The following is a 144179-nucleotide window of genomic DNA, read 5'->3' as shown; positions in this document are numbered from 1 at the left end:
GACTGATTAAATACTATGTGGTGTATGTGTACAATGGAATACAACTCAGCCATGAAAAGAATGAAATAATGCCATTTGCAGCAACATGGATAGAGTTCAAGATGATCATTCTAAGGGGTTTAAGTCAGAAAGAGAATGACAAATACAATGTGGTATCATTTATGCATGGAAACTAAAATACTGGGGCTTCCCAGGTGGTACTAGTGGTAAAGAACCCTCTTGCCAATGAAGGAGACATAAAGAGACGTGGGTTCCATCCAAGTTTGATCCACTACTTCGGTCAGGAAGATTCCCTGAGTAGTGCATGTCAACGCACTCCAGTATTCGTGCCTGGAGTATCCTCATGGTCAGAGAAATCTGGTAGGCTGCAGTCTGAAGGGCTGGACATGACTGAAGCAACTCAGCGAGCAAAAACATGACACACATGAACGTATCTATAAAAAAAAAAAAAAAAAAAAAAAAAAACCAGACTCACAGACATAGAAAACCGAATTGTGGTTCACAAGGGGGAAGGTGGGGGACAGATGCATTGAAAGTTTGATATTAGTAGATGAAAACTATTAAACACAGAATGTATCAAGAAAAATGTCCTACTGTGTAGCACATGGAACTAAAGTTACTATCTTGTTGTAAGCCATGGTGGGAAAGAATATGAAAAAGAATGTCACTAAATCACGTTGCAGTACAGCAGACATTGACAGCATACTGTAAATCAACACTATATATCAGTAAACTAAATTTAAAAAAACTGAATGTGTCAGATATGAAGTGAAGTGAACGTCGCCCAGTCGTAACCAACTCTTTGAGACCCCATGGACTGTAGACTATCAGGCTCCTCTCTCCGTGGAATTCTCCAGGCCAGAAGACTAGATTGGGTAGGTGTTCCCGTGTCCAGGGGATCTTCCCATCCCAGAGATTGAATCCAGGTCTCCTGCATTGCAGGCAGATTTATTACCATGTGAGTCACCAGGGAAGCTCAACTATCCTGGAGTGGGTAGCCTTTCACTTCTCCAGTTGATCTTCCTGACCCAGGTATTATACTGGGGTTTCCTGCATTGCAGGTGGATTCTTCACCAGCTGAGCTACCAGGGAATCTATGATTAGATGACAATTTGCGGAATTCATGAATGGGTCCTCTGGCACATCCTTCATTTCCAGTTCTGCCTTCCTACAAGTAGATGTTACCAAGCTGAATTTGGGCCCATAGGAGACTTTCAATGTATTATTGCATGCAATTTTCTAATATTTTGTGAGGGTTCCTACATCTATATTTATGAGAGATTCTGCACTGTTATTTTCCTTATATACATTGCCATTTGTGTTTTTGGTATCCGAGTCATGTTGGCCTCATAAAATGTGGTAAGAAGCATTCTCTACTCTTCAGTTCTTTGGGAATTGCTTGAGAAGCATAGGTATTAACTCCTTGAATGTTTGGTAGAATTCACCTGTGAAGCCATCTGGTCCGGGACTTTTCTTTGGGGAAGTTTTCTATGACTATTTCAAGCATTGGTCGAATGATCAGTCTAGTCAGGTTTTCTACTTCATGATTCAGTCTTGGAAGGTTGTATTATTCTAAAAATTGGTCCATTTCTTCTGGTCTGTCCGAGTTTGTTGGCATAGTTAGATGTTCACAATATTGTCATAATTCTTGTTATTGTTGTGTAATTATTGCTCTTTTTCTTCTTGATTCATAATTTATTGATCAGAGCCTACTCTCTCTCTCTCTCTTTTCTTAAAGTGAGTCTAATTAAAGGTTTCTCAGTGTTGTTTCCCTTTTCAAATAACCAGTTTTTAGTTCGATTGATCTTTTTAAAAAATGGTAATGCCTAGTCGCTTCAGTCGTGTCAGACACTGTGCGACGCCATGGATAGTAGCCCACCAGGCTTCTCCATCCACAGCATTCTCCAGGCAAGAACACTGGAGTGGGTTGCCATTTCTTTCTCCAAGATACTTTTTAAAAATATTTTTTAAAAATATTTAAAAATATTTATTTATTTATCTGGGTGCACAATGTCTTTGTTGTGACACTCGGTATCTTTAATTTCAGCATGTGAAGTCTTCGTTGTCCCATATACTATCGAGATCCTGGACCACGGATCAAACCCAGGGCCCCTGCATTGGGAGCTTGGAGTCTTAGCTAACGGAATACCAGGGAAGTCCCTGATTGATCTCTTCTACTGTCTTTTTAATCTCTGCTTTATCCATTTCCACATTGATTTTTATCATTTTCTTCATTCCCGACTCTGGGCTTTGTTTGTTCCTCTTCTTCTAAGTCCTTTAGATGTATGGCTAGAATGTTATTTGAGATATTCCTTCTTTCCTTAGGTGGGTCCGTATTGGTGTAAACTCCCCTCTCACTTTTCTAGTTCTCATCTCAAAGATGGCTTTTCATTTCATACCATTGTGAGTGGAATACAGGTTATATGTGATTTCTACTTAAATTTGTTGAGATTTGTTTTGTGTTCCAATATATGATCTATCTGTGGGAAATCAAGCCAGGAGCTGAACCCATGATTGACAACTCAGAGAAATGGATACCTTGGTGAGTGAGTGGTTTGAGCCACAGATTGGGTACCCCAGTCCTAGGGTCCTGTGTGTTTGATACAAGTCACATTGTCTGGTGGAAGAAGTGCTGGGATGAGAAGAAGGGCTATATGAAGGCAGGACTATGCTCCTGAGGAGCACACATTGCCTAGCCCATGAGGCAGGGAAGACAGAGGTCTACTCAAGGAGCTGTTGTGTTCCCACAACCAACTAACAACATAGACCAGCCCAAGTGGAATGGACACACCTGTCCTCCTCCCTCCATGGCACTGTATCTGTAAAAGCCACTATGAGGGAAGAGTTGATGGAGGGGCACAGAGGCAACCAACAGCCAGGACAGAGCCTGGGTGGAGCAGTGGAAGCCACTGTTGCTGTTGATTCATGAAATCCCCCAGAAGCAACCTGGAGATCATATGACAGCTCGTTCCCTACAGCTCATTCCTTGATATGACATGCAAAGAACTGCCTATCCTGAGGAGCAGTTTCACAACAGTGCAGGAGTGATAGAGGATGGGGAAAGCTTAGAGACACAGAAGACTTGCTGCACAGACAAGACAGACAGGTCTGCTCTCGTGGCTGCAGAGTTTCTTAGGACCGCCTACCACCTACTGACGTGCACCAGTCTGAACACAGCGAATGTTTCTGCCCAACTCAATCCATGTCATATCCCTGCACTGTATCTAGAGCACCTACAACCAGAGAGAAAACTTCACCAAGTGACACAGTGCAACCTGGATCTGGGACAGAGCTGTTCGGCAACAGCTCAATTCTCAACCAATGCTTAGGATCATGTGAGATCCTACAAGCTGTAAAGAGAAGCTCCATAACAGGGTGGGGGCTGCAAAGACAGGGAGCAGTCTTCAACTGGGAAGGACAATGGGAACATATACTTGAGGCTGCGACAGCCCAGCCATTGGCACCTACATATACCGAGCATCAGGCCCCTGTCTGCCCATAGTTCCCAATTGATTCAGAGGACTTCTTCCTCTGGGGAAATGGACCCACTGTGTGGAGAGGAAAAACACACACTTAGAAGAAAGACATTCACCTTGGGCCCAACCCACAGTGTTTCTGTTCCAGTGCCTGACTGGATTCAAAACAAAAAACGAGCTCCTTCACTATGTTTCTGGCAAGAGACTTTTCTCAGATATAAATCTAAAAAGAGACAAACAAATAGAGACTAAACAACACACTACTAAAATATGATAGGTTCCAAAAAGAAATCAAGAGTAAATCAGAAATTACCGGAAGACAAATGAGAACAAAAACACAACTTTCCAAAATTGATGGAACACAGTAAACAGAGTTCTAAGAGAAAACTTTATATCAATACAGGCCTATTTTAAATGTGTGAGAAACATCTAAAGAAAAAACCCAAACCCACTTAACTGACCAAATTTCTAGAAACAGTCTTTAAAGACTGAATTAGGAGGAAATAGACAATGTTGAATGAAAAGAGGCAAAATGGCTGTCTGAGGAGGCCTTAGAAATAGCTGTGAAAAGAAGAGACGCAAAAAGCAAAGGAGAAAAGGAAACATATACCCATCTGGATGCAGAGTTCCAAAGAATATGCAGGAGAGATAAGAAAAGCTTCTTTAGCAATCAATTCAAAAAAATACAGGAAACCAATAGAATGGGAAAGGTTAGAGATCTCTTCAAGAAAGTTAGAGATACCATGGGAAAACTTCATGCAAAGATGGGCTCAATAAAGTACAGAAATGGTATGGACCTAACAGAATCAAAAGCTATTAAGAAGAGATGGCAAGAATACACAGAAAAACTGTACATAAGTGATCTTGATGACCCAGACAATCATGACGGTGTGATCACTCACACTCTCCTAGAGCCAGACATCCTGGAATGTGGAGTCAAGTGGGCCTTAGGAAGGATCACTATGAACAAAGTTAGTGGAGGTGATGGAATTCCAGTTGAGCTGTTTCAACTCCTAAAAGATGAAGCTGTGAACGTGCTGCACTCAATATGTCACCAAATTTGGAAAACTCAGGAGTGGCCACAGGACTGAAAAGGTCCATTTGCATTCCAGCCCCAAAGAAAGGCAATGCCAAAAATTGCTCAAGCTACTGCACAGTTGCTCTCATCTCACACGCTAGTAAAGTAATGCTCAAAATTCTCCAAGTCAGGCTTCAGCAACACGTGAACTCTGAACTTCCAGATGTTCAACTGGTTTTAGAAAAGACAGAGGAACCAGTGATCAAATACCAACATCCTCTGGATCATCAAAAAACAAGACAGTTCCAGAAAAACATCTATTTCTGCCTTATTGACTGTGCCAAAGCCATTGACTGTGTGGATCACAATAAACTGTGGAAAATTCTGAAAGAGATGGGAATATCAGACCACCTGACCCGCCTCTTGAGAAACCTGTATGCAGATCAGGAAGCAACAGTTAGAATGGGATATGAAACAACAGACTGGTACCAAATAGGAAAAGGAATACATTAAGGCTCTGTATTGTCACCTTGCCTTTTTAACTTATATACAGAGTGCATCATGAAAAGTCTGGGCTGGAAGTAGCACAAGCTGAACTCAAGATTGATGGGAGAAATATCAGTAACCTGAGATATGCAGATGGCACCACCCTTATGGCAGAAGCTGAAGAAGAACTAATTATCCTCTTGAGGAAAGTGAAAGAAGAGAGTGGAGAAGTTGGCTTAAAGCTCAGCATTCAGAAAACTCAGATCATGGCATGTGGTCCCATCACTTAATGGCAAATAGGTGGGGAAACAGTGGAAAAGGTGTCAGATTTTATTCTGGGGTCTCCAAAATCACTGCAGATTGTGACTGCAGGAATGAAATTAAAAGACGCTTACTCCTTGGAAGGAAACTTATGACTAACCTAGACAGCATATTAAAAAGCAGAAACATGACTTTGTCCACAAAGGTCCATCTAGTCAAGGCTGTAGTTTCTCCAGTAGTCATGTATTTATGTGAGAGTTGGACTATGAAGAAAGCTGAGTGCAGAATTGATGCTTTTGAACTGTGGTGTTGGAGAAGACACTTGAGAGTCCCTTGGCCTGCAAGGAGATCCAATCAGTCCATCCTACCGGAAATCAGTCCTGAATATTCATTGGAAAGACTGATGTTCAACCTGAAACTCCAATACTTTGGCCACCTGATGTGAAGAGCTGACTCATTGGAAAAGACCCTGCTGCTGGGAAAGATTGAAGGCGGGAAGAGAAGGGGACGACAGAAGATGAGATGGTTGGATGGCATCACCGACTCAATGGACATAAGTATGGATAACTCTGGGAGCTGGTGATGGACAGGTGTTAGGATCCTTTAATGGATTGTAACCTGGTGGTCCGGAGTCAATGATAAGGAAGTGAAAGTGCGAAAGTGGCTGATAGTCCCTCTTTTACACTGAGGACCAAAAAAGTCCTTGACACAGGGCTTGCATCACTCACGAAGGCACAGGGCGCCCTCTCGATGGGAACTTGAAAGCCCATGTAGGAGAGTGAGCACGATGGGTCTCTATGCTCCAGAGAAATAGCTGGGGGGGGGGGGGGGAGATGAGAGAGAGAAAAAACACGGGGACCTAAGCTCTGATGAAGCAAATGTCCTTTAGTGATCTTTTTGTGAGTATATGTAGGCTGTTGTACAAGGAATCTCTTTCAACAATGATAAAGATGAGAAAACTAAATGTGCAGCAACCATTACCAAGGGAACAAGGGATTAACTACAGTCAAAGGTTAGGAGACAATCCATATCTCAAAAAAGAAGATCGATACTAAGTTTTGTCATAAAAAGAATGTTTACTGAGTGAGACCCAAGCCGATCTCCCACAATCACCCCAGCCCTGGGAGCGGCTTGCTGTTCCACTGATAAGGAACAGAGAATTTATGAGAAACAGCACGTGGGAATCCTCCCGTTAAACATCCCTGACAATCCTCCCTTTTTTATCTATAATATTTGTAAAAAGGGCCCTGACCATTTGAGTTTGTTTAGTTTTAACAATTTTTGCATGAAGGCAACACTAAAGGACAAATATAATTTTCAAGACAATCACCAAAATTAGAGTCCTGATCCTATATGTGAGTGATGCTTTGAAACCATCTGCATGGGCCTAGCCCAGATAATTGATCAGCTAGTTGTTCAGCTAAAGTTTCCAAATGAGTGGAAGAGTGCAGATTTTTAGAAGATGTTCAAAGATTTCTTTTTGTAATGTTGTACATTCAGAGAGACAATATCATGTATGTTTTGTAAAGAAAATTTGATTTGTTCCCAGTTGTAGGCACTATGATTACATTGAACAGGAGTAACACACAATTGAGTAGAATTCCAAACACATTTTAGTATCACCTGTTTTTGTATACCTATTAATTGATCTCCAACCCATTTGATGGCTGTTTTTAGTTCTTGTATTTCATCTTAAATATCCTCATCTATCTGAGCCTGAGTGGCCCAAATAGTATGAGCATCTTTTGTCCAATTTTGGATAAAATTATGTGTTTGAATTGAGGTTTGTAATGCAATGCCAGTGATGGCAGCAGTGGTGCAAATAGCTATTATTATTACTATTAATCCCAAAATGCCAAGAATCAGTCATCCAATGAATGTTTAGATCACTGGAGCAGTTTAGTAAGTAACCAGGAAGCAAGTCCAGCCACGGGACCTTCTTCCCAGGACCATTGGAGATTTATTGGCAACCAAAGACTACATTGAGATCGAAGAATCAAAAGGGAATCATTTCTTAAGGAAATAGAGGAGTTAAGACAAGTATATAATTTGCAATTTATAAAAGTTACAGAACATAAAGTCTTAATGAATTCTAAGTTTCCTATGGCTACAACAAAAGGAAGTGGAACACAGGCTTGTATGAACTATGATTGATGATAGCAAAAGAAATAGTTACTATGACTATGATTGGTCCCTGTAAATGTCCAGTCTAAGTCCCAAGTTCTTCAATGCTTGCTGCAAGTTTCCAGATGTCCCATTGTTTAGGCCCAATCTGTTTATCAATGATGATTTGAGGGCGAGAAGGTGTTTCACCATCAAGCCAGCCAAAGAGTCCTTTTCATGGCAGTGTTTCATTGAACTGTTAGTAATCTTTTATGTTACTTGAATAACATAATCACATATTGTACTTTTATTAACATTTGAGCAGTTAGATAGCCATATACCATGGGGTCCCCAATCAAAAATGGTATAATTGGCCATAAACATTAATTTCCCTGATTCAGCTTGACATCTATCTCAGTAAATAGAGTATATTTAATTACTTTATAAGTAAATCCTTTACATTCTAACTTCTGTCCTCTTCCTAGAGTTTTTTTAGTGTTGACATGGTTTTCAGAAAAGGACAGGGCAAAAAATACTCCAAGCAATGTGTGGAAGTTCTTTTTTGGAGGCAGGATGAAAGCCTGGGTTTGTCGACTAACATTAATACACAATTTTGTTGTGCCCATGCATAAAGGAAGGATTTCATAGCCTAGAGAAATGTCACTTAGTCTTCCTACTTTCTCAGGATGAGAGAGCCCCTCCAAGCTCCAAGGAAGGTGCATATGTGTTGAGTCATTAGTGGATACGATTGGTCCTATATCTGTCCATTCTAGAACTTACAATAAAAAGGGGGGTTTGGTACATAAGCCCAATAAGTGTGATCAATCAAGTCAGCCTGAGCAGGGGAAGCAAAAGCAAGCAAAGCAAGCAGAGCAAAAAAAAAAATATTTTCAGGATTCTGAGGCATTCCCTGTTGAGAAATCAGATTTTGAGCTTGATCAGTAAGGGTCTTTATCTGTCCCCAAGTAGGGAGATTATAAGATTGATGAAGTCGAGTGTGGCATATTTTGGAAATGTTTTAAATCCGCCATGGCTTGTACTGAAATTTCTTCCTCCTGAGGTTGTTGTTGTTTCATCTCTAGTTTGAATGTTGGGGGCCCCCTTAGGTCGAATCTTCCGAAGAGGAAGCCATGTGTGTTCGTTGGATCCATCTGGAGAAATAGAAGCATACCCCTTTCCCCGTAAGATAAGTTTTCTAGATTTCCATTGATTAGTTAACCCGTCTTGATACCAAATGGGAAGAGGAAGGGCAGTGTCCTTCAATGTCTCAGAATGCTTTTCTGCTTTTGTCAATATATCTCCTTGCAGTAAGTTAAAAAAAATCAAAACAAATAAAGCTATATTAGCAATAGTTATAGGCTTAAAGAACAGGTTATGTTGGAATCTATTAGAGTCTGCTCTAGATAAGGAAGATAGAATTGTTCCTATCCATTTCCCCTTAAAGTTTTTTTTTTTTTTTTTTTTAAGTTTCTGTGTGTAATGTTTTTGTTTAACTGTGTCTCATGTCTGTGGATTACAAGGAATGTCTGTAATGTGTTTACTAGAGAATGAAAGTAAAAATTGTTTGGTCTAGAAATAGAGGCAGGGGCATTGTCTGTTTTTATAGAATTAGGTGTTCTCATTATTGCAAAGTAAGCTAATAGGTGGGTTATAACATGTCGTGTAGGTTCACCTCAGAGAGTTGTGGCCCATATAAAACAAGAATTTGTATCGATCCAGACATGTAAGAAGGAAGAGGATGAAAGTTCAGGGCATTGAGGTACATGCATTTGCTATAAATCTTTTATCTATTTTTGTATTCATCATTCTATTCATCATTCCTTATACCCTTTCATTGAAAATATATATCTTATTTTTCTTTAGCAACCATGAAATGTCTTGTATATTAGCATTTTATAGGTTGGTGAATATATTTATTATATTATATATTATAATATATATTTATTTATATATACATAAATATATACAAACACATATATATTTATACAATTATATTTAAACAATATATTTATTATAATGTAACATATTTTTATACAGCCCAAAATCTCTTTAGTTTTTGTAAGGGAAACATTCTGTAAGAGGAAGTTGGTGTTCAGTAATTAATGTTTTAAAATCTTATTTTATTTGGGAATGACCTAGCTATTTATTGAATTTTTATTATTATTTTAGTATAACTCTAGAAATTTAAGTTATCCCAATCCTAAGAGAGTATTTTAAATTATAATAATAGATTATTACTTTTAATAGAATTTATCTAAAAGTTTTCATCTCAACTATATATATGTACATATATGTATGTATACATATACATTTATACATATATATATATATATATATGTATATATATGGAGAGGGAAACGGCAAGCCACTCCAGTGTTCTTGCCTGGATATTCCCAAGGTGGGGGAAGTTGGTGGGCTGCTGTCTATGGGGTTGCAGAGATTTGGACCTGACTGAAGTGGCATAGCATCAGCAGTATATATATTAATAGATAAAGTTAACTTTTTGTTGACAAATTTAGTTTACCTTCAACCTAGGCACAATAAAAGTATTATATAATGTTGATGACTTAAGACATGTCTTAATTAGATTAACAAACAATCATATTTTAATTGTATTTATATTTAAATAAACATTACATTTTATTTCAGCCACTTGATGAAAGTGAAGGAGGAGGGTGACAAGGTGGCTTAAAGCTCAACATTCAGAAAACTAATATCAGGGCATCTGGTCCCATTACTTCATGGAAAATAGATGGGGAAACAGTGGAAACAGTGTCAGACTTTATTTTTGGGGGCTCCAAATCACTGCAGATGGTGATTGCAGCCATGAAATTAAAAGACGTTTACTCCTTGGAAGGAAACTTATGACCTACCTAGAGAGCACATTAAAAAGCAGAGACATTACTTTGCCAACAAAGGTCCATCAAGTCAAGGCTATGCTTTTTCCAGTGGTCATGTATGGATGTGAGAGTTGGACTGTGAAGAAAGCTGAGCACCAAAAAATTTATGCTTTTGAACTGTGGTGCTGGAGAAGACTCTTGAGTGTCCCTTGGACTACAGGGAGATCCAACCAGTCCATCCTGAAGGAGATAGGTCCTGAGTGATCATTAGAGGGACTGATGCTGAAGGTGAAAGTCCCATACTTTGGTCACCTCATGCAAAGAGCTGACTCATTGGAAAAGACCCTGATGCTGGGAGGGATGAGGGGCAGGAGGAGAAAGGGACGACAGAAGATGAGATGGTTGGATGGCATCACCGACTCGATGGGCATGAGTCTGAGTGAACTCTGGGAGTTTGTGATGAACAGGGAGGCCTGGTGTGCTGCGATTCATGGGGGAGCAAAGACTCGGACACGACTGAGTGACTGAATGAACTAACCAAGGCAAAAGAAGTAATTGGGCAATTTTGTCCCCCTTTTTGAATTGCTATAGAATCTGAGATGACATCATGATTTGAACTTCTCCTTTAAAATCTGAATTAATTATTCCAGGGTGGACACCAATTCCTTTTCATGTCAGACTAGATTGGCCGTGTAAAGGACCGAAGGTTTGTGGGGTGGGGGGTGGGGGGGCAAGAAGTCCGGTAGGTATTCTAGAAGTGACTGCTTGAGGGTAAAGTAGAAAATCATTTAGGGCTGATATATTGGCGGCAACACTGCCAGATGTTGAGGGTTTGAAGGAAAAGATGGAATTTGCCCCTGGTTTTTGTTGAAGGGGATCTGGGGGGTCCCCTGCTTGGAGTTTCCTGGAATAGGTCTTCCTTCAATATCAAATTTAGATTTACAATCTTTGGCCCAATGCATTCCTCTATGGCAATGAGGGCAAATTCTTGGAAGTTGGTTTATTAACCCTCTTAAGGCAGTCCCTTTTAAAATGGTTTTTATCTCTACTTGTAAAGCATCCTTCATTTTCCTTTCTAAAGGCAGCAGTCTTTGTCTCAGCTACCACTTGCATCTTTTGAGTTTCTGATCCTAGATTGAGACAAGCCTTCAAATAATCAATAATAGTCCCAGTCTCATGAATTGGAGCTATAGATCTTTGACATTCCTGATTTGCATTCTCATAAACAAGTAATTTCTCTAGCTGTCTTTTGACTTCTTCTCCAATTACAGTACGGGAAATAACAGTTTCTCATCTAGCTAAAAAATTAGTGTAAATTTCATTAGGTCCTTGTAATATTTTGGTGTATTTACCTGTAGGCTCTCCTTGAGGAGTAATTCAATCCCACGTTTCAAGGGCCACTGTTTTTAATTGTTCATGCGACAAGGAAGGGCATTGTGGAAAGGCAGAGAATCATCGGGTTCAGAGACTTGTGATTGCAAAGCCAGTAATTCAGAGAGCTTCTGTCATGGAGGAGAGTGAGTATGTACCGATTTTTTGCAAATACGAGTCTGTACTAAGGACTTATCATTATTATCTAAAAAAGGATTGCCAGTTTTGATGTCAAAAAGGGTTTCAGGTGAGTCGTTTTAAGAATCATTAGGGAGTCATGAAGTCGGGGTAGAGCCTTCTGCGGCGACGCGGCTGGCGCGCCTGTTTGTGCGGCAGGGTCAGCTTCCAGGTGATTCTGCAGCGAGATGCTGCTCTCCATAGGGATGCTCATGCTCTCGGCCACGCAAGTCTACACCATCCTGACTGTCCAGCTCTTTGCATTCTTAAACCTCCTGCCTGTAGAAGCAGACATTTTAGCATATAATTTTGAAAACGCATCTCAGACATTTGATGACCTTCCAGCAAGGTTTGGTTATAGACTTCCAGCTGAAGGTTTAAAGGGTTTTTTGATTAACTCAAAACCAGAGAATGCCTGTGAACCCATCGTGCCTCCGCCAGTAAGAGATAATTCATCTGGCACTTTCATCGTGTTAATTAGAAGACTTGATTGTAATTTTGATGAAAAGGTTTTAAATGCACAGAGAGCGGGCTACAAAGCAGCCATAGTCCACAATGTTGACTCCGATGACCTCATTAGCATGGGATCCAACGACATTGAGGTACTAAAGAAAATTGACATTCCATCTGTCTTTATTGGTGAATCATCAGCTAATTCCCTGAAAGACGAATTCACATATGAAAAAGGGGGCCACATTATTTTAGTTCCAGAATTTAGCCTTCCTCTGGAATACTACCTAATCCCCTTCCTTATCATAGTGGGCATCTGTCTCATCTTGATAGTCATTTTCATGATCACAAAATTTGTCCAGGATCGGCATAGAGCTAGGAGAAACCGACTTCGTAAAGATCAGCTGAAGAAGCTCCCTGTGCATAAATTCAAAAAGGGAGATGAATATGATGTATGTGCCATTTGTTTGGATGAATATGAAGATGGAGACAAACTCAGAATCCTTCCCTGTTCCCATGCTTATCACTGCAAGTGTGTAGATCCTTGGCTAACTAAGACCAAAAAAACCTGTCCAGTCTGCAAGCAAAAAGTCGTTCCTTCTCAAGGCGATTCAGACTCTGACACAGATAGCAGTCAGGAAGAAAATGAAGTGTCGGAACACACCCCTTTACTCAGGCCTGTGGCTTCCGCCAGCACTCAGTCATTCGGGGCCTTGTCGGAGTCCCGCTCACATCAGAACATGACAGAGTCTTCAGACTATGAGGAGGACGACAATGAAGACCCCGACAGCAGCGACGCAGAAAACGAAATGAATGAACATAGTGTTGTGGTCCAGCTGCAGCCTAATGGTGACCGGGATTACAACATAGCAAATACTGTCTGACCTTGAGGATATTGGGTTATTTCCTTTTAAAATGTTTCTTTAGGCTTATAGTTTGGTTTTTTTTTTTTTTGCTCCCTTCAGAGATTTCTGTAGAGATAATTTATTTTTTATTCTACAGGTTAATCAAGATTACTGAAACAGGTTTTTTTGATCTGGTATTTTATCTGCAGGAGTGTACTTCATTTCACTAATAATAGACTGGTGCTGTAACTCAAGCATCAAATCGATTCTTTTGGAATGAAATGTAGCCAAAACATTAAAAAAAACCCTCAGTATAGCTTGCAGTTAAGACCTGGATCACAGGACGCACACGTCCCACGCTTTCACACACAGGGTCAGCGCTGTGGCCGCCGAGCATGAGCCGACTCCCGTCTCCACGAAGTCACCCAGAGCTGCTGGGCTGGGACATGCTTGTTCTGGTGTTTGCCCAGATTGCCATCATCAGCAAGAGGCAGCGTCAGCACCACTGAGAAACTCAAAGCTTCTTCCTTTCTGTTGCCAAGCAGTCTCGCCCTGGTAGGAACAGTCAGCGCTCAGGCAGTTTGCAAAAGGTTTCTTTCTGTTTTTAAGGTTTTTAATACTATAGTGTCATGTATGAACTTGATTTATCAGCTGAAGCAACGTCTCTGACTTTACTTACTGAATTTCGGTATCCTTCAGGATTCTGTGTGGTGATCAAAACATAAGCAAAATGCTGTATAAAAATACCAAACTTCAGTAATTGTTAATATTCAGATCATATACCTCTTAATAAGAGCATCCTATGCTTATTAGCCCTGCTAAGCTATGTACAGAGGAAACTGTTCAAGTATTGGATTTGAAAACGTTGCTTATGTTTAACAGAACTAATGATGTATTTAAACAATGTATTATGAAAAGCTAAATTACACATTATTGTAACTATGTAGAAAATATAGGCTTATATATATAATCAAAATGCTAAGAATTTTTCTATGGCCTTGTATGAAGGGAGTTTGAATGTTAATAAACACGTTTTCCACTTTAAAAAAAAAAAAAAAAAAAAAGAATCATTAGGTTCTAGCGAAGGAGAGATTTTGGATTTGTGCCTGCTGGAAGAGGAGGAGCATTTGGAGCAGCCAGGACAGTGCTTGTAGGAAAATTCTGAAATATTTTATGTTGCTCTAATTGGGCCTTTTGTAAAGTTTTATCATTTAATTTATATTCATGTAATGTGTTCTGTCTGTAGTCAAATATTAGGAGGGCTAAAAGTTACCTTGAAATGGCAGAATAACAGCTTTAATGAGAGCCCAAAGGGGCCAGAAATCGATTGAAATATTTTTTTTTCCGTTTGGTGGCTCGTTCAACATTTTCTTTGACCCGGTACCAAATTTCTAAATCAAAACTGTCTTTTTCAGGGAATCAAGGATTCCAATTAACCACTGTTTAAAGGCAAGCCCCTATTTACTGGTGCAAAACCAAAAGTCCCTGAGCTTTAAACAAATGATGAAGTAAAGTAGAGAGATGATGGGGCTTTCCACCTTTTGAAGTTAAGTAGAGAGATGAGGGGGGCTTTTTAGCTGTTTGCCCCATGTCTTAGTACATAGTGACCTCAATAGGTCTTGAGTCACTCCGTCTGAAATGCCACGTATACCAGAGTCCCTGTTCTGGGCGCCACTTGTTGGGGTCCTTTAAAGGATAAAGAGAGAGACAATCCATTCATCCATAGGTGAGTATCTCACTTGTTTCTCCACATTTTGGCTATTTTAAACAGTGTTACAATAAACATGGAAGTACAAATATCTCTTCATGATAAATATATGGTATATACACACAGTGGAATATTATTCAGCCTTAAAAAGAAGAGAATTCTTCTATATGCTTCAAATTGGATGAGCCTAAAAGACATTATACTAAGTGAAATAAGCCAGTCACAGAAGGACAAATATTGCATGTTAATACTTAGCTGAGGTATATAAAATAGTCAAACTAATGGAAGCAAGGAGTAGAATGGGGATTGCCAGGGACTGAGGGGATTGGGCAATGGGAAGCTCTTCTTCAACTGGTATAAAATTTCTTTTATGCAAAAAAAAAAAAAAAAGAGAGAGAGAGAGAGAGACAAAAAAGGCAAGGAGACCTAAGCTCTGATGGAGCAAAGGTGCTTTAATGATCTTTTTGTGAGTATATGTAGGCTGTTGTACAAGGAATTTCTTTCGACAATGATAAAGTTCAGACAAGGAAACGTACAGCAAGCATTACCAAGGAAACAATTGATTAGTGATGGTCATAAGGTCAAGAAAGAATTCATATCTCAAGAAAGAGGATTGAGACAAAGCAGTCTTGTCATAAAGAGAATGCTTACTGAGGGAGACCCAAGTCTGTCTCACACACTGAGCCCAGCCCGGGGAGCGGCTTGCTGTTCCACTGATAAGGAACAGAGGATTTATGAGAAACAGCACAGAGGAACCCTCCTGTTAAACATCCCCTGACAGACAGGGAGGCCTGGTGTACTGCGGTTCATGGGATTGCAAGGAGTCGGACACGACGAGTGAATGAACTGAACTGAACTGAATCAAAAACTTCCCAGTAAACAATCCCCAGGACTTGAGGGTATCATATGTGATCCTATGAAACGTTTTTAAAAATAACATCTATCCTTCTTAAATTATTCCAAAAAGTTGAAGAGGAGGGGAACACTCTTAAATTTATTCGATCAGGCCCTCTCTACACTGAAATCAGTACTATAATGAAACAGTACAGAAAATTACAGATCATTTTCTTGATGAATATGGTTGAAAAAATTTTCAAGAAAATATTAGCAGACAGAATTCAGCAAACTCTAAAGTGTATGATAAATGATTATCATGTAGCATACTTCCAGAGATGCAAGGATGGTTAAAAATACACAAATCAGTCCACGTGATACACCACATTAAAAAAGAAAGAGAAACACAAGATTGTGTCAACAGACGTAGAAAAAGCATTGACAAAATCGAACATCCATTCATGGTAAATACTCTCAGAAAAATGGGCATAGAGAAAATACTCTCAACATTAAAAGGTCATTTATGACAAACCCACAGAGGTGGATATCTGAAAGCTTTTTCCTCTAAAATCAGGACCAAGGGGAGGATGCTCACTCTTGCCATTCTGGTTTAACAGTGTGAAGGTCCTAGCCACAGCATTTGGACAAAAATATAATAAGAAACCTCCAACGCCTAAGAGAAGAAGTAACACTGTCACTACTATAGATAAATGATACTATAGAAAACCCTAATATCTCCATCAGAAAACTAACTAATGAAAAGAGTACACACACACACACACACACACACACACACACACATACACACAATGTAATATTCCTCATCCCTTAAGAATAAAATTTTGCTGCTTCTAACATAGATGGACCTGGGTATCATTCTGTTTAGTGAATTAAGTCAGACAGAGAAAGACAAATACTGTATATTATCATCTGACATATGAAATCTAAATCTAGTACAAATGGAGGAAAATAAGGGAGTAGAAAAAGACTCTTGAACATAGAGAATAAACTAGAGTATACCAGTGGGGAGAGAAAGTGGGAAGGGGCAAGACAGAGTAAAGATTCAGAAGTACACACTACTATGTATAAAAAAAGTAAACTATAAGGACATACTTTATAGTACAGGGAATATGGCCAATAGCTCATAATAGCTTTAAACAAAGCATAACCTATTTATTGAACCACAATGTTCCACGTCTGCCAATACCATAATACTGTAAATCAACTAAAATTCAATGAAAAATTTAACATAAAAGAAGAGTTCGGCATTGTGATATCTGGTTGTAATGGCAGTCATATTACAATATTTACATGTAACAAATTACCAAATCTTGCAGTTTATATTTACACAATGTTATATGTCAAATATATTTCAGTTTGAAAAATCTGCAGAAATATACTTTTCTTTCAGTGTGTTTTCTACGTACTTCACTTCAAACTGCTCATTTCTACATGAAAATATTTTAATGTGCTAATCTCACTGCAAGACACTTCCTAATAAATACTGCCATCTCTCTTAACATTTAAATCAGTTCTAATGAGGTGGATGAAACTGGAGCCCATTATACAGAGTGAAGTAAGCCAGAAAGTAAAACACCAATACAGTATACTAAGGCAGATATATGGAATTTAGAAAGATGATGATGATAACTCTATATGCAAGACAGAAAAAGAGACACAGATATATAGAAAAGACTTTTGGACTCTGTGGGAGAAGGAGAGGGTTGGATGATCTGAGAGAATAACATTGAAACATGTATATAATCAATTGTGAAACAGATTGCCAGCCCAGGTTTGATGCATGAGACAAGTGCTCAGGGTTGGTGCCCTAGGATGACCCTAGGAGGGAGGTGGGAGGGAGGTGGGAGTGGGGTTCAGGATGAGGAACACATGAAAATCCATGACTGATTCATATTGATGTATAGCAAAAAAACACTACAATATTGTAAACTAATTATCTCCAACTAATATAAATAAAGGTAAAAAAAAAAGACACAAAAAATATTAACTATAAACTTATAACTGACTCTCAAACTCTTACCTGATTTTACCTTCAAGTGCTAACCAGGCTATTCTTTACTCTGTAAGGACATTAATTTCTTCAATTTTATTTCTGACTACTGTACACATTGATCCATTTTCATGTATACTTGAATCTATAATTCCATACCTATTTCATTTCTGGGAAATTTGTTTGGTTAGACTAAAAGAAATATATTTGAACACTTCAAAATATGCAGATTATTTCAAGACCTGTTATTTATTGCATAAACCTGGACTCCTTTTCTACAAGAAAACTTCACTGACATATTCATATTTCATGACAATATATTTCAGTTGGTCTTTATATTGAAGAGGACACAAGGTATGTCTGATACAATATTATCTTGAGATTCATAATTTAAATTGGGATTCTGAGCGTGAATAAATGAACTGGCAACCAATCATTATAGAAATAAATAGAATTCACACTTTTCTCATATGAGTAGCGAATTTTGCATTTCTTATCCAGGCAAAATAGAGCCTGTGTACACTGGAGTTATGGCTCATGAGCAGAAAGGGGCTGACAGTTGGGAAGCACGCTGCAATGATTATACTCATGTCCACAAGGAACCGGCTGGGCTGATCAAAAAGAGCCAAAAGAACTTGACAGATGGAGGAAAGAATATAAAAGTAGACAAAGGTGCTCCCGAGGACAAGGATGGATTTAGTAGCTCTGGACTCAGGGGAGGACCTGGAGGAGGCGTCAGTCCTACGAATGTGCTGGACCTGCTGCTTATGTCTGTACAGGATGAGAACCATGGAGCTGCCGGCCCAGAACGTGAGCCCCAAACATAAAACATCAGGGAATAAAAGAAATGCTGCATACAAGGCGTCTTCAGTTTTGTCAGTAACAATAGAAGAACAGTAGCCATAATCTCTTTCCTCTGTGATGTTTTTGTCACTCCATTTGCCAGTCATATGGAAAGGAAAAATGACATTTACCAGCATTTGCAGGATCCAACACATTAAAATAGATAGAACCACGTACTTGGGAGCTGTTACTTTCAGCGCTGCCCACCTGGAGTTCCAGGGACTGATCGTGATCACCTGAAAGACACTCAAGAGGCAGATGCTACTGATGGACACTCCTCTCCCCACTCTGTGCAGAAAGAAGAGAAGTTTGCAGCCAACATCACTGCGGATATACTTCCACCCAAAGACTGCCATTGTCTGGGGGACCCCTTTAGAGAGGAGAACCAAGGAGTTGGCCACAATCAGGTGCTTAAGGATCAAATCTGTGGACCGTAACCTGTACCCCATGAAGTGAAGGACGATATAACTGCAAAGCAGTGAGAAATTCCCCAGAATTCCAACCATGGTCTGTGTTAAGATGATCATGCCTATCATGAAAAAGCTGCTGGCCATCCTTTCAGTTCACAGTCACTGGTACTTGTGAGTTAGAGTGTCCTGCGTGGGAATATGAGGCATGGGTTACATGCATCGTGTCAACTGAAATCCATTATTCTCCACTTAACAATAGTTCCCACTTGGAAATATTTCCTTCTTGTGTTTCTGTTACCAGCAGCCTTTAAAGGGTTTCATGTATAACATTTAAAGAGAACTAATATGTAAAATTAATCACTGAAGATACTCATGTGATCACTTCTTTATTCTTCACAAATTTATTAGGCAGGAACTGAAGGGACCTTAGTTATACAGAGGAGTGTTACCTACCCCCAGACAGGCTAAGTCTTTGTCAAACCTGCTTCTTAGTGCAGAGTGAGAACTGAATCCCATTGGGATACTCAAGACAGTGGTTTGAGGAACCTCCCAGGTGCTTAAATGATTAAGACCCTGCCTTCCACCGCAGAGGGTCCAAGTTCAATCCCTGGTCCAGGGTCTAACATCTCATGAACTTTGATTCACAGCCAAAAGCAAAAAATGAGAGTGCACTGATCACCAGCCATGCCAAACAGTTAGTTAGTTGCAGGCATATAATAAACCAGATCTATATTGGATTTTGATTTCACAGCTTTTCTGTTTGTAGACCTGTGCTATCTTTTAATTTTCATATAACATGATTCCATGTATTTGTAAAGCTTTTTTCTATGAAACCACGTATTATGAATTAAGTCTTAGAATCTTAACACATGAACATCACTGCTGGCAGTAGAATACAGCAGGAGTCTACCTCAGGAAAAGACAATGTCATGTAGATGAGAATGTCTCACTGTGAGAATGGCAACACAAAGACTCTTTTGTTCCCGTGACAGAAACACAACTAAATAACATGTATTATAGAAATGTTTGAATAATCATATGTGTGCAATAAACCTTAGGGCCTAAAACACTAGCATGTGATAAAACAGTTTAAGACAAAACAAATTATTATTGTCCATACACTGAATCAGTATGTTATTGTTTGAGCCCAGTGAATATATTAGCAATGAATTAATATTTGCAGTTGGCATTAACATACAAGACACAGAGGCAAAATTTGGCACTTGCAAAGCATGGAACCTGTGTCTCTCATAAACTGACGTGCTAGATTTGCTAGAATCTCAACAAACTGGTGTCGGTGTCAGTTTCTGATGTGATCACTTACCCAGAATCTTGATCTGCCTTTCTCTCACAGACTCTGCTACTCAGACGAAAGTACAATGAACATACCTTCCAGCTGCCAGGACAAGGGCTCGGTGGGATGGTCATTATACCCAGTATGTGTGTGAGAGGGAGGCAACCAGATCCTGATAAATGGGTTGGAGACGCTCTCCTCCCCTCCCCTCCCGTCAAAACTGCAATTATCATTTCACCTGCAGCAGCGATGGGAGTGCAGGCTTGGGAGCTGAGAATATTTCTGGAAACTTTTCTCTCAGTTGTTAATTACAAGTTTCTAGTTATCAGACTTAGGAGACAACTGCCTGTACTTGACAGGTAATTTCTTTTCCTTGATCCCTGAAGGTGATGGTCTCACGAGGAAGAAATGCTGAAATCACACACATTAGGGATTGACACAAACCATGTGCATGCCTCTGGATTCTTCACTTCCTTGATATGTGCCTCTGCCCTAATGCTAGTACTTTCCTCACCTTCAACCATTGAATGGAACCATCAATGATAGTATTGGTAAAGAAATGGAATGAGACAAAACACCTGGGAAGTATATTCGAAGAGACAAAAGGAAAAGGAGGAGCATCATCATGAACTTATGATAGGAACCACCAGCACAACTTATATCAATTTAGACTAATTTTTATAATTCAATGCAAATTATTATGGAAATTTTGCAGGAAATAAACTTTATTATTATTGAGCCCTGTGATAAGAATTGGGTGCAGAACAAAACAATAGGAAAACAGTGAGGGTTTGAAAACAGTTATAAATCAAAACACGTAGATTTGATGGCTCAAATATTTTATCAAGTTCTTAATTCAGGAACATCCTGGAGAGGAAACAATATGCCACTAAAACCATGGCGTCAGTGCAAAATTAAAAGAGAATCTGAAATGCAAGTAGGAGGCTTCACCAAAAGCAAACACATGGACATCTTGATCATGTACTTCTAGCCTCCAGAACTGTGAAAAACTGGGAAAACTATCTATGTTTAAACCTCCCAGGCTGTTGTGTTTTATGAAGGCAAACCTAAATGTAATACAAACTGTAAGAATCTGTCTGTTTGATTCTGGGACTTCCAAGGGTGATCCTGCAAATTATGTCGGAGAAAGTGTTGCCTATGTTCTCTTCTAGCAGTTTTATGGTGTAATGTCTTCTATTTAACACTTGGAGCCATGTTGAGTTTATTTTTGTGTATGGTGTGAGGGCGTGATTAGACTTCACGGATTTACACGAGGCTGTCCAGATACCAGAGAAGAGTGGAGAAGCAACTCGAGAAAGAATGAAGAGAGGGTGCCAAAGTAAACAATGGACAGTTGTGGATGTGATTGGTGATGGAAGTAAAGTCTGATGCAAAGAAGAATATTGCATAGGAACATGGAATGTTAGATCCATGAATCAAGGTACCTGGAAGTGGTCAAATAGGAGATGGGAGGAGTGAACATCATAATTACCTTAAATGTAAATGGGTTGAATGCACCAACCAAAAGACAAAGATTGGCTGAATGGATACAAAAACAAGACCCCTATATATGCGGTCTACAAGAGACCCACCTCAAAACAAGGGACACATACAGATTGAAAGTGAAGGGCTGGAAAAAAAATATTTCACGCAATCGGAGACCAAAAGAAAGCAGGAGTCGCAATACTCATATCAGATAAAATAGACTTTCAAATAAAGGATGTGAAAAGAGACAAGGAAGGACACTACATAATGATCAAAGGATCAATCCAAGAAGAAGATATAACAATTATAAATATATATGCACCCAACATAGGAGCTCCGCAATATGTACGACAAACACTAATGAGTATGAAAGAGGAAATTAATAGTAACACAATAATAGTGGGAGACTTTAATACCCCACTCACAACTATGGATAGATCAACTAAACAGAAAATCAACAAGGAAACACAAACCTTAAATGATACAATGGACCAGCTAGACCTAATTGATATCTATAGGACATTTCACCCCAAAACAATCAACTTCACCTTTTTCTCAAGTGCACACGGAACCTTCTCCAGAATAGATCACATCCTGGGCCATAAATCTGGTCTTGGAAAATTCAAAAAAATTGAAATCATTCCAGTCATCTTTTCTGACCAGAGTGCAGTAAGATTAGATCTCAATTACAGGAAAAAAATTGTTAAAAATTCAAACATATGGAGGCTAAATAACACGCTTCTGAATAACCAACAAATCATAGAAGAAATCAAAAAAGAAATCAAACTATGTATAGAAATAAACGAAAATGAAAACACAACAACCCAAAACCTATGGGACACTGTAAAAGCAGTGCTAAGGGGAAGGTTCATAGCATTACAGGCTTACATCAAGAAACAAGAAAAAAGCCAAATAAATAACCTAACTCTACACCTAAAGCAATTAGAGAAGGAAGAAATGAAGAACCCCAGGGTTAGCAGAAGGAAAGAAATCTTAAAAATTAGGGCAGAAATAAATGCAAAAGAAACTAAAGAGACCATAGCAAAAATGAACAAAGCTAAAAGCTGGTTTTTTGAAAAAATAAACAAAATTGACAAACCATTAGCAAGACTCATTAAGAAACAAAGAGAGAAGAACCAAATTAACAAAATAAGAAATGAAAAGGGTGAGATCACAACAGACAACACTGAAATCCAAAGGATCATAAGAGACTACTACCAGCAGCTCTATGCCAATAAAATGGACAACTTGGATGAAATGGACAAATTCTTAGAAAAGTATAACTTTCCAAAACTGAACCAGGAAGAAATAGAAGATCTTAACAGAACCATCACAAGCAAGGAAATCGAAACTGTAATCAGAAATCTTCCAGCAAACAAAAGCCCAGGACCAGATGGCTTCACAGCTGAATTCTACCAAAAATTTAGAGAAGAGCTAACACCTATCTTACTCAAACTCTTCCAGAAAATTGCAGAAGAAGGTAAACTTCCAAACTCATTCTATGAGGCCACCATCACCCTAATTCCAAAACCAGACAAAGATGCCACAAAAAAAGAAAACTACAGGCCAATATCACTGATGAACGTAGATGCAAAAATCCTTAACAAAATTCTAGCAAACAGAATCCAACAACATATTAAAAAATTCAAACACCATGACCAAGTGGGCTTTATCCCAGGAATGCAAGGATTCTTTAATATCCGCAAATCAATCAACGTAATACACCACATTAACAAATTGAAAGATAAAAACCATATGATTATCTCAATAGATGCAGAGAAAGCCTTTGACAAAATTCAACACTCATTTATGATTAAAACTCTCCAGAAAGCAGGAATAAAAGGAACATACCTCAACATAATAAAAGCTATATATGACAAACCCACAGCAAGCATCACCCTCAATGGTGAAAAATTGAAAGCATTTCCTCTGAAATCAGGAACAAGACAAGGATGCCCACTCTCACCACTACTATTCAACATAGTGTTGGAAGTTTTGGCCACAGCAATCAGAGCAGAAAAAGACATAAAAGGAATCCAGATAGGAAAAGAACAAGTGAAACTCTCGCTGTTTGCAGATGACATGATCCTCTACATAGAAAACCCTAAAGACTCTTCCAGAAAATTACTAGAGCTAATTAATGAATATAGTAAAGTTGCAGGATATAAAATTAACACACAGAAATCCCTTGCATTCCTATACACTAACAATGAAAAAACAGAAAGAGAAATTAAGGAAACAATACCATTCACCATTCCAACAAAAAGAATAAAATACTTAGGAGTATATCTACCTAAAGAAACAAAAGACCTATACATAGAAAACTATAAAACACTGATGAAAGAAATCAAAGAGGACACAAACAGATGGAGAAACATACCGTGTTCATGGATTGGAAGAATCAATATTGTCAAAATGGCTATGCTACCCAAAGCAATCTATAGATTCAATGCAATCCCTATCAAGCTACCAACGGTATTTTTCACAGAACTAGAACAAATAATTTCACAATTTGTATGGAAATACAAAAAACCTCGAATAGCCAAAGTAATCTTGAGAAAGAAGAATGGAACTGGAGGAATCAACCTGCCTGACTTCAGACTCTACTACAAAGCCACAGTCATCAAGACAGTATGGTACTGGCACAAAGACAGAAATACAGATCAATGGAACAGAATAGAAAGCCCAGAGATAAATCCACGAACCTATGGACACCTCATCTTTGACAAAGGAGGCAAGGATATACAATGGAAAAAAGACAATCTCTTTAACAAGTGGTGCTGGGAAAACTTGTCAACCACTTGTAAAAGAATGAAACTAGAACACTTCCTAACACCATACACAAAAATAAACCCAAAATGGATTAAAGATCTAAATGTAAGACCAGAAACTATAAAACTCCTAGAGGAGAACATAGGCAAAACACTCTCCGACATAAATCACAGCAAGATCTTCTATGACCCACCTCCCAGAATATTGGAAATAAAAGCAAAAATAAACAAATGGGACCTAATGAAAATTAAAAGCTTTTGCACAACAAAGGAAACTATAAGTAAGGTGAAAAGACAGCCCTCAGATTGGGAGAAAATAATAACAAATGAGGAAACAGACAAAGGATTAATCTCAAAAATATACAAGCAACTCCTGAAGCTCAAGTCCAGAAAAATAAACGACCCAATCAAAAAATGGGCCAAAGAACTAAACAGACATTTCTCCAAAGAAGACATACAGATGGATAACAAACACATGAAAAGATGCTCAACATCACTCATCATCAGAGAAATGCAAATCAAAACCACAATGAGGTACCATTACACGCCAGTCAGGATGGCTGCTATCCAAAAGTCTACAAGCAATAAATGCTGGAGAGGGTGTGGAGGAAAGGGAACCCTCTTACACTGTTGGTGGGAATGCAAACTAGTACAGCCACTATGGAAAACAGTGTGGAGATTTCTTAAAAAACTGGAAATAGAACTGCCATATGACCCAGCAATACCACTTCTGGGCATACACACTGAGGAATCCAGATCTGAAAGAGACACGTGCACCCCAATGTTCATCACAGCACTGTTTATAATAGCCAGGACATGGAAGCAACCCAGATGCCCATCAGCAGATGAATGGATAAGGAAGCTGTGGTACATATACACCATGGAATATTATTCAGCAGTTAAAAAGAATTCATTTGAATCAGTTCTAATGAGATGGATGAAACTGGAGCCCATTATACAGAGTGAAGTAAGCCAGAAAGATAAAGAACATTACAGTATACTAACACATATATACGGAATTTAGATAGATGGTAGCGATAACCCTATATGCAAAACAGAAAAAGAGACACAGAAGTACAGAACAGACTTTTGAACTCTGGGGGAGAACGTGAGGGTGGGATGTTTTGAAAGAACAGCATGTATATTATCTATGGTGAAACAGACCACCAGACCAGGTGGGATGCATGAGTCAAGTGATCGGGCCTGGTGCACTGGGAGGACCCTGAGGAGTCGGGTGGAGAGGGAGGTGGGAGGGGGATCGGGATGGGGAATACGTGTAACTATATGGCTGATTCATGTCAATGTATGACAAAACCCACTGAAATGTTGTGAAGTGACTGGCCTCCAACTAATAAAATAATATTAAAAAATATATATCAATTGACATTTTAGGAATCAGTGAACTAAAATGGACTGGAACAGGCGAATTTAATTCAGATGACCATTATATGTACTACTATGTGCTAGAATCCATTAGAAGAAATGTAGTAACCATCATAGTTAACAAAAGAGTCCAAAGTGCAGTATTTGGCTGTAATCTCAAAAGTGACAGAATGATCTCTCTTCATTTCCAGGCAAAGCATTCAATATCACAGTAATCCAGGTCGATGCCCCAACCATCAATGTTGAAGAAGCTCAAGTTGAATGGTTTGGTGAAGACCTACAAGACCTTCTAGAACTAACACCTAAAAAGATGTCCTTTTTATCATAGGGGACTGGAATACAAAAGTAGGAAATCAAGAGATACTGGAGTAGCAGGCAAGTTTGGCCTGGAGTACAAAATGAAGCAGGGCAAAGCCTAACAGTGATTTGCCAGGAAAACGCACTGGTCATAGCAAACACCATCTTTCAACAATACAAGAGACAACTTTACACTAGATGGACATCACCAGATGGGTAACAACAAAATCAGATTGCTTATATTCTTTGCGGCCAAAGAAGGGGAGTCTCTATACAGTCAGCAAAAATATTATCAGGAGCTGACTGTGGCTCAGATCATGAGCTCCTTATGGCCAAATTCAGACTGAAATTGAAGAAAGTAGGGAAAACCTTTAACCATTCAGGTATGCCCTCAATCAAATCCGTTACAATTATACAGTGGATGTGACAAACAGTTTCAAGTGATTAAATCTGATAGACCGAGTGCCTAAAGAACTGTGGACGGAGGTTCGTGACATTGTACAGGAGAGAGTGTTCAAGACCACTCCCAAGAAAAAGAAATGCAAAAAGTAAAAATGGTTGTCTGAGGAGGCCTTACAATTAGCTGAGAATAAAAGAGATGATAAAGGAAAAGGAGAAAAGGACAGATATACCCATCTGAATGCAGACTACCACGGAATAACAAGGAAAGTTAAGAAAGCCATCTTCAGCAATCAATGCAAAGAAATAGAGGAAACTAATAGAATGAGAAAGACTAGATATCTCCTCAAGAAAATTGGAGATAACAAGGGAACATTTCATGCAGAGATGGGTGCAGAAAAGGACAGAAATGATATGGACCTAACAGAAGCAGAAGATATTTAGAAGAGGTGGCAAGAATACACAGAAGACTATACCTAAAAATCTTGTGACCCAGATAACCACAATGGTGTGATCACTCACACTCACCTAGAGCCAGACATCCTGGAGTCTGAAGTCAAATGACCCTTAGGAAGCATCTCGACGAGCAAACCTCATGGAAGTAATGGAATTCCAGATGAGCTACTTCAAGTCCTAATAGATGATTCTGTGTTCGTACTGCACTCAATATCCCAGCAAGTATGGACAACTCAACAGTGGCCACAGGACTGGAAAATTTCTGATTTCATTCCAATCTGAAAGAAAGACAATGCCAAAGAGTGTTCAAACTACCACACAATTGCACTCATCTCACATGCTAGCAAAGTAATGGTCAAAATTCTCCAAGCCACACTTCAACAGTATGTGAATCAAGAACTTTCAGATGTACAAATTGGATTTACAAAATGCTGAGGAGCCAGATATCAAATTACCAACTTCCACTGGATAATCAGAAAAGCAAGAGAGCTCTAAAAAAACATCTACTTATGCATTATTGAACACAACAAAGCCTTTGACTGTGTGGATCACAATAAACTGTGGGAAATTGTTCAACAGATAAGAGTACCAGATCACCTGACCTGCCTCCTGTGAAATCTGCATGCAAGTCAAGAAGCAACTGTCAGAATGGACACGGAAGCATGGACAAGTTCCAAATTGGGAAAGGAGTACGTCAAGGCTGTATAATGTCACCCTGCTTATTTAACTTATATGCAGAATAGATCATCCAAAATGTCAGGCTGGATGAAGCACAAGCTGGTATCAAGATTGCCAGGAGAAATGTCAGTAACTTGAGATATGCAGATGACACCACCCTTATTGCAGAATGTGAAGAGTAACTACAGAACCTCTGGATGAATGTGAAAAAGAAGAGTAAAAAACCTGGCTGAAAACTCAAGATTTGAAACACAAAGATCATGGCATGTGGTCCCACTATTTCACGTAAAATAGATGGGGAAACAATGGAAACAGTGACAGAATTTATTTCCTTGGGCTCCAAAATCACTGCAGAAGGTCATGCAGCCAAGAAATTTAAAAAATGCTTGCTCCTTTGAAGAAAAGTTATGGTCAACAAAGATAGCATATTAAAAAGCAGAGACATTACATTGTTGACAAAGGTCCATCTAGTCAAAGCAACAGTTTTTCCTCTAGTGGTGGATGGATGTGAGAGTTGGACCACAAAAAAGCAGAGCACAGAAGAATTGATGCCTTTGAACTGTGGTGTTGGAGCAACTCTTGAGAATTACTTGAACTGCACAGATATCAGACCAGTTAGTCCTAATGGAAATCAGTCCTGAGTACTCACTGGAAGGCTGATGCTGAAGCTGAAGCACCAATACTTTGGCCACTTGAAGAAGAATGGACTCATTTGAAAAGACCCTGATGCTGCAAAGGATTGAAGGCAGGAGAAGGGGACGACAGGATGAGATGCTTGGATGGCATCACAGACTCGATGGACATAATTTTGAGCAAGCTCCGGCAGTTGGTGCTGGTTATGGAACCTGGCTTGCTGCAGTCCGTGGGCCCACAAGGAGTTGGATGTGACTGAGCAACTGAATTCAACTAATTACATTTTGCCCACAGACAATTGGGGGAAATTCACTGTCTTGAATCAACTCATTAGTAAACTTAATGGACCTGAAAAATCCACTTGTCATGTAGTATAACATGACTACCCAGATGATTCACATCCATGGGAGAACTGTTTATTATTTATATAATTATCAATATGTTTCCAACACTATGAGCAATCTTTACCTCCTGTGATGGTTTCTTACGAGGAAGAAGCTAGTATAATGGGATATGACTTCACAAATTTTAGTTGTCTTATCTTTTGTCTGACTCCTTGTGACCCTTGTATTGCACCATGGCAGACTTCCCTGTTCATCACCAACTCCTGGAGCTTACTCAAACTGATGTCCATAGAGTCAGTGATGCCATCAACCTCTGTCATCCCCTTCTCCTCCTGCCTTCAATCCTTCCCAGCATAATGGTCTTTTCAAATCAGACAATTCTTCTCATCATGGGCCAAATATTGGGGTTTCAGTCAGCATCAGTTCTTCAAATGAATATTCTGGGTGAATTTGCTTTAGGATAGACTGGTTGGATCTCCTTGCAGTCTAAGGGAGTCTCAAGAGTTTTCTTCAACATCACAGCTCAAAAGCATCAATTATTCAGTGCTCAGCTTTATTTCAAGGGTTAAATTCTCACATCCATACATGACTATTAGAAAAAGCATAGCCTTGACTAGACGGACCTTTGTTGGCAAAGTATTGTCTCTGCTTTTTAATATGCTGTCTAGGATGGTCATAACTTTATTTCCAAGGAGCAAGCGTCTCTTAATTTCATGGCTGCAATCACCAACTTCAGTGATTTTGGAGCCACCCACAATAAAGTCTCTCACTGTTTCCATTGTTTCCCCATCTCTTTGCCATGAAGTGTTGGGACCAGATGCCATGATCTTCGTTTTCCAAATGTTGAGTTTTAAGCCAACTTTTTCACTCTCCTCTTTCACTTTCAAGAAGAGGCTCTTCAGATCTTCTCCACTTTCTGCCATTAGGGTGGTGTCATCTGCATATCTGAGGTTATTGATATTTCTCCCTGCAACGTTGATTCCAGCTTGTGCTTCATCCACCCCAGCATTTTGCATGATGTATTCTGCATTTAAGTTAAATAAGCAGGGTGACAGTAAACAACCTTGATATACTCCTTGCTCGATTTGAAACCAGTTTGTTGTCCCATGTCCAGTTCTAACTGTTTCTTCCTGGCCTGCATACAGATTTCTCAGGGGACAGGTCAGGTGGTCTGGTATTCCCATTCTTTATGAATTTTCCACAGTTGATTGTGATTCACACAGTCAAAGGTTTTGGCATACCCAATAGAGCAAACATAGATATTTCTGGAACTCTCTTGCTTTCTCGATGATCCAGTGGATGTTGGCAATTTGATCTCTGATTCCTCTGCCTTTTCTAATTTCAGCTTGAACATCTGGAAGTTCACGGTTCACATACTGTTGAATTGGTTACAGTAAAGTTTAAAGGGTTTAAAGATGCGTATATCTGCATTTTATTTTTTTTTACCACAATATATCTGCATTTTAAATGGTATGTTTCACTACCTCAACAAAATAAAAGATTTATATGACAAACCCACACCAAGTATTACCCTCAATGGTGAAAAATTGAAAGCATTTCACCTGAAATCAGGAACAAGACAAGGGTGTCCATTCTCACCACTACTCTTCCACATAGTTTTGGAAGTTTTGGCCACAGCAATCAGAGCAGAAAAAGAAGAAAAAGGAATCCAGATAGGAAAAGAAGAAGTGAAACTCTCGCTGTGTGCAGATGACATCTTCCTCTACAGAAAAAAACCTAAGACTCTTCCTGAAAATTACTAGAGCTAATCAACAAATATATTAAAGTTGCAGGATATAAAATTAACAGACAGAAATCCCATGCATTCCTATACATTAACAATGAGAAAACAGAAAGAGAAATGAAGGAAACAATACCATTCACCATTGCAACAAAAAGAATAAAATACTTAGGTGTAAATCTACCTAAAGAAACAAAAATCCTATACGTAGAAAACTATAAAATACTGATGAAAGAAATCAAAGAGGACACAAACAGATGGAGAAACATACCGTGTTCATGGATCGGAAGAATCAATATTGTCAAAATGGCTATGCTACCCAAAGCAATCTATAGATTCAATGCAATCCCTAACAAGCTACCAACGGTATTTTTCACAGAACTAGAACAAATAATTTCACAATTTGTATGGAAATACAAAAAGCCTCGAATAGCCAAAGTAATCTTGAGAAAGAAGAATGGAACTGGAAGAATCAACCTGCCTGACTTCAGACTCTACAGCAAAGCCACAGTCATCAAGACAGTATGGTACTGGCACAAAGACAGAAATACAGATCAATGGAACAGAATAGAAAGCCCAGATATAAATCCATGTACCTAAGGACACCTTATCTTCGACAAAGGAGGCAAAGATATACAATGGAAAAAAGACAACCTCTTTAACAAGTGGTGCTGGGAAAACTGGTCAACCACTTGTAAAAGAATGAAACTAGAACACTTTCTAACCCCATACACAAAAATAAACTCAAAATGGATCGAAGACCTAAATGTAAGACCAGAAACTATGAAACTCCTAGAGGAGAACATAGGCAAAACACCCTTCAACATAAATCACAGCAGGATCCTCTATGACCCAACTCCCAGAATACTGGAAATAAAAGCAAAAATAAACAAATGGGACCTAATGAAACTTAAAAGATTTTGCACAACAAAGGAAATGATAAGCAAGGTGAAAAGACAGCCCTCAGATTGGGAGAAAATAATAGTAAATGAAGCAACAGAAAAAGGATTAAACTCAAAAATATACAAGCAACACCTGCAGCTCAATTCCAGAAAAATAAATGACCCAATCAAAAAATGGGCCAAAGAACTAAACAGATATTTCTCTAAAGAAGACATACAGATGGCTAACAAACACATGAAAAGATGCTCAACATCACTATTATCAGAGGAATGCAAACCAAAACCACAATGAGGTACCATTACACGCCAGTCAGGATGGCTGCTATCCAGAAGTCTACAAGAAATAAATGCTGGAGAGGGTGTGGAGAAAAGGGAACCCTCTTACACTGTTGGTGGGAATGCAAACTAGTACAGCCACTATGGAGAACTGTGTGAAGATTCCTTAGAAAACTGGAAATAGAACTGCCATATGACCCAGGAATACCACTTCTGGGCATACACACCAAGGAAACCAGATCTGAAAGAGACAGGTGCACCCCAATGTTCATCGCAGCACTGTTTATAACAGCCAGAACATGAAAGCAACCTAGATGCCCATCAGGAGATGAATGGATAAGGAAGCTGTGGTATATATACACCATGGAATATTACTCAGCCATTAAAAAGAATTCGTTTGAATCAGTTCTCATGAGATGGATGAAACTGGAGCCCATTATACAGAGTAAAATAAGCCAGAAGGAAAAACGCAAAAGCAGTACACTAACGCATGTATATGGAATTTAGAAAGATGGCAATGATAACCCTATATGCAAAACAGAAAAAGAGACACAGATGTATAGAACAGACTTTTGGATTCTGTGGGAGAAGGCGAGGGTGGGATGCTTCGAGAGAACAGCATTGAAACATGTATATTATCTATAGTGAAGCAGATCACCAGCCCAGGTTGAATGCATGAGACAGGTGCTCGGGCCAGGCGCACTGGGAAGACCCAAAGGAATCTGGTGGAGAGGCACGTGGGAGGGGGGATTTGGATGGGAAATACATGTAACTCCATGGCTAGTTCATGTCAATGTATGACAAAGCCTACTTCAATATTGTAAAGTAAATAACCTCCAACTAATAAAAATAAATTTAAAAAAAGAACAAGAAAAGTAAATAAATAAATAAAATGGTATGTTTCAAGATTAACAGAACATATAAATGTGTTTTCATCATATCAGTAGAGAGGCACAAAAATTCTTTGAGGTATAGGAAATATTGAATAACACATCAGACTTTGAACATGATGAGCTGACTTCACTCCCAAACACCTGCATCACTGGACACCTGTCAACAGGCTGTCCTTCCTGACCCTGTGTCTCCACATCCTATGGCTGATATTGTGAAGGAAGAGGGAGAATGTTGTTGAGTGTTGTTTCCTCAAAATTTTATCTTTCCTTCATTACTATCAAAACAATTTTGAGGGTATTTTTAATAAGCAAGATATTTTCCCCCTGAGCAGAAATTAGAAAGTAACCCTGACTGATTAAATACTATGTGGTGTATGTGTACAATGGAATACAACTCAGCCATGAAAAGAATGAAATAATGCCATTTGCAGCAACATGGATAGAGTTCGAGATGATCATACTAAGGGGAGTAAGCCAGAACGAGAATGACAAATACCATGTGGTATCATTCATGTATGGAAACTAAAATACTGGGGTTTCCCGGGTGGTACTAGTGGTAAAGAGCCCTCCTGCCAATGAAGGAGACATAAAGAGACGTGGGTTCCATCCAAGTCTGGTCCACTACTTGGGTCAGGAAGATTCCCTGAGTAGTGCATGGCGCCACACCAGTATTCTTCCCTGGAGAATCCTCTTGGACAGAGAAATCTGGTAGGCTGCAGTCTGAAGGGTTGGACATGACTGAAGCAACGCAGCGAGCAAAAACACGACACATATGAACTTATCTATTAAAAAAAACAGACTCACAGACATAGAAAACAGAATTGTGATTTGCAAGGGATAAGGTGGGGGACGGATGCATTGGGAGTTTGAGATTAGTAGATGAAAACTATTAAACACAGAATGTATCAAGAACAATGTCCTACTGCATAGCACATGGAACTATAGTTACTATCTTGTGATAAGCCATGGTGGGAAAGAATATGAAAAAGAACGTCACTAAATCACCTTGCAGTACAGCAGACATTGACAGCATACTGTAAATCAACACTATATATCAGTAAAATAAATTTTAAAAAGCTGAATGTGTCAGATATGAGGTGAAGTAAAAGTCGCCCAGTCGTAGCCAACTCTTTGACACCCCATGGACTGTAGACTATCAGGCTCCTCTCTCCATGGAATTCTCCAGGCCAGAAGACTGGATTGGGTAGGCGATCCCTACTCCAGGGGATCTCCCCAACCCAGGGATCGAATCCATGTCTCCTGCACTGCAGGAAGATTCTTTACCATCTGAGTCACCAGGGAAGCCCAACAGTCCTGGAGTGGGTAGCCTATCTCTTCTCCAGTTGATCTTCCTGACCCAGGAATTATACTGGGGTTTCCTGCATTGCAGGTGGATTTTTCACCAGCTGAGCTACCAGGGCAGCTATGATTAGATGACAAACTGTGGAATTCATGAATGGGTGCTCTGCCACGTCCTTCATTTCCAGCTCCTCCTTCCTACAAGTAGATGTTACCAAGCTGACTTGGGCCCATAGGAGTTTTTCAATGTATTATTGCATGCAGTTTTCTAATATTTTGTGAGGATTCTTGAATCTATGTTTATAAGAGCTTCTGCCCTGTAATTTTCTTTATATATATTGCCATTTTGTCCTTTTGGTATCAAAGTGATGTTGGCCTCATAAAATGAGGTAAGAAGCATTCTCTACTCTTCAGGGGTTATTTTGGAAAAGCTTGGGAAGCATTGGGGTTAACTCCTTGAATGTTTGTTAGAATTCACCTGTGAAGCCATCTGGTCCTGAACTTTTGTTTGGGGAAGTTTTCTATCACTATTTCAAGCACTGGGCGAGTGATCAGTCTAGTCAGGTTTTCTACTTTATGACTCAGTCTTGGAAGGTTGTATTATTCTAAAAATTAGTCCATTTCTTCTGGTCTGTCCGAGTTTGTTGGCATAGGTAGATGTTCACAATATTGTCATAATTCTTTGTATTGTTGTGTAATTATTGCTCTTTTTCTTCTTGTTTCATAATTTATTTATCACAGCTTTCTCTCTCTCTCTCTTCTTAGAGTGAGTCTAATTAAAGGTTTCTCAATGTTGTTTCCTTTTCAAGAACAAGTTTATAGTTTGATTGATGTTTTTAAAAAAGGCTAATGCTAAGACGTTTTAATTGTTTCCTATTCTGTGCAACCCCATGGATAGCAGCCCACCAGGCTCCTCCAACCACAGGATTATCCAGCCAAGAATACTGGAGTAGATTGCGATTTTTTATCCAAAATATATTTTAAAATATATGTAAAAATATTTTAAAAATATTTATTCATTTATTTGGGTGCACTATGTCTTAGTTGTGGATCTCGGTATCTTCAGTTTCAGCATGTGAAGTCTTAGTTGTCCCATGTATTATCGGGATCCTGGACCACGGATTGAACCCAGGTCCCCTGCACTGGGAGCTTGGAGTCTTAGCTACTGGAACACCTGGGAAGTCCCTGATTGATATTTTCTACTGTCATTTCAGTCTCTGCGTTATTTTTTTCCACGCTGATTTTATCATTTCCTTCATTCCTGACTCTGGGCTTTGTTTCTTCCTCTTCTTCTAGTTTCTTTAGATGTATGGCTAGGATGTTATTTGAGATAGTCCTTCATTCCTTAGGTGGGCCTGTATTGCTGGAAATTCCCCTCTCACTTTTCTAGTTCTAGTGACAAAGATGACTTCTTCATTTCATAACATTGTGAGTGGAATATAGGTTATATGTGATTTCTACTTAAATTTGTTGAGATTTGTTTTGTGTTCCAATATATGATCTATCTGTGGGAAATCGAGCCAGGAGCTGAACCCACGACTGACAGCTCAGAGAAATGGATACCCTGGTGAGTGAGTGGTTTGAGCCACAGATTGGGTACCCCAGTCTAGGGTCCTGTGTGTTTGATACAAGCCACATTGTCTAGTGGGAAAAGTGCTGGGATGAGAAGAAGGGCTATAGGAAGGCAGGACTATGCTCATGAGGAGCACACATTGCCTAGCCCATGAGGCAGGGAAGACAGAGGTCTACTCAAGGAGCTGTTGTTTTCCCACAACCAACTCACCACATACCCCAGGCCCAGTGGAATGAGCACACCAGTCCTCCTCCCTCCATGGCACTGTATCTGCAAAAGCGACTATGAGGGAAGAATTGATGGAGGGACACAGAGGTGGCCAACATTCAGGGCAGAGCCTGGGTGGAGCAGTGGCAGCCACTGTTGGTGGTGATTTAAGAAACCCACCAGAAGCAGCCCGGAGATCATATGACAGCTCGTTCACTACAGCTCATTCCCTGATATCACATGCAAAGAACTGCCTATCCTGAGGAGCAGTTTCACAACAGTGCAGGGGTGACAGAGAATGGGGAAGGTTTAGAGACACAGGGGACCTGCTGCACAGACAAGACAGGCAGGTCTGTTCTCATGGCTGCAGAGTTTCCTAGGACTGCCTACCACCTACTAATGTGCCCCAGCCTGAACACAGCGAATGCTTCTGCCCAACTCAGTCCATGTCATATCCCCCAATGGATCTAGAGCGCCTACAACCAGAGAGAAAATTTCAGCAAGGGACACAGAGCAACCTGGTTCTTGGACAGAGCTTTTTGGCAACAGCTCACTTCTCAACCAATGCTTAGGATCATGTGAGATCCTACAAGCTGTAAAGAGCAGCCCCATAACAGGGTGGGGGCTGCAAAGACAGGGAGAAGTCTTCAACTGGGAAGGACAATGGGAACTTACACTTGAGGCTGCGACAGCACAGCCATTGGCACCTATTTACCGAGCATCAGACCCCTGTCTGCCCATAGTTCCCAATTGATTCAGAGGTCTTCTTCCGCTGGGGAAATGGACCCACTGTGCGGATAGGAAAAATACACACTTAGAAGAAAGACATTCACCTTGGGCCCAACCCACAGGGTTTCGGTCAGAACCTGACTGGATAAAAACAAAAAACGAGCTCCTTCACTATGTTTCTGGCAAGAGACTTTTATCAGATATAAATCTGCAAAGAGACAAACATATAGAGACTAAACAACACACTACTAAAATATGATAGGTTCAAAAAAGAAATCAAGAGTAAATCAGAAGTTACCAGAAGACAAATGAGAACAAAAACACAACTTTCCAAAATTGATGGAACACAGTAAACACAGTTCTAAGAGAAAACTTTATTTCAATACAGGCCTACTTCAGATGTGTGAGAAAAATTTAAAGAAGAAACCCAAACCCATTTAACTGACCAAATTTCTATAAACTGTCTTTAAAGACTGAATTAGGACAAAATAGACAATCTTGAATGAAAAGAAGGAAAATGGCTGTCTGAGGAGGCATAAGAAATAGCTGTGAAAAATGAGACACGAAAAGCAAAGGAGAAAAGGAAAGATATACCCATCTGAATGCAGAGTTCCAAAGAATAGACAGGAGAGATAAGAAAAGCTTCCTTAGCAATCAATGCAAAAATACAGGAAAACAATAGAATGGGAAAGACTAGATATCTCTTCAAGAAAATTAGAGATACCAAGGAACACTTCATGCAAAGATGGGCTCAATAAAGGACAGAAATTGTATGGACGTAGCAGAATCAGAAGATATTAAGAAGAGGTGGCAAGAACACACAGAAGAACTGTACCAAAGAAATCTTGACCACCCAGATAATCACGATGGTGTGATCACTCACACTCACCGAGAGCCAGACATCCTGGAAGGTGGAGTCAAGTGGGCCTTAGGAAGGATCACTATGAACAGCGTTAGTGGAAGTGATGAATGTCCAGTTGAGCTCTGTCAACTCCTAAAAGATGAGGCTGTGGAAGTGCTGCACTCATATGTCAGCAAATTTGGAAAACACAGCAGTGGCCACAGGACTGGAAAAGGTCCATTTGCATTCCAGCCCCAAAGAAAGGCAATGCCAAAAAATGCTCAAGCTACTGCACAATTGCACTCATCTCACACGCTAGTAAAGTAATGCTCAAAATTCACCAAGTCAGGCTTCAGCAACACGTGAACTGTGAACTTTCAGATGCTCAACTGGTTTTAGAAAAGACAGAGGAACCAGTGATCAAATACCAACATCCTCTGGATCATTGATAAAGCAAGAGAGCTCCAGAAATACATCTATTTCTGCCTTATTGACTGTGCCAAAGTCATTCAGTATGTGGATCACAATAAACTGGAAAATTTTGAAAGAGATGGGAATACGAGAACACCTGACCTGCCTCTTGAGAAACCTGTATGCAGGTCAGGAAGCAACAGTTAGAACTGGATATGAAACAACAGACTGGTCCCAAATAGGAAAAGGAATACGTCAAGGTTGTATATTGTCACCCTGCTTATTTAACTTATATGCAGAGTACATCATGAGAAACGCTGGTCTCGAAGTAGCACAAGTGGAACTCAAGATTGCTGGGAGAAATTTCAATAACCTGAGATATGCAGATGGCACCACCCTTATGGCAGAAGCTGAAGAAGAACTAATTATCCTCTTGAGGAAAGTGAAAGAAGAGAGTGGAGAAGTTGGCTTAAAGCTCAACATTCAGAAAACTCAGATCATGGCATCTGGTCCCATCACTTCATGGCAAATAGGTGGGGAAACAGTGGAAACAGTGTCAGACTTTATTCTAGGGTCTCCAAAATCAGTGCAGATGGTGATTCCAGCCATGAAATTAAAAGACGCTTACTCCTTGGAAGGAAACTTATGACCAACCTAGACCGCATATTAAAAAGCAGAGACATGAATTTGTCCACAAAGGTCCATCTAGTCAAGGCTGTAGTTTTTCCAGTAGTCATGTATTTATGTGAGAGTTGGACTATAAAGAAAGCTGAGCGAAGAATTGATGCTTTTGAACTGTGGTGTTGGAGAAGACTCTTGAGAGTCCCTTGGCCTGTAAGGAGATCCAATCAGTCCATCCTACTGGAAATCAGTTCTGAATATTCATTGGAAAGACTGATGTTCAACTTGAAACTCCAATACTTTGTCCACCTGATGTGAAGAGCTGACTCATTGGAAAAGACCCTGATTCTGGGAAAGATTGAAGGCGGGAGGAGAAGGGGATGACAGAAGATGAGATGATTGGATGGCATCACCGACTCAATGGACAAGAATTTGGGTATACTCTGGGAGCTGGTGATGGACAGGTGTTAGGATCCTTTAATGGATCAGAACCTGGTGGTCTGGAGTCAATGATAAGGAAGTGAAAGAGCGAAAGTGGCTGAGAGTCCCTGTTTTATACCGAGGACCAATAAAGCCCTTGACACAGGGCTTGCATCGCTCACGAAGGCACAGGGAGCTCTCTCGATGGGAACTTGAAACCCCGTGTAGGAGAGTTAGCACGATGGGTCTCTATGCTCCAGAGAAATACTCGCGGGGGGGTGGGGGTGGTGGGAGAGAGAGAGACACACACACAGAGAGAGAGAGAGAGAGAGAGAGAGAAAAGACACGGGGACCTAAGCTCTGATGGAGCAAATGTGCTTTAGTGATCTTTTGTGATTGTGTATAGGCTGTTGTACAAGGAATTTCTTTCGACAATGATAAAGATCAGAAAACTAAATGTGCAGCATCCATTACCAAGGGAACAAGGGATTAACAACAGTCATAAGGTCAGGAGACAATCCATATCTCATAAAAGAGGATCGAGACTAAGTTTTATCATAAAGAGAATGTTTAGTGAGGGAGACCCAAATCTGTCTACCCAACGACCCCAGCCCTGGGAGCGGCTTGCCTTTCCACTGAAAAGGAACAGAGGGTTTATGGAAACAGCACGTAGGAAACCTCCCGTTAAACATCCCCTGACAATTCTTCTGTATTTATTTTTAATATTTGCTAAAAGGGCTCTGATCATTTGAATTTGTTTAGTTTTAACAACTTTTGCATGAAGGCAACAGTAAATGACAAATATAATTGTCAAGACAATTAACAAAATTACAGTTCCTGACCCGATGCTGTGAGTGATGCTTGGAAACCATCTGCATGGGTCTAGCCCAGATAATTGATCAGCTAGTTGTTCAGCTAAAGTTTCCAAATGAGTGGAAGAGGGCAGATTTTTAGAAGAGGTTTCAAAGATTTCTTTTGGTAATATTGTACTTTCAGAGAGACATTTTCATGGATGTTTTGTAAAGGAAATTTGATTTTTTCCCAGTTGTAGGCACTATGATTAAATTGAACAGGAGTAACAGAAAATTGAGAATTCCAGTCACATTTTATTATCACCTGTTTTTGTATATCTATTAATTGATCTCCAACCAATTTGATGGCTGTTTTTAGTTCTTATATTTCATCTTAAGTATCCTCATCTATCTGAGCCTGAGTGGCCCAAAGAGTATGAGCATCTTTAATCCCATTTTGGATAAAACTTTGTGTTTGAATTGAGGTTTGTAATGAAATGCCAGTGATGGCAGCAGTGGTGCAAATAGCTATTAATCTCAAAATGCCAAGAATCAGTCATCCAATGAATCGTTTAGATAACTGGAGCAGTTTAGTAAGTAACCAGGAAGCAAATCCAGCCATTGGGCCTTCTTCCCAGGGCCATTGGAGATTTATTGGTAACCACAAACTACGTGGAGATCGAAGAATCAAAAGGGAATCATTTCTTAAGGAAATAGAGGAGTTCAGACAAATATATTATTTGCAATTTATACAAGTTACAGAAAGTAAAGTCTTAATGAATTCTAAGTTTCCTATAGCTACAACAAAAAGAAGTGGAACACAGGCTTGTATAATTATGATTGATGATAGCAAAAGAAATAATTACTATGACTCTGACTGGTCCCTGTGAAATGTCGAGTCTAAGTCCCAAGTTCTTCAGTGCTTGCTGCGAGTTTCCAGATGTCCCATTGTTTAGGCCCAATCTGTTTATCAAGGATGATTTGAGGGCGAGAAGGTGTCATTTTGCCATCAAGCCAGCCAAGGAGTCCTTTTCATGGCAGGGTTTCATTGAACTGTTGGTAATCTTTTATGTTACTTGAATAACATAATCACATATAGTACTGTTATTATAATCTGAGCAGTTAGATAGTCATATACCACAGGGTCCCCAATCAAAAATGGTGTAATTAGCCATAAACATTAATTTCCCTGATCCAGCTTGACATCTATCTCAGTAAATAGAGTATATTTAATGTCTTTATAAGTAAATCCCTTACATTCTAACTTTTATCCTCTTCCTAGAGTTTTGGTAGTGTTGACATTGGTTTCAGAAAAGGACAGGGCAGCAAACAGTCCAAGTGATGTGTGGAAGTTCTTTTTTGGAGGCAGGATGAAAGCCCGAGTTTGTCGACTGACATTAATACATAATTTTGTTGGGCCTAGGCATAAAGGAAGGATTTCATAGCCTAGAAAAATGTCACTTAGTCTTCCTTGTTTCTCAGGCTGAGAGGGCCCCTCCAAGCTCCAAAGAGGGGGCATATGTATTGAGTCATTAGTGGATACGATTGGTCCTGTATCTGTCCATTCTAGAACCTACAATAAAAAGGGGAGTTAGGTACATAAGCCCAATAAGTGTGATCAATCAAGTCAGCCTGAGCGGGGGAAGCAAAAGCAAGCAAAGCAAGCGGAGCAAAGAAAAATATTTTCAGGATTCTGAGGCATTCCCTGTTGAGAAATCAGATTTTCAGCTTGATCAGTAAGGGCTTTTATCTGTCCCCAAGTAGGGAGATCATTAGGTTGATGACGTCAAGTGTGGCATTTTTTGGAAATGTTTTAAAGCCGCCACGGCTTGTACTGGAATTTCTTCCTCCTGAGGTTGTTGTTGTTTCATCTCTAGTTTGAATGTTGGGGGCCCCCTTAGGTCGAATCTTCCGAAGAGGAAGCCATGTGTGTTCGTTGGATCCATCTGGAGAAATAGAAGCATACCCCTTTCCCTGTAAGGTTAGTTTTCTAGATTTCCATCAACCCATCTTGATACCAAATGGAAGAGGAAGGGAGGTGTCCTTCTGTGTCTCGCAATGTTTTTCTGCTTTTGTCAAAATATCTCCTTGCAGTAAGTTTAAAAAAAATCAAAGCAAATAAAGCTATATTAACAATTGTTACAGCCTTAAAGAACATATTGTGTTGGAATCTAGTAGAGTCTGCTCTAGATAAGGAAGAAAGAAGTGTTCCTATCCATTTCCCCTTTAAAAAAAATTTTTTTTTTTTTTTAGTTTCTGTGTGTGATGTGTTTATTTAACTATGTCTCATGTTTGTGGATTGCAAGGAATGTTTGTAATGTTTTTAATAGAGAATGAAAGTAAAAATTGTTTGAACTGTCTAGAAATACAGGCAGGGCCATTGTCTGTTTATATAGAATTAGCTGTTCTTATTATTGCAAAGTAAGCTAAAAGGTGGTTTGTAACATGTCGTGTAGGTTCAACTCGGAGAGTTGTGGCCCATATAAAAGAAGAATTTGTATCAATTGAGACATGTAAGAAGGAAGAGGATGAAAGTTCAGGGCAATGAGGTACATGCATTTGCCATAAATCTTTTTTATATTTTTGTATTCATCATTCCATTCATCATTCCTTATACCTTTTTATTAAAAATATATATTTTATTTTTCTTTAGCAAACATGAACTGACTTGTATATTAGCATTTTACAGATTGGTGAATATATTTATTATAATATACATTATAATATATATTTATATATATATATGTAAATATACACACACATATATTTATACAACTATATTTAAACAATATATTTTTTATAATGTAAGATATTTATATATTTATTAATAGTCCAAAATCTCTTTAAGTTTTCTGTAAGAAAAACTTTCTGTAAGAGGAATATAGTGTTCAGTAATTAATGTTTTAAAATCTTATTTTATTTGGTAATGACCAAACTATTTTGAATTTTTATTATTTATTTTAGTATAACTCTGAAATTTAAGTTATCCCAATCCTAAGAGAATATTTTAAATTATTATAATAGATTATTACTTTTAATAGAGTTTATCTAAAAGTATTAATCTCATTTATTTATATACACATATATATATATATAAAATACATTTATATATATATATATGGAGAGGGAAAGGGCAAGGCACTCCAGTGTTCGTGTCTGGAGAATCCCAGGGACAGGGGAAGCTGGTGGGCTGCCATCTATGGGGTTGCAGAGAGTCGGACATGACTGAACCGACTTAGCAGCAGCAGTATACATATATATATATATATGTATGTATGTATATATATGTATGTATATACATATATATTATAGTTAACTTTCTGTTGACAAATTTAGTTTACCTTAAACCTAGGCACAATAAACGTATTATATAATGTTGATGACTTAAGACATGACTGAATTAGATTAGCAAAAATTATATGTAAATTATATTTATATTTAAACAAACATCACATTTTATTTCAGCCTCTTGGTGAAAGTGAAAGAGGAAGGTGAAAAAGTTGGCTTAGAGCTCAACATTCAGAAAACTAAGATCATGGCATCTGGTCCCATCACTTCATGTAAAATAGATGGGGTAACAGTGTCAGACTTTATGTTTGGGGGCTCCAATATCACTGCAGATGGTGATTGCAGCCATGAAATTAAAGACGCTTACTCCTTGGAAGAAAACTTATGACCAACCTAGACAGCATATTAAAATGTAGAGACATTATTTTGCCAACAAAGTTCCGTCTAGTCAAGGTTATGCTTTTTCCAAGTGGGCATCTATGGATGTGAGAGTTGGACTCTAAAGAAAGCTGAGCACCACAAAAACATGATTTTGAACTCTGGTGCTGGAGAAGACTCTTGAGAGTCCCTTAGACTGCAAGGAGATCCAACCAGTCCATACTAAAGGAGATCAATCCTGGGTTTTCACTGGAAGGCTGATGCTGAAGCTGAAACTCCAATACTTCGGCCACCTCATGCAACGTGTTGACTCATTGGAAAATACCCTGATGCTGGGAGGGATTGAGGGTGGGAGGAGAAGGGGACGACAGAGGATGAGTTGGCTGGATGGCATCACCGATGATGGACAGGAGTTTGAATAAACTCTGGGAGTTGGTGATGGACAGGGGGGCCTGGCGCCCTGAGATTCATGGGGTTGCAAATAGTTGGACACGACTGAGTGAGTGAACTGAACTGAACTGAAACATTATATTTAATATTGAATATTTTTCAGTTCACAGGAACCTGAATTTAAATAGAGCTCATTTAACTTCATATTATCTAAAACCAAACACATACATTGAGACTCAGATAAATTTGGATAGACAGAAAGAGATAGTTTTCCACTTGAAATTTAAAAAGAAATTTTTTTTGAGTTCTTCCAATTTGTTTATGACTGGAGTCCCAGATAGAGTGGGCTGTGTATCCCAAAGACATGATAAGAGCTAACTTTAGGCTTTTTCCTAAGCCTGCTTTTGTTTCCCAAGCAGAATTGAAGCTTCAAAAAGTATTTTAACAAGTTAACCTTTTCATAACTGCATGTGTAAGAAGAACCCATTTTGCATATTTTAAATGATTTTATTTTAATCAGTTTTTTTCTGATGTCTAAAGAGTATCATGGCCATTCAGTGTCAAAAATGTCATTTTTCTTTTTTATAGTCACAGTATATCATTAATGATATATGCATGAGGCAATTGTTGTCACATTGGGTGTAAAGCCTTGGCTACAAAATTCTGACAAATAGTGGGGCTGTTAAGCATATCTTGAGGTAACATAGTCCATTGAAATATTTTATGAGACCCAATATGATTAGGATAAGGGAGAGAGAGAGTGAATCTCTCCCGGTCTAAAGAGTGTAGGGGTATATTGAAAAAGCAATCTTGTAAATCAATAATAATAATATGCCAATTTTGAGGAATAGTAGTAGGTGATGGGATTCCTAGTTGCAATACACCCATAGATTTCATAGATTCATTAACTTTTCTAAGGTGTGTTAAGAGACGCCATTTGTTAGATTTCTTTTTATAACAAAAATAGGAGAGTTCCAAGGAGAGCAAGATTCCTCAATTTGTTTTGATTTTAATTGTGCATCTGTAAGTTCTTTAGCAGCCTGTAATTTATCATTGAAGAGGGGCCATTGCTCTGTCCAAATAGGCTAATCATTTCTCCCAGTTATTTTTATAACTACTCTGTTTGTTAAATGAGCAGTGGTCCCTAGGAAAAATGTGGAAAGTATATCTGAGTTTGCCATTGCATAAGTCGGTCTTTCCTATTAGATTAAGGGGTGCATTTATCACATAAGGAGAAGGAAATGGCAATCCACTCCAATATTCTTGCCTGAAGAATCCCATGGACGGAGGAGCCTGTTGGGCTACAGTCCACGATGTGGCAAAGAGTCGGAAACATCTGAGCGACTTCATGTCACTCACTTACCACATAAGATCTTAATGTTGCAGGTTGGCCTTCTGGTCCCTCACAGGGGTATATTTGAACACTTTGATAGACTCCTTCCATTTTGGTTTGAGAAATTCCTGCAATTTGGCAAGAGATTTTTGTATAGGCCATGATTTGGGCCATAAGTGTCTGGAAATAATAGTAATATCAGATCTAGTGTCGAGGAGACCAGAAAATCTTTTACCATTAATTTTGATATTTATATTTGGTCAGGCATATTCAGATACCAATGATGTCCATAAGGATTGCTTTTGGTCTGTACTGATGAATCTGCCTGTCCATATATCATTAGAGGAGTTCATAGAAATGTGTTGCCAACAAAGGTCCATCTGGTCAAGGCTTTGGTTTTTCCAGTGGTCACGAATGGATGTGAGAGTTGGACTGTGAAGAAAATTGAGCGCCAAAAAATTGATGCTTTTGATCTGTGGCGTTGGAGAAGACTCTTGAGAGTCCCTTGGACTACAGGGAGATGCAACCAGTCCATCTTGAAGGAGATAGGTCCTGGGTGTTCTTTGGAGGGACTGATGCTGAAGCTGAAACTGCAATACTTTGGCCACCTCATGCAAAGAGCTGACTCATTGGAAAAGACCCTGATGCTGGGAGGGATTGGGGGCAGGAGGAGAAGGGGACAACAGAGGATGAGATGGTTGGATGGCATCACCGACTCAATGGGCATGACTTTGAGTGAACTCCAGGTGTTTCTGATGCACAGGGAGGCCTGGAATGCTGCGATTCATGGGGTCACAAAGAGTCGGACACGACGGAGCGACTGAACAGCAAAAGAAGTAATTGAGCAATTTTCTCCTCCTTTTTGAATTGCCATAGATTCTGAGATGACATCATGATTTGAACTTCTCCCTTAAAATCTGAATTAACTATTCCAGGGAGAACAGCAATTCCTATACAAGTCAAACTAGATCAGCTGAGTAAAAGACTGAAGGTTTGTGGGGATAGGGGTGCAAAAAGTCCAGTAGTTATTCTGGAAGGGACTGCTTGAGCGTCAAGGAGAAAATCACTTAGGGCTGATATGTTGACGGCAACACTGCCAGATGTTGAGGGTTTGAGGGAAAAGATAGAATTTGCCCCTGGTTTTTGTTGAAGGGCACCAGGGGTGTCCCCTGCTTGGAGTTTCCTGGAATAGGTCTTCCTTCAATATCAAATTTAGATTTACAATCTTTGGCCCAATGCATTCCTCTATGGCAATGAGGGCAAATTCTTGGAGGTTGGTTTATTAACCTTCTTAGGGCAGTCCCTTTTAAATGGTTTTTATCTCTACTTGTAAAGCATCCTCCATTTTCCTTTCTAAAGGCAGCAGCCATTGTCTCAGCTAGCATTTGCATCTTTTGAGTTTCTGATCCTAGATTGAGACAAGAATTCAAATAATCAATAATAGTCCCAGTGTCATGAATTGGAGCGATAGCTCTTTGACATTCCTGATTTGCATTCTCATAAACAAGTAATCTCTCTAGCTGTTTTAGGACTTCTTCTCTAATTACAGTATGGGAAACAATAGTTTCTAATCTAGCTAAAAAATCAGCATAATTTTCATTAGGTCTTTGTAATATTTTGGTGTTTCTACCTGTAGGCTCTCCTTGAGGAGTCATTTGATCTCAAGTTTCAAGGGCCACTGTTTCTTATTGTTCATGTAACAAGGAAGGGTATTGTATTTGAGCTTCTATGGCATCAAATTATCTGGTATCAGTTAACATTTCAAAAGTAATTTGGTTTGGGGAGTGCCAGCTTGGGCGTTCTTGTTAGCATGATCTCTGGCTATATCATGAAAAAACATTGCCCATTGAAGATATTCTCCTGGTTTAAGGAGAACATTTACTAGAATTCGGCAATCATAGGGAATAAAGTTTCCAAAAGAAGATGCCACAGAATTTAGAAGCTCTTTAGGAAAAGGCGAATGTGGGCCATACACAGTTGTATCCTTTTTCATTTGTTGCATGTAAAAAAACTAATACCTTCATTTTGAGGTATTATGTGCCCTTGAGCATCAAGATTTCTTAAAACTGGAAAGGCGGAGAAACCATCGGTTTCAGAGACTTGTGATTGCAAAGTCAGTAATTCAGAGAGCTTCTGTCATGGAGGAGAGTGAGTACATACCGATTTTTTCAAATATAAATCTGTACTTAGGACTTATTATTATTATCTAAAAAATGGTTGCCTGTTTTGATATCAAAAAGTGTCTCAGGAGAGTCGTTGTTAGAATCATTAGGTTCTAGTGAAGAAGAGACTTTTAGATTTCTGCCTGCTGGCAGAGGAGCAGCATTTGGAGCAGCCGTGGCAGGGCTTGTAGGAAAATTCGAAAATATTTTATGTTCTTCTCATTGGGCCTTTTGTAAAGTTATATCATTTAATTTATATTCATGTAATGTGTTAAGTCTGTAGTCGAATATTAGGAGGGCTAGAAGTTACCTTGAAATGGGAGAATTACAGCTTTAATGAGAGCCCAAAGGGGCCAGAAATCGATTGGAATATTTTTTCTCCATTTGGTGGCTCGTTCAACATTTTCTTTGACCCGGTGCCATTTTCTAAATCAAAACTGTCTTTATCAGGGAACCAAGGATTCCAATTAAACATTGTTTAAAGGCAAGCCTAATTTGTTGGTGCAAAACCAAAAGTCCCTGAGCTTTAAACAAATGGTGAAGTAAAGTAGAGAGATGATGGGGCTTTCCAGCCATTTGAAGTTAAGTAGAGAGATGAGGGGGCTTTTTAGCCGTTTGACCCATGTCTTAGTACTTACTGACCTCAATAGGCCCTGAGTCACTCCGTCTGAAATGTCACATATACCAGAGTCCCTGGTCTGGGCGCCACTTGTTGGGGTTCTTTAATGGATAGAGAGAGAGTCAAAAAAGGCACGAGGACCTAGCCTCTGATGGAGCAAAGGTGCTTTAATGATACTTTTGTGAGTATATGTAGGCTCTTGTACAAGGAATTTCTTTCGACAATGATAAAGATCAGAAAACTAAACATATAGCAACCATTGCCAAGGGAAAAAGGGATTAATGATGGCCACAAGATCAACAGATAATCCATAGCTCAAGAAAGAGGATCAAGACAAAGCAGTTTTCTCATAAAGAGAATGTTTACTGATGGAAACCCAAGCTTGTCTCACACACTGACCCCAGCCCTGGGAACAGCTTGCTGTTCCACTGATAAGGAACAGAGGATTTATGAGAAACAGCACGTAGGAACCCTCCTGTTAAACATCCCCTGACAGACAGGAAGGCCTGGTGTACTGCGGCGCATTGGGTCGCAAAGAGAAAGACAAGATGAGCGACTGAACTGAACTGAACTGAACCAAAAACCTCCCAGAAAACAATGTCCAGGACTTGAGGGTGTCACATGTGATCCTAGGAAACATTTTTAAAAATAATATCTATCATTCTTAAACTCTTCCAAAAAGTTGAAGAGGAGGGGAACACTCTTAGTTTATTCTATCAGGCTATCTCGACACTGATATCAGTACTATAAAGAGACCCTACAGAAAATTACAGATCATTTTCTTGATGAATATGGTTGAAAAGAGTTTTCCAGAAAATATTAGCAGACAGAATTCAACAATCTATAAAAGATATCATAAATGATTATCACGTTTTAAGAGATGCAAGGATGTTTAAAATCCACAAATCAATCCACTTGATACACCACATTAAGAAAAGGAAAAGTAACACAAGATTGTGTCAGTAGATGTAGAAAAAGCATTGACAAAATCTAACATCCATTCATGGTAAATACTCTCAGAAAAATGGGCATAGAGAAAGCACAACTCAACATAATAAAGGCCATTTATGGCAAACCCACAGAGGTGGATATCTGAAAGAGTTTTCCTCTAAAATCAGGACCAAGGGAAGGATGCTCACTCTTGCCACTCTGGTTTAAGTATGTGGAGGTCCTAGCCACAGCATTTGGACAAAAATGTAGTAAGAGACATCCAACGCCTAAGAGAAGAAGCAACACTGTCACTACTATAGAGAAACGATATTTTATATAGAAAACCCTAATATTTCCACCAGAAAACTAACTAAAAAGAACAGTACACAGACACACACACGCACACCACACACACACACACACACACACACACACACACACTGGAATATTCCCCACTCCTTAAGAAGAAAATTTTGCTGCTTCTAAGATAGATGGACATGGATATCATTATGTTTAGTGAATTAAGTCAGACAGATAAAGACAAATACTATATATTATCACCTGACATATGAAATCTAAAACTAGTACAAATGGATGAAAATAATGGACTAGAAAAAGACTCTCACACATAGGAATAAACTAGTATTTACCAGTGGGGAGAGAAAGTGGGAAGGGGCAAGACAGAGTAACGATTTAGAAGTACACACTACTATGTATAAAATAAATAAACTACAAGGACATACTTTACAGCACAGGGAATATGGCCAATAGCTCTTAATACCTTAAAACAAAGTGTAACCTATATATTGAAGCACAATACTGTACCTCTGCCACTACCATAATACTGTAAATCAACTAAAATTCAATGAAAAATTTAACATAAAAGAAGAGTTGTGCATTGTTATATGTGGTTGTAATGGCAGTCATATTACAATAATTGCATGTAACAAATTATGAAATCTTGCACTTTAAATTTACACAGTCATATGTCAAGTATATTTCAGTTTAAAAAATCTGCTGAAATATAGTTTTTTTTCAGCGTGTTTTTTATTGTACTTCACTTCAAACTGCTCATTTCTACATGAAAATATTGTAATGTGCTAATCTCCCTGCAACACTCTTTCTAATAAATACTGCCATCTCTCTTAACATTTAAATCAGTTCTAATGAGGTGGATGAAACTGGAGCCCATTATACAGAGTGAAGTAAGCCAGAAAGAAAAACACCAATACAGTATATTATGGAATATATATGGAATTTAGAAAGATGGTGATGATAACTCTGTATACAAGACAGAAAAAGAGACACAGATGTATAGAATAAACTTTTGGACTCTGAGGGAGAAGACGAGGGTGGGATGATCTGAGAGAATAGCATTAAAACATGTATATTGTCAACTGTGAAACAGATTGCCACTCCAGGTTAGATGCATGAGATAAGTGCACAGGGCTGGTGCCATAGGATCAACCTAGTAGGGAGGTGGGAGGGAGGTGGGAGGGGGGTTCAGGATGAGGAACACATGTAAATCCATGACTGATTCACATCAATGTATGGCAGAAAAACACTACAATATTGTAAAGACCTGTTGTTTATTGCATAAACCTGAACTCCTTCTCTACAAGAAAACATTACTGATATATTCATATTTCATGACAATATAATTCAATTGGTCTTTATATTGAAGAAGATACTTGGAATGTCCAGTATAATATTATCTTGAGATTTCAAAATTTAAGTTAGGATTCTGAGGGTGAATAAATGAACTGGCAACCAATCATTATAGAAATAAATAAAATTCACACTTTTCTCATAATAGTAGAGGACTTTGCATTTCTTATCCCAGCAAGATAGAGCCTGTGTACACTGGAGTTATGGCTCATGAGCAAAAAGGGGCTGACAGTTGGGAAACACGCTGCAATGATTATAGTGATGTCCACAAGGAACTGGCTGGGCTGATCAAAAAGAGCCAAAAGAACTTGACAGATGGAGGAAAGAATATAAAAGTAGACAAAGGTGCTCCCGAGGAGAAGGATGGATTTAGTAGCTCTGGACTCAGGGGAGGACCTGGAGGAGGCGTCAGTCCTACGAATGTGCCGGACCTGCTGCTTATGTCTGTACAGGATGAGAACCATGTAGCTGCCGGTCCAGAGCGTGAGTCCCAAACATAAAACATCAGGGAATAATAGCAATGCTGCATACAAGGCGTCTTCAGTTTTGTCAGTAACAATAGAAAAACAGTAGCCAAAATCTTTTTCACCTGTGATGTTTCTGTCACTCCATTTGCCAGTCATATGGAAAGGAAAAATGACATTTACCAGCATTTGCAGGAGCCAACACAGGAAAACAGAGAGAACCACGTACTTGGGAGCTGTTACTTTCAGCACTGCCCACGTGGAGTTCCAGGGACTGATCGTGATCACCTGAAAGACACTCAAGAGGAAGATGCTACTGATGGACACTCCCCTCCCCACTCTGTGCAGAAAGAAGAGAAGTTTGCAGCCAACATCACTGCGGATATGCTTCCACCCAAAGACTGCCATTGTGTGGGGGACTCCTTTACAGAGGAGGACCAAGGAGTTGGCCACAATCAGGTGCTTAAGGATCAAGTCTGTGGACCTTAACCTGTAACCCATGAAGTGAAGGACGATATAACTGCAAAGGAGTGAGAAATTCCCCAGAATTCCAACCACGGTCTGTGTTACGATGATCATGCCTATTATTAAAAAGCTGCTGGCCATCATTTCAGTTCACAGTCACTGGTACCTTGGAGTTAGAATGTCCTGCGTGGGAATATGAGGCTTGGGTTACGTGCATTGTGTCAACTAAAATCCAAAATTCTCCATTTAACAATAGTTCCCAATTGGAATTATTTGCTTCTTGTGTTTCTGTTACCAGCAGCCTTTAAAGGGTTCCGTGTATAACATTTAAAAGAACTAATATGTAAAATTAATCACTGAAGATTCTCATGTTAACCCTTCTTTATTCATCACCAATTTATCAGGCAGAAACCTAAGAGACCTTAGTTATACAGAGGAGTATTACCTACCCCCAGACAGGTTAAGTCTTTGTCAAACCTGCTTCTTAGTGCAGAGTGAGGACCGAATCCCACTGGGATACTCAAGGCAGTGGTTTGAGGAAACACCCAGGTGCTTAAATGATTAACACCCTGCATTCCACCACAGAGGGTCCAAGTTCATTCCCTGGTCCAGGATCTAAAATCTCATGAACTTTGATGCATGGCCAAAAGCAAAAAAAGAGAGTGCACTGATCACCAGCCATGCCAAACAGCAAGTTAGTTGCAGGCATTTAATAAACCAGATCTATACTGGATTTTGATTTCACAGCTTTTCTGTTTATAGACCTATGGTATTTTTAAATTTTCATATAACAAGATTCCATTTATTTGTAAAACTTTACTCTATGGTACCATGTATTATGAATTAAGTCTTAGCATCTTAACACATGAACATCACTGCTGGCAGCAGAATACAGCAGAAACCTGTGTCACAAAAGACAATATCATGAAGATGAGAATGTGTCACTCTTTGGATGGCAACAGAAAGACTCTTTAGTTCCCATGAGAGAAACACACCTAAAATAACATGTATTATAGAAATGTTTGAATAATCATATGTAGGCAATAAACCTTAGGGCATAAAACACTAACATGTGATGAAACAGTTTAAGTCAAAACAAAATTATTAGTGTCCAATCATACACTGAAACAGTATGTTATTGTCAGAGCTCAGTGAATATATTAGCAATGAATTAATATTTGCAGTTGACATTAAAATACAAGACACAGAGGAAAATTTGGCACTTATAAAGCATGTAGTCTTCTGTCTTTCATAAACTGACGTATTAGATTTGCTAGAATGTCAACAAATTGGTGTCGGTGTCAGTTTCTGATGTGATCACTTACCCAGAATCTTGACCTGCCTTTCTCTCAGAGACTCAGCTGCTCTGACGAAAATACAACGGACATATCTTCCAGCTACCAGGACAAGGGCTCGGTGGGATGGTCATTATACCCAGTATGTGTGTGGGAGGGAGGCAGCCAGATCCTGATATATGGGTTTGAGACGCTGTCCTCCCCTCCCGTCCCATCAAAACTGCAATTATCATTTCACCTGCAGCAGCAATGGGAGTGCAGGCTTGGGAGCTGAGAACATTTCTGGAAACTTTTCTCTCAGTTGTTAATTACTGGAAACAATTACAAGTTTCTAGTTAGCAGCCTTAGGAGACAACTGGCTGTACTTGACAGGCATTTCTTTTCCATGATCCCTGAAGGTAATGGTCTCATGAGGAAGAAATGCTGAAATCACACATATTAGGGGTTGACACAGACCATGTGCATCCCTCTGGATTCTTCACTTCCCTGAGATAAGTCTCTGCCCTAATGCTAGTACTTTCCTCACCTTCAACCATTGAATGGAACCATCATTGAAAGTATTGGTAAAGAAATGGAATGAGACAAAATAACTGGGAAGTATATTCGAAGAGACAAAAGGAAAAGGAGGAATATCATCAAGAATTCATGATAGGAACCACCGGCACAACTTATATCAATTTAGACTCATTTTCATAATTCAGTGCCAATTATTATGGAAATTTTGTAGGAAATAAACTTTATTATTATTATACACTGTGATAGGAATTGCCCAGAACAATAAATAGAAAAAAGGGTGAGGGTTTCAAAATAGCTATAAAATAAAACACACAGATCTGATGGCTCAAATATTTTATCAAGTGCTTAATTCAGGAGCATCCTGGAGAGGTAACAATATGCCACTAAAACCAAGTGCATCAGTACAAAATTAAAAGAAAATCTGAAACGCAAGTAGGAGGCTTCACAAAAAGCAAACACACTGACAACTTGATCCTGTACTTCTAGCCTCTAGAACTGTGAAAAACTGTTTCTGTGAAAAACTGTGAAAACTATCTATGTTTGAACCTCCCAGGCTGTTGTGTTTTATTAAGGCATACCTAAAATGAAATACAAACTGTAAGAGTCTATCTGTTTGATCCCGGGACTTCCAGGAGTGATCCTGCTATTTATGTCAGAGTAAGTTTTGCCTATGTTCTCTTCTAGCAGGTTTATGGCGTCATGTCTTCTATTTAACCCTTGGAGCCAGGTTGAGTTTATTTTTGTGTATGGTGTGAGGGTGTGATTTGACTTCACGGATTTACATGAGGCTGTCCAGCTACCAGAGAAGAGTGGAGAAATATCTCGAGAAAGCGTGAAGAGAACAAGCCAAAGCGAAAACAATGCACAGCTGTGAATTTGACTGATGATGGAAGTAAAGTTCGATGCAAAGAACAGTATGGCATAGGAACCTGGAATGTTAGATCCATGAACCAAGGGACATTGGAAATACTCGAATAGCAGATGGGAGGGTTGAACGTTGACATTTTACGAATCAGTGAACTAAATTTTTGGAACAGGCGAATTTAATTCAGATACCCATTATATATACTACTGTGTGCAAGATCCCTTAGAAGAAATGGAGTAGCACTCATAGGTAACAAAAGAGTCTGAATTGCAGTATTTGGGTGTAATCTCAAAAGTGACAGAATGATCTCTTCGTTTCCAAGACAAAGCATTCAGTATCACAGTAATTCAGGGCGATGCCCCAACCAGCAATGCTTAAGAACCTGAAGTTGAACAGTTCGATGAAGACCTACAAGACCTTTTAGAACTAACACCAAAAAAGGGGTCCATTTTACCATAGGGGACTGGAATACAAAAGTAGGAAATCAGGAGATGCCTGGAGTAACAGGCAAGTTTGGCCTTGGAGTACAAAACGAAGCAAGGCAAAGGCTAACAGAGTTTTGCCAAGACAACGCACAGGTCTGAGAAACACCCTCTTTCAACAACACAAGAGACAACTCTACACCAGATGGACATCACCAGATGGTCAACACCAATATCAGATTGATTATATTCTTTGCAGCCTAAGATGGAGAGGCTCTATACAGTCAGCAAAAAACAATATTAGGAGCTGACTGTGGCTCAGATCATGAACTCCTTATTTGCAAATTCAGACTGAAATTGAAGAAAGTGCAGAAAACCACTAACCATTCAGGTTTGACCTCAATCAAATCCGTTACAATTATACAGTGGAAGTGACAAACAGTTTCAAGTGATTAGATCTGATAGACAGAGTGCCTGAAGAACTGTGGACGGAGGTTGGTGACATTGTACAGGAGGCACTGTTCAAGACCACATCCGAGAAAAAGAAACGCAAAAAGTCAAAATAGTTGTCTGAGGAGGCCTTACAATTAGCTGAGAAAAAAGAGATGATAAAGGAAAAGGAGAAAAGGACAGATATACCCATCTGAATGCAGACTTCAGGGAATAACAAGGAGAGATAAGAAAGCCATCCTCAGCGATCAATGCAAAGAAATTGAGGAAACCAATAGAATGAGAAAGGCTAGATATCTCCTCAAGAAAATTGGAGATACCAAGGAAACATTTCATGCAGAGATGGGCACAGTGAAGGACAGAAATTGTATGGATCTGACAGAAGCAGAAGAAATTAAGAAGAGGTGGCAAGAAACACACAGGACTATACAAAAAAAATCTCATGGCCCAGATAACCACGATGGTGTGATCACTCACACACACCTAGGGCCAGACATCCTGGAGTCTGAAGTCAAATGGGCCTTAGGAAGCATCATGACAGAAAAAGCTAGTGGAGCTGATGGAATTCCATTGAGCTATTTCAAGTCGTAATAGATGACGCTATGAACGTGCTGCACTCAATACATCAGCAAATTTGGAAAACTCTGTGGCCACAGGACTGGAAAAGTTCTGTTTTCATTCCAATGCCGAAGAAAGGCAATGCCAAAGAGTGTTCAAATTACCACATGATTGTACTCATCTAACAAGCTAGCAAAGTAATGATCAAAATGCTCCAAGCCAGGCTTCAAGAGTATGTGAACCAAGAACTTCCAGATGTACAAGCTGGATTTAGAAAAGACTGAGGAGCCAGATATCAAATTATCAACTTCCACTGGATCATCGAAAAAGCAAGAGAGTTATGGAAAAGCATCTATTTATGCCTTATTGAACACAACAAAGCCTTTGACTGTGTGGATCACAATAAACTGTGGGACATTATTCAAGACATAAGAGTACCAGACCACCTGATCTGCCTTCTGTGAAATCTGTATGCATGTCAAAAGGCAACTGTTAGAATGGACATGGAAACATAGACTGGTTCCAAATTGGGAAAGGAGTACGTCAAGGCTGTATATTGTCACCCTGTTTATTTAACTTATATGCAGAGTACATCATGTGAAATGCCAGGCTGCATGAAGCACAAGCTGGTATCAAGATTGCCAGGAGAAATGTCAGCAACTTGGATATGCAGATGACACCACCCTTATGGCAGAAAATGAAGAGTAACTACAGGACCTCCAGATGAATGTGAAAGAGGAGAGTGAAAAAAACTGGCTTAAATCTCAAGATTTGAAACACGAAGATCATGGCATCTGGTCCCACTATCTCATGTAAAATAGATGGGGAAACAATGGAAACAGTGACAGAATTTATATCCTTGGGTTCAAAAATCACTGCAGATGGTCATGCAGCCATGAAATTAAAAGATGCTTGCTCCTTTGAAGAAAAGTTATGATCAACTTAGATAGCGTATTAAAAAGCAGAGACATTACTTTGCTGAGAACGGTCCATCTAGTCAAAGCTATGGTTTTTCCTGTAATGTATGAATGTGAGAGTTGGACCACAAAAAAGCAGAACACAGAAGAATTGGTGCTTTTGAACTGTGGTGTTGGAGCAGACTCTTGAGAATTCCTTGAACTGCACGGAGATCAGAATAGCCAGTCCTAATGGAAATTAGTCCTGAATATTCACTGGAAGGACTGATATTGAAGCTGAAGAACCAATACTTTGGCCACCTGATGCGAAGAATCGACTCATTGGAAAAGACCCTGATACCTCGAAGGATTGAAGGCAGGAGAAGGAGACGACAGGATGAGATCCTTTGATGGCATTACCGACTGCATGGACATAAGCTTGTGCAAGCTCCAGCAGTTGGTGCTGGACCGGGGAGCCTGGCAGCTGCAGTCCGTGGGCCCACAAAGATTGGACGTGATGAGCAACTGAACTGAGCTAATTACATTTGGCCGACGGATACTGGGGAAATTTCCCTATCTAGAATCAACTCATTAGTAAACATAATAGACCTAAAAAATCCACGTGCCATGTAGTATAGCATGACTACCCAGATGATGTCACAACTATGGGAGGAGAAATGTTCATTAGTTATATAATTTTCAGTATGTTTTCAACACTATGGGCAACCTTTACCTCCTGTGATGGTTACTTACAAGGAAGAAGCTAGTATAAGGGGATATGCCCTCACAATTTTTAGTGGTCTTAAATTTTGTCAGATTCTTTGGGACCCCATGGGTTGCACCATGGCAGACTTCCCTGTCCATCACCAACTCCTGGAGCTTGCAGAAATTGATGTCCATAGTCGGTGATGCCATCCAACCATCTCAACCTCTGTCGTCCCCTTCTCCTCCTGCCTTCGATCCTTCCCAGCATAATGGTCTTTTCAAATGAGTCAGTTCTTCTCATCATGGGCCACAATACTGGGGTTTTATCCAGCATCAGTCGTTCCAGTGAACTTTCAGGACTGATTTCCTTTAGGATAGACTGGTTGGATCTCCTTGCAGTCTAAGGGAGTCTCAAGCGTTTTCTTCAACACCACAGCTCAAAAGCATCAATTCTTCCATGCTCAGCTTTTTTTTTACCGTCAAATTCTCACATCCATACATGACTACTACAAAACGCATAGCCTTCACTCTACGGAGCTTTGTTGGGAAAGTAATGTCTCTGCTTTTTAATATGCTGTCTAGGTTGGTCATAACTTTATTTCCAAGGAGCAAGCGTTGCTTAATTTCATGGCTGCAATCACCATCTGCAGTGATTTTGGAGCCCCTCAAAACAAAGTCTCTCACTGTTTCCTTTGTTACCCCATCTCTTTGCCATGACGTGATGGGACCGGATGCCATGATCTTCGTTTACATGTTGAGTTTTAAGCCAACTTTTTCACTCTCCTCTTTCACTTTCATCAAGAGGCTCTTCAGATCTTCTCCGCTTTCTGCCATAAGGGTGGTGTCATCTGCATCTCTGAGGTTATTGATATTTGTCCTGCAATCTTGATTCCAACTTGTGCTTCATCCAACCCAACATTTTGCATGATGTATTCTGAATTTAAGTTAAATAAGCAGGGTGACAATAAACAACCTTGACATACTCCTTGCTCGATTTGGAACCAGTCTGTTGTTCCATGTCCAGTTCTCACTGCTTCTTCTTGACCAGCATACAGATTTCTCAAGGGGCAGGTCAGGTGGTCTGTTATTCCCATTCTTTAAGAATTATCCTCAGTTTGTTGTGATCCTCACAGTCAACGGATTGGGTGTAGTCAATAAAGCAGAAGTAGATGTTTTCCTGGAACTCTCTTGCTTTGTCGATGATCCAGTGGATGTTGGCAATTTGATCTCTGGTTCCTCTGCCTTTTCTAATTCCAACTTGGACATCTGGAAGTTCACGGTTCACATACTGGTTAATTGGATACAGTAAAGCTTAAAGGGTTTTTTTTTTTTTTTTTTTTTCATTTATATTTATTACTTGGAGGCTAGTTACTTTACAATACTGTATAGGATTTTGCCATACATTGCCATGAATCACCCATGGATTTACGTGTGTTCCCCATTCCAATCCTCCCTCCCAACTCCCTCCCCATCCCATCCCTCTGGGTCTTCCCAGTGTACCAGCCCTGAGCACTTCTCATGCATCCAACATGGGCTGGTGGTATGTCTCACCCTTGATAATATACTTGTTTCAATGCTATTCTCTCAGAACATCCCACCCTTGCCTTCTCCCACTGAGTCCCAAAGTCTGTTTGGTACATCTGTGTCTCTTTTTCTGTTTTGCATATTGGGTTATCGTTACCATCATTCTAAATTCCATATATATGCGTTAGTATACTGTATTGGTCTTTATCTTTCTGGCTTACTTCACTATGGAAAATGGGCTCCAGTCTCATCCATCTCATTCAAATTGATTCAAATGAATTCTTTTTAACGACTGAGTAATATTCCATGGTGTATATGTACCATAGATTCCTTATCCATTCGTCTGCTGATGGGCATCTAGCTTGCTTCCATGTGCTGGCTGTTATAAACAGTGCTGCGATGAACATTGGGATGCATGTGTCTCTTTCAGATCTGGTTTCCTCAGTGTGTAGACCCAGAAGCGGGATTGCAGGGTCATATGGCAGTTCTATTTTCAGTTTTTTAAGGAACCTCCACACTGTTTTCCATAGTGGCTGTACTAGTTTGCATTCCCTCTAACAGTGTAAGAGGGTTCCCTTTTCTCCACACCCTCTCCAGCATTTATTGTTTGTAGACTATTGGATAGCAGCCATTCTGAATGGCGTGTACCTCATCATGGTTTTGATTTGCATTTCTCTGATAATGAGTGATGTTGAGCAACTATTCATGTGATTGTTAGCCATCTGTATGTCTTCTTTGGAGAAATGCTTGTTTAGTTCTTTGGCCCGTTTTTTGATTGGGTCATTTATTTTTCTGGAATTGAGCTACAGGAGCTGCATCTATATATTTGAGATTAATCCTTTGTCTGTTGCTTCATTTGCTATTATTTTCTCCCATTCTGAGGGCTGTCTTTTCACCTTGCTTATTGTTTCCTTTGTTGTGCAAAAGCTTTTAAGTTTCATTAGGTCCCATTTGTTTATTTTTGCTTTTATTTTCAATATTCTGGGAGGTGGGTCATAGAGGATCCTGCTGTGGTTCATGTCGGAGAGTGTTTTGCCTATGTTTTCCGCTAGGAGTTTTATAGTTTCTGGTCTTACATTTGGATCTTTAATCTATTTTGCATTTATTTTTGTGTATGGTGTTAGAAAGTATTCTAGTTTCATTCTTTTACATGTGGTTGACCAGTTTTCCCAGCACCACTTGCTAAAGAGATTGTCTTTTCTCTATTGTATATTCTTGCTTCCTTTGTCAAAGATAAGGCATCCATAGGTGCCTGGATTTATCTCTGGCTTTCTATTTTGTTCCACTGATCTATATTTCTGTTTTTGTGTCAGTATCACACTGTCTTGATGACTGTGGCTTTGTAGAAGAGACTGAACTCAGGCAAGTTGATTCCTCCAGTGCCATTCTTGTTTCTCAAGATTGCTTTGACCATTCGAGGTTTTTTGTATATCAATACAAATTGTGAAATCATTTGTTCTAGTTCTCTGACAAATACCATTGGTAACTTAATAGGGATTGCATTGAATCTATATATTGCTTTGGGTAGTATACTCATTTTCACTATATTGATTCTTCCAATCCATGAACACGGTATATTTCTCCATCTATTTGTGTCCTCTTGGATTTCTTTCACCAGTGTTTTATAGTTTTCTCTATATAGGTCTTTTCTTTGTTTAGGTAGATTTATTCCTAAGATTTTATTCTTTTCGTTGCAACAGTGAAGGGACTTATTTCCTTAATTTCTCTTTCTCTTTTCTCACTGTTATTGTATAGGAATGCAAGGGATTTCTGTGTGTTAATTTTATATCCTGCAACACTACTATATTCATTGGTTAGCTCTAGTAATTTTCTGGTGGAGTCTTTAGGATTTTCTCTGTAGAGGATCATGTCATCTGCAAACAATGAGTTCTACCTCTTCTTTTCCAATGTGGATTCCTTTTATTTCTTTTTCTGCTCTGATTGCTGTGGCCAACACTTCCAAAAGTATATTGAGTAGTAGTTGTGAGAGTGGGCACCCTTGCTTGCTCCTGGCTTTAGGGGAAGTGCTTTCAATTATTTCACCATTGAGGATAATTTTTCCTGTGGGTTTGTCATATATAGCCTTTATTATGTTGAGGTATGATCCTTCTATTCCTACCTTCTGGTGGGTTTTTATCATAAATGGATGTTGAATTTTGTCAAAGGCTTTCTCTGCATTTATTGAGATAATCAAATGGTTTTATCTTTCAATTTGTTAATGTGGTGTATTACATGGATTGATTTGCAGATATTAAAGAATCCTTGCATTCCTGGGATAAAGCCCACTTGGTCATGATGTATGATCTTTTTAATATGTTGTTGGATTCTGTTTGCTTGAATTTTGTTAAGGAATTTGTATCTATGTTCATCAGTGACATTGGGCTATAATTTTCTTTTTTTGTGGCATCTTTGTCAGGTTTTTGTATTAAGGTGATGGTGGCATCATAGAATGAGTTTGGAAGTTTACTGTCTTCTGCAATTTTCTGGAAGAGTTTCAGTAGCAAAGGTCTTAGTTCTTTACTAAATTTTTGGTAGAATTCAGCTGTGAAGCCATCTGGTTTTGGGCTTTTGTTTGGTGGAAGATTTCTGATTAGAGTTTCAATTTCCGTGCTTGTGATGGGTCTGTTGAGATTTTCTATTTCTTCTTCGTTCGATATTGGAAATGTGTCCTTTTTGAAGAAAATTCATCTGGTCCCATCACTTCATGGCAAAGAGATGGGGAAACAGTGGAAACAGTGGCTGACTTTATATTGGGGGGCTCCCAAATCACTGCAGATGGAGATTGCAGCCATAAAATTAAAAGATGCTTACTCCTTGGAAGGAAAGTTATGACCAACCTAGACAACATATTAAAAAGCAGAGACATGACTTTGTCCACAAAGGTCCGTCTAGTCAAGGCTATGGTTTTTCCAGTAGTCATGTATTTCTGTGAGAGTTGGACTATAAAGAAAGCTGAGCGCAGAAGAATTGATGCTTTTGAACTGTGGTGTTGGAGAAGACTCTTGAGAGTCCCTTCGCCTGCAAAGACATCCAACCAGTCCATTCTAAAGGAAGTCAGTTCTGAATACTCATTGGAAAGACTGATGTTCAACCTGAAACTCCAATACTTTGGCCACCTGGTGTGAAGAGCTGACTCATTGGAAAAGACCCTGATGCTGGGAAAGATTGAAGCCGGAAGGAGAAGGGGATGACAGAGGGTGAGATGGTTGGATGGCACCACTGACTCAATGGGCATGAGTTTGGGTAAACTCCGGGAGTTGGTGATGGACAGGGAGGCTTGGTTTACTGCAGTTCAAGGGTCACAAAGAGTCGGACATGACTGAGCGACTGAACTGAACTGAACCAAAAAGCTCCCAGAAAACAATGTCCAGGACTTGAGGGTATCATATGTGATCCTATGAAACTATTTAAAATAACATCTATCCTTCTTAAACTATTCCAAAAAGTTGAAATTTAAATTTAAATTTTTTATTTAAATTTATTCTATCAGGCTATCTCTACACTGATATCAGTATGATAAAAAGATCCTACAGTAAATTACAGATCACTCTCTTGATGAATATGGTTGAAAAAAGTTTTCAAGAAAATATTAGCAGACAGAATTCAACAATATATAAAGTGTATCATAAATGATTATCACATAGCATTCTTCCAGAGATACAAGGGTGGTTAAAAATCCACAAATCAATCCACGTGATACACCACATTAAAAATAAGGAAGAGAAATAGAAGATTGTGTCAACAGATGTAGAAAAGCATTGACAAAATCTAACATTCATTCATGGTAAATACTCTCAGAAAAATGGGCATAGAGAAAATGCATCTCAACATAATAAAGGCCGTTTATGACAAACCAATAGAGGTGGATATCTGAAAGGGTTTTCCTCTAAAATCAGGACCAAGGGAAGGATGCTCACTCTTACCACTCTGGTTTAACACTGTTAAACAGTTTAATAGTTTAACAATGTTAAACCTAGCCACAGCATTTGGACAAAAATGTAATAGGGAACATCCACACCTAAGAGAAGAAATGACACTGTCACTACTATAGAGAAATGATACTTTATATACAAAACCCTAATATCTCCACCAGAAAACTAACTAATGAATTCAGTACACACACACACACACACACACAAACACACACACAATGGAGTATTCCTCAACCCTTAAGAATAAAGTTTTGCTGCTTCTAACATAGATGGACCTGGATATCATTCTGTTTAGTGAATTAAGACAGACAGAGAAAGACAAATGCTGTATATTATCACCTGACATATGCAATCTAAAACTAGTACAAATGGATGAAAATAATGCAGTAGCAAAAGACTCTCGCACATAGGGAATAAACTAGTGTTTACCAGTGAGGAGAGAAAGTGGGAAGGGGCAAGACAGAGTAAAGATTCAGAAGTACACACTACTATGTGTAAAATAAATAAACTACAAGAACATACTTTACAGCACAGTGAATACAGCCAATAGTTCATAATAGCTTTTAAAAAAATAACCTATATATTGAACCACAATGTTGTACCTCTGCCACTACTATAACACTGTAAATCAACTATAATTCAATGAAAAATTTAGCATATAAGAGTTCTGCATTGTGACATGGGGTTGTAATGGCAGTCATATTACAATATTTATGTGTAACGAATTACCAAATCTTTCATCTTAAATTTACACAATGTTATATGTCAAATAAATTTCAGTTTAAAAATCCACTGAAATATAGTTTTCTTTCAGTCTGTTTTTTTATTGTACTTCACTTCAAACTGCTCATTTCTACATGAAAATATTTTAATATGCTAATCTCCCTGCAAGACTCTTTCTAATAAATACTGCCATCTCTCATAACAATGTTAACTATAAACTTGTAACTGGCTCCCAAACTCTTACCTGATTTTACCTTCGAGTGCTAACCAGTGTATTCTTTATTCTGTGAGGATATTAGTTTCTTCAGGTTTATTTCTGACTACTGTACACACTGATCCATTTTCTTGTACACTTTTATCTATAATTCCATGCCTACTTCATTTCTGGGAAATTCATTTTGTTAGACTGAAAGTAAAACATTTGAACACTTTATAATATGCACATCATTTCAAGACCTGCTGTTTATGGCACAAATCTGAACTTTTCTACAAGAAAACTTCATTGATGTATTCATATTTCATTACAGTATATTTCAATTGGTCTTTATATTGAAGAAGATGCTTGGCATGACTGGTATAATATTATCTTGAGATTAAAATTTTTAATTAGGATTCTGAGGGTGAATAAATGAACTCGCAACTGATCATTATAGAAATAAATAAAATTCACACTTTTCTCATAATAGTGGAGGACCTTGCATTTCTTATCCAGGCAAAGTAGAGCCTTTGTACACTGGAGTTATGGCTTATGAGCAGAAAGGGGCTGACAGTTGGGAAGCAGGCTGCAATGATTATAGTGATGTCCACAAGGAACCGGCTGGGTGGATCAAAAAGAGCCAAAAGAACTTGACAGATGGAGGAAAGAATATAAAAGTAGACAAAGGTGCTCCCGAGGAGAAGGATGAATTTAGAAGCTCTGGATTCAGGGCAGGACCTGGAGGAGGCATCAGTCCTACGAATGTGCTGGACCTGCTGCTTATGTCTGTACAGGATGAGAACCATGGAGCCGCCGGCCCAGAGCGTGACCCCCAAACATAAAATATCAGGGAGCAACAGCAATGCTGCACAGAAGGCGTCTATGGTTTTTCTACTCCTCTGGTCAGTAAGAATAGTAGAACAGTATCCAAAATCTTTATTGCTTGTGTTTTCTGTCACTCCATTTGCTATGTATATAGATAGGGAAAATGGCATTTACCAGCATTTGCAGGATCCAACACAGGAAAATAGAGCGAACATTGTACTTGGGAGCTGTTACTTTCAGCGCTGCCCACCTGGAGTTCCATCACCTGAAAGACACTCAAGAGGCAGATGCTACTGATGGACACTCCCCGCCCCAGTCTGTGCAGAAAGAAGAGAAGTTTGCAGCCAACATCACTGCGGATATGCTTCCACCCAAAGACTGCCATTGTGTGTGGGACTCCTTTAGAGAGGAGGACCAAGGAGTTGGCCACAATCAGGTGCTTAAGGATCAGGTCTGTGGACCTTAACCTGTAACCCATGAAGTGAAGGACGATATAACTGCAAAGGAGTGAGAAATTCCCCAGAATTCCAACCACAGTCTGTGTTAAGATGATCATGCCTATTATGAGAAAGCTGCTGGCCATCCTCTCAGCTCACAGTCACTGGTACTTGTCTCGTGAGTTAGTGTTTGTATGGGAACATCAGGCATGAGCTGCACGCATCATGTCTGTTGAAATCCAATATTCTCCACTTATGCTCAGGTCCCACTTGGAAAATTTTGCTTTATGCTTTTCTGCTACTAGTGGCCTTAAAAGGGTTTAATGTATAACACTGAAAGAGCACTTAAAATGCAGAATTACTTGCTGAAGGCACTCCATGGTATCACTTCATTCTTCACAAATCCACGAGCCTGGGATTTCTGTGACTGCAATTTTTTCAGGGAAAGGTAACACAAAGGTTCCGTATTTGTTGAGATCTGCTGCACAGGGCAGAGCGAGGACTTTAGAAACTCATTATGCTGGTCAAGAGAGTACACTGAACTACCAGCTCTGCCGAAAACCAGTGAGTTGTATTCAAATAATAATCCATACCTATGCTTAGTTTTTATTTCACAACTTCTTAATTTGATTTTCGACTGATGGTCTTTTATGTTTTCATTATAAGAAGATTCCCTTTTTGTAAAGCTTTATTCTGTAAGGCACTATGTACTATGTGTTAGGTTTTAGATACCTTAATACATATACATGGACTGCTGGTAGTAGAATATGGCATATGGCAAGAACCTGCCCAAGATTATGTAATGTCATGAAGATGAGAATGGCTCAGTATTGGGATGGTATTAGGATGTTTTTATGTCTGAAAAGCAGGTACAATACACCCATCACAGGAATTATTGCATAAGCACAAGTAACATCTAAACTTTCAGCCATAAATACTAATACATGATAAAAGAGGGTAAGCAAAAACTGAATTATTATTGTTTTCAATTCATATACTTATCTATTTGTTAATTCCAGAGCTAAACAAAAATAGCAACAAAGAAATAAGATTTGTGCATGCCACTGACATACCAGACATATATATATATATATATATATAATAGCATCTGCAAGGCATGTATTCTTGTGCATTTTATAAATTCAGAGACTGGATTTTTGGATTGATAGTAGCCTATTTAAAAACAAAAAAAAATCAACATGCTAGGAGACCACCAGCTGCTGCCTCTAACTTGCCATTACCGCATCAACTCTTCTTTAAATCTAAGAACAACAATAAGCTCACCAGAATTAACACACTACAGAGGTTTTCAGTAGAGGCAAAGTTACTGTCTACACTAATTGCATCAGACATCCAGGACTGGAGCAACCCTTTCTATTCAAGTTGTTTACATTTAGATACACTTTCTGCACAGATTAGATGATTTTTTCAGATCCATCATACATTTTATTGCAAACCTGTAAGCATTAGTGGTCAACTTCTAGTCATCCTGAACATGGAGTCTATAATTCCTGTAAGGTAGACTCAAAAGCAGATTGATTTTACAAATGTATTTTACCACTTAAATACAATTTTTTTAGGTTGAGAAAAATATCTTTATGGGAATTGTGTCACGTGTGCAGTTTCATTCCTTGTCTAGAAAAGGCTTTGATGGACATGAAAAATCCAAGAGCTTTAACTCAGTGAGAAGCAAAGCTTTTTTCAGTATAGTTATCAAATAGCTTAAATATTACCAAATGATAGACCATACACTTATTTACGAATGACGTTTCCCCAATGTGGACTAGCATCCTTCTCATCACAAATATTTTTAAGCACCTTAAAAATCAGGTTTTGCTGTAACTTGGATTGAGTTGCAACGGAAACTGTCAGAGGATTATATTTTATTGCATGAAGGCTCTTTAGAGATTGCTGTGGGCTCTAGAAACCAATCTCTCAATATTAGCTCAGCTCACGCCTCAGACTTACTCCACCTTTCTGCCTGCTGTTGGCACTGAATCAAGTTACTACACAGAATATTGCCTTTGTCTGATATGATCTCTTCTCCAGACTCTTGATGTGACTTTCTCTTACAAACGCTGCTGCTTAGAATGAGATGGAAAACACTTACCTGACACCTTCCTACTGTCAGAAGAGGGGGCTTCCTGGTGGTCATTATACCCAGTGTCTGTGTGGGAGGGAGGCAGCTGGATCCTGATATATGGGTTTGAGATGCTGTGTCCTCCCCCTTTCTCCCATCAAAGCTCCAATTATCATTTCACCTGCAGCAGTAATGGGAGTGCAGGCCTAGGACCTCAGAACACTTCTGGAAACTTCTCTCTCAGTTGTTAATTACTGGAAACAATTACAAGTTTCTAGATAGCACCCTTAGGAGACTAAAAGAGGGTTTCCAAGAGCCTTCTTAATTTCCATGATCCCTGAAGGCAGACAGGGTCTCACACTGAGGAAAGCTGGACTTTCTGAAGTCACACACATAAAGGACTGGCATAAACTGTGTGTCCCTCTGCATTCTGTACTTCCCTGAGATGTTCCTCTACCTTGAAACTAGTGCTCTCCTAATCTTCAGACCATTAAACTGAATGATCAATTAAAATGCTGTTAGAGAAATGGAAAGGGACAAAATACCTGGGGAAAACATTTGAAGAGACACAAGTAAAAGGAAGAACAGGACACATCACTCATGATAGAAAATGTCAGCACAAATCAGAGCCAATTAATTGGATGACTTGCATAAATCAATGCCGATCAATATAGAGATGTTGAAGGAAAATTTACTTTATGATTATTGACTTCCATTAGCAATTAGAATCAGACACAGAACAATATGAGGCTTCCCTAGTAGCTGAAACGGCAAAGCATCTGCTGCAATGCAAGTTCCATCCCTGGGTTGGCAAGATCCCCTGGAGATGGAAATGGCAACCCACTACAGTATTCTTGCCTTGAGAATTCCATGAGCAGAGGAGCCTGGTGGGCTACAGTCCATGGGGTCGCAAAGAGTCAGACATGACTGAGTGACTGACACACAACAGAACAATATACATGGGAAAAAATGAGAAAGTTCAAAATGAGTGTCTCACAAATAAGCACTTAGTTCTGATGGCTCAACAGACAGACTCTACCATTCTTGTAAATATCAAATGAACCAATGCTCAATTACTTCATTCAAAGAGATAAAATAGTTACCACAGTGCTCTACATTAATTAATTAATTATGCTATTTTTCCAGAATGAGCACTTGATACTCTGATAATTAAGAAATATAAATTAGGAGTTGCAGGAAATGTGGTTTTTCACATAAATACATTTACATTTGATGCAGTGTCACGATGTAATCACTGCCGATTTTCAAGTTAGGGGTTTAGAGCCACATTTGGTGGGCAACCAAGTCTGCACACAACCTCATTTAAGTACTTACAGGCAGATGCGAACACCCATGTGCATTAATACTCACATACTTATGTATATAGTACTTACACAATTATAGTTTAAAACGCACAAACATTTGTGCACATGCTCACCACACACAAACTCACATCATATTCCTAAACACACGACACATATTCCTATGAACTCACACGGTCACGTTCACCTTCATAAAATCAACTTACATGGTCTCTGTGTATCTCTGGATGATGATTTCATATACAGAAGAACAGGTGTATCTCCAGACTTCTGGATGCAGGAAAATGGCATCCTTTCCTCTGCTTGTAATCCTTTCACCCTGCAACAATCCACAGACAATATTTGCTATAAGCTGCCTTAAAGTTGGGCTTCCCTGGTGGCTCAGCTGGTAAAGAATATGCCTGCAATGTGGGAGACCTGCATTTCATCCCTGGATTCGGAAGATCCCCTGGAGAAGGGAACAGCTACCCACTCCAGTATTCCGGCCTGGAGAATTCCATGGACTTTAGAGTCCATGTGAGCATTACCTACTCACGGGTCAGGGGTAAGAAAGATAGCGTGTTTCAGGACATAACAGTGAACAGGTATGTATTCATCCCCAAATAAAACCATGGTGGGGAAAGCCTGGAGTGAAGGCATAAAGTCTGTATGGAAACACAGAAGACCCTGAACAGCCAAAACAATCTTGACAAGGAAAAACAAAGCTGTAGCTATCTTGCTCCCAATTTCAAACTACACTATAAAACTATAGGCATCAAAACAGTGTGGTACTGACACAAGATCAAGGGACACATAGATCAATCGAACAGAATAAATAGAACAGAAGTGAATCTACACTTAATGGTCAATTTCTCTATGACAAAGGAGACAAGTGGATACAGTAAGGCAAAGACAGCCTCTCCAATAGATGGTGTTGGGAAACTGGACAGCTACATGCAAAACAATCAAACTGGAATCGTTTCTTATATCATATACAAAAATAAACTGGTATATACATACAATGGAATATTATTTACGCTTAAAGAGGAGGAAATAATGATATATGCCACAACATGGATAAACTTTGAGAATATTATATAAAGTGAAATAAGCCAGTCACAAAAAGACAAGCACAGTATGATTCCATTTTTATGCGATATCTATCGTAGTAAAAATCACAGCAATAGAAGCAGGAAGGCAGTTGTTAGGGTACTGAGAAAGGAGAGATGGGTAGTTACTGTTTCAGTTTTGCAAGCTGAAACGAATTCTCTATCTTGCTTTCTATCTTCTCTTTTCATGAGTAGGAGCACTTAACTTCAATACAAGCTCATTTGTCATATCCTCCTTTATACTTGATATTTTTGCTCTGTTTAAGAACAGTCTTTTCCTATGAGAGCTCAGAAATGTTCTCTGTTTTCCTCTAAAAACAACATTTTATATCTTTAAAATTTACATCAGCAAATTATTCAGAATAATTTGTGATATATGTCAGTAGTAACTTGTCTCTTTACGCTTCAAGATAACCCACTTCCATTTCTTCTGAAAATGCTGTGCTTGCCTTGCTTTTTGTTTGCTGTCGTCTATCGTTGCCTCATCCAGTTTGACATCGCCTCACCCTTGGAGCTGGTTTTCTGTCAGACTTCCTGGTGACCCCATCTCTTCTTGTCTCTTCCAATATTTACAACTCCAGTGTGCCACACAGTCAAGTTTAGTCTTGGGACCAGAAAGCTTCAGTGGGCCTTTTTGTTTAGAAGGTTAATTAGGCTCACGTTTTAAAGGGAACGTTGCACGGCGCTGAGAGACAAGTTTTGCTCTCTTAAGTTTCTTCACAGCTTGTGTCAGCTTCTGTCATAAATTATCTTTTCAAGAACTTTTCAAACAACAATCAGCTTCAGATAATGTCTACAGTGTATTCTCCAAGGAAAGGGACAGGTTAATTACTTGATCAGCATAATAAAAATAATGCCTTCCGCTGAGGCAAAATTTGGGCGGGTTTGTTTGTGACCAACATTAAAATATTTGGATTTCTTAGCCTTCACACCTGCACTTGCGATGTAAACCTATTATGTGTATCGTATCCACCTGGGCCTCTTTTATCACCTCTGAGAAGGCTGATACAGTCAAAGAGAACAAATGAAAGCACAAAGCTCTTGCTGTTCTCATGTCATGAACAATAAAACCTGTCTTCTCAGACCCAGGAGTCTCATGCCTTCTGACAGCATCCATGAAGTTGACAGGATAATTTGTTACCTTGCATGTAGGATAAAATCCAAGACATTTCTTCACATTCTTCAATAGTCATGATGATAAGGATGTGATGCTGAGAGAGACATGACTTTCTCAAAGAGAAAATTACAAAGATCTCACACAATCCTGGTTAGGGGATACGAGAATGCTTCCTGGAACAAGTGGAAATCCTCTTACCCAAGTTCTGGGCCATGTGGGAAAAGGACAGTTCTTTCAACAAATGAGGCTGGGAAAATTGGATATCCACATGCAAAAGAAGGAAGTTGGACCCTTACTTAACACTACATAGAAAAATTAACTCAAAATGGATCAAAGACCTAAATGTAAGATCTAAAACAATAAAATTCTTAGAAGAAAATACAGGGGAAAATTCACAACATTAGACTTGGCAATGATTTCTTTGGATTTGACACGAAAGGCACATGTAACACACACTGAACCTCCTAAGATCTAAAAAGCTCTTGTGTATCAAAGACAGAATCATCAGAGTAAAAAAAGAATTCACTGAATAAGAGAAAACATTTGTAAATCATATACCTGATAAGACATTAATACCCAAAATATGGAGAAAATTCTTAAACAAAAAACAACCGAGAAATAACCCAATTCAGGACTTGGGAAAGCCGTTTCTCCATAGAAGATATACAGATGACAAATAAGCACATGAAAAGATGATCAACATCACTATCCATTAGGGGAATGCAAATCAAAACTACAGCGAAATGCCATCTTGCAGCCATTAAGATAGCTACTATCAAAACAATAGAAGACAACAAGTGATGACAAGAATGTGGAGAAATTGGAATTCTATGCACTGTTGGGCAGAAAGGTAAGATGGCACAGTCATTGGAAAACAGGATGGCAGCTCCTCGGGAAATCAAAAACAGAATAACTATGTGATCGAGCAATTCTACTTCTGGGTATCTATACCAAAGAATCAGAAGCAGGGTCCCAAACAGATGTTTGATAGCTAAAACATGGAAACAATGCAACAGTTCATCACCAGGTAGGCAGATAAGTAAAATACAGTATAGACATAAAATCTAAAAGAAAGGAAATTCTGCAATATAATGCAATGGAAATGAAACTTGAGAAATGTGAACAATAAAGGAAAATCTCACTAAAATGTTGTTGGGTGACCAGCAGGGGGAGCCCTCACACATGTACCGCTGGATCGCAATACAGATCCCAGCAAGAAAGAGATGTTTGTTACCTTGCGTTTTCTGGCAGGAAGTGACACTACTTGACTACTACCACTAGCAACAGGAAGCCAGACAACAGCTCAACCAATGAGAGACTGTCACAACGCAATGAAAAGCCACTGCACTTTGAACTCTCAGTTTCCTCCGAAGGACTTTTTGTTTATAACAGCCCCTCCCAACTGCCTCTTCTCCTCTATAAAAGTTCACTCTTACTCGCTTTACTGGATTTCTATGTGTTTCACCAGAGTTTGCTTGTCCCAAATTGCAATTCTCTGCTGCTCCTGCATAAACCCACTTGTCTGGTAAAATGCTGTTCTGTTGTTTTCGGTTAACAAGGGCGTTAAGCTAGGAGAAATAGACCAATCACAAAAGGACAAATACTGTATGATTCCACGTATGTGAGATACTTAACAGCAGTCAAAATCATAAGAGACAGAAAGTAGAGCACTAGGTTCCGGGGACTGGGGGAAGGGGAAAGTGTAAAGTTAATGAATTGTTGTTTAATGGGCATAGAGTTTCAGTTTTACAAGATGAAATGAATTATGGAGCTGGATATGGTGATGTTTGCATAACATTATGGATATATTTAATACCACTTATCTGCACAATTTAAATCGTTAAGATGGTAAATTGTATGAGTATTTTTACTATGATTTTTCAAACCTCAAAAAAAAAAAAATTCAGGGACTTGTCAAAAAAAAAAAAAAAATCTAGTAAAGACATGATTTTGAGCAAACTCCGGGAGATAGTGAAGGATAGGGAAGCCTGGCATGCTGAAGTCCATGGGGTCACAAAGAGTCAGACACAACTGAGAAACTGAACAACAGTAAAGACCCACCCCCAGGACCTGGCTCCAGAGACCCTTCCCTCTGCTCCCTCAAGATTTTAAACATCACATATTTGTGGATGTGTGGGGTTACAGGCGTGGTAGAGCTGGGTCCCCCACCCCCACCCCCACCCCCACCCCCCTAGCCTCCAAAAAAGAAAAGGAGCTCCATGTGTTGCAAAATTAGAAACTAGAAGTTTGAGTTGGGTAGACTCTGACTTCAGAAGGGTGGAGGGAAACCTGTGACTCTGATATTCCTCATGGTGTGTAGCTGCCCCCTGCCCCAGTGGAGGCTGAGGACTGGAATCTACTCCCCACCCTAGAGCTTAGCCTTAAAGGAAATGAAGAGCAGTTCCCGTTCTGCTGTTCCCCTACCCTGTGGGTATATAACCTAGAATATTGGTGAAAACAGACCTTCCAGCTCCAAGTGTGGGGAAGCAGGAGAGCTATTAAGAACCCCACCGTGGGCCTTGTTCAGCTCCTTGTCCCAGATGAAAAGTGTTGAGAAGTTTCTGCACTTCCTTCCTGTCTCAACCTAGAGTCTGGGCAAACAGTTCTGTGAGAAGGGTAACGATGCATGCACGAGTCTGCAGTAGCCCCACTATTTGACAGTTGGACCCCGGCCAGAAGAAGGAGCACAGAGCAGGCGTTCAAAAACTGGAGGGTAAAGGAGATGTGCTTTTTGCGGACTTGGACAAGAGATATTTTCCTGTGTTTGAGCAGCACCCAGGTCTCTCTCCAGCCACTGGATAGAAGTGGCTTCCAAGCTAGGGACATCAAAGTTGAGCCCTGACGTGGGCAAGTTCTCCCCTTGCCCTCTCTCTACAAGGCAGTGCAACTCCAAAGAGGCTCAGGGTCAGGGGTGTTTTCCCAGAATCAGAGGCACTGTTGTTGTTGAAGTTTAGAAAATGTCATCAGTGTCCAGGAGAAGTAATACTGGAATGGTATTAGATGGAGGTCTGATCTGGAGATATATATGTGTGTGTGTGTGTATTATTTATATACATAAATATTTATATTTTTAAGGTGGATACCAGGAAGAGCAAGTAAAGCCTAAGTAAACGTCAGGATCTGTCTTCTGATGTTACCCTGTTGGAGACAATATGAACTTGACCCTGACATCTCCCCCTTGGTGGCACCGTGGGAAAGAGGAGACCCTCCCCGTGCAGACTACATGCCTGTCATGATGACTTCACTGTGGGGTAAAGAAGTCCTCCAGTAGTGGTGGGAGTGCTCATGAGGTAACACATGCTGCCTTAGGGGAAAATGAGGCAGACAGTGAGAAAGAGGCTGAGGCAGAATGCCTAGGAAATGAACAAAGGGGGGGCAACGAACAGCCAGCCTGGTGGTAATGAATGGAAACACCCCCATCTTCATCTTCACCATCCACTCACACACACTACAGGATCCAGGGGCCAGGTCCCTGTGGCTCCACGATAAACTCCAGACCACACGGATGCATCCCTGTCAGACTGTGTGCGGAACTTGTCTTTGAGCACAAAGATGTGAGAGATGTCTTCAGGCCTGTCATCACTCATTTGGGAAAATGAACCTGGTACCTTCCATCCATACCTGATGATAGTACGCAAGATCTTGTCCTTCACCTGGACAATTTGCACATCAGGAACACAGTGTCCTCGTGTGGCCCTTATCTGCTTGGGCAGCCATGGTAATTCTCCAGCGCCTGTGGGCTGTCGCTTCAGTCATGTCTGAGATACCATGGACTGTAGCCCGTCAAGTCTCCTCTGTCCATGGGGTTCTCCAGGCAAGAATACTGGAGTGGCTTCCCATGCCCATCTGCAGAGGATCTTCCTGATGCAGGGATCAAAACTCCGTCTCCATGTCTCCTGCCTTGCAGGTGGATTATTTACCCACTGAGCCACCCACGATAACTGCATCTCATGCACCACAGGCAGACCTCCTGAGAGCACAGTGATTCTGGGGCTCTGCTAGAACCTCTACTCTGACCATTCAAGTTAAAGCAGCCAAAGGTACCAAATGGCTCCCCAAAATCATCCACTTTCAGGTCATCTAGTTTGAAGTAGTTGGAGGGCTGAATGGAGAAGCTAGTGGTTAAAAAAAAGAAGTTCCAGCCAAAGTGGAGTCATCAAATAGGGAGACAATGTTAGTGTGGCGGTTCTCATGAACAGTGTCATGGGAGAGATGAGTGATGCACCATTGCTGGTTTGGGCCTGCAGGGGATGAGAAATTAGGGCCATGTTGTTCATCCCAGCTCCACCCTGGTCTTCACTCTGTCGGGATCAAGGACCTGGAGTAGCAAATTGCAGCTTTTAAAGAAAGGGTCAGGCTTACACAGCAAGCATACCTGTGGGCTGGGGTGCTGCTCATAGCAATACACTTATCACCACGCATTTTATTCTCCCAACATGAAGTTCACAGAAGCCAAGTCACCCTCCAGGTGGAAAAGATAGAACTGAAGAACTTGGAGGATGGACCCCTCAATCAGTGACCTTTTCCACATACCCCATGGCTGAAGCAATTCTCAAGTGTGACTAGGTGGGTGAGACGGGCCATGTGACCAACCTCAGGTCACATTAAGTGGGAAATTTATTCCAAAACATGAGCCATAAAGAATATGTTAAGCTACATTCAGTAGTATTTGTAAATTTGTTAGTCATTCTGGAACTATTACAGGTGTTCTATGTGCCTTCCTGATATATGGAATGTGTAACTAACATACAATTTACTTGTGATACTTTTATATCTTATATATTTCATTAAAAACTAAGACTTCCAGCATACAAGACAAAAGAAGTATTCTAAATATAAAATCAAACAGGTCTGGGCTGTGGTCAGACATTCTGCACTTCTAACAAGCAAGCTTCTGAGGGCAGCTGAGGCTGTTGGTCCAATGTGGGCACTGAGTATCAAGATTCTAAGGTTCTCACATTAACCATGAGGGTGAAGGCCTTGATGTTAGACTTTAATGTGTTGGTTATGCGTGTGGTAATTTCTAGGGCAGAAGTTCTCAGCCAGGAGGGATTTTGCCTTCTACTGTGTATGCCATGCTGGAGACATTTCTGTTCACGGAGAAGGGGTGGTGCTGTGACTGCTGGCTAGTGAGTGGATGCTAGGGATGCTGACAAACTTCCTAAAGCACAGCCTCCACAAGAAACTATCCAGCTGAAAACCTCAGTAAGTACTCAGGTGGGGAAATACTGCACTAGGGGAACTTCTAAAAGCAAGCAGAGTCAGTGGATTCCAAACCAGAAGAGGAGAGAAATGAATTAGTAAAATAAATCCTAAGTCAATCAGCAAAGAGGTGATTAGAAAAAGAAACATAGAAGAACAGAAGAAATAGAAAGCATACAGGGAGGCAGCAGTTTCAGGTGCAAATATATCCGTTTAGCATATTAAGTATATAACTGGAATTATCAGTTAACAAAGATCGTCAGACTAGATATTCCAAAAATGTGCCATTTATAATTGCTATATATAAAACCTAAGGATGCAGAAAGTTTTAAAGTAAAAGGATGGGAAAAGTATGGCATGAAAATACTAATCAAAAGAAGCTGATGCATCTATATTAATTTCAGAGAAACAAGGCTTGACATGAAAAGGTCTCGCTCGGTATAAAGAGGCAGTTTTATAATGATAAAAGACTGAATTCACCAAAAATACACAATGTCTTCATTTTATGCCTCTATAAACATGGCTTCAAAATATATAATGCAAAAACAAAACAGGAAGAACGGGCAATTCTAGAATTAATTAAAAGTGGGAGTTAAGCAATTTCCTCAGTATTAATTTGCTAAAAGCTGAATTAACTTAGAAATGAACAGCAGGTCTGCCTACCACAAACAATAAACCTGGCCTTTTGGACTTTGCAGAATGTTGCTCCCATTGCTGACTACACCTCTTAAAGACACAAAGGGATTTACAAAACTCGACCACATATTGGGCCCAAAGTAAGTCTTGGCTGTAATCAAAGGATTTTTTAAAATACCAAACATATCCTCTAATTACAGTGCAATGAAGATAGAAATTGATAGCGAATGTGTTACAAAGTCTTCTTGAAAACAGCACTTGAAACAGTCATCCCTCAGTATATGCAGGTTCACCCCAGAATGATCCATGAATACCAAAATCCATGTATGCTTAAGCCCCTTACATTTAACAATTGCACACAACCTACACACATCCTCTTGTATACTCTAAATCATCTCTAGATTACTTATAATACCTACTGAAATGTAAATGACTCAATGGATATGAGTTTGTGCAAACCCAAGGAGACAGTGAAGTACAGGGAAGCCTGGTGTGCTGCAGTCCACGGGGTTGCAGAGTTGGACACGACCGAGCGACTGAACAATAAATGTGGCAAGTACAAGTTCTGATGTTTGAAACTTTCTGGAATTTTTTTTCCAAATATTTTTGACCCAAGGGTATGGAGGGCCAATGGGGGTGTAAATAACTTTGTGGAGAGGAGAGAAAACAATTCTATTTGATTCTTACAAATCCACTTACCTAGACCAGGGTAGCCAGATAGGGCTTGGTGATGATTGCTTTTCATACAGACCATAAAACTCACCTTCTTATAGGGCACAACTGCATAGGTGTTGTATATTTATCAAGTGGGGGAACCATCTCCACTAACTCCAGGACATTTCATCACCTCCAGAAGAAACCTGATACCCATTAAGGAGTCACTGTCCATTGCCCGTCCCTGACCCCTGACCTCAGCTACTTTGTCTCCAGAGATTTACCTATGTGGACATGTCCTGTAAATTAAAGCACACATCAGCCTTTTGTGTGTGCCTCCTTTAGCCCAGCACAATCTTTTTTTTTTTTTCCAGGTTCCAACATGTTGTCGCACATGTCAGTACTTCACTTATTTTTATAGCTAGGAAATATCCATTATATACATACATTTACCCATTCATCAGTTGATAAACATTTGAACGGGTTCCACATTTTGACTTGTGAACAATCTTACCGACATTTGTGCACGAGCCTTTGCGTGGCCATGTTTGCAGTTCCCTCGGGAATATGCCTAGCAGTGGAATTGGCTTGGTAATGTTTTCCGAAGGGGGGTCACCATTTTACATCCTCATCAGCAGTATGAGGATTCCAGTACTCCCACAGCCTCACCAAACACCTGCTACCATCTGCAATAATAAAAATGATTTTCATGTTGATCCTGTATCCTGCCGTCTTGCTAAACATGTTTGCCTCTGTGCTGTGCAGAGTTGTGACCGACTCTCTGCGGCCCTGGGGACTGTAGCCTGCCAGGCTCCTCTACCTGTGCAGTTTTCCAGGCAAGAATACTGGAGTGGGTTGCCATTTCCTTCTCCAGGGGATCTGGCTGACCCAAGATCAAACCCACGTCTCTGAAGTCTTCTGCATTGGTAGGTGGATTCTTTACCACTAGCACCACCTGGGAAGCCCAAACAGAGGTAGCTTTCTTTTCTTAGTGGATTTGTTAGGATTTCTTATATATAAGATCATGTCACCTGCAAATAGTTTTACTTCTTCCTTTCCAATCTGCAAGCCTTTGCTTATCCTTGACTAAATATTCTGGCTAGAACATCCAGTATGGTCTGCAGAAGTGGCAAGAATGTTTTATTCCTGATCTTACATGGAAAACACTCAGTCTTTCATCTCTAAGTATTGTTAACTGTGCAGTTTGGGAGATGCCTTTGATCAGTTTAAGGAGCTTCCCTTCTATTCCTAGTTTGAGTGTTTTTAATCACAAAAAGGGGTTAGATTTTGCCAGATGCTTCTTCTGCATCAACTGAGATGATCATGTGGTTCTCCCTGCATTTTATTCTACTGACATGGTATATTACATTGACTTTCTTGACATTAAACTAACCTTTAATGTTTGAGATAAACTACATTTGGTCATGGTATACAATTCTTTTTATATGCTGCTGAATTCGGGTTGTCAGCATTTTTGGATCTATGTTTCTAAGAGATAAATGCTCTGTAGATTTCTTTCATTTTGGTGTTTTCATCTGGCTTTAGCTATCAGGGTAATATTGGCCTCAAAGTAAGCTGGGAAGTGCTTCCTCCCCTTCTGTTTTTGAAGGAGTTTGAGAACTGGTTATTAATTTTGCAAATGTTTTGGTAGAACACAGTGAATCCTTCAGGGCCTCTGCTTCTCTTTGTGGGTGGCTTTTACTATTAATTCAGTATATTCCATGTATTCCAAACACAAGGACATTTCTGCTGTACTTTCTATTCCACAGAAAAGGGATAAAAGTCCACACAGCAGTCTCAGTTAGCTTTTGTCAATAGAGCAGTTCAGGTCAGATCAGCTTCTGCCCCCAGTGATTCATATAAAAGAATTTCTACAACGTGCACCACAGCTCCTGCAGTGCGACTAAGCCAGCCATGGCCCACTGTCCTCATCTAACGTGTAGGGCCAGCTTCTGTCTTTGGCTGGGCTGAAGAGGCTCTTAAATTACCAGAGGAAACGGAGGCATTCCCTTTCCTCTGGGAGATTTGTGGGGTTCTGGTCTGGCCGCTCTGTAAGAGCCCACATCACACCCCCAACACACTCCGGAGCTGTCCTTCCGTCTGGAATACACAGCTGGGCAGGGGAGGCCTGATGACAGGCGTGTGCTGACACTTTGGATAGTCTGATGAGAACCAGGGACAGGAGAGACGGGCCTTCCTTCCGGCTGCTCTGTGTGTAATTTCCTGTGGGTTTGGAAAGGGGAAGGGGCATCAAGTCCACTTCCTCGATCCCTCTGCCCTCTGTCCTCGGCCACTGCCTAGCTGAGGTCTTCACCTCCAGGACCATCATCCCAGCCTCTTTCCTGGCTCCGGGCTTTGTTGACCCTGGAAAGATCTCCCCAAATCTTACTGGTCCCCATCCCTCAGGGCAAGTTCAAGCCCCTCACCCTGCTATTTAGAGGCTCCTCAGGATCTGACCCCTACACCCTTACTCCTCCACGCTCACTGTTCCGCTCGGTCTCACTTTCCCACTCAGCACACCGAATTACTTGTTCCCCTGACAAATGAGAAGGCAGGCCTTCCAGGTAGAGGATCACGGTACAGACAAAAGACTGGAGATGCTGAAGCATGTGTGGGTTTGCAGGAACCAAGAACGTTTCCCAGGGAGTGGGGGTTGCTGAGACTGGGAAGATCTGAATCCTGGGTGCCAAGGTGACTGCATCCTTCCCTTTACTCCCCTAATCCAGGTGTCACCAAATCCCAATCTGCCTCCTTGTGACTCTCATCACCCTCATTACCTGCCACTTCCCTCACTCCACTTGCTGCACCTCACTTACACCACAATTCTTTCAGGTTTCTTAGCATCATCCTGCCCTTCAATTCAGATGCTGTCACTACTTTGCCAAACCCCCCTGCAATTTCTTCTGCCTTCCAGGCTAAAGCTTCCATCTTCACCTCACTCCAAAATACACGCCCTGGAGTCAGCCTCATCTCCTTATGCTCTCGATGTCTCTGTGCATCAGCAGTGGAGCTCAGCTATCTCTGGACCACACATGTGAGGACTGTTACATCAGCAGTCTGCAAAGGACCACACTCAGCGCTCACATCTTGAGCAGCTCCTCCCACATTGACTCGGGCTTGGCCTTGTGACTTGACTTGGCCTGTGATGCAAGCAGAGGTTTAAAAGGCACTTGGAAACTGCGACTTGTTCTCTTAGAAACTGCTCTGGAGCCATCAGCCATTGAATAAAGAGGTCCAGCCACCCTGGAGCAGCCAAATGCTGGGAGTAGATACACCAGGCCTTGGCTGAGGGCCAGACTCGGGAGTGAAGAAGTCACTTTGAATGTCGCAAGAGTGAAGAAGTCACCTTGAACGTTGCAGCCCCAACAGACACCACACAGAGCAGAACCTTCCCAATGAGCCAAGCCCAGACTGCAGAATGATGAGGGATGATACGTTTCACTGTTTTAAGTCACTAAGTGTTGGGGGATGGGTTGAAAGGCAGGAAAATGTAAGTGGGACACCACGGATCATTATTGGCAGGCTGCTGGCTAAGCCAGAACATTCAACATCATGCTGCAAGTGATTGCACTACCCATGTCTCCACCCCATCAACTCCTCACTCACTCAGTCCTTCAAGTAGTTACATTTAGGAAGGCACAGGTATGTGTGTGTGAGGCAGCGGGGCGCAGAGAGCATTAGGCTGAGTTTAAACCACAGGCCCTGTCCTTAGGAAATGAATGTCAGCTAGCATGACGAAGAAGAGGATCTCCTTCGCCCTCATCCCCCAGGGTTTGATCTGCTCTAACAAAAAGTAGGGACTCAGTAACATGAGAGGTGAGCTGGTGAAAGCAACCTGCCACCAAACGCCAAGATCCCCGCCACCCTGCAAGGCCAGATTTCACTTGGGTGTCACGTCCTCTGTGAAACTTTACACATACCATCTGCATCGTCTGTTGCTCCTTCCCAGGGCTCTTTGGCACCTCCATCAGTTAAAATCTGGGTGACTTGCTAAGTGATGAAACCCCAAAGTAACTTATACGTTTAACTCTCCCAGGTGACGGGTAACCCGTGTGGGCCTCAACAGCATCAGGAACCCTGGGCTCTGCCCATCTTGTCCTGCTGTCTTGCTGGGCCTGCACTTCTCAGATCACTTCCTGGCCTGGGATGGCTGCACCCACTCCTCCCATCAGGTCCACATTCCAGAGCACAGGAAGGAGGGGGAAACATTATTTCCCCACTTAGGAACGCTTTCTAGACGATGCCCATGTCACTTCTGTTCACATATTACTGGTCCGAATTTAGCTGCAATGCCACACCAAATTTCAAGAGGCCCTGGGAAAATGCCTTGAATCCAGGCAACCATATGCCCAACTAAAAATACAGGTGTCTAATCAGTACTAAAGAAACAGGAGAACACGCTGAGAGAGAACCGGTTCTATCTAGCCACAGTCCCCAGCCTGCTCCCTGTTGCAGCCCTGATGACCCGAGAGCTCCTGGCCTGCTCCTCTCATGTGTCAGACATCATTACCCACTCTGTTATCAACTCACCTAAGTCTTCATTCCTGCTCCGCTCGATCTAGATTCTACTCTTACCCCCATTTTAGAGTCTTGCAATCTGAGACCGGGCAAGCTGCTCAAGGCCACACAGCTATTAACGGAAGGAACAAGGATCTAGATGCAGGCAGTCTGGTGCCAAGGCACCTGCTCTAACCACCACCACACACTCAGCCAACCTCTGTGAAACCTAAGTGCACCTCAGGACTCCACTGGCCCCTGGGGCCAGGGACACTCCCATGGGCTTCCCAGAGCATCCTCCTCACTCGCAGGACAGGGGGTGTGGCAAGTCCAGTCAGTTCTCGCCAGACAGAAGCGCAAGGCTGGGGCCCTGAAGTGGTGCCCTCTTCTCCACCTAGTGACGAAGACCAGAGGACCAGCTATTTCTAGACCTTTATTTCTCTGTGAAAAGGGGGAAAGGGAATAAAATAAAAACGGCACAACTGACACAAAAAAACCACCGAGAGGAAGGGAGAGAGGTGGAGATGGGTGAGGGGTCCCCACAACAGCAGCAGGAGCCGGCGACCTGGGACGCTCGCGTCTCTCCCCCAGTGGGCGGGAGCGGCCCCTTCCTCCCAGGGTCTCTGCTCTGTCCCGCCTTGTGCACCCCCAGCCCCGTGGGGGGTGGACGTGAGGAGCTGGAGTCCCGGGCTGAGGGAGGAACCGTGCCGGGGGAGGGACCTGGGGTCAGACCATGCACAGGGAGTGACAGCCAAGGGCCCCCTACTGTCTCCCCGAGGGAGGGGCCTGGCAGGGGAGGGTGGACACCGGAGGCCGGCGGAGGCTCCTCTTCCAGCATCAGGCGAGAGACAGAACTAGGGGAACAGGAAGATGCAGGAGTCAGAAGGCAGCCAGCCCGCTGCCCACAGCCGCTCGCAAGCCAAGCGCTGCCCTCGCAGACCCCCACCCCCTGCCACTGGCGTCTCGGATTCCTGACGCCTCACCAGTCAGAGCCTCCTGGGCAAAGTACTTGACGTCCACATCCTGGTCCTGGGTCAGCTTCTCGAGGATGGGCTTGACCTCGCTCTGCAGCGTGCTGGGGAGAGAAGGGGAAGGCGAGGGATCAGGCAGGCGGGGCTGCTGGGTGTCTGTGCACAGACGCAGACACACACGTGAATGAAAGCTCTCAGGGGCCAGAACAACCATTACTCGGAAGGCTGGAAGTCACACAAACAAGGACAGAGGCCTCGGGGGCCCAGAATAGCTACAGGGAGGTGAGGTGGTGTGGAAAAGTGGGGCAGAGAACCCAGAACCCTCAAGTCTCTGAGCCTTGGCCACATGACGCCTTGCATTTGTGTAACATTATCTACTGAGGTCTATGGCCCATCAGGTGTGGACATAGTGGAAAACCCTCCTGATTCTCACCCACATGGAGCCTGGGCTGGGAGAAGGCAGATCAAACTGCCGACGAATAACAGGAGAGGTGAGTGACCAAGGGAGGGACTCGGCCCTACAGGGGCCCGGGGAGGTAAGGGCCGAGGGAAATGCTTCTGCAGCGGCAGTCAGCTGTTTGGGGGATGAAGGCGGCCTTCAGAGAGAAACCAAGGGGTGAAGCTGTGTCCTGGACAGACAGAGGTGCAGGTGTCACAAGGCCCTTCCCCCCAAAATAACCACCATTCTCACTTCTATCACCTGCGTCCCCCTTGATCGATGTTTGAAGCTGACTCAAATGCAATCGTGTGTGGAGGAGGGGCAGGCCTCACCTGTTGTCCAGAATGGGCCCTATCTTCTGCAGGGACTTGGCCACGTTGAAGCGGACGTTGGCAACAGGGTCCCCAGCCATGCGCAGCACGGTGGGCAGCATGTGCTTGGTGGTGATGTCCTGCCCACAGACCTCGGACAGCACCTGCAGGCCAGGGAGTGGCAGAGGGTGACTCCCAAGAGTCCTCGCTCCCTCTGACCGGGACACTTAGCGGCCGTCAGGCTTGAGGGTGAAGCTAGCTGAGCATCAGGGGGACTCTGAGCTCAGACTCGCCCACCCTGAGGGCCTTGATTCTCCACAAGTTCCCAGGTCCCCTAACACCCTCCTGACTCTACTGTCTCCCTGCCCTGAAAACCCCCAGCCCACACTGTCCCATCCCGGCTCCGTCCTCAGATTCTCCCTCATCCCTGGGGATGGGACTGGACTCCTCACCCTGGGAGCACTTCCTTAGTGCCATGGTCTCCAGAGTGATGCACAGGAAGGGATTATCAGAACAATTTTATGCTAACTTTTAAATCTCATTCTTTAATTCGTAGTTACGTGTACAGTTTATTTAACTGACTAGATACAAGCACTTTCTACTGTATTTATCACACATATATATATTACACACACACACTATATATACATTACATATTAACAACTGTTCTAAGTTGTATAACCAGATTAATCTCACAGCCTCAGGAGTCTGGGGCTGTGATGACTGGTATGAACCCTTTATAGGTGAGAAAACTGAGGCAAGGTAATTTTCTCAAGGTGCACAATCAATATATGGTAGAGCTAGAATTAAACAGTAGGTCTCATTCTAGAAACTGTACATTTACCCATTATATCATAAATATTACACACTTTGTGGGAAAGGAGAGGGGTGCTCAGACAGACCTGGCCATCACTGTTCTGCCAGGCAAATCTCCCTAGTCCCGAGTCTCCCCCATGCAGGTCCCCACCCGCAAAGGCCCTGTGACTCTGACCAAGGAGCCCCAAGCTCTGGCCTGCAATTCCCCAAGGACTCACCCCTACGGCCCCAAATCCCAAGCCAGGTTTCTCCCGAGGACATTCTCCATTCCTCCTCTCCCACCCACTTCCCCTCCCCCAGGGAGAATGGGGGACGGTGGCGTGCTCACATTGATACAGAAGAGTGTAGTCATGCGGTGCAGGTAGTTGGGGTCCCCAGACATGGCCAAGACCTTGGGGATGATAGTAGCATGGGCCCACTCCTTCCCAAACTTCTCCACCAGCTTCTTCAGGTTGCTGGTGGCCGCCTCGCGGATGGCGTAGACTGGAAGGAGGAGGGAGGGAGGGAGACTCAGGAGGTGAAGGGCTGATGCAGGTGGGGAGTCACAGTCACACTCGCTCCCGCCTGCAAAGCAGCCCCAGGTACCAGGCCACATAAACTGCGAGAACCCATAAACTCGCAGAGAAAGAGAGGGCCGTGTGCACTGGATGTAGGGTTTTCTTTTCACGGAGCACCTTCTCAACAGCTCCAAGGCACAGACAGGCAGGCTGAGGCTCTGAATTTGCCCAAGTGAACAACTTAGTACATGGAATGGAGCCTGTTACAGACAAACGCTAACTTTTATTTTTGCCACTCCTAGTGAAAACAATGCACAGTTCTCACAATGGCCTTCAAAGACTGGGATGAGGCACCCTGTGTTTCACAGAGAGTGTGGGCTCAAAGGTGGTAAGTGACGTGCTTAAGCTTTGACAGCCAGGAAGTGGGATTCAAACTCGGACTGTCTGCCGGGTGACCCTCAGAGTCTCCACTGGACCTGGCAGCCGCGGGTGACCTGATACATCCACCTCGTACCCTGCCCTCCTGTGGGAATACAGAAAGCAAGGGAGCTGCTCCATGCACCTGACAGCAGTGGGGTGATGCCCACTCCCCCCGCCTGCCCCCATCAACCCACCCCCGCACCCTTCTGGAGCCCCGGTCTCTGCCCAGGGGTCCTGGGGAGGTGCTCACCATGATCCACAAGCCAGGCCATGCACAAGGAGTTGAGTTTTTCATCAAAGAACTCCACCCCCTGCAGGAGACGAGGAGACAGAAGATCAGAGTCAAGACTTGGCAATTCTGGGGAAGCCCAGGGAAACCACACACCTCCCCCAAAGAGCCGGGCACTGTTCCACTTCACCTGACGGGCTCTCTTCCCATCTCTCCCCTCTACTCCCCTGACAGCCCTCACACCTTCCACTGGGCCCTCAGGGCCCCCAGGTCCCCCGGCACAGCCCCCAGGCCCCAGGCAGCGGGCCTGGCCCAGGCCTGCGCTCTCACCAGCTGTCCTGCCAGCAGAGGCATGTACTCAATGATGGCTAGCCGCACCCGCCACTTGGCATCCTCCGCCAGCTCCACGATGGCAGGGAGCAAGGACTGCGACAGCTGCCGGATGCCGATCACCTCGTTCACGCAGTCCAGGTTAGAGATGATGTTCAGTCGCACCTCCGGGCACTGAGGAGAGGACAAGAGGGTCTGAGAAGATGCACTGCACATGGAGCCCAGGGCAAGGCTCTGACTTACACTACATGTATGTATGGGCTTCCCTGGTGGCTCTGATGGTAAAGAATCCGCCTACAATGCAGGAGACCCAGGTTTGATCCCTGGGTCGGGAAGATCCCCTGGAGAAGGGAATGGCTACCCACTCCAGTATTCCTGCCTGGAGAATTCCATGGACAAAGGAGCCTGGTGGGCTACAGTCCATGGGGTTGCAAAGTCGGACACGACTGGGTGACTTAACACACACAAACACACATGCTCATGTATACAGCTAGCCCCATTTTTCCAAAGTTAACTTTACACCACTCTGAAAGACCTACACTGGTTCCTGCTTTCACTAACCAAAAGAAACCCAAACAGGATTTTTGCTTTTACAAAAGAAAAAAACTGCTGCTTCACTCTACGCCATTTCGACCTATGACAGGTTTATAGTAGTGCTCTATCTTAGCACAGAGGGGGAACCTATATCCCCATCTGCTTCCAAAAATCTCTGAAGCAACTTCTAAGAAAAGGCACATAAATACAATCAATTCATTGTCCAACATCATATATTCCTGAATGGCAGACACCACAGTCAGTTTTTGCTGCACCTCCCTCTGGGAGCTGTGGGGTGAAGAGGCATGCGCTGAAATAAATCAATGAAGCAAGTAATCAAGTGTGCGGTAAAGGGTTATTAACTGGACAGGGCTAGGTTGTTCAAACTCGGCACATTCCAGAGGACTGGCCCCCACCAGCTTCTGGGAGAGGATCTCTAAGTATCTGAAATAAAAAACGGCCCTGGGCCATGCCACAAAGATCATGCTAATAATGTGACTTGTGGTGAGGACCTTGGGCCATGTGGCATCAACTTGACCTCCACAGAGGCTGGAGACCTGTAACCTGAGGTCAGCGATCAGCAGACAGGACGGGCACCCTCTGGGGTCTGCCTGAGAGGACTGGCCTGCTGCTGGTTGGCGCCCTCCCTTCACAACGGCTGAGACAGAACAAATTAGCGCAGCCACCTCAGACCCACAGGGCTCGGGGGTCAGCAGGGACAAGCCCCCCAGTGTCGGTCCACCCCGCCCCCAGGTTGTTCTGAGAGAAACGATTCTCTGCCTTCTTTAATCCACAGCACCTTGGGGTCCCTAGTAAGCACCTTAGCCTGAACTCGGATAGACATGAACTTGTCACAGCACCTGTATGATCGGGGAGTCAAGGGACCACCCATCTGTCCCTCGCCACTACCACTCTGAAGGTGCTGGAGGATCAAGTGCCTTGTTCCTTTTTTTGCTCAGTATCCCTAATGCCCAGGAAAAAAACTAGTACAGAATAAAGGCATGTGAAACAAATGCCAAATAAACCAATGGGCTAACGTGCAGCCCACCATACCCACAGACACTCAACTCCCTGGTGACCTGGGCATTTGCTGAAGGTGCTGGTGAACCTGGGGACGAGCTGCCCCACCCGCCACGGCCGCGTGCAGAGGCCCCCCCCGGCGCCCATACCTCATCCTTCAGCTGGGCCAGGAAGAGCGGCAGCAGGTGCTCGATGGTGTTGTCTTTGCCCAGGATCGGAGAGAGACCCATGATGACAGAGGCCAACGCTGACTTGACGTGCTGGTTGGCATCAGACACCAGCTCCTGGGAGGGAGAAGGAAGACGGGAGCCATGGGGTCAGTGGCTGCAGAGACTCCACTCCTATGAAGCCCCGAGACACTGCTTGCTTTTGTCCTCTCAACCCAGGCTGAGTGCCCGAGGGGAACTGGAGCGCCTTACAAGTTCGGCGTGCCTGGAGTTCAGCGACCCCTGCCCCCAGGAACCTCTGCCCCAAACTCGAAGCTCTGTGGATGAGGAGACGCTGTGAGCTCTGAGGAGGAAGCACCCCACCACCACGCTCAGCCCGGAGCCTCAGATTCCCTCAGGCTTCCTGACTGCTCTAAACCTGACACTGCCTGGTCTAAGGAGGCTGGGAACTCGGTCTGCATCGGGCTGCCCCTCACGCCCTATCTCCACCCTTACTTCCAGAAAGTTTAGGCGTGCTCTACTCCTCCCACCAAACTCCCTGTTACCTTGATGCAGGGCAAGATTTGGGTCATGATCACATTCTCCCGACAGTCAGCGGAGAGATTTTCACAGAATTCTGCGGGCAGCGAGAGGGAGGCGGCGGGAGGTGAGACCTGATGTGCCCGTTCTGCCTGCAGCCCCTCAGACACCCGCCCCACCACCCGCACGCCCGCTTGCTGTGTTCTGGTCACCAGCACCAACCTTTGACCTTGTGGGAGGCAGCGGCCCTCACCTCGGCCTCACAGTCTTTCATCAGGTTCTGGAAGGCAGGGACCAGGTCCGTCTTGGTGATCTCAGGTCCCACCGCTTTCTGGAGCTACAGGAAGGGAAGGAAGGGCGGGGGGAGTGAGAGGGCTTGCTGTGCACCTTCGGTGAATGAGAACAAAATCAAAGTTCAAGGCACCTGGACTGAGGCAATAACAGCCCTTGGCGTCACTGCTGAGATGTAGCGCGGGTGCTGTAGGGGCGGCCTCAGCCAGGTCTCAGAGCCTCTCCGAGGCTCAGTTTCCCTGTTGTGCGGTGATAAACTGTATATGGTGCTGAGGGGCTGGGCAGGGCAGTGGTCACGAGTTTGGCCCCGGACCCCAACTGCCTGGCTCAAGTTCTTACTCTTGCTTATCATCGGTGTGACCTTGGATGACTGCTTGCACCTCTCTGAGCCTCTGCTTCCTCAAACCACGAGGGTACCTACTGCAAAGTACTGCTGTCTGCATTAAAACGACAGATCGCCTTACTGTTCAGGTTACTCGGGTTGGGTTTTCTGTCCCTGATCCCAAAAGAGTCAAATGATGTATGATCCCTGTCACTTTCTCATTTGTATTATTTCTGTGTTAAGACTGTTTACCAGCATCCGTATTACTTTTGCAATTAAAACAAAACAATACAGGTTAGGGTACCATCCCCAGCCCACCTCCAGGAAACCAGACAAAGAAAAGCGCACAGGTTCTGCTGTGAAGTTGCTCTGTGAGGACCTGGGGGAGTAGGGTGGTTCCTGACTGCGAGGAGAGGGGCCTGCTGCCCACCCCTCCAGCGTCCTCTCCCGCTGAGAGCCACTGCCCAACGTTCTGCCTGTGCTCCTCACCACCCAGGCCCTCTGCATACACGGGACGCAGGTCCCGCCCCGGCGCTCTCATCCCCCAGAACCTGCTGCAGCACCACCTCCTCGTCTCGGCGCTTCCACCCCCACCCCCACCGGCCAGCCCTGCACCAGTTCGGTCTCACTACCTTTCCTCTGTCTCAGCTGACTGTCCCCTCTTCAGGCTGCCTGCTCCCTGAAGGCCAGGAATGTGCTGAATTCACTGGATCCCCAACACCCAGCCACGAGCTGGAGCCCGACAAACATGTCTGTGCGATGAGCCACTGAGACTCCATGGAAAGAGCACTGTCCTCAGAGACGTGGCATCTGCTCTGCCTGCTTGACAGCATCACTCCGACCATTCAAACGTTTGGGCCATGTTTGGGGGCTCGACTGTATCCCTCCAGCCCTGAAATTCACACACTGACGTCCTAACTCCCCACCCCAGGACCTCAGACTGTGACCGTACTTGGCCACAGGGTCTTCAGAGAGATAACAGGGTAAAAGAAGGTCATTAGGGTGAGCTCTAAGTTAAAGTGTCTAAAGTGCTTGCAAGAAGAGGAGATGAGAACACAACACACAGGCAAGGTACAGGGAGAAGGCGGCCGTCCACGGCCGAGGAAAGACGTCTCCGTGAAAGGAGACGAGGTTCGTAGTCAGGAACACACACACGCCACCCTTCTCAGCTCCTGTGGCTTCCCCCCACAGAACCTTAAGTTGGCCTCAGAAACCTCAAGGAAGCACTTCAAGATGCCGCTATCAACCAACCAGGGTTGACAGGTGAGCTAATCAAATGACAACAGAGAGCGTCCTGCTTCAATGCCCAGATGACCCACTGGGCTTCACTAAACCCCAGGTCCTCTATGTGACTCCACTCCTTCCCGAGGCCTCCGTCTCCCCATCTGTGAGATGCTGTCTACAGGCCCCGCACGCACCTCTGTGAACTTGTCGGCCACCATGTAACGGACACGCCAGGACTTGTCCTCAGCAGCCTGGCGCAGGGTGGGCATCACCAGGGCCTCTAGGTCCTCCTGGGGCAGGAGCTGGGCGATGTTCACACATGCCTCCACCGCTAGCAGCCGCACTGAGTCCTGGGGAGAGGGTGGGAACAAGGAGGGGTCAGCAGAGGCCCCATCAGCCCCAGGCCTCCTCCCCAGACTCAGGTCCGCCACGGGGAGAAGCAGGAGAGGGGCGGGTAGGCGGCCCCACCTGCTCGTCAGAGGCTAGGTTGGAGAACATGGGGATGATCTCGCTCTTGACATTGTCCAGCTCCAGCACCTTGGCAAACTCCCCCAGCTTGGAGGCTGCGGCCCGCCGCACCATGGGGGTGTCATCTGAGCACAAGTTCCGGAAGTACCTGGAGGGGGGCGTAGAGTGGGCTCAGGAGGAGGAATCCCTGGAATCCCAGGCAGTCCTGCAGCACCTGGCTTTGCCCAGGTGATCCTGACCCAAGTGACAGCCTCTGAGTCTCCCCAACCCTACACAAAGGAACTGGTAACAGAACCCACCCTACTGGGCCACTGAGGTTTAAACAAGACGACGTGTGTGAGACACCCAGCCGTCTCTCTGCAGGCAGGTCTACAGCGAACTGCAGGTGCTGATTCTATTATTATGACCACATAAAACTGCTCAGCTAACAGGCTGCGCTGAAGCTGCTCAGAGCGTTTCCTTTCCAGCACCGAATGCTTCCAGTTAAAGAGACGCGAGGAGCCCAGCACAGCCCTCCAAGCACCCACGAGCAGCTGTACGCTGCTGTCCTGGCCGGAGTAATGGCTCAGGGGCTGGTTCAGGACAACGGTGGAAGGACAGGAGTCCAGAGGGACGGGAAGAAACACAGATTAATGGGAGATTTTAATCCAATTAAAAATATTGGTTCTTCCACAGGCCAAATCTCAAGGGCAAGCAACTTGCTGCGGTTCAACCAAGAGGGACAGAGGTGGTGGAGGTGGTGGAGGCGGCGGCCTCCCATCTGCCACACCGAGATAGGCCTACAACTGCACCACACGTCACTGGCTGAGCGTCCACATGTACCAGAGTCTGTCCTAAGCATTTTATACACAGTAATTCTTTTACATAATCAACGGGAGGAAGAACCATCATTGTCTCCATTTCCTAAATGAGCAGGAGGCAGTGCCTGGACTTACACCCAGCTGTGTCCAGACACTGGCTCTCTGAGGGCTGGCAGAGCTTGGGGGCTTCTGGGCGCTGGATGGGCCTAACGGAGCCTGAGGCTCAAGAGAAAGGGACCAAGCAGGAGTGGGAGGCAGGGTCTCGCCAGGGCCCAGAGGCCAGCAGAGGCCAGGGGACTCACTGTCGAAGCTCCGCCTTGACGGCACTGGACACGCGGGGGTAGCAGACGGAGAAGAGGCCGCAGGCTGAGGTGCGGGAGGTGAACCAGTCGCCGCCCGCCAGCCGCTTCACCAGGGGCACGAAGTGGGCCTCAAGGTCGGAGGGGGAGTGCTCGTGGGAGATGGCCCGCAGGGACTCCACCGCCTTGTCCCGCACCACCGTCTCCTCCACCGTGGCCAGCGACTCCAGGGGTGGCTGTGGGAAGAACAGGTCAGCACATGGCTCCTCCCCAGCCCCCCCGAGCTCCCGGCTGCACCCCTCAGGGACTCAGCTCCTCCAACAGGGTTTCCCTGATCGGCAGAGGCCCGCATGCACAATGTCTCCTCCCTGAAGAACCACAACAGAGAACCTCACGCACAGGTCCTTGAAGGTGCTTCAGTGGGGTCTACAAACCCCCAAGTTGTACATGTCACCTTCTGAGAGGGCCACAGCTGTCCCTGCCATCTCCAAGTGCAGTAATAATCACTGATGTTGACGGCAGCGTCTATTTACTGCATGTTCTTAGTAGGGCCATGGCTCTAGCGGTGCTGGTTCTAACTCACTTGAGTCCTATGAAGCAAGTCCTGTTACTGTCTCCATTCTAAACTAAGGGGAAACTGAGGCACAGCCAGGCTAACTTGCCCGAGATGTAACAGCGATAAGCCAGGATCTAAAAAACCTCCAAAGGGCTGAAAGGCAGAGCTACAGTTTCTGACAGGCAACCACATCAGGATCTCACAATACTGGGGAACCTGGGACTCTTGTTACTGTGAGGCCTGGAGTGATCATGTTCCTTTAGGGACATGTGACTGCCTCACCATGGGGTCCCTTGAGCCCAGCAGACCTCCTAGCACAGAGCAGGAATTACTGACTGAAAGAAGCGAGACTCAATTGTTATCCTAATCTGTTCAAATAAAGATATGGGTAGAGGCTTGTGATCTGAAGTCCAATCTGGCCTGACAGGGACAGAAAGCAGAATGAAGTCATAAATGGAGACGTTTCCAGGGCCCAGGCAGGTCACTGACTGCAGCGATGGCCAAAGGCGACAGGCGGGGACGGCAGAGGCAGCGACTGGCTGGAGAGCGTCCAGGCCAGGGAGCAGAGCTGCCTCCCGCGTCCAGGTCTGTCAACTGTCACGGGCAGACATGGCCAGGGAAAGTAAATCTGGGGTTTTCCAAAAGCAGCCAAAAGGGCCAGGCCCTTATATGTGAATAAAATCTCATTTGACACATGCTTCAACATGGATGAATTCCTTGAAGACGTTATACTAAATACAACAAGCCTTTCACAAAAGACTACAGAATGTATGCTTATGTGAGGTGCCCGGTTTTACAAACTGAAGGTGTGTGGCAACCTTGTGTCCAACAAGTCTGTCAACATCAACTTTTCCAACAGCATTTGCTCACTTTGAGTCTGTGTCACATTCTGGTAATTCTCAAAATATTTCCAACATTTTCATTATTAATGTATTTATTATGATGATCTGTGATCAGTGACCTTTGATGTTACTACTGCAAAAAGACTACAACTTGCTAAAGGCTTAGATGATGGTTAGTGTTTTTTGACAAGAAAGTATTTTTTAACTAAGATATGTATCTTTTTTTGACAGAATGCTATTGCACATTTAATAGACAACAGTAAAGTATAATCATAACTTTTATATGTACTGGGAAACAAAAACATTCATGTGACTCATTTTATTACAACATTCACTTTCTTTATTATGGTAGTTTGGAACTGAACCCACAATTTCTGAGGTATGTCTGTAGTCAGACTCAGAGAGACAGAAAGTGGAATGGTGGTTGCTGGGAGCTGGGGTGAGGAGCTTGGGGAGTTACTGCTTAATGAGTACAGTTTCTTTGGGGAAGATGAGAAAGTTCTGGAGATGAACAGTAATGATGGCTGCACTGCAGTGTGAATGTACTTAATGTCATGGGGAAAAAGTGGCTAAAACGGTAACTATTTTTTAATAATGGTAACTATTTATTACCATTATTACTAATAATGGTACTATTAATAATGGCAACTAATTATTACTAACTCACCATGATAAAAAAAAAAATCAAGAACAAATTTTTTACAATCTCATTAAAAAGGTGGCAATGATTCATATACCACTAAAAGCAAGCCTGCAGACTAACTACAAAACACCATCAAGTGCAGATGCCAAAGTATGAAGATGTATCTTTAGGGATCATGAAAGAAAGAATTACAGGGGGAAAACGGCGGTTCTGAGAGCAGTGAAAACTGAGAACCTCCAAAGCTTCTTTCAACCCAGGCCATAGGACTGGAGCGCCTCCTCCCTTCCCTTTTCCCAAAGAGCCGTTACTCTCAGTTTCTGACCATCTCTGACCTCCGTCATCACCCAACACAGGGTCACATGGCCAGGAACACAGGAAAAGTCACAGGGACGAGCCTGGAATCCCAGCTCTGCCACTCACTAGCAGTGTGACTGTCTTCCCATCCAAGTACTAAACAGGCCCGACCCCTGCTTAGCTTCCGAGATGAGATGAGATCGGGCGCGTCCAGGGTGGCATGGCCACAGCCGGTGTGACCGTCCCTACCCCGAAGGGTGGGCAGGATGACAACGGAGCGGACATCTGTGAGCACTCACTACATGCCGAGTACTGCACTAAGGCTTCCTGAGGTGATCCTCAATGTAAGTGCTAAGGACTCCCTGTCTACAGATGAGGAGAGGACAGCACAGAGAAGTCAGCTGACTTACCAGTCACACAGTAAGTGGAGCCTGCCTCCCAACTGAAAACCTCACACGTAGAGGGCCAGGCAGGGCCGAGCACTGCTCAGACATGCCCAGTCAACAGTGATGAAGACGGGTGCATTTTCGTTCAAATATAGTAAATGCCACTGCTGACTTGCTGGGTTAAAGTTAATGATCAAGGCCCCTCTGTTCAGAGATGACCCCGGCCTGGCCTGCACTCTCCCCTCCCTGCGAGGACCTGGTTCTGACACCCCAGGGGCGGGCAGGGGCCCTCCCCAGCTTCCGGACTCACCAGCAGGCAGTGCACGTACTCGGGGCCTCCGACCAGAGTGGTGAAGGTGCCCAGCTGCTCCGCCAGGGCCAAGAGGACCTCGTCCTCATCGTAGATGGTGTCTGCGGGACAAGACAGACTGGGTTACAGGTCCGCCCCACAGCTGACCCCCCCTTCCCCAGAACAAGCGTGCTCCACTCTGCTTCCTCAACTTGGCAGCCACCCTCCCCCTGGGTGGGCAGAGGTGGGAGGGCCGGAATAGGTGATTAGGTGTGGGATGCTAGGGAAGAGAGACCATCAATACTGTCAAGTTCAGAGCCAGCGTGACTTGATAGATTATCCCCTCTGAGTCACTTTTGAACTACATGGCCAATTAAGTCACTTCATCTCTCCATACTTCAGTTTCCTCATCTATAAAATGAGGGCAGGAGTCTCACCTGCCTTAAGAAGTTGCTGTGAGATAATCCTGGACAACAACGGTGGCATACAGCACAAGCTCTAGGTGAACAAACTTAATTCTCACAAGAAAGGGTTCGGAACACTGTCTGGCGCATGGTTGGTATATAGTAAGTATTAGCTATTATTACTATTATTTAATGTTCACATCAATGCTATAGCACATGATGACCATGCCTGTTTTATACATAAAAACTCTATGGAACAGAGAAGTTAGGTAATTTACCTAAAGTCACCAGCAGCTGGAGCTGCAATTCAAACCAGGCTCCATCAGCCTTCAGACCCCTTCCATTAGTCCCTGCACCAGCCCCCAGCGCCCAGCACACGGCACTTACAAGCTGCTAAACTCACAGAGAGGTTTCTCTCTTATCTGGCAGGAACTACCCCAGGAAGCCCCCACTCAACGTGGGCCCCAGGACTCCACTGTACCTGTAAGAAAGGGCAGAAGCTCACTGCGGGTCCTTTCGACCCCAAGGGCCAAGGCAATGGTAGACAGCTTCTTGATGCTGTTGAGGCGAAGCTAATGAGGGGAAGAAGAAAAGGAAGGGAGAAAGTTAGCAAGCCCAGACTTAAGGTGATAGTTTTGGACTCAGTCAGCTGCTGGAAGCCTCACTAAGCACGTGTGGGGTACTGAGTAACTCTGTGACCTTGAGCTGTTAAATTATAGCGGCAGCCTCAGCAAAAGCATCCGATGGGTCTCACTGAGCCAACACCCGCTTCAGTACTTTCCAGGATCACTCTGTCTGACACTGTGTCTGCATGCCCAAGTTCCCCATCCTCCTACTTGTGCCCACTCTGGCTCAATACCACTAACACACTCCATCTTGTGCTCTTAACAGCAGCAGCTACGTTCCCAGCTTACTCTGGGCCCAGTCCCAGGCAGAGCACGCACATGCATGTCTCATTTAGCTCTCACGACAAGCCGAAGGCAGACGGTTATAGGCCCTACTCCAGAAGAGGAAATAGGCTCAGGGCGTGAAAGTCCCTTCTAAGAGTCACAGAGTTCTGGCCATGGACCGGGGGTTGTAACCCAGTGATGGGTTAGATGGTAGACGGCGGCTAAGTGATGATAAGAGAACAAACAATATTATAATGACACTGCTATAAAGACAAGACTAGCATTAGCAGTAGTAATTCCACTAGTACGGTGGGTTGAACAGTGATTGCAGAAAGGTACGTCCCAGTCCTAACCCTCAGTACTGGTAAAAGTGAAATAAACAAATGTAATTACTAAGCATCTTGAAATTGTCCTGAATTTGGGGCAGGGGGTGGTGGTGGTGCTGTGAAACATTAGAAAAGTGCGTGTCTACCCCCAGTTCCTGGCTCCTAAACCCCTGCAGTTTCCTAAGTGATAGGAACACAAGGAGCATCTCGTGTTCTGATGTTTGATTTTCGATTCTGGTTCCTGATTCTGAGCCCCAAATTTCTCGGAATTTCCTGGGTGATGGGAATGTCTCTTGTTCTAATGAGGTGACTCTGGGTGGGCTCCTGGATGGAGCTGGTCACCAGGAAGGCCAAGCTAAGCTCAGAAGCTGGGAACTTTCAGCCCCAAGCCCCATTCCCCCGAAAGGGACACTGACCGGATTATCAGTCACGTGCATGTGATGAAGCCTCCATAAGAAACCTCAGAGTATGGGGCTTGGGGTCCACCCCCACATACCATGAGGGTGATACACCCCAACCTCTGGGGACAGAAGTTCCCTTGACCTCGTCCTCTGCATCTCTTCACATGGCTGTTCATCTAGACTCTTTATTGCATCCTTTATTATATAACAAACTGGTAAATGCAAGTGTTTCCTCAAGTTCTGTGAGCTGTTCTAGCAAATAATCAAATCCACCGAGGAGGGCCTGCTTTGATGCGAATCATAGGACATCCGGCTGGTATTGCCAAGAACTGCTTGATCAGGAAGGGGGAAGGCCATCTGGTGTCAGAAGTGCCAAGTGTGGGAGGGGTGTGAGAGGAAAGGAGAGACACAAGCCTGAAATCCAATGGTAGTGACTTACAAGAGACAGGAAAGAAGATGAAGAGACACAGAGGAGAAGGCCGTGTGAAGACAAGGGAGGGAGCTGAGGCTGTGTCCCAAGTCAGGGAATTTGTCAAGAACGGCTGGCAGCCCCCTGAAGCTGGGGAGAGGTGCAGAGCCTCCTGAAAGAACCAATACAGCTAACACCTGATTTCGGACTTCTGGCCTCCAGAGCGCTGAGAGAGAACCCTTTCTGTTGTTTGCAGCCACCTAAGTTGCGGGGCTTTGTCGTGGTCACCCTGGAAATCACACCCTCTGCTAACACAAGGCGGGCCTCAGGCTCAGTATGTTAGTGTTAGGACCTCATCTGATCCCCTCATCCCAGGGAACACGACTAATGGCACCCTTCCACAAGCGTGGAAGCAGGCTTGGGGGTGCTGACGGCTGCCTGAATGAGCACTGAGGGGGCCAGGACCCAACCCCAGCTGCTCGTGTGGCCTGGCCACCTGGGAATCTCCCTTCCGTGTCTCCAGCCTGACAGCAGGGCTGCAGCCATGAGTTCCTGTGTGAAGAGTGCCAAGGCGACACCCCAGTGGTGAGTAAGCCAGTCAGCCTCGCCAGCCCAAGCACAAGCCCGACTCCTCCCCAGAGGAGGAGCAGAACAAGAAGGGAGCACGGCCAAGGGGGAGCAGCAAGGGCTCCCTTGGCCTGCTCATCCCCGGGCCATGCGGCACTGAAGAGGGCGGCAAGTGCCTGGGACCCCGCACCCCCTCTGGTTGAAGGAGCTAAGACTCTCTTTGGGAACCACAGTGATGACAGCCTGAAGAAATGCCACGGTGGCCTCTCCTCAGAAAAACATCTCACTTTTCATACAGTGTCACTGGGTCTCTGGACCACCTGGGCTTGAAGTGGTCCACTCACTCACCTGCCTGGCAGCAAAAGGGTCTCCACATTAAGTATCACAAGCCGTGCGTCTTTTTTTTTTAGCCAAACATTAAGTGTATATAGAGCGAGACCTACAGAAACATATAAACAACTAAATACAGTAACATGAGCTGCCAGTGAAATCTGAGTGGGAAGTACACAGGTGCTCCCTCATGTTCTCTTTCTTATCCAGTCATGGACATGCCCTGAATACCCGAGGGACCCCAGGTTAAGAGCTCCTGCACTGGGCTATACTGCCATGTAGGACTTCTGGTTTCCAACTGTTTATGTGAGTCCCTGTAAAGATTTTTTAAAATCACTTTTGCATTTGGATGTGACCATGAGACTAATGTCTGGTCAGTGAAATCCAAGTGGGAACAGTGTGTGTGACTTCTAGAAGTGCTCTTATGGGTAGATGAGGGGGTCACATCTTCAACCTTCCTTCCCTGTCTGGAATGGGCCTATGATAGCTGGGGCTTCAGCAACCATCTTGGGGCCCTGAAGTAACCTGGGACTGCGGAGGGCAGGATGGAAAACAAACAGAACAACGTGTGAGAGCCTGGGACTCTAACACCTACAGTGTCACCCAGCTTGGACTACCGCCCGACTTACTGATGTCATTTAAGTACCATTTATTTAGAGTCTTCCTATTAGTTACAGCCAACCTTGGCTTCCTGGTGGCTCAAACGGTAAAGAATCTGCCTACAATGTGGGAGGCTGGGTCAGGAAGATTCCCTAGAGAAGGGAATGGCTACCCACTCCACTATTCTTGCCTGGAGAGTCCTATGGACAGAGGAGCCTGGCGGGCTACAGTCTATGGGGCCGCAAAGAGTCAGACATGACTGAGTGACTAACACTACTAGAGCCAACCTTAATCCTAACTAGCCCAATCAGTGACTGAGTTCTTTTTGGACAGAAAGACATAAGGACAAGTTGGCCAAGGAATGTACAGGAAAGATTTTCCTCGTTGACAAGAGACAGGAGGATGAAAAGAACCTTTCTGTTCACACCCATGGTTCCACGACCACACGTATCACTGTGAGCTGGGGCTGTTTGTGTCCCCAGCAGCCCTCACCCTAGTACATGAGACGTAATAAATAAAAACTCCCTTCTCACCACTATATCCACACAGAAACACTACCACTTTTTAAAATCCACACCACATTCAATCCACAGAGTTTCCCTGATATGACCACACAGATCCAATCCCACATGCAGTGTGTCTTCGCTTCATGCTGAGTGACACCCAAAGGCTCTCCTATGGACTACGAGGCCCAACACGACTGACTCCTGCGTACAGGTTCATCCTCACTTCCCATTCCCTCTCTTTGCCCCCTGGGTTCTTGTCACAGTAGCTCCCTCGACAGTAACTAAAATGAACACAAACATTACGGTCAGGTTTTCTTATTTGCTGACGTGCTGTTTCCTCAGCCTTCCGCAAGACACACCAGGGCTCCCCTCACTGCATTCAGGCCTCTGCTCAGTCCTCACCAATGCCTGCCCTGGGTAAACCATCAAGCCCCCATCACTGTACACATCTTAACTCATCATTTCCAACACAGGCTCCAGCCTCTTTTCTGGAATACATAGAGTACACGGGGGTTTGAAGCAGAGCTCAGGAATCAGGTTGTGCTCTGAGAGTTTAGTTGGTGGAGGGTGATGGTGAAGAACATGGGTTCAAGATCCACGCTCTGCCGTGCCTTCTCTGGATGACCTGCATTTTTAAAGACTTGAAAAATATTTATGCTTGCGGTTTTTGATGTGCCCAGCCCTGTACTCGGTTCAGGAATCACCAGCTAGTAACAGTCACACCCCTTCCTCATCCGAGAGACAAGTCACCTTCCAAAGCCCACCATCCGCTCACTCGAAAACCTGAGTATAACTTACAGTGGGCCCTCCATATCTCAGGTTTCCCATCTGTGGGCTCAGCCAACAGTAGACCACGGAGTACCATAGTATTTCCTACTGAAATAATCTGCATGTAAGTGGACCCACACAGTTCACACCTGTGCTGTTCAAGGGCCAACTGTACTTCCTGGTTCACTGTTTCTCCTTCAGCACTAGAATGGGCTTCACAAGGCAGGGACTCTGTCTTCTGCACTCTGTGCCTCCAAATCCCAGGACAGGGCCTGGCAAACAAGAAGAGTCCAATAAATGCTGGATTAATTTTTTTAAGTTAAGGCTACACATATATTTCTACAGGCAGGGAAGAAAAGAACCTGGGGGGATTTGCTCCAAACTGTTAGTTTGGTAGAGCCGGTGGCTGGGAATGAGCAGGATGGCAGGTGCGGCAAGGTGGCTGCTTGAACAACAAGCCTCAGCCCCGGAGACGCCTACTGAGTGACACAAGAGCCTCTTCAACTCCTATATAAAATCCTAACATCCTTCCACCTCATTCCATGAAGAATTGTGTTTTTAAATGAACCTAATGTTCATTTCACACACATTATGTGTGTGGGTGTGTGCAGGCAGACAGGTATGAAAAGTTCTGCATCACCAGAGAGTGAAATGAGGACCACAATCTCTATTTTTGGAGCATTTGATTTTTTTTTTTTAAGTAAAGAATGAACAAGTATGTATTCTGGCTTCACCAATTAGCTAAGGTGCCCAGGTAAACCCTGGGCACCTCAGAGCTTGTTTCCTCACTGTAAAATGGCTATCACAACAATGCCTCTCTCAGGACTGCTGGGATAATCAAATAAGGAAGACCCAGGGCCTGGCACGAAGCAAGTACGCAAGTGTTAACCATTATTCTTATCATTATTTCTCACGTATTTTTATTTCTTGAGCAGGGAAAATAAATAGCTAACCTGAAATAGAAAAGAAAAAAGTACTCTCCCCACCTCCTTGGAAACCACAGCACAAACAAGTTCTTCCCTAGCAGTTTACCTGGCCTTATAATTATGGAGGTGCCTGCTCCCCCATTTGGAAGGCGACTTGTCTCTGGGATGAGGAAGGGGCATGACTGTTACCAGCTGGTGATTCCTAAACCAAGTACAGGGCTGGACACATCAAAAACCACAAGCATAAATATTTTTCAAGTCTTTAAAAATGCAGGTCATCCAGAGAAGGCATGGCAGAGCGTGGATCTTGAACTCATGTTCTTCACCATCACCCTCCACCAACTAAACTCTCAGAGCACAACCTGATTCCTGAGCACTGCTTCAAACCCCCGTGTACCCTATGCACTCCAGAAAAGAAGCCGGACCCTGTGATGTCACATTTCTAAGATGTGGGCATCCAAAATGTCTTAGACCATGTAAGAACCTGCTGTCTTTACATAGTTTATCTCATTTAATCCTCACAGCAGCCCTGCCAGGTATGTCTCCCGCCCTTTTCCTCACTTAACAAGAAAATCAAGGCCCAGAACGGTTGAGTAACTCATAAAGTTGCCAGACCAGGACTCGAAACCCTCGTCTGCCTCCACCCATGGCACTGACACCTCTGTATCACCTCTGGCCTACTCTGTCTCCACAGGGCCCAGCTTGGTGGTGAAAAGTGCTGCCCTGAAATCCAATGCTCTTGGCTAAGTCCTATTTCAGTATTTATTGGGTTGTGTGACAATGACCAAACATTCAGATTGAAGACTCAGAATCTGATTTAAAGGAGCCAATTGTAAAAGGTCACTTCTGGAACAATCAGGAAAATCTGATTATGTGTATGAATCGACTGTTAGATGACATCAAAGATCACTGTAAAAACTTTGTTATGTATGATGCTTTTGAACTGTGGTGTTGGAGAAGACTCTTGAGAGTCCCTTGGCCTGCAAGGAGATCCAATCACTCTATCCTAAAGGAAATCAGTCCTTAATATTCACTGGAAGGACTGATGCTGAAGCTGAAACTCCAATACTTTGGCCAACTGATGGGAAGAACTGACTCACTGGAAAAGACCCTGATGCTGGGAAAGATTGAAGGCAGGAGGAGAAGGGGACAACAGAGGATGAGATGGTTGGATGGCATCACTGACAAAATGGACATGAGTCTGAGGAATCTCTGGGAGTTGGTGATGGACAGGGAGGCTTGACATGCTGCAGTCCATGGGGTCACAAAGAGTCGGACATGACTGAGTGACTGAATTGAACTGATGTATGATAATGGCAATGTGGTTATTAAAATGCCCATGGTTTTAGGATCCCTAGTGGTCCACAGGTTAAGACTCCATGCTTCCAATGCAGGGGGCACCCTGCAGTCTGATCCCTTGTACGGGAACAAATATCCCACATGCTGTGCCACACAGCCAAATAAAAAAAGTCCATGGTTTTAGAGGTGCAAAATGAAGTATGTAGGAGAAAGTATCTGGGGCGTGGGTTTTATTTTTAAAATACTTCAGGGAAAAAAAAAGTGTGTGGGGGGGGGAGAAACAGGTGAAAAAACATGACAAAATTTTTTTTAAAAACTGGATTTGGTACTATTTTCTCTGTGGCGTGAGATCTGACAATGAAAAATCATTTACTGGAAAAAAACCCAGCACCTATCTCAGATGTCTTCTGTGAGGACTCAACAAACACACATAAAGCACTTAGCAGGCTGGCATACAGCAGGGTTCCTCAGCCTTGGCACCACCTCTGGGGCTGGGCCATCCCTTGTGAAGGGATGGCCTGGGCAGTGCATGATGTTGGGGAGCTTCCCCCACCACCAGTCGTGACAACCTGTTAAGACCCATTGCTCTATAGTAACCATTAAGAGAACAGTTTTTAAATGTCTGAAGCACCTCACCTTTGAGAAATGAAGCTCTCATCTTACAACCAGCAGACTAAATTTAATGAAAACTTAAAACATGTCGTGCACTGTTCTAAGCAGTTTCCGTGTACTAACCTATTTAATCCTTGAAACATCCCTATGAAGTGCTAAGTATTACTTTGGGGGGGGGGGGGGAGTCTCCACTGCACGGCTTGCAGGACCCTAATTCCCCAACCACAGACTGAACTCTGAGCCCAATGCAGTGAAAGTGCCGAGTTCCAGACACTGGACCGCCAGGGAATTCCCTTTTCCCACTTCATAGGTGAGAAAACTGAAGCAGACAGTCTAAGTAACACAGAAACCTGGCTTCTCCACCAGTGGACCACATTTTAAGAAATGTGGTGCCCCAAACACCCCTGAGACAATGCAACCCAGCCACTGTTTCTTACTGGCTAAGGAAGCAATTTCTTTGAACCTCACTTTCCAAAGAGAAAACCATAAACTGCTATGACAACTGAATGAGGTCATCACTGAATGCCTTCTCTGAGGCAGCCACTTAAGGGGCCAATTCCACTGCAACCTCCCAACCAGGTAGGTGCTGCTTCCTCCTCACTCATCACTATTCCTTACAGATGAGGAATCTGGACCCAGAACAGGCAAGGCACTAACTGGTCCAGGGCACACAGGGAGCGCTAGGATTCAAAGCTCAGTCATCCTGACTCCTCCTCCTCCATCACTCACCACACGGCATCAAAACCACCAGATACCCCTAATCCTGCCAATGCTGGTGCTGCTCTGCAGTGGCATCCAGATAGGGCTCTCTGATCCTGCCTGGCCCCTATTCGAGGGTGAGAAGTCACAGCATGTCATTCCTCTAAGCAAAGCCTGGCACTGGCTCCTCCACCTCACCAAAGTCTTTGCCTTGCTGGTCCACAGGCCTCACTTGATCTAGCTCTGGATTAATCCTCATCTGCCACCACTTCGACATTCACTGTGCAGCCACCACGCTGGCCTTGCTGTTCTGACTCCCAAACTACGGTCATAAGAGCCCAAACCACTGAGGCTGGGCCAGTGTAACTCGCGCAATTTTATAAACGGGGAAATTGAGGCCCATAGGGAGGATCGAAACTTTTCAATCACCACTCCCCACAATTACAGCTAACATTTATTCGGCCCTTACAACAGACCGGGCGCCGTTCTATATGACTCGTATTATTAACTCGTTCAGCCCCTTACAACCTACCAATGAGACAGGACTATTATTAGACCAGTTTACGGAAAACAAAGGCCCAGATCGGTGAAGTAATCGGCCCAAGGTCATTCGGATGAGAGGCAGGGCTGGGATAGGCAAACCCTAGAACCCTACCTCTTCTCAACCCTTCGCCTGCTGGGTTCAGATATCTGAGACCCCCGCTCCCACACATTAGAAATGTTAGTCCGTTTAGTACACTGCCCACCCTCCACTCAACGGGAGGATCCCGGAAAGGGGGCTAGTTTTCACCTCGTAATTCGTACCTGAATTTGGCCAGTTCCCGCTTTGGGAGGGAGCTTTTCGCCCCCTTCCCCTTCGGGGGTCTACACCAAAACTGGAGAGAGTGGGCGGGCAGGAATTGGAAAGTCAGTCTTCACGTCTCAGTCTCCATTTGGAAAGTTTATCCCACAGCGCAGCCTTAGCCGCTGAAACCTTGAAGGGTGAAAACTACCCGGACCCCCACCAAGCAGGCGGCCCCTCCCCCACTCAGAGCAAGTCACGCGCCCACCCCATCCCCAAGGCGCCATTCAAGGGCTGCTGCCGCCAATCACCGAGCCGTTCCTTCCCCTCTCACCCAACCCAATCGGTCGACCCTCTCCAGAGCCGCGGCCTCGTAGGCCCGGGGCCCCGCGCGCACTTGGCAGGCCCGGGACCCTCCAAGCTCGCCTTCGCGCCCGCCCTCCGCTGGGCCGACACCCAATCCCGGGCGCCGTCTCATCGAGTCCGGGGACCATAACAGATGAAAACGGAACGCTGATTGGCCGCCGCCCCTTCCGCCACTCCCAGCGAACACTGAACCTTGTCCGCGAGGGACGCCCGTGCCCCCAGGTCCCCTTTCCCTTCTTCCTCAAGTTCCCGTTGCTTCCGGACCTGAACATCCTCGTTGCGGAGCTCGTCTATGAGGACCGCGATGGGGTAGAGCGAGTCGTCGCCGTCCGCCGCCGCCATCTTGGGCCCGTCCCGTTCCTGTCAAGACTGCGGCCAGCGCCGTGCTAAAACCGGGATAGGGAGGGGTTGGGCTGGGAGGAGGAAAGAAAGGCGTGGGGACGCCCGAGCCACTTTACAGGGGCTACCCCACATTCATTGGCCGCGATACTCCGGGCCGAGCCTGCGTTTCTTTGGTCCGAACAAATAAGGTCCCGCCTACCGCCCATTTGCCATTGGCCGAAGGGACGAGATTAAGTTTGCCGGAGCCTAGGAGAGGGGGAGGAGGAAACGGAAGTACGTGGTATCTTAGCGACCAAGATTGGGCCCGCCTAGGTCGCCGCTAACATCGGCCTAGACGAGTGGTTGTTTCTAGCCAATGAAGAGCAAGATTGGGAGGTGGCTAAGCCAGTGCCTCTCCGAGTTCTTCTGCGCCTGCGTTGCTAGGAATGCATGACGTCATTGGCAGGGCTACCAGAACTATCTGCAGGTTTTGGTTTGGGAGGTAGTAGTTCCTCTTGCTGGCAAGCGGACTCCTGAACTTTTGTGGGAAAGGAGGAGAGAGTGGGTCTTTGATTTATGCCTTGTTTTGCTGAGGCCCCGAGAAGGGTGGCGACTTGCCTTACTCTGGGTAAAACCCAACGCCCCTCAGGCGTGGATCTGATTCCTGAACGCCTGCCTCCCACCTCCCCTTTTTACTCTTCAGCAGTTTTGGAAAATTAACTGCTTGAGCACGTCATGCTTTTTCATGCCAACAAGCCTTTGCCCAAACTGTACGTTCTATCTGGGAAGCAGTTCCTATTAAATCGTCAGATCTCTACCTATATCCTCTTCCCGTCCTCTCTTCAGTCTTGGCCAAGCACCCAGAGCCACGTAATCAGTCAATCTCTCTCCCTCCCTCCCTCTCTCTCAAAATTCGTATCCCTTAGCTGAATCTGCTAAAGACCCACTCCAGTTAGGAAACTGCTCCTTATAAAAGGGAGCGGGGGTTGAGCCAGGGAGACGTTGCATATTTCAGTCTTTTCCTCCTTATTCCCAGTTCAGTTCAGTCGCTCAGTCGTGTCCGACTCTTTGCGACCCCATGAACCGCAGCACGCCAGGCCTCCCTGTCCATCACCAACTGCTAGAGTCTACCTAAACCCATATCCGTTGAGTCGGTGATGCCATCCAACCATCTCATCCTCTGTTGTCCTCTTCTCCTCCCCTCAATCTTTGCCAGCATGAGGGTCTTTTCAAATGAGTCACCTCTTCGCATCAGGTGGCCAAAGTATTGGAGTTTCAGCTTCAACATCTTATTCCCAGGATCTTCCCCCAACCCCTACTCTGCCAACTCGTGGAGGCTATAAATCTCCTTAGCTAAGGATGCGCTTTAAATATCTTATAATTTTGTCAGTTACACCTCAACAAAGCTCCCCCCCACCAGAGTCCCAAGTGTGCCATGCAGAGACAGCCTCTGCAGCTCATAGATGCAGTCAGCAGCTTGATTCTGGTCAGACTCTTCACAGAAAAGACCCTGACCAAAGGTAGTTCAGCCAGTGACCCAAACAGTTCTCTCAGCACAACAGCTTGTTTCCACAGCTCACATCCTAAAAGAGGGATGTCCAAGGCACACTAAACGCTGTGTGCCACCTGGACACGCTGGCAATTGTTCAGGTGTCTGACCACGTCTGTTTTCTGTTTCTGCACAGCTGGCGCTAATACTGCAGAACCACAGCGGCCCAGGGAGCACCGTTAGGTTTCAGCTTGCCTAAAGCATCCGTGTATGTCAGACCATGCATTTAGGGAGGGCTCGAGGACTGAGGATTGGAAGTGCCATTGGCTTTGGCAATAGTGTAGAGCTGAAAATTTCCCCCAAAGGGATAGATGCCACTTATTCCTATAAAGCCAGGATGCTGCTGGAGCCAGTCTGGGTTCATTCTCGAATAAATGATTCCCGTAAGATGCAGGACTTTGGGGGCCCTTTGTACCTTGGTGGCAGTGGAGTCCAAGTTGATTCATCCCCAAATTTGGAATATCAAGCCCGAGAATCGCAAGGCTTCTACAGATCAGGCTTCAGTTTTGAGGTGCATTTATTGGCAAGCTAATTACTGCTGTTTATAAGCAGTGCACCTGTTGGTATTGTCAGAGTGGCCCTGAGTTCATAAAGCAGTGGGGACTTTTAAGTGGAGGCTGCATCCCTTTGCCAGAGGTATTAACTGACAAAATCATTAGGACATTGTCTCCCATGTCCCAGGAGTGTAGTGAGTTTTGGGCCTCATTTGGCTAATGGGGAGTCCAAGAAACAATAGTTTTTCTTTTCACTGATGGAACGATTGAGCATGGTAATCTGCCCAAAGAATCCCATTAAACTTTCACTGGAAAATAGGATTTGAATTTGGTCAGGTTATATCAGCTACCCCAACTGGCAGAGATGTGATGACAAGTTAGACAAGGCTATGGAGGCTGGGGCCTCTAACTTGCCAACAAAGAGAATATAATTTATATAATGAAAACTTTGTACATCAGATGTTAGTGGCGCTTGACCAAAATCCTCACCACTTGCTGGAGGCAAGTAAAAAGGTAATGTGTATCACTAACACTTGTCTACCTGCATCTCCCCCTACTGGAACAGTCACCTCTGTGGGATGTGGAAACACAAGCATATCACACAATTTCTGATATGTTCTGATGCAGGATGCTGAATTTTTCCAAAGGATCCTGTTACGGTCTGTTTGTGTGCGCTCAAAATTCATATTCAAAATTTAAAATTCCACTGAAACTCAACTCCCAAGGTTATGGTATTAAGAGATGGAGCCTTGGAAAGAGATTAGGTCATGAATGGGATTATAATGACCTTTCAAAAGAGGCCTGAACGAGCTCTCTTGCCCTCTTCTGCCTTGTAAAGATACAGCCAGAAGTCTGCAGCCCAGAAGAGGGCCCTCACCTGACCATGCTGTCATCCAGATCTCAGACTCAGCCTTGTGAATTGAGAGAAATAAATTGATGTTTATGAACCACCCGCTGTCTGGAATTTCATTACAGCAGCCCAAACAGACTGAGATAGGCCCCCAACTACCTCATCTATTTAGCTTCCCTCTGCTTTTGTGATAATACATGAAGGCTGCTTGTTGTGTTGGTTCAGTCACTACCCCATCCTCATTTCAAAAATTGTCAAGAAATGTAAAGGGTGTAAGGTTTTATCCCATTTGCAAACCAAGTTACCTTGCCAGTTTCATGGATGCTGGCATGAGACGTGAGACGCCTCGAACTGAGACAGAAGCCATTATTATGTGTGGCACAACAGGCAGCAAGAGCTTCAAGTTCATACCTGGTCCCTTTTGTTCCCACAAGCCCCACAGGGGTTGTGCAAAGAAGTCCAGGGGGATGCCACACCCATAGCAGGGGTCTGTGTCACAGATGGAGACCATTATGCTTAAGAAATCCTAATCTTCCAGTGTGGATCGTAAGTACATCTATCAAACTCTTCTTCCAAGGAAGACATTTTGTTTATTATATTAGTTAGATAATGAATCTGCCCTTGTGCCCAAGACAGACACTACTGCCATATTCCAAGGAGGTTATATAAAAATCCTTTCAAAGTAGTCCAGAACAGAAGCTGGTATACAACATGAAAAATAAGATGAGAGGGTCATGGAGAACTGTCTCCCAATAAGGTACACCTTTCCCTTCAACTTTTGGGAGTAACTGAGCAAAAAGACTCACTGAAGATTTCTGACACCAAAACTGACCTTGGTTGTGTGGTGCTGCTGTGCTAAGTCGCTCGGTCGTGTCTGACTCTCTGACCCCGGGGGCTGCAGCCCACCTAGCTCCTCTGCCATGGGATTCTCCAGGCGAGAATACTGGAGTGGGCTGTGATTCCCTCCTCCAGGGGGTCAAACCTGCATCTCTCTTGTCTCCTGCATTAGCAGGTGGATTCTTTACCACTAGCACCACCTGTGTGGTGGTGTTAAAAGGCCGGAGGAGGCAGAAAGAGACAGATTTAACAGGACACTTCATGGGTGAGGTGGTATTAACCTGGATGAGCAGTGAGAGGTGAGAACAGATGAAAAGAAAGAATAATGTCACATATCTGAATAAATTGAAATTTGTTAACTTATCAGAAAAATATATAATTCAGTATTCACACATGCAACAAGTCAATTCTGGATGGATTACTAATCTAAATATTAAAGCTAAATACAAATTTAAAAATAAAACAAAGGCAAACATTTCTAGTCTTAGAATGGGGAAAATTTTATTAAGCAGATTAATAAATGTTATTGAGAAGTAAATATTTTTACATTAAAATTAACACTTCCTCCTCATTCACACACACACACACACACACACACACACACACACACACACACACACACACATAAAGGAAGATAGAGACAGAGAGCATGAGATAAAGGAAACCAAGAATGACATCATGTCCAGCAGGTATATAGAACTACTATATATCAATAAGAGAAAGGCAACACAATAGAAAAAATGGATACAATAAATTAATACATACTTCAGAAAGAGGTTTCCCAATAAAGATAAATAAATACGTGAAAACATTCTTCACTTTTGTAATAAAATAAAATCACTACTTGAAACCATCACACACCAATTAGAAGTCCAAAATGAAAAAAACAGAAAGTGTTGACAAGGATGTTGCTAAGCCAAGAGTATCTCCTACACTGCTGTCACTGTGGAAATTGGTCCAAACATTTTCCAAACTTCTTTGGCACTGCCCCCAAAAGGTAAAGATGCAGGGGCTTCCCTCGTGGTCTGGTGTTTAGGACTTAGCCTTACAATTCAGGGAGTACATGTTCGGTCCCTGGTCGGGGAATTAAGATGCCTTCACGGCCAAAAAAACAAAACATAAAACAGGAGCGATATTATAATGAATTCAATAAAGACTTTAAAAATGGTCCACATCAAAAACAACCTTTAAAAATGATAAAAATGTAAATCTGTCACCCAACAACTCCGTTATTAAATATACAGCCAACAGAAACTAGCTTGTGTCTCATCAAAACTTGTTTTTGATTTACATACCAAGCACTACTCCTAATAGTCCCAAACTGAAAACAATCCATATGCCAACTAACAGTGGAATGATTAAAGTAATTATTTTCTATTCACATGATAGAACCCTACACGGCAATGCAAACGAATGATCAATGACAACACCCAACAATAAATTCACAAACAACATGAGAAATGACAAAAGTCAAATACAAGAATAGTTTACTTACTTTATATAAAATTCAAACTGACTAAAGTGATTTATGTTGCTGGATGTCAGGGCAGTAGTTACCCTGAGGAGCAATGAATGAGAAGGAACAGTTCAGGGGTTCTGGGGGCCTGGCAATATTCCATTTACTGATCTAGGTACAGACCACAGAAATGTACTCATTCTGTGAATTTCTGTTGAGCTCTGACTGTATAAACTGCATGTTAATACAGCTAATATTTTAAAATACATATCACCAATCAAAAAGTTGGGATATGCTGTGAGAATGACCATCATCAAAGACCACTCCTGGGTACATATCTGAAGAAAATGAAAACACTAATTCAAAACAATATGTGCATCTCAATGTTCATAGCAGCATTATTTACAATAACCAGATATGAGAGCAAATTGTGTTACCAACAGATGAATGGATAAAGAACATGTGATACATATAGATGGAATATATCTATACCACACAAAATGGAATGCTAGTTAGCAATAAAAAAATAATGAAATCCTGCCACTTGCAACAATACAGATGGATTTAGAGGGTATTATGCTTTAGTAAATATGTCAGAGAAAGACAAACACTATATGATACATTTATTTGTGGAATCTAAAGTATTGAACAAATTACTGAATATAACAAAAAGAACAGACTTAAAGATATAGAAAACAAGGCTACCACAGGGAGGCAGAGGGTAGGGGGATAAGAGCTGCAAATGACTATGTATGAAATAAATAAAGTACAGGGAATATTGTACAGTACAGGATACACAACTAATCTTTTATAATAAGTAGAGTATAAACTTTAAATATTGTGAATCACTATTGTAGATCTGAAACTTACATAATATTGTAAACAAAATATACCTCAATCTTTAAAAATTAAATTTTAAAAATGAAAAGTGGAAACAAAGGTAAATAATTAAATAAGCAAGTAAATAAATAAAGGTTTCTTTGGAGTGTTCTAGAAAAAAAATAGATGGGATACAGAAAACAGATTACTGTTGCAACGTCCTCATATTACAAAGGTGGTGTTTAACAGTATTAGATACAACGACACTGTGATTACCTTTGGAAAATATGCTGTAATTTCTGGGTAAAAGCTAACGAATACATAGGATACAACTTTTCAAAGAAAATATATAAATTATACTATAGAATTATATTTAGAAATTAATAGAAAAGAAGCTAACATAGATAAAATAAGAAAATACTCTAACAGCAAACATATCAATTATTACATTAAATTTATATAGACTAATTTCTTTTTTTTTTAATTTTTTTTATTAGTTGGAGGCTAATTACTTCACAACATTTCAGTGGGTTTTGTCATACATTGATATGAATCAGCCATAGAGTTACATGTATTCCCCATCCCAATCCCCCCTCCCACCTCCCTCTCCACCCGATTCCTTTGGGTCTTCCCAGTGCACCAGGCCCGAGCACTTGTCTCATGCATCCCACCTGGGCTGGTGATCTGTTTCACCATAGATAATATACACGCTGTTCTTTCGAAACATTGAAAATTTTTTACCTTATTCATGAATGAGTTTACAGGAGATATGGCCACATAATAGAATTAAAGTAGGAAAATTAAAAAAAAAATTTCACGGAGTTTTAAGCAGCAGCTAACATGGCAACGTACTCCTTAGATAACATACACTTTGAGTTTTGTTATTGTAATTAGTGGTATTTTCAATTTTTCTTATTGTACAACTTTCCAATATACTGACTAATGGATACCAAACATGACAGACTTTATGCATATATACACACATATCACACACAGACATATATACACATATGTAGGTTTTTCTTTCATTTTTTTCTTCTTCTGTTGTAATCCAGTTTTTGGTAAATATTTAAGTGTCTCATGTGAGAAAGAAATAGTGGTTTCTATTTGGATACAAGGTTCAATCTACATATCAATTGGTTGAAAATAATTTTTTTGTTTTTCAAACCATTGAATTGTCAATACTTTCACTGGTTTCAGAACATCAATACAGAGAAAACCACATCAAAATCTCTCCTAAATTTGAGGCAATATCCACATTGCTCATTGAAAGTCTGGGAGCTCTAGGGAATTCCTTGGCAGTCCTGTGATTGGGACTCCGAGCATCCACTGAAGGAGGCCCAGGTTCCATTCCTGGTCAGGGAACTAACATCCCAGAAACTGAGCAGCTCGACGAGAAAAAAAAAAAAAATCAAGGAACCCCAAATTCCAAACTCTGTATACACAAAATGGATCTTTGTGTGTCTTTCATGTCTTTTCGTTTCAAATGGATCTTCATGTGATGCTCTGAATGACTATGCTAAAGTCCTTGACTGTGTGGATTACAACAACCTGTGGAAAATTCTTAAAGACATGGAAATACCAGACCACCTTACTTGTCTCCTAAGAAATCTGTATGCAGGTCAAGAAGCAACAGTTAGAAGCAGACATGGACTGGTTCAAAATTGGGAAGGGAGTGCATCAAAGCTGTGTATTATCACCCTGCTTATTTAACTTATATGCAGAGTACATCATATGAAATGCTGGGCTGAATTAATCACAAGCTGGAATCAAGATTTCCAGGAGAAAATATCAACAACCTCAGATATACCACTCTAATGGAAGAAAGTGAAGAGGAACAAAAGAGCCTCTTGATGAGGATGAAAGAGGAGAGTGAAAAAGCTGGCTTAAAACTCAACATTCAGAAAAATGAAGATCATGGCATCTGGCCCCATCACTTCATGGCAAATAGATGGGAAAACAATGAAAACAGTGACAGATTTTTATTTTATTGGGCTCCAAAAATCACTGAGGACAGTGACTGCAGCCATGAAATTAAAAGACACTTGCTCCTTGGAAGAAAAGTTATGACCAACCTAGATAGCATATTCTAAAGCAGAGACATCACTTTGCCAACAAAGGTCCATATAGTCAAAGTTACAGTTTTTCCAGTAGTCATGTACAATGTGACAGCTGGGCCATAAAGAAGGCTGAACATAGAAAAATTGATACTTTCAAATTGTGATGCTGGAGAAAACTCTTGTGAGTGAGTCCCTTGGAAAGCAAGGAGATCGAACCAGTCAATCTTTAAGGAAATCAATCCTGAATATTCAGTGGAAGGATTGATGTTGAAGCTGAAGCTCCAATACTTTGGCCACCTGATGCAGGCAGCCAATTCATTGGAAAAGACCCTGATGCTGGAAAAGATTGTGGTAAGGAGGAGAAGAGGATGACAAAAAATGAAGTGGTTGGATGGCATCATCAATTCAATGGATATGAGTTTGAACAAACTCCAGGAAATAGGGAAGGATAGGGAAGCCTGGAGTGCTGCAGTCCACAGGGTCACAAGGAGTCAGACACAACTTAGTGACTGAGCAACAACAGTAGAAATAAATTTCATCACTTTAGGGACATGAGCAATACCTCCAAATGTCTTTCTTGACAACTTGCCCAAGTCATCGTCACAAAAGACAGAAATGTGCCTCTGCAAACCCCAATTTCATGCAATTCACATCTTATTCAGTTTTCACATCACCAAATATTGTTTCAAACTATGGTAAAATGTCATTTTATGCACTCATTTGCCCAACTCCAGTTCAATTTGGACATTTGTAACTGGAAATGTTTAAACATGCACATCTCCCTATACAGCATCACATTTCAAGTACATAACTGGCATCTCTCTAGGGACACAATGGACAAACCTCATAAATGGTTCCAAAAAGCTTTACTCAAGCACTGAATTTCCCCTCCAGCACTATTATCTTCAGTTTCAGTCATGGCCTGCCACATTCTCTTCCATTTCCACAAACCTTTTCTTAATATTCCAGGTCAACTTCATTTTTCAGAAATATACTGTGACACACTCACACAATTACACACTCATACAATTACACACTCACACAATTCTCCATAGTATCCGGATTGTTTAGGACCTGTTGTTTATTAGTGTATAAATTCTGAACTCCTCCAGTGCAAGCACTAGGGAAACTTCCAATAGTACTTATATATCTTTAGTTACAATTATCTTTATAACTGCGTTACTTGGAGAAGATGCTCACCGTGTTTTGCTGACATACTATTTCTGCTCAACCACTCATAATCTCAGTTAGGACTCTGGGGGAAGTGACTATGAAATGAACATAGTCCAAATACATCCATTTTACATTTTTCTCACAGGATTACAGGATGTTTTATTACTTATCCTTGCAAAACAGATCCTGAATATTCTGGAGTCACGCCTCATGAGCAGAGTTGAGAGTTGCAAAATATGCAATGATTATTGCAGAGGTTTTCACAAACAACAAAAAAAAATACTGGCTTTTTTTTTAAAAGCAATGGTAATATTACTGATGAAGGAAAAGTTGTTGAAATAGATAAAGGTGCTCACCAGGAGGATGGTTTTTGTGGCTCTGGACTCAGGGGAGGATATGGAGGAGACATTGATCCTATGACTGTTTTGGACCCACAGTGCAAATATATACCATTTACATCTTTCTCATAAGGGTAAGGGAGTTTGTATCCCTTTTCCCAGCAAAGCAGAGTCTGGACATTCTGGAGTCACGACTCATGAGCAGAAAGGGGCTGATAGTTGGAAAATATGTGATGATTATGGCAGAGATGTTCATAACGAACAAACCAGGATCTTTCAAAACACTCAAAACAATATGACAGATGGAGGAAAGGGTGTTAAAACAGACAAAGGTGCTCACCACAAGAAGGACAGTTTTGGTGGCTCTGGACTCAGGAGAGGATATGGAGGAGACATTGATCCTGTGAAAGTTTTGGACCCTCTGCTTGTGCCTGTACAGGATAAAAACCGTGGAGCCACTGGCCAAGATCATGACCACAAAACATAAGACATCAGGGAATGATATCAACATTGCATATAATAAGTCTCCGGTTTGGTCATGACAAACAGAAGAACAGTGTCCAAAACGTTTTCTGTTTGTGAAGGTTTTGTTGCTCAAATTTCCACTCATATACATAGGATACACAACATTTACCAGCATGTTCACGATCCAGCACAGGATAATTGAAGGGAAAACCAGCTGCTGAGCTTTCATTTTAAGCTCTGCCCACCTGGAGGTCTGGGGACAGATAGTGATGGCCTGGAAGACACTCAGGAGCAAAGTGGTGCCGATGGACACCCCTCTGCTCACTCCACGAACATACGGGAAAAACCTGCATGTAAAGTCACTGTCGATGTGGTACCACCCATAATTTGTCATTGTATTGTGGTATCCATTAGAGAACAGAACCAAGATGTTGGCGACAATCAGGTTCTTGACAAAGAAATCTATGGTCCTCAGCCTACATCCAGTGCAATAAAGGAAGAGATAATGGTAAAGAAGAGAGACATTCCCCAGGATTCCGAACAGAGTCTGTGATAAGAAGACCGTTCTTATTGCCAAGTCACCAGCAGCCATGCTGGCAGATCTCGGTGACTGATGGTGTCTTCTGAGCTAGAGGGTCCTGCATGGGAACATGAGGTGTGGAACATAGATACCTTGTAAACTGAAAGGCAACAATGTGCTTACAAATACTTCCTGTGGTTTAGTCACTAAGTCACGTCTGCCTCTTGCGACCTCATGGACTATAGCCTGCCAGGTTCTTCTGTCCATGGGATTCTCCTGGCAAGAATACTGGAGTGGGTTGCCATTTCCTTCTCCAGGGGATCTTCCCGACCCAGGAATTGAACCCGGGTCTCCTGCATTGCAGGCAGATTCTTTACCGACTGAGGAAGCCCCTACAAATACTTCTACTGAGAAATAATTACTTAAAATTTTCCTGTCAGGTCAAGGCTTCCAAGGGTTGAATGTATAATCATTAAAAAACACTTGAAATGTATGAATCACTGCAATGAAAGACACACATGCGTTAATGTCTTTGTTCTTCGCAAATTCATGAGGCAGACACTATTATCTTCCTTATAAAAATGAGGCAAACGTCTGCACAGAGAAATGAAGTATTTGGTTTAAATTCACTCACTGTTTGGGGACAGATGGCTAGTGGGGATTTGACCCTGACTCGGCTAATAACAACAATGGTGCATTTAATCCAGAACATACTCAAATACTAGTCACCTGTGTCCTTCAAATAAAGCACTTCTAAATTTAGTTTGGTTTTTCACCTTGTCATTTCAATTTAGGTGGTTGGTATTTTATTTAAAAATTTAGGTACTAACAAATTTCCACTTACACAAATACAAATCTCCACTTACACAATTAAAAAATTTGAATAAAGAGATCTTAATTATATGTAGATGCCCTTAGGACTTCCCAGGCTGTCCAGTGGTTAGGACTCCCTGCTTTCATGGCCCAGGATGAGGTTGATCTCTGGTTAGGGAACTAAGATCCCACATGCCACTAGGAGCAGCCAAAAGAAAAAAATTTTTAATGTAAATACACTGCCTGCAATATAAACTGCAGGCACCTGTACCATGATAATGAATATACACAAGAACAGCTCAATATTAGGATGGAAACAGAAAGACTCATTTACTCTTATTCCAGGACAAAAGCACAATGGCCAGGTCTCAGGACGTATGGGACAGGAAACACTGCTGCCTGATCAATAGTGCATTGTAGAAACAAAATTAGTACTAATTTCACATCATCTACCTATTTTTTAATACCTGAGTCAAATACAAGTATTACCAGTAAAGCAAGATTTGCAAGATATGAAAATATAAGGCACATGTAAATGGAATGTTAAGGTGAGTAACTTGTGTACTGCACAAAGCACATACTTTGTTGAATCAGTATTACAATATCTGAAAGTGGCAGAAATAATAAAAGATTAAACCGGAGCCTAAAAATAATATCTGAAATGTATAAAGTTCTATTTTTCTTAAATGCTGCTTCCGTAACTTTAAGTGGGAAGAATCTCTCCATAATCAATAGAGTCACAATAATTAAATCTTCTCAGCACTTCACACACCCAGTTACAGGAAACATTTCTACTCCAGCAATGGCTGCCAGACACACTGTTACAGCACTGGGTCAGATGATTCCTCCAGACTCATCACACTCTTTGTTACAGACTGAACTTTTATGTGCTCACCTCTGAACCGTGAAACTTATGTCTGTGATTCCTGGAAAGTAGACTGAACATCATATTAACTTGGGAAATACAGTCCTTAAGTACATAAAATATCACACTGGCATTAAACCACAACAGTCTCTGACAGTGAGACATACATACATCGCATTAGGGGCATCGGGGATTGGTGAAAGGTCTACGACCCCATCTCCCTTTTCTGTCTCAGTTCAGACTCAGGATTTACCCCACCCTCCTGCAGGGCTTTGGTGCTGGACCAGCTTTACACAAGGGAGAATCCCCTTGCCCAATATGTTCACTTACCAGATTGCTGATACAAATCAATCCCTTGCAGATTCTACTTCTCAAGTGACTACAGAGAAAGCCATTGACTTTTTCCTGCTACCTGGATGGTGGGCTCAGTGTGAAGGTGGAAGCAATCAGTAAGTGTGCAGGAGGGGTAGTTGGACCCTGAGATATGAATTTGTGAACCTGTGACCTCACCTCCCCTCGGAACTGCAATTTTCATGTCACCTGTAGCAGCGCTGGCAGGAACAGGCTTGGGAGCTCGGATTGTTTTTGATGACACTTTGCAAGTTCCTAATTACCAATGATAATTATGTTTCCAGTTAATATGTCTTAAGAGACTATTAAAGTGTTTGTGACAGATGCTTACTTTTTCATGATCCCTGGAGGCAAACAGAGCTCACATGCAGGGAGCAGAAAGAAATTAGTATTGACATGTAAGGGACTGGCTGCACGTATATATCTCAATGGAGGTTCTGCCTCACTGAGAAATGCTACCCAGGAAACCTCTTTCCTAATTTCATACACTGAGTTGGACCGTCAATTAAAGAAACAGAATTTCTCCAAACATCTGAGGTTTTCAAAACAGATACAAGTAACAAGAAGGACATGATTTCAACAACCTACATTAGACATCGTGGTACTCATATATGCAACTCAATATCAATGAATATGTAAATTGTTAGGAAAATAAACTTTACTGATATGGACCTTCAGTAGCTTCAGAAGCAGAAGTATATATTATCCATAGAAGAAAGAGAGAAGGCTCTAAAAGAGACCCACGCAAATAAAAAAACCAGGATCAGATGGCTTAAGAGGGAGACTCTACTATTCTTGTAACAGTCAGATAAGCCAGTGCTACTGATTAATTCAAGACTACGGTGAGGTCAACAGAGTACTCTACACAGTTTTGTGGAAATTTTTCATTAAGGAATTATGATTGCATTTTTAATTAAGAAACATTTTCAATGGGTCAAGAAAAATGTTTATATATTATGAATTGAATTTAATTTTACAGGTTTCCCTTACAAATTAACTCTTTAATTCAGGTTCATTGTGCATTCACTCCTAGTTGTCAAGTCTGTTGTTAGAGCCACAACCCATCCTACACACACACACAAACACCCAAGCTCATTTACACACACATGCAGGGACATTCACACTCAAATATATACTTGCACACATTCACATACTTGTACACATACACAATCACTTATGTCCTCATACAATTTCAACTGCACATTCACAACCATGAATGCACACACTGAACACATTAAAATTCCCTCTTGAATATACAAATACTCATTAATATAAACACACACACAAACTCACAATTACACTGATTCATGAAAGTACAGTCACTATGCATGTACATCAATGACATGATCGTACAGAGTAGAATAGCTGTATCTCCAAACTTCTGGATGCCTCCAAATAGGGACCTTCCTACACTTTCCAGTCCTTCCAACTCTGCAACAGTCACAAAGACAATATTTACCATAATGCACAGCACCTAAAATATGTGGTGAATATTGTTACCTGGTGTTAATACACATTCTGGAACTTGGAGTGTTTTGGCAAGTCACAGTGTGTGGGTGTGTGATAGAGTGGACAAGAGCCATAAGGATAAGATGGTGGTGGAGTGAACCTGGGGGCCTGGGGTTATAGAGAGGGCAGAGAGAGAAAAGCCAGAGGGATTTTGTGTGCATGCCTGATAAGTCGCTTCAGTTGTGTCCAACTCCTTGTGACCCCATGACTATAGCCCACCAGGCCCCTCTGTCCATGGGATTTTTCCCGGCAAGAATACTGGAGTGGGTTGCCATTTCCTCCTCCAAGGGATCTTCCCAAAGCACAGATCAAACCCGTATTTCATGTGTCTCCTGCATTGCAGGTGGATTCTTTACCGCTGAGCCACAGCTACCAATAAAAACCCACGAATGAACAGTTCAATGTGACCTACTTTAACATCCCACAAAGTGTGTGATAACTGTGATTCAACACTCTAAAGGTATAAACAGGGAGTGTTTTGATAAAGATGACTCACTGATATTCTCTGTTGAATAAATTGTTGTGTTTGGTGGAAGATGGTAAAGCTATTTCTACTGACATAAATATATCTTCTTCATAAACAACCTGATTGAGGTAAGCAACTTGAGAAAAATTAACAAGTCTGACAATATTTCTGTAAACATTGAAGCAAAACAACATATTACAAAATTCATTTTTATACCAATTATGATATAATATCAGGTATACTTTTTTAAAGCCACATTTTAAAAAGAATAGATGAAAAACAAAAAAATGTTACACTTGAATATTAAAATGGCATCAGCTGTAGAAGAATAAATGAGAATTTTACTTCATTTATTTTTCCTTTATTATTCTCTTTCTATTGTCTCTGTAACAAACTTCCATGAAATATAGCACCTGAAACAACACTCATTCATTTTTTGATAGGTCAGTCAAGTCAGGGCCAAAATCAAGAAGTCTGCTCACCTGAGCTCTTAACTGGAGCCTCTGGGGGAGAATTACTTGCAGGCTGGTTCAAGTCTTTGCAAGAATTCTTCACAATCTCTTCTACATGGCTCCCTCTATCGGAAAGCCAGTGTTAGCACACTGACACTGCCCTCCCCACCCCACCCCCCACCAACCCCCTGTTTTCAATCTCTTCTACTTCATTTGCTTCTAACCACCCTTTCTGTTCTTTAGGGTCATGTAACTACAAACAGTCTACCCAGATAGTGCAGGAGAATCTCCCTACTTTACAGTCAGAGGACCTGTAACCTTAGGTGCATCCGCAAAGCCCCTTATGCCTGCAATGTGACATGAACCACCAAAGGATAATGTCAGGGGATAGAGATCTGCCTACCTCACTACGACAAAGGTGGACTGTTTTCAGTGAAAAACATATTTGTGGTCATATCCAAAAAACTATTGCTATATCAAGTGGCTACTTTTTGGAATAGTTTCACACAAAAAACAAACAGCACTGACAATTTTTCAAAACTGTTTAGCTATAGTTTATTTCTTATATAAAGAATGTATTAAATTTTAAAAATATGAACATAAGGGGAATTTCATCAAGTCAGTTTGGGGTATAGAAGCTCTTGAAGACATAAAATGGGGAAGGGGTCAGGTCTCCTGTTGCCAACACTGAGGCCCAGGACCAGTAAAGAGTTGCTCCTGCCAGCTTTCATACTAGTTACCATCCATGCCCAAAATTTCCATGGAGGAGTAAAGTCCTGATGCTGTGGTATTCTCAATTTCTACCAGGGGACCTACTATATATTAAAACATCATTAAGAGGATTTTTTTTTTTTTTTTTTGCCATGCCATGTGGCTTGCAGGATCTTGGTTCCCCAACCGGGGGTCAGCCCATGCCCCTGGTAGCAGAAGGGTGGAGTCCTCATCACTAGGCCACCAGGGAAGTCCCAGGAGTATTTGGCATGAGCAGGATTTTTGTTTCATGAGTCAAGTATAAAAAAATGACACATGAATGACTTCTGACTCCACTGTAAATGGGGGTATTAATAATAGAGAAGGAATTAGTGACCCCCAATCTGCCCTGATACCTCCATCCCCTTTACAACCCAAATTGTCTCCCCCTCCCCCTCCATCTCCCAAATACCTTTACCGCATGACTCCTTAGCTCCTTATCCATCTCTAGCACCTGTCCCATCACCCTCAAAGCCCATGATCTACATTTTCCCGTCCAACCTCCTCCTGACCCTTTTATTTCCACACCCCACCTCACTCTACCCCTCCTTGGAATCCTCTCCGTCTGACAACTATATACCCTTAACCAGTCCCAGCACTGTAGCTGGCTAATCCTTGCCTTCCATGGCCTCCCTGTTCCTCATGGATCTTTATTTTCCCCTATTTTTCTTTATTTTCTGTGAGTCAGATTTGTGGGGCTTTCTCATAAAGAATCAAGCTTTATGTGGAGACAATCTATTTTTCCAAAATAATCATATTCATGGCAGCTTTCCATATGCTCAATTTATTTGGCTTCTCTTGGTGCCACAGTACCTGATAAGCAAATTCACAGACATCGTTTAGAAAAAGAACAAGGAAATCATACACTATGACCATGTAGGAAAGGGTTTATCCAGCAGACGTAGGCTGATCAAACTCTGCAAATTTTAAAGAAAGACTTGTCTTCAGCATTGCTTCACTCTTGGGAAATAACCTCTGAACCCTGGACTATTCTCCTGATAAGAGTGTTTTTGATATACTTGAGTCACTGGGCCATACAAGACCAGCGGGACCAGAGAAGTTAATCCTAACAATGCCATTTATGACGAAGAGCTATTTCTGCTCTGGAGGGCTGGGGTCTGAGTAGCTGACGTCAGTCACATGGGGCCTCAGAGCTACCTACATGACTCCCAGGAAAACCCTGCGCTAAGGCTCAGGTGAACCTCCTACATTGGCAATTCTTAATGTATACTTGTCACATGTTCAGAGCAAACTCACATCATCTTCATGTCACTTCCCTGGGAAAGACATGTGGAAACTTAAGACTGGTATCTTGTGAAACTTACCCCATGTACCGTATCCCTTTGCTGATTCTAGCCTGTATCCTATCACTGCAATAAAGAGTAACCTTGAATGAAACACTTCTGAATCTTGGGAGTCCTTCTGTGAATCATCAGCCTTGAAGATGGCCTTGGAGACCACTGCCAAATCATGCTAAAGAACAAAACCAAGAATTCCCTAATGGTCCAATGGTTAGGACTCAGAGCTTTTACTGTGGGGGCCTGGATTCAATCCCTGGTTGGGAAACTAAGTACCCATATGCCTTACAGTGTGATCAAAATAATAATACTACTATCAATAAAAACAGTTTTAGAAATTTCATACTATGGTAATAAGCTCTGTTACCAAGTCTAGAATCCCAAGCTAAGGCCACTGTTTCCACTGTTTCCCCATCTATTTGCCATAAAGTGATGGGACCAAATGCCATGATCTTCATTTTCTGAATGTTGAGTTTTAAGCCAACTTTTTCACTCTCCTTTTTCACTTTCATCAAGAGGCTCTTTAGTTCTTCTTCACTTTCTGCCATAAGGGTGGTGTCACCTGCATATCTGAGGCTATTGATATTTCTCCCACAGGAGACTTGTAGCACAAGTCACAGGAACCATGGGAAAGGAAACTCTGATCCTTGATTAATAGTGCATGGTAGAAACAAAATTATTACTAATTCCAGATCATATACATATCTATTTATAATTAATATCTGAGTCAATATCTGAGAGTATTGGTAGTAAGGCAAGGTTTGTGAAAGCTATGAAAATACAAACACATGCAAAATAGAATATGAAGGCAATCAACTTGTATACTGTATAAATGAATACATTTGGGGATGGGTGTTGTGACATATAAAGCCCTCAGAAATATAACAAGACACATTTCAGCCTAAAAATGGTAGCTGAAATAGAAAAAGTTCTATTTTCCTAAATATGGCTTCCCTGACATTATGCGAGTAGAGTCTCTCTATAATCCACAGAGAAACAAATATTAAATCCTCTAAACACTTCATGGGCACAATAAAGTACCCAAACAGTAAGGACCTAATAGAAGCAGAAGAGATTAAGGAGAGGTGGCAAGAATCCATAAATCAACTATACAAAAAGTGGTCAATGTGACTTGGCGGTTGAACAACAACAACAAGCACTTCACACACACACAGTTAGAGGACACATTCATAGTCAGTAACGGCAGGCAGACACACTATTACTGCCCACACACCTGCCCAGGATCAGATGATTCTCACAGAGTCATCCTACTCTTTATTACAAGTATGGAGTATCTTAGTCACCCCAAGGGACTCAGTGGTAAAGAATCTGCCAGCCAATGCAAGAGACACCGGTTCAGTCCCTGGGTCAGGAAGGTCCTCTGGAGAAGAAAGTGGCAACCCACTCCATTATTCTTGCCTGGGAAATCCCACAGACAGAGGAGCCTCAAAGGGCCTGAGCCATAAGGTCGCAAAAGAGTTCAACACGACTTAGAGGCCAAGCAACAAAAACTATGCAGTACTTTGTGCTCACTTCTGAAACCTGAAATTTATGTCTATGACTCCTGAAAAGTAACTTGGGAAATGTAGTCATTAAGCATGTGAAATTTCATATTTCACGATCACTTACATTAAACCACAAAAATCACAGTCAGCCAGGATTACATACATTACATTAGGAGCCCCTAGGGATTGGAGAAAGGTCTAGGAGCCCATCTCCCTTTTCTCTCTCAGTTCAGGTCTCAGGATTTATCCCACCTTCCTGCAGGACTAGCTTCATACACAGAAGATTCTCTTTGTCGGATATGCTCACTTACCTCATTAATGATACAAATCCTTCCCTTATAGATTCTGCTTCTCATATGAATACAGAGAAAACCCACCAAGTTTTTCCTGCTGACTGAATGGTGGTCTCAACACCAAGATCAAAGCAATCAGTCTGTGTGCAAGAGAGTTGCTAGACCCTGAGATATGAGTTTGTGGTTCTGTGACCTCACCTCCCTTCAGAACTGCAACTATCACACCACCTGTAGCAGCACGGGCAGGAACAGGCTTGGGGGCTGGGATTATTTTTTAAAATATTTTCCCATTTGTTAATTACCAGGGACAATTATCACTTTCTAGTTAATATGTCTTAAGAGACTATTGGAGTGTTTGTGACAGATGCCTACTTTTCCATGATCCCTGGAAGCAGACAGAGCTTACATGCAGGGAGCAGGAAGAATTTCGGATTGTAAGGGACTCACTGCACCTATATATCTGAATGGGGATTCTTCTTCACTGTGAAACTCTACTCAAGACTGCTCTTTACTAAATCATACACTGAGCTGTACCACCCACTAAAGTATGAGCAAAGAAACAGAACTGGTCCAAATATCTGAGGTTTTCAAAATAGACACAAGTAAGAAAATGGACATGATTTCAACAATCTACATTAGACATCACTGTACTCATACATAAAACTCAATATCAATGAATATGTAAATTGTTAGGAAAATAAACTTTCTTGCTAATGACCTTCAGTAGTTTTACAGGCAGAAGTAGATACCTTCCATAGAAGAAAGAGAGAAAGCTATAAAAGACCCCACACAAATAAAAGCACCAGGATCGATGGATTAACAAGGAGATTGTACTATTCCTGTAACTAGCAGAAACCAATGCTATTCACTTAATTCAAGACCATCAAAATGTCAAAACAGTCCTCTACGCTTTCTTTGGTTCAAAAATTTTCTTAGGACATTATGATTGCTTTTCAAATTAAGAAGCACATTTCTACTGGGTCAAGAAAAAGATTTATATATTGAGTTGAATTATTTAGGTTTTCCCTGAAAACCAAAAATGAAAGTCACTCAATTGTGTCCTACTCTTTGAGAACCAGGCCAGAATACTGGAGTGGGTAGACTTTCCCTTCCCCAGGGGATCTTCCCAACCCAGGGATCGAACCCAGGTCTCCCACATTGCAGGCAGATTCTTCACCAGTTGAGCCACAAGGGAATCCCAACAATACTGGAGTGGGTAGCCTAACCCTTCTCCAGAGGATCTCCCTGACTGAGGAATCGAACTGAAGTCTCCGGCATTGCAGGCAGATTCTTTACCAACTGAGCTATCAGGGGATCCCATTCACAAACAAATCTTTGACCCAGGTTCACTATACATTCACTCCCAATTGCCAAGTCAGTTGTTAGAGCCATAATGGTGGACCATCCATTCTACACACACAACACACATACAAAGTCATTAAACAGACATGCAAGAATACATCCATGGACATTCACATACTCAAACATATAGTCATACACACTCACATACTTAGGCATATACACACCCACATCCTCATAAATCTCAATGGACATTCACAGCATTAATACACATACTGAACACATGAAAATTCCAATGCATATATACAAATATTCATAGATACACTAACTCAGAATACCCCTCTTTCTTAAAAACACTGTCACCATGCACGTGCGTGTCTCAGTGACATGATCTTCCATAAAAGAAGAGTTCTATCTTCAAACTTCTGGATGCCTCAGAATGGAAGCCTTCCTACATTTTCCAGTCCATCCAACCCTGCAACAATCAAAATCACAATATTTAGTATAAAACACAGCATCTAAAATGTGACTTGCCTCTTGAGAAACCTGTATACAGGTCAGGAAGCAACAGTTAGAATTGGACATGGAACAACAGACTGGTTCCAAATAGAAAAAGGAATATATCAAGGCTGTATATTGTTACCCTGCCTATTTAACTTATATGCAGAATACATCATGAGAAACGCTGGGCTGGAAGAAGCACAAACTGGAATCAAGGTTGCCGGGAGAAATATCAATAACCTTAGATAGGTAGATGACACCACCCTTATGGCAGAAAGTGAAGAGGAACTAAAAAGCCTCTTGATGAAAGTGAAAGAGGAGAGTGAAAAAGTTGGCTTAAAGCTCAACATTCAGAAAATGAAGATCATGGCATCCGGTCCCATCACTTCATGGCAAATAGATGGGGAGACAGTGGAAACAGTGGCTTACTTTATTTTTCTGGGCTCCAAAATCACTGCAGATGGTGATTGCAGCCTTGAAATTAAAAGGCACTTATTCCACACCATGGAATATTACTCAGCCATTAAAAAGAATTCATTTGAATCAGTTCTAATGAGATGGATGAAACTGGAGCCCATTATACAGAGTGAAGTAAGCCAGAAAGATAAAGAACATTACAGCATACTAACACATAAATATGGAATTTAGAAAGATAGTAATGATAACCCTATATGCAAAACAGAAAAAGAGACACAGAAGTACAGAGCAGACTTTTGAACTCTGTGGGAGAAGGTGAAGATGGGATGTTTCGAAAGAACAGCAAGTATATTATCTATAGTGAAACAGATCACCAGCCCAGGTGGGATGCATGAGTCAAGTGCTCGGGCCTGGTGCACTGGGAAGACCCAGAGGAATCGGGTGGAGAGGGAGGTGGAGGGGGGATCGGGATGGGGAATACATGTAACTCCATGGCTGATTCATGTCAATGTATGACAAAACCCACTGAAATGTTGTGAAGTAATTAGCCTCCGACTAATAAAAACAATAAATAAAAATAAAAAATAATCTCTTTTGGAAAAAAATAAAAATAAAAGACACTTATTTCTTGGAAGGAAAGTTATGACCAACCTAGACAGCATATTAAAAAGCGGAGACATTATTTTGCCAACAAAGGTCTGCCTAGTCAAGGCTATGGTTTTTCCAGTATTCATGTATGGATGTGAGAGTTGAACTATAAAGAAAGCTGAGCACTGAAGAATTTGATGCTTTTGAACTGTGATGTTAGAGAAGACTCTTCAGAGTCCCTTGGGCTGCAAGAAGATCCAACCAGTCCATCCTAAAGGAGATCAGTCCTGGTGTTCATTGGAAGGACTGACGTTGAAGCTGAAACTCCAATACTTTGGCCACCTCAAGCAAAGAGTTGACTCATTTGAAAAGACCCTGATGCTGGGAAAGATTGAGGGCAGGAGGAGAAGGGGACAACAGAGGATGAGATGGTTGGATGGCATCACCGACTCAATAGACATGAGTTTGGCTAAACTTCAGGAGTTGGTGATGGACAGGGGGCCTGGCGTGCTGCAGTACGTGGGGTCGCAAAGTCGGACACGACTGAGTGACTGAACTGAACTGAAGTATGTGTTAACTTTTACCTAGAAATTTAGCAACCTTTTTTCCCCCCTTGAATCCACAATATAACTTCTGGGATCTTAGTTCCTTGATGAGGGATTGAAGCTATACTCTCACTACTCAAAGGGTGGAGTCTTACCCTTTGGACCACCAAGGAAGTCCTTTAGTACACATTAAAAGCCAAGAGCTATGTATATATGTAATTGATTCACTTTGCTGGACACCTGAAACTAGCACAAGATTGTAAATCAACTATACTTCAATTTGAAAAAAAAAAGTCCAGGGGAGCAGACATTTTGACTTTGACTTCTGACATACTGACATGTGAGAAAATGAATGAGTGTTATTTTAGGCAGCTGATATCATGGCATTTTGTTACAGCAGCAATAGAAATCTGATTCCCATGGAAACACAATCATATACAAACAATAAAATTAAGATTCTCATTTATCATCCCACAGCTGATGGCATTTTGATATTGATGTGTGATAATTTTGTTTAGTTTTAGACATACTCTTTTTTTATATTGTGGTTTCAGATTGTACCTGATTTTAGATTTACCTGAAATGGCATAAAAATGAATTGTTTAATATATTCCATTTTGGTTATATTTTTATACAAATACTGTCATAGTGGACTTACTTTCTAATCAAATTGTTTCCCTCTGTCATGGGTCTATATTTAGTCCAATAAAAGTAGATCTACAATTTTATCTGAATCATCACTATTTAATCATTGGAGATTATTTTTCAATTTAATTTTATTTTTATTTTTTAAGTATAGGTGACTTATTGTGTTAGTTTTGCAGCAAAGTGATTTAGTTATATACATATATATATTTCCTATTATTTTGCATCATCAGTTATTATAAGTTATTGCATATTTCCCCTGTGCCATACAGTAAATCCTTGTACCCCAGTTGCTAATTGTCAAGAGCAATAAGAAGTTTCCAGCTAATATGTTGTAAGCGACTATTGGAGTGTTTGTGATCAAGTATCACTTTTCCATGATCCCAGGAGGCAAACAGGCTCACCTCAGGGAGCAAGCAGGAAGAACTTAGGACTGACATGTAAGGGGCTGGTTGCAAGTACGAATCTCAAAGGAGGTTCCATCTCACTGAAAAACTGTACTCAGAACAATTCTTTCCCAATTTCATATATTGAGCTGGATCAATTAAATTAAGAACAAAGAAGTGGAATTTGTCCAAATATCTGAGGATTTCAAAGCAAATCAAAGTAACAAGAAGGACATGGTGCGAATAATCCACATTAGATATCAGTGCACCCATTTGTACAACTCAATATCAATAAATATGTAAATTGTTAGGAAACCAAGCTTTATTGATATTGACCCTAATTAGGGTGATAGGAGGGTTTCCACGGTAGCTCAGCTGGTAAAGAATCTGCCTGCAGTGCAGGAGACCTGGGTTCGATCCCTGGTTTGGGAACATCCCCTGGAGAGGGACATGGCAACCCACTGCAGTATTCTTGCCTGGAGAATCCCCATAGACAGAGGAGCCAAATATCCTACAGTCCACTGGGCTACAGTCCATCAGGTCGCAACGAGTTGGACATGACTGAGTAACTAAACACAGGGTGATAGGAAGCAGAAACAGACTAATATCCATAGAAAAGAGAAGGTTCTAAAAAGTCCCTCAAAAATAAAAGAACCAGGAGCAGACAGTTTAAGAGGGAGATTCTACTATTTCTGTAACTGTCAGATAAGCCAGTGCTACTCACTCAATTCAAGACCAGTGGGAATTCCCTGGTGGTCCAGTGTTTATATAAGACTTGGTGCTTCCACTATTGAGGCTTTTGATAACAGACTATGGAAATTTGTCTTTAAATGACTCATACTTGCTTTTAAAATCTTGTTACTTTGATAAAATAAATGAGTGTTATTTCACAATGATCTGTGGAGACTATGGCACACATAGACAAAGCTCATTCTGCTTATACAAAATTAACCCCTCATAAGAAAATTTAAAATGGATAAATAATGGCTATTAACCAAACACGAGGGCTATGGGAAGCCCAAGACGGCTTGTTCAGCTTCTCCCGGCTCCCTGACAAACCTCACTTTTATTTGATAGGATAAAGCCTTTCCAGGCTGCAAGGTTAATATATCACAAGGGAAAAAATGGTTAAAATCATTTTCTGTGATCTCTAGTGATCAGGGCACCCACTTTGCCGAGCAGGTTGTATGGATACGGGCAAAAACTTTATGAGCTTCTTGGAGACTGTCACCTTCACTGACGTCCTTTGTCGTCAGGCAAGGACCACAAAGCAAAGGGATTGGTTACATGAGATTGAACAGGCTGATAAGTAAGACTAAAATTTCCTTGACTTTTTGTCTGACATGTTACTGGCCTCTAATTTGTTTTCAGATATAAAAAAGTTCTCCTCAAGTCACTGATGGTTTAAAACAATTTAGTGATTTACACCTGTGGGTAAAATGAAAACATTTTTCTTTTCTCTCTGCCTTGTCCATCCAGAAATTGGAGACATTTGAGTTCTAAACAGCCTCATCAAGGTAAAAAAAGACTGCCTCCAAACATATACAAAAATCTCAGAGTATATTGGGGAGCTCTAAAAGAAATATCCACACAACTGATGTCAGGCCTAGGACATCTAATATGTTTCACTGAATAGTAAGTTCTAGTTTTGTTAATTAATGCCTGTATTTACTAAGACTCACTTCTAATATAGCTCCTTGTGGTTATGTTACACTGCTAACAGGCTTCACTAAGTTAAATTAGAAAGGACATTTATTAAGTTAAACTAAAAAGGTGCTTCATTAAAAAAGACACTCTCAGTTTGTTTCTAAAGTTTATCTCAGTAACCAGTCTTTAAATAAAGATCAGATGCTCCAGGATCTGCAACCAGGAAACTAACAACAAGCTATAGTCATTTAACAAAGTAAGTCAGATGACTTAAAGATGTCTCTGGGCTCTACCTTATAAAAGTTCTTAAGTTCTTACTTATGATTTTACTATTATTGCTAACTATATTATTGTCTATATTGCCTGTTTCAAGAAATGTCCCTTATGTTATCAAATATATAACTGAGCCACTGATTTAATGACGGTATACAACTCCATATGAAATTCACAGTTATAATGGATGTAACTCATATACCTTCCTTTGGCAAGCTCTCTTATCTACATGTGACTATTGATACACTCTCTCAGTTTATATAGGGCTCCTCTGGTGGCTCAGTTGGTAAAGAGTCTGCCTGCAGTGCTGGAGACCCGGGTTCGATCCCTGGATCAGGAAGATCCCCTGGAGAAGGAAACAGCAACCCACTCCAGTATTCCTGCCTGGAAAATCCCATGGGTTGAGGAGCCTGGCAGGCTACAGTCCATGGGGTCACAAAAAGTCAGACATGACTGAGCGACTTCACTCAATTTATATGGGCCACTGCTCACTCCAGTGAGACTACAAAACATATACAAAGACATTTATATGCTTGTTTTACTGTTATAAAACTACCAAAAACTATAAAAACTAATAATGGCCCTGCTTATACCAGTAGAGCATTCCAACAATTTCTCAAAATTTGGTCTGTAAAACATTCTACTGGCATTCCCTATAACCCACAAGGTCAGGCTATAATGGAGAGGGCTAATCAATCACTTATACATATTATTCCAAAACAAAAACAGAGAGATGCCATAGGACAGTAAACAATATTGATTAAAGCTTTTTTAGTTTGGATATTTTTAATATCTCGGCACAAACTACGCAAACTGCAGCTGAGTGATATTTTCAGGCTACATCCACAAATACAACTAAGCCTGTGATTTGGTGGCAAGATTCATTAACAAGCACTTGGTCGCTGGGGAAGTTAATTACATGGGGAAGAGGGTTTGCTTGTATCCCCCCAGGAGAAGGTCTAGAACCTGTGCAGATTCCAACTCGTAGAGTAAAACCAAGCAGAAACAATCCGTGATTCCAGACAACCTGATCATGGTTATGTTTGCCCTGATAACCATCGCAGTGAGTATACCCCTGGCTTTGGCAGAAGCAAAGAATTATATCTATTGGGCCTATGTACCTCATTTCCCATTGCTAAGGCCTGTTAATTGGGATGAAGGATCTATCCCTGTTTATGTTAATGACTCTTCCTGGATCCCTGGTCCAGAAGACAAGCATTTGCCCATTCATAAAAAGGAAGAGGGGATCCCCTTCAATAGCACTTTGGATTTTAACATTCGGCCTGTTTGTCTGGGTGCTGACCAGGGCTATCTTAATCTATCAATGCAGGCTTGGCTTTCTGTAAATTCTTTGAACAGAAATCACACTAAAGCTCAGCTGCATTTACTTTCTGGATTGAAATTTGGATATCAAGAGACTGATCAAATTAATCTAACCAAGCCAGATAGACCCTGTGTGAGAGCAGACACATATGGGCTCATCAACAAGATCAAATACCCTGGGATAATTGTCATGGGATTGAAGGGGTGATCTTACTTAATGGGTCCTATGGAATTGTCTGGGACTGGTCCCATAAGGGGTATGCAGTCTCTAATTGCTCACAACGTAACTCATCCTGAAATCCTTATAAGAATTTGCATTGGCATCACACTAATATTACTGCACATTCAGAATATCCCATTATCTGGCATGGCAGTGGCATATCTCTACCACAGCCACAGTTCAAATTAGGTAGCGTTCAAACAGAAATGTGAAAATTGGCCATAAGCCTGAAAAAGTATCAAATTTGGGATGGAAATTATTCTCATTCCACGAATTATACTCTGTCATTCAATACATCAACAAATTGGGCATTTTATACTCAAGCTTGTGTTAAGGATCCATATGTGATTATGACTGGCACTATAACTATTAATCAGACAGAAAGAAACCTGACCTGCCAGGATTGCTAACCACATACCTGCTTGAACACATTATTTAACTCGAACCATTCCTATGTGATTTTGTGCAGACGTTTAGGAGTTTGGCTGTCACTAACTCAAAATAGGCCTTGGGAACTCTCCCCTGATATGCATACTGTGCTCATAGTACTAAATTCTATTTTGAAAAGATCCAAACATTTTATTTGGCTCCTTATTGCTGCCATAATGGGCATTATTGCCATCACCACCACAGCAGCAGTGGTGGGAATAGCTCTCCATCAGATGGTACAAACCACCATTTTTGTGTAGGAGTGGCATAAAAATGCCAGTTCCACTTGGGGAGCCTAAGTTCATATAGATGAGGACATTAACAACAGGTTGGTGGATTTAGAAAATGCAGTATTACTCTTAGGAGAAGAAGTACAAAATCTTAAATTCCAAGTAGATTTAAAGTGTGACTGTAATATTACTACTTTCTGTGTAACTCCCAGGAATATAACCAATCTGAACACTCCTGGGAAAAAGTTAGACAGCACTTGCAGAGCTAAATGGCCGACAACCTTACTCTAGATATTAGAAAGCTACAAGCAAAAATCACTGGCATGCAGCATGCTTCTCTTAGACTATTACCAGGTACAGATACACTTCAAGGAATAGCAGAGGGCCTTAACTCATTGAGTCCTCTCGAGTGGATCAAAGGCATCGGAGGTGGTCTCACTGGAACACTAGCTATGTTTTACTGTTTCACTATAATCTTCTGTTTAGTCCTCAGATGCATGTGAAAAGCCCTCTGAGAACTAATGAAGAAAGAAGTTGTGAGATCAACATATCTTCTGCTACAAAAACACAAAGGGGTCTATGCAGGGGTTAATATTCATCTGGCGTTACTCTGGCTAAGCCATGAGAAAATCACTACAGGAAAAGAATAAAAGCAAAATATAGTAATACAGCATAACCCAAATAAAAGTACATCAGGTTCATTAGTTGGGGTCGTCATGACCTGCTAAGCTAAGGAAAAGCATAGTGCAGACCTTGGAACGCTGGGTCAGTGCAAGTTCAGAACGGTGCTTGTGCACACACCAAGATGTCTTCCCAAGGCATATGCGGGTCTATGACCTCCAGCTAGGTGATTCCCCTTGTACAAGAAAATAAGAAAGATAATTTAAAGTAATCAATAAAATGGGAGACGTGACCAGGGACACAGGAGGCTGACTCATCAGTGCACAAGAGATACTTTCTGTTGCCAAGACACTAAATAAAAATGATGTGGCTCCAAGGAACAGGACTCTTGATCCAAGAGGTCTTGAGTCCCCCGGTCCCATCCTTAAAGTTTCTTTTTCCCAAACTGTGGGTCAACCACTTTCAAGCCCTACCTGCTGCACTGGTCGCAGCATATGACACTGTAAAGTTAAGCTGTACATTTCATTTCATGCTTTTATGTATTGTAATATAATCACCACTGGAGCATTAACATTTCTGCCAGACCAAATAACCATCACTTTCTTTTATGTTGTTAGAACAATTACATTGGCTGCATATAACACAGTGCATACGTATATACATATACATTATACATTCATATAATAGGGTGAATAGGGTGAACCTCTTTCACTGTACTGTGTTGGATCTCTAGAACTTACTTGTCTACTAGTTTCAAGTAGTTTAGACAACTTTCCTATTCCTTCACCTCCCTACTTTTGGTAGCCACCATTTTCCTCTGTTTTCATGAGCCTGGCTTCTCCATGTATAAATGCTTTCATACACTGTTTGTCTTTCTCTGTCTGAATAATCTCACTTAGTGTAACGTCCTCAAGATTCATCCTTATCTCAAATGGCAGGATGTCCTTCCTTCTCATGACTGAATAGAATTCCATTGTGTGTGTGTGTGTGTGTGTGTGTGTGTGTATACATATATATAATCATTCTTTCATGAACAATTTGTTTCCATATCTATGCTGTACTAAACATGAGATCGCAGATATCTCTTTGAAAACGTGTTCTCATTTCCTATGGTTTCTAATTTCAGTCAGTCACTCAGTTCAGTCACTCAGTCATGTCCGACTCTTTGTGACCCCATGGACTGCAGTGTGCCAGGTTTCTCTCTCCATTAACAACTCCCAGAGCTTGCTCAAACTCACATTCAGCGAGTCAGTGATGCCATCCAACCATCTTATCCTCTGTCGTCCCCTTCTCCTCGGCCTTCAATCTTTCCCAGCATCAGGGTCTTTTCCAATGAGTCAGTTATTCTCATCAGGTGGCCAAAGTATTGGAACTTCAGCTTCAGCACCAGTCTTTCCAATGAATACTCAGGACTGATACTGCACAGGATCAGATGATTCTTATAGTCATCCTACTCTTTGTTACAAGTATGGAGTATCTTAGGCATCCCAGAGGACTCAGTGGTAAAGAATTTTCCTGCCAATGCAAGAGACACAGGTTCAATCCCTGGGTGAGGAAGGTCCTCTGGAGAATGAAGTGGCAACCCACTTCATGAAAATTCCCATGCATAGATACAAATAATCATAGATACACAAACTCAGAATACCCCTCTTTCTTAAAAACACAGCCACCATGCACATGTGTGTCTCAGTAACATGATCTTCCGTAGAAGAACAGTTCTATCTGCAAACTTTTGAATGCCTCAAAATGGGAGCCTTCCTACACTTTCCAGTCCTACTAACCCTGTAACAGTCAAAAGGACGATATTTACTACAATACACAGCACCTAAAATATGTGGTAAATATTGACACCTGATGTCAAGACACACTCTAGGCAACTTGCAGTGTTTAGGGTAGTGACTGTGTGGGTGTGTGACAGAATGGAGTAGGAATAGGCCACAGGGAAAAGGAACAAAAAGGATAAGATGATGGTGGAGTGAACCTGGGGCACAGGGTTAAAGAGAGGGCAAGGGAAGAAAGAAGGCAGACAGGAAAAAGGCACAGGCAGTATAATGTTGGTTAAGTATTCAAGTGCAGGCCTCATGATGAATATACAAGTGAACAGAGTGGGTAAGAAGTTACCATATGGGGATCTTGGTGATCTGGGGAGATATGGGGTACACAGAGCAATGGGAAGAAAAATTTTAGTGGAGATAAGACATTATGGACAAAAGTGAGCAAAGATCAGTGGTGGATAGGTTTATAAAACATGGTGTGGGGAGAATGTGACTTCACATGGAGTAGGCAGGTCCTGGTAGAGATAACAGTCCTAGTGAGATAGTGTGTGGAAAGGGGATGGGTCCGGGGGAAATAATGGGACCAGGGCATGAGGGCCCTGGAGAGGACAGGGGTATGAAGGGGCCCAAGAGCCCAGGACAAAGGGTCAGGGCTACAGGGCTGAGACCTCAGATGAGGAGTGTGGACAGGGATTATATGCGGAATCTAAAACTAATACAAGTGAACCTATATATGAAACAGGGAAAGACTCACAGACATAGAAAACAGACTTGTGATTACCAAAGGGTACAGGGAGAAGAGTAAATTAAAAGTTCGAAATTAGCAAACTACTATGGAAATTAGTAGATACAAAACAGAGAAGCACCAAGGATTTACTATATAGCATACAGAACTATAATCAATACATTGTAATAAAAAACAATGAAAAATAATCTGAAAAATATTCATATATGAATAATTAAGTCATTTTGCTGTAAACCTGAAACAAATACACTATTATAAATCAACTATATTTCAATTTAAAAATTAAAATTAAAAATAATCTCCATGTAATAATGGTGATGTTTCAACAATATTCTAGATCTATTCCTATGGGACTAAAAATATCTTCATCATAGACCAGTGATTAGGTGGAGCAATTTGATTGGAAAGCAAGTCCAGTATGACAGTATTTGTTTAAATACTGAACCAAAAGATAATACTTTAAAAATTCATTTTTATGCCATTTCAGGTATACTACTAAGTACACGCTAAAACCACATTTCAACATAGAATGAACTTGAAACTGAAGAAAACTGTGACAGCCAAGAGTAAAGTACTATCAGCTGTGGGAGATTAAATGGGAGTTTTACCTAATTTTATTTATTGTTTATCTTATAATTCTGTTTTTATGGCTGCTGTCACAAACTTCCATGAAATTAGCAGCTAAAAATAACACTTATTTATTTTCCCACCAGTAAGACAGAAAGCCAAAGTCAAGTGGTATCCTCTCTTGGGCTGTTAATGGGAGTTTCTGGGGAAAAATTATTTCCTGGCCATTTCACATCTTTATGAATTCTTCATAATCTCTATGTGAATTCCTCTATCTTGAAAGCCAGCGTCAACACACTGAACACCACCAACCCCATCGCCCACTCCCGTTTTCAATCTCTTCCTCTTCATTTTCTTCTAAGTGGTTTTTTTTTTTTTTAAGATGGAGAAGTTTTGCTTTATTAAGTGAACTAAATTTAAATGTAACTTAAAATCATTTGCCATCACTTAACAGTAAAGAATAGTTGAGTTCAGTTCAGTCTCTCAGTCGTGTCCAACTCTTTGCGATCCCATGAACCACAGCACACCAGGCCTCCCTGTCCATCACCAACCCCCGGAGTCCACCCAAACCCATGTCCATCGAGTCGGCGATGCCATCCAACCATCTCATCCTCTGTCGGCTCCTTCTCCTTCTGCCCTCAGTCTTTCCCAGCATCAGGGTCTTTTCCAATGAGTCAGCTCTCCGCATCAGGTGGCCAAAGTATTGGAGTTTCAGCTTCAGCATCAGTCCTTCCAATGAACACCCAGGACTGATCTCCTTTAGGATGGACTGGTTGGATCTCCTTGCAGTCCAAGGGACTCTCAGGAGTCTTCTCCAACACCACAGTTCAAAAGCATCAATTCTTCAGCACTCAGCTTTCTTTATAGTCCAACTCTCACATCCATACATGACCACCAGAAACACCATAGCCTTGACTAGACGGACCTTTATTGGCAAAGTAAAAAGAGATTTCCATCTAGAGGTATCATTTAGGTTGTTGATTCTTTTTTTTTTTTTTTAATATTATTTTATTAGTTGGAGGCCAATCACTTCACAACATTTCAGTGGGTTTTGTCATACATTGACATGAATCAGCCATATAGTTACACGTATTCCCCATCCCGATCCCCCCTCCCACCTCCCTCTCCACCCGACTCCTCAGGGTCCTCCCAGTGCATCAGGCCCGAGCACTTGACTCATGCATCCCACCTGGGCTGGTGGTCTGTTTTACCATAAATAATATACATGCTGTTCTTTCAAAACATCCCACCCTCACGGTCTCCCCCAGAGTTCAAAAGTCTGTTCTGTACTTCTGTGTCTCTTTTTCTGTTTTGCATATAGGGTTATCGCTACCATCTATCTAAATTCCGTATATATGTGTTAGTATACTGTAATGTTCTTTATCTTTCTGGCTTACTTCACTCTGTATAATGGGCTCCAGTTTCATCCATCTCATTAGAACTGATTCAAATGAATTCTTTTTAACGGCTGAGTAATATTCCATGGTGTATATGTACCACAGCTTCCTTATCCATTCATCTGCTGAAGTTTTGGCCACAGCAATCAGAGCAGAAAAAGACATAAAAGGAATCCAGATAGGAAAAGAACAAGTGAAACTCTCGCTGTTTGCAGATGACATGATCCTCTACATAGAAAACCCTAAAGACTCTTCCAGAAAATTACTAGAGCTAATTAATGAATATAGTAAAGTTGCAGGATATAAAATTAACACACAGAAATCCCTTGCATTCCTATACACTAACAATGAAAAAACAGAAAGAGAAATTAAGGAAACAATATCATTCACCAATGCAACAAAAAGAATAAAATACTTAGGAGTATATCTACCTAAAGAAACAAAAGACCTATACATAGAAAACTATAAAACACTGATGAAAGAAATCAAAGAGGACACAAACAGATGGAGAAACATACCGTGTTCATGGATTGGAAGACTCAATATTGTCAAAATGGCTATTCTACCCAAAGCAATCTATAGATTCAATGCAATCCCTATCAAGCTACCAACGGTATTTTTCACAGAACTAGAACAAATAATTTCACAATTTGTATGGAAATACAAAAAACCTCGAATAGCCAAAGTAATCTTGAGAAAGAAGAATGGAACTGGAGGAATCAACCTGCCTGACTTCAGACTCTACTACAAAGCCACAGTCATCAAGACAGTATGGTACTGGCACAAAGACAGAAATATAGATCAATGGAACAGAATAGAAAGCCCAGAGATAAATCCACGAACCTATGGACACCTCATCTTTGACAAAGGAGGCAAGGACATACAATGGAAAAAAGACAATCTCTTTAACAAGTGGTGCTGGGAAAACTGGTCAACCACTTGTAAAAGAATGAAACTAGAACACTTTCTAACACCATACACAAAAATAAACTCAAAATGGATTAAAGATCTAAATGTAAGACCAGAAACTATAAAACTCCTAGAGGAGAACATAGGCAAAACACTCTCCGACATAAATCTCAGCAAGATCTTCTATGACCCACCTCCCAGAATATTGGAAATAAAAGCAAAAATAAACAAATGGGACCTAATGAAAATTAAAAGCTTTTGCACAACAAAGGAAACTATAAGTAAGGTGAAAAGACAGCCCTCAGATTGGGAGAAAATAATAACAAATGAGGAAACAGACAAAGGATTAATCTCAAAAATATACAAGCAACTCCTGAAGCTCAAGTCCAGAAAAATAAACGAACCAATCAAAAAATGGGCCAAAGAACTAAACAGACATTTCTCCAAAGAAGACATACAGATGGCTAACAAACACATGAAAAGATGCTCAACATCACTCATCATCAGAGAAATGCAAATCAAAACCACAATGAGGTACCATTACACGCCAGTCAGGATGGCTGCTATCCAAAAGTCTACAAGCAATAAATGCTGGAGAGGGTGTGGAGAAAAGGGAACCCTCTTACACTGTTGGTGGGAATGCAAACTAGTACAGCCACTATGGAAAACAGTGTGGAGATTTCTTAAAAAACTGGAAATAGAACTGCCATATGACCCAGCAATACCACTTCTGGGCATACACACTGAGGAATCCAGATCTGAAAGAGACACATGCACCCCAATGTTCATCGCAGCACTGTTTATAATAGCCAGGACATGGAAGCAACCTAAGTGGTTTTTATGTTCTTTAGGATTGTGTGACTACAAACAGCCTACTCAGATAACGCAGGACAATCTCTTTATGTTAAAGTCAGATGACTTGCAACCTTAGGTGCATCTGCAAACACCCTTCTGCCTCTAACGTGACATGAGCCAACAAGCTTAACACCAGGGGAAGGAGATCTGACTATAGCATTACAAATCTTTTAAATGAAGAACATCTTCAATTGTGATCATATCCATAGAACTACTGCCAGTGATTACTTCTTGGGATGGTCTCACACAAAAAAACAAACATTACTTACACTTTTTTAATACTGTTTAGTTACATGTTATTTCTTATATAAAGCTTGTATTAAATTTTAAAAGTACTAAAGTAAATAAGGGGAATCTCATTAAATCAGTTAGAGGGATAAAAGTTCTTGACGACATCGTATTGGGTAAGAGTCAGGTCTCCTGCTGCCAACACTGAGGACCCCAGACCAGGAGAGATGCTCCAGCCAGGCCCATCCTGGTCACTTCCCATGCCCGAAATACCAAAAATGAGTAAATTAGTGATGGTTTGGTATTCACTCAAACTTCTACCTAGGGACCTAATGAATAAAAAAAAAAATTATTAGGAGTATTTTTTTTTTTTTTTTTTGGCCGTGCCATATGGCATGTGTAATCTCAGCTCCCAGACCAGGGATGGAATTGGTGCTTTTGGAGTGGAAGTGTGGAGTCCTAACTGCTGAACTTCTAGGGATGTCCCAAGAGTATCTGATATGAACAGTTTAATCACTTCAAGGTCTGTTTGTAAAAAATAGCCTATGAGTGACTTGTGACTCCACTGTAAATGAGGGTATTAATAATGGGGCATGAGTTAGTGACCCTCAAATCTGCCCTAAATAACTCCATCCCCCTTATATGGCAACCCACTCCAGTACTCTTGCCTGGAAAATCCCATGGACGGAGGAGCCTGGTAGACTGCAGTCTATGGGGTCGCTAGGAGTCGGACATGACTGAGCAACTTCAATTTCACTTTTCACTTTCATGCATTGGAGAAGAAAATGGCAACCCACTCCAGTATTCTTGCCTGGAGAATCTCAGGGATAGGGGAGCCTGGTGGGCTGCCGTCTATGGGGTCACATAGAGTCGGACACGACTGAAGCAACTTAGCAGCCTAATTTCCATACTGGCTTCCCCTGTATCTATATTACCCAACGACCTTCACCCCATGACTCCTTAGGTCTTTATCTCTTTCTCAGTGCTTTTGGCATCACTCTCCAAGCCCATGATCTACATTTTCCTCTCCAACCCCCACCAGGCCCTTCTATTTCCACACTTCACCTCCACTCTATATGCCCCCTTTGAATCCCTTGACAACTCTATACTCCCACTAATTCCAGCACCTCAGCTGGCAAATCCTTGCCCTCCATGGCCTCCCCCCTCCCTGTGCATCTATATTTTGCCCTAGTTTAGTCAGCTCTATCCAATTCCCATTCTCTCTGTACCCCTCCCTCAAGAACTTTTTCTCTTTTGAGTTAGATTTGTGGGGTCTTAAAGAATCAAGCTTTAAGTGTAGACAATATATTTTGCAAAAATCATCATATTCATGGCTTTTCATAGTTTTCAGGTTATAGTGCTTCTCTCGGTGGCACTGTACCTGATCAGTAAATTCACAGACATCATTTAGACAAAAAAGAACAAGAAAAACATCCACTATGGCCATGAAGGAAAGGGTAAATTCAGCAAATCTTGGTGCTTAATCCTTGCAAATTTTAAGGAAAAATCTGTCTTCAGCACTGGTTGTCTCCTGGAAGATAACTTTTGAACTCTGGAATATTCTTCTGAGAAGATTGTTTTGTTTTGTTTTTTGCTGATAAATTGTGATCTATTAATTTTAAGAAACTCTGTTCACAAAAAGAAGCCAGAGTGTTTTGATATACTTGAGGCATTGGGACATACAAGACCAGTGCGACCAGAGAAGTTAATCCTAACGATGCCATTTATGACAAAGAGCCATTTGCTCTCAAGGTCTGGGGTCTGAGTAGCAGACATCAGTCACATGAGTCCTCAAAGCTACTTTCTTGACCCCTAGGACAGCCCTGCACCTAGACTCAGCTGAACTTCCTAGGTTGGCAACACTTCATGTGTAGCTCTAATACTTTGGCCACCTCATGCAAAGAGCTGACTCATTGGAAAAGACCCTGATATTGGAAAAGACTGAGGGCTGGAGGAGAAGGGGACAACAGAGGATGAGATAGTTGGATGGCATCACCGACTCAATGGACATGAGTTTGAGCAAACTCTGGGAGATAGTGAAGGACAAGGAAACCTGGTATACTGCAGTCCATGGGGTCACAAAGAGTCTGACATGACTTCGAGACTGAACAACAACAACACGTGTACTGTCTCATGTTGTGCAGGGCAAACTCACATCATCTTCATGTCACTTCCCTCGGAAACACATGGGGAATCTAAGCCTGGTTTTTTGTGAATTTCATCCCATGTATCTTTTCTCTTTGCTGATTCTAGCATGAATCCTTGCACTGCAATAAAGAGTAACCTTGCGTGTAACTCTGGGATTAATTGAGAAGGAAATGGGAACCCACTCTAGCATTCTTGCCTGGGAAACCCCATGGACAGAGGAGCCTGGCAGACTATACTTCATGGGGTTTTGAAGAGTCAGACAAAACTGAGTGACTGAGCACAGCATATATATATATAGGGGGGTGTAACCAATCCTGAATCTTGGGTGTTCTTCTATGAATCAACCTTGAGGACGGCCTTGGAGACCTCTGACTGAATAAAACAAGGAATTTCCTTGTGGTGCAGTGGTTAGGACTCAGCACTTTGACTGTGGGGGCTTTGGTTCAATCTCTAGTTCGGGAACTAAGATCCCACATGCCCCACAGTGTGGTCAAAAAAAATATTACTACTACTAACAACACATCTTTAGAAATATTATCTTGCTGTAATAAGCTATATTACCAAGTCTAGGAGCCCAGGCTAAGGAAACCCAACAGTGAATATATCCTATCCCAAAGCAGCTTTAAAAATATGCACACACATACACAAACACAGAAGACACACACACAGTTACATTTAAGATAGAGAGGATGCTTGAGACATGGCTTTATTTAGGGACGCTTTTCAATATAAACAATGTAAAATGTCCAAAACTCTCAGCACCAATCTGCAAGTGAACTTGGTCAGTAACAATTTCATGTGACTCTGAGAAATAAGTACTGCTCCTATCAAGTCCTTGGGAGGGATCTGCCTGTCAGGCATCCTCCCAGAACCAAGTCTGCTATGACACTTTGCTGGGGCTCCTGAACATGGGCTCAAGTCCCTGCATGAGGAAGGATGAACAAGACTCAGCAAGTGCCCCCTAGGTCAGAAACAGGGACATGGACACCATCACCTAGACACAACTGCTGATCCTGCCTGTCTCACACCTCAAAAGACAGTAAAAGTTTTCAAAGTGGGTGTTTCCAAAAACATAACTTATGCAGGATGTGGTATGGATTCAAAGGAGTCGGTCCCCACAGCACTGCTGGTTTCAAGAAAGGTTCTTCATGATACAGGAGACGTGAAAAATCTGAAGTCCAGGGAACGTCGTCTGGCTGAGGTCTAAGGCCGGTACTTGCACACACACAAAAGTTACAGTGTAAAAATATAAACTTTCAGCATGAAAGCTGTGACACAGTAAGCTGTGACATATGGACTTTGTCCCTGGTTTATGACACAGAACTGATAAAACCCTTAGAAATGTTTGAGTGAAAGAAGTATTTTATTGTTTTTCATAACAAGCCCCTTGATCGTATCTGAGTATTTGTTAATGAGGTGACCTTATGGGCCCCTAGGGAGTTTCAGGAAGGCAACTGGTTGCCAAAGGAACCGACAGGTTGACACCCCGAGCTCCAGAGACAGAATAGGGGTTGGAGATTGAGCTTACTCACCAACTCTGAATGACTTAATCAATGATGAAACCTCCATAAAATCCCCGTGAACAACAGTGCACAAAGACCCTCAGAGTTGGACAACACATCCACCTGTAGGGAGGGTGGCAATACCCAATGCATGGGGACAGAAGCTCCTGTGCTTGGGCTCTGTCCAGAACTCACCCAATGTACTCCTTCATCTGGCCATTCCTTTGTATCCTTCATAAGAAAAAACAAAAAAACTGGTGGTAGTAAGGAAAATGTTTCCCGGAGTTCTGTGAATATTCCAGCATATTCTTCATTTTGAAGTGTGGGGTGAGTGTAGGAACTCCTGATGTTACAGCCGGCTCATCAGAAGTGGACACAACCTTGGCCCCCAACACTTGAGACTTGCATTTAACTGAGGACAGTGTTTTGGAGTCTCAACTAGGTAGTTAGTGTCATTGCTGAAGTGATAAAGAGTTGAACAACTGCTTTGCAGAGTGTGGAAAAACCTACTCACATTTGGTATCACAACTATTGGGAGCAAAAGCACTTCATTGAAACAGTGGTAGGAAAATAAGAACAACAAAATAGACTGATATTTACAAAGATGACCTGCGAAATGGAGAGAGAAGGTGAAAGAAATAGAAAGTACAGTATAGTGACACAAAGAAGGTAGGAAAAACCTCAACAAGCACTGGACAAATTAATCCATTCCATCAGTAAAATAAACTGAACATACTTTTACCTGGAATGTCAAGCACTTGGCCAGCACTGGAGATAAAAATTTACATGGCCTTCCCAGGTGGGGCTAGTGAAAAGAACCTGCCTGCCAAGGCATGTTAGAGGGAAGAGACATCAGTTCAATCCCTGGGTCTGGGTCGAGAAGATCCCCTGGAGAAGGGCATGGCAAACCACTCCAGTATTCTTGCCTGGAGAATCCCATGGACAGAGGAACCTGGAGAGTCTTTCGGGTCACACAGAGTTGGACACGACTGAAGCGACTTACCACACATAAGGATAGGAGATTTTGAGTGCCTTATCCCTGCAAAGCAGAGGCTGGATATCCTGGAGTCTCGGCTCATGAGCAGAAAGGGGCTGAACGTTGGGAAGCATGCAACGATTATTGAAGATGTTTTCACAAAGAAAACATCAATATTGTCAAAAACAGCCAAAATAATATTAGAAAAAAAGGTAAGGATGTTGAAAAAGATAAAGGTGAACACCAGGAGAAGGATGGTTTTGGTAGCTCTGGACTCAGGGGAGGATATGGAAGCGATGTTGGTCCTATGAAAGTTTTGGACCCTCTGCTTGTGCCTGTACAGGATGAAAACTGTGAAGCCGCTGGCCAAGATCATGAGCACAAAACATAAGGCATCAGGAAAGGAGAGTAATACTGCATATAAAGAGTCTATGGGTTGGCCATGACTGATAGCACTACACTGTCCGAGATCTTTTCTGTTTGTGATGCTTCTGTTTCTCAATGTTCCACTCATATATATAGGATAAATGACATTTATCAGCATGTTCAAGGTCCAGCACAGGATAACTGAAGGAACCATGCATTTGAGAGCTTTCACTTTAAGTTCTGCCCATTTGGCAGTCGTGGGACAGATGGTGATGGCCTGAAAGACACTCAGGAGGAAAGTGGTGCCAATAGACACCCCCCTGCCCACTACACGAATATATGGGAAAAATCTGCATATAAAATTACTGTCCATGAAATGCCACTCAAAATTTTTCAATGAATCTTGAAATATACTAGCAGACAGAACAAAGATGTTGGCTACAATAAGGTTCTTGATAATAAAATCTATGGTTCTCAGCCTTTGCCCAGTGCAATAAAGGAATAAATAATGGTAAAGAACAGAGAAATTCCCCAGGATTCCAAATATAGTCTGTGATAAGAAGATCGCTGAAACTGCCAAATACCTGGCAGACATGCTGTTAGGTCTCAGTCACTGGTGGTTTTCTTCTGAGCTAGAGGATCCTGAATGGGAACACGAGGCATCGAACACAGGTACAATGTTAACTAAAACCCAACATTCTCCACTTACCAATAGTTCCTACATTGAAATGATTACTTACTTAAAGTATTCCTTCCACTGAAAAATAAAAAATAAAAAAAAAAAAAGAAAGTATTCCTGTTAGGTAAATGCTTCCAAGAGTTGAATGTATAACCACAAAAGAACACTTTCAATGTATGAATCATTGCTATGAAAGCCACACTTATACTAATGTCTTTATTCCTCACAAATTCATGAGGCAGACACTATTATTGTCTAT

General features: G+C 42.0%; 5 protein-coding genes and 1 pseudogene across 5 annotated transcripts; 1 reads left to right on the top strand and 5 right to left on the bottom strand.

Annotated features, from left to right (window-relative positions):
• Positions 1–11834: 11834 nt before the first annotated feature.
• On the top strand, positions 11835–14083 carry LOC136161661 (E3 ubiquitin-protein ligase RNF13). Its single transcript, XM_065926688.1, has one exon. The coding sequence runs from the start codon at positions 11921–11923 to the stop codon at positions 13064–13066; it is 1146 nt and encodes a 381-aa protein (XP_065782760.1). The 5' UTR covers positions 11835–11920; the 3' UTR covers positions 13067–14083.
• Positions 14084–18035: 3952 nt separating this feature from the next.
• Positions 18036–19017, bottom strand: LOC136161686 (vomeronasal type-1 receptor 4-like). Its single transcript, XM_065926714.1, has one exon. It carries the CDS (start codon positions 18975–18977, stop codon positions 18036–18038), a length of 942 nt encoding a protein of 313 aa, XP_065782786.1. The 5' UTR covers positions 18978–19017.
• A 31156-nt stretch (positions 19018–50173) lies between these two features.
• Positions 50174–51115, bottom strand: LOC136161668 (vomeronasal type-1 receptor 4-like). Its single transcript, XM_065926694.1, has one exon. It carries the CDS (start codon positions 51113–51115, stop codon positions 50174–50176), a length of 942 nt encoding a protein of 313 aa, XP_065782766.1.
• Positions 51116–63526: 12411 nt separating this feature from the next.
• Positions 63527–64464, bottom strand: LOC136157598 (vomeronasal type-1 receptor 4-like; annotated as a pseudogene).
• A 16863-nt stretch (positions 64465–81327) lies between these two features.
• Positions 81328–103930, bottom strand: PPP2R1A (protein phosphatase 2 scaffold subunit Aalpha). The gene is made up of 15 exons (XM_065926680.1): positions 103730–103930; positions 94467–94557; positions 93603–93703; positions 90575–90807; positions 89473–89620; positions 89199–89354; positions 87390–87504; positions 87194–87264; positions 86631–86765; positions 84928–85101; positions 84619–84679; positions 83780–83934; positions 82657–82799; positions 81898–81989; positions 81328–81768 (listed from the first exon to the last, which is right to left on the bottom strand). Exons 1-15 carry the CDS (start codon positions 103805–103807, stop codon positions 81752–81754), a joined length of 1770 nt encoding a protein of 589 aa, XP_065782752.1. The 5' UTR covers positions 103808–103930; the 3' UTR covers positions 81328–81751.
• Positions 103931–113477: 9547 nt separating this feature from the next.
• LOC136161676 (vomeronasal type-1 receptor 4-like) lies at positions 113478–114419 on the bottom strand. Its single transcript, XM_065926701.1, has one exon. The coding sequence runs from the start codon at positions 114417–114419 to the stop codon at positions 113478–113480; it is 942 nt and encodes a 313-aa protein (XP_065782773.1).
• Positions 114420–144179: the final 29760 nt, after the last annotated feature.

This window comes from Muntiacus reevesi, chromosome 2 (assembly GCF_963930625.1).
Source record: "Muntiacus reevesi chromosome 2, mMunRee1.1, whole genome shotgun sequence".
Taxonomy (NCBI): Eukaryota; Metazoa; Chordata; class Mammalia; order Artiodactyla; family Cervidae; genus Muntiacus; species Muntiacus reevesi.
This window is presented reverse-complemented; position numbering and strand designations above follow the sequence as displayed.

Excerpts from the sequence above, each read along its gene's own strand:
- LOC136161676 (XM_065926701.1), bottom strand. The coding sequence starts at position 114,419 with ATGGCTGCTGGTGACTTGGCAATAAGAACGGTCTTCTTATCACAGACT.
- LOC136161661 (XM_065926688.1), top strand. The coding sequence starts at position 11,921 with ATGCTGCTCTCCATAGGGATGCTCATGCTCTCGGCCACGCAAGTCTAC.
- PPP2R1A (XM_065926680.1), bottom strand. The coding sequence starts at position 103,807 with ATGGCGGCGGCGGACGGCGACGACTCGCTCTACCCCATCGCGGTCCTC. Across the intron at positions 94,558-103,729 it reads TCCGCAACGAGGATGTTCAG|CTTCGCCTCAACAGCATCAA; the intron begins GTCCGGAAGCAA and ends TCCCCTCATTAG. Across the intron at positions 93,704-94,466 it reads GCTTCTGCCCTTTCTTACAG|ACACCATCTACGATGAGGAC; the intron begins GTACAGTGGAGT and ends CTTGTCCCGCAG.
- LOC136161686 (XM_065926714.1), bottom strand. The coding sequence starts at position 18,977 with ATGGCCAGCAGCTTTTTCATGATAGGCATGATCATCTTAACACAGACC.
- LOC136161668 (XM_065926694.1), bottom strand. The coding sequence starts at position 51,115 with ATGGCCAGCAGCTTTTTAATAATAGGCATGATCATCGTAACACAGACC.